General features: G+C 41.6%; 11 protein-coding genes across 12 annotated transcripts in view; 9 read left to right on the forward strand and 2 right to left on the reverse strand.

Annotated features, from left to right (window-relative positions):
• Positions 1-5,551: 5,551 nt before the first annotated feature.
• grcc10 (gene rich cluster, C10 gene) lies at positions 5,552-8,082 on the forward strand. Its single transcript, XM_080831856.1, has 4 exons — positions 5,552-5,689; positions 6,313-6,400; positions 6,656-6,832; positions 7,361-8,082. Exons 2-4 carry the CDS (start codon positions 6,349-6,351, stop codon positions 7,498-7,500), a joined length of 369 nt encoding a protein of 122 aa, XP_080687982.1. The 5' UTR covers positions 5,552-5,689; positions 6,313-6,348; the 3' UTR covers positions 7,501-8,082.
• Positions 8,083-39,745: 31,663 nt separating this feature from the next.
• LOC308381434 (pepsin A-like) lies at positions 39,746-42,554 on the forward strand (the record flags this gene model as incomplete). Its single annotated transcript, XM_080859001.1, has 9 exons — positions 39,746-39,801; positions 40,062-40,209; positions 40,317-40,434; positions 40,674-40,792; positions 41,042-41,238; positions 41,323-41,439; positions 41,835-41,964; positions 42,145-42,237; positions 42,402-42,554. 9 exons carry the CDS (start codon positions 39,746-39,748, stop codon positions 42,552-42,554), a joined length of 1,131 nt encoding a protein of 376 aa, XP_080715127.1.
• Positions 42,555-56,738: 14,184 nt separating this feature from the next.
• LOC308381452 (tubulin alpha-4A chain-like) lies at positions 56,739-60,792 on the forward strand (the record flags this gene model as incomplete). The annotated part of the gene is made up of 4 exons (XM_080859026.1): positions 56,739-56,756; positions 59,099-59,318; positions 59,427-59,575; positions 59,815-60,792. The coding sequence occupies 4 exons, from the start codon at positions 56,739-56,741 to the stop codon at positions 60,790-60,792; spliced, it is 1,365 nt and encodes a 454-aa protein (XP_080715152.1).
• A 3,573-nt stretch (positions 60,793-64,365) lies between these two features.
• Positions 64,366-69,131, reverse strand: LOC308381462 (tubulin alpha-4A chain-like; the record flags this gene model as incomplete). The annotated part of the gene is made up of 5 exons (XM_080859036.1): positions 64,366-65,340; positions 65,807-65,955; positions 66,067-66,286; positions 68,574-68,717; positions 68,967-69,131. The coding sequence occupies 5 exons, from the start codon at positions 69,129-69,131 to the stop codon at positions 64,366-64,368; spliced, it is 1,653 nt and encodes a 550-aa protein (XP_080715162.1).
• A 3,998-nt stretch (positions 69,132-73,129) lies between these two features.
• LOC308381473 (G-protein coupled receptor 183-like) lies at positions 73,130-74,068 on the forward strand (the record flags this gene model as incomplete). Its single annotated transcript, XM_080859045.1, has 1 exon — positions 73,130-74,068. The coding sequence occupies one exon, from the start codon at positions 73,130-73,132 to the stop codon at positions 74,066-74,068; it is 939 nt and encodes a 312-aa protein (XP_080715171.1).
• A 3,128-nt stretch (positions 74,069-77,196) lies between these two features.
• Positions 77,197-82,251, forward strand: LOC308361220 (katanin p60 ATPase-containing subunit A1-like). The gene is made up of 11 exons (XM_080833500.1): positions 77,197-77,357; positions 77,688-77,850; positions 77,992-78,134; positions 78,749-78,920; positions 79,186-79,301; positions 79,405-79,510; positions 79,682-79,840; positions 80,225-80,351; positions 80,485-80,616; positions 81,087-81,213; positions 81,397-82,251. Exons 2-11 carry the CDS (start codon positions 77,689-77,691, stop codon positions 81,593-81,595), a joined length of 1,443 nt encoding a protein of 480 aa, XP_080689626.1. The 5' UTR covers positions 77,197-77,357; position 77,688; the 3' UTR covers positions 81,596-82,251.
• A 207-nt stretch (positions 82,252-82,458) lies between these two features.
• On the reverse strand, positions 82,459-88,046 carry ginm1 (glycoprotein integral membrane 1). 2 transcript variants are annotated; one of them, XM_080833061.1, is made up of 8 exons: positions 87,921-88,046; positions 87,460-87,522; positions 87,218-87,314; positions 86,942-87,099; positions 85,634-85,793; positions 85,134-85,339; positions 84,559-84,722; positions 82,459-84,172 (listed from the first exon to the last, which is right to left on the reverse strand). In XM_080833061.1, the coding sequence occupies exons 1-8, from the start codon at positions 88,008-88,010 to the stop codon at positions 84,028-84,030; spliced, it is 1,083 nt and encodes a 360-aa protein (XP_080689187.1). In that variant the 5' UTR covers positions 88,011-88,046; the 3' UTR covers positions 82,459-84,027. The 2 variants fall into 2 exon arrangements, with proteins under 2 accessions (XP_080689187.1, XP_080689186.1); XM_080833060.1 differs by having other exon boundaries at positions 85,134-85,342.
• An 875-nt stretch (positions 88,047-88,921) lies between these two features.
• Positions 88,922-91,092, forward strand: LOC308360109 (nephrocan-like; the record flags this gene model as incomplete). The annotated part of the gene is made up of 3 exons (XM_080831872.1): positions 88,922-89,122; positions 89,561-90,462; positions 90,681-91,092. The coding sequence occupies 3 exons, from the start codon at positions 88,922-88,924 to the stop codon at positions 91,090-91,092; spliced, it is 1,515 nt and encodes a 504-aa protein (XP_080687998.1).
• Positions 91,093-91,557: 465 nt separating this feature from the next.
• nus1 (NUS1 dehydrodolichyl diphosphate synthase subunit) lies at positions 91,558-109,022 on the forward strand. The gene is made up of 5 exons (XM_080860808.1): positions 91,558-92,032; positions 94,670-94,801; positions 104,349-104,501; positions 106,955-107,054; positions 108,479-109,022. The coding sequence occupies exons 1-5, from the start codon at positions 91,666-91,668 to the stop codon at positions 108,567-108,569; spliced, it is 843 nt and encodes a 280-aa protein (XP_080716934.1). The 5' UTR covers positions 91,558-91,665; the 3' UTR covers positions 108,570-109,022.
• A 19,405-nt stretch (positions 109,023-128,427) lies between these two features.
• LOC308381481 (pepsin A-like) lies at positions 128,428-132,170 on the forward strand (the record flags this gene model as incomplete). The annotated part of the gene is made up of 10 exons (XM_080859057.1): positions 128,428-128,483; positions 128,758-128,905; positions 129,007-129,124; positions 129,330-129,448; positions 129,698-129,894; positions 129,981-130,097; positions 130,495-130,624; positions 130,816-130,908; positions 131,070-131,218; positions 132,167-132,170. The coding sequence occupies 10 exons, from the start codon at positions 128,428-128,430 to the stop codon at positions 132,168-132,170; spliced, it is 1,131 nt and encodes a 376-aa protein (XP_080715183.1).
• Positions 132,171-133,240: 1,070 nt separating this feature from the next.
• The window catches only part of slc35f1 (solute carrier family 35 member F1), an 81,400-nt gene continuing 70,461 nt past the window's right edge, over positions 133,241-144,179 (forward strand). The window contains exon 1 of the mRNA XM_080832737.1: positions 133,241-133,514. Within this exon, the coding sequence (XP_080688863.1) occupies positions 133,405-133,514 (110 nt within the window). The 5' untranslated portion in view covers positions 133,241-133,404. The remainder of the gene's footprint in view (positions 133,515-144,179) is intronic.

The raw sequence follows: 144,179 nt of genomic DNA on the forward strand, positions 1-144,179 counted from the left end.
TGAGATGAGTCCACAAGGAAATTGAGGTCAGAGGAGATGTATGTTCAACGTGGGTTTTGGAGTTACGGTACGTCATGTTGTACCTCTGGGGAGAATTAGGGGTTCAGAAACTTCATAAACCACTATGAGTATTGTTATACCATGCCAGAGACTTAATTCACCAAATAAAAAAATCATGTTTGTGAAACTTCCCCCACAGTATTTAAAAAAAAAAGAATGATCAAAATGATTTATTGATTACAATTACAATTATCGCAGTCCACTGACAATATGCGGGCAAGATCTCAAAATGCTTCCATATGAGAAAAATTTTCACAGAAAACGGGAGATGCCTTTACAAATTTAGTACACAATTCCTGGAATTTTTCTCATATGGTAGCATTTTGAGACGTTACCCGCATATTGTCAATGGACTGCTATAATTGTAATTGTAATCAATAAATCATTTTGATCATTCTTTTTTAAACATACTGTGGGGGAAGTTTCACAAACATGATTTTTTTATTTGGTGAATTGTTAGAGGTAAGTGAAAATGAAATGAGTAAAAAGAAAGTAAAAAGATGTGGACATTTGTGACTGTGAGAGTATGAAAAAACCTGTGCAAAACACTGGTTAGCCAAAGAAGAGCCAATATACGGAACCACATGTCAGAATGAACACACACTGCCACAGATTCACACTCACGTGTGACGTGTCCTACCACACTAATGTGCGTTTTAGAGGATGTTGAGTAAACTGCAGAGGTAAACTATCACGTCGGTTGGAAATGATACCAAAAGCCAATTGGTTCCAGTAAAGTCCAGCACGTCATCACAACACTGCTGTGGTGTGTGACAACCTTAATATGGCCTGTGAAAGGGCTTTGTGTATGACTCCTTTATCTCTTTAATTGGGCACTGAAGAATAGAATCCTTATAAGGTGAGCGCAATTATTTATCTTCTGTCTGTCTATCGTCGCTCTTAACAGTGTTTATTTCAGACTTTGCTGGTTCTTCAGGCCTCTCGTGAGGGCTGTCAGGCTATGTAGAGGAGTAGCCTCATACAGTCACTGGGAGTTTGAGAGACCTTCACATTTTGGGTCAGCACTGGAGTCTTCCTTTCTGCATATGAGTTCATTAAATTCTCAGGCCTTTCATGTAATCCTGTTCTTTTTTTGTTATGAATTTGTACACTTAAGCCCTCTGAAAGCTCTCCACCTCAGGCTATTTGGTCAAGCAGTGAGTCTGCGGTTTTTGTCAGTAATTCAATGACCTGCATCAGATTTGATTATCTTACCCCCGCAGAGAGAAAGAGATGTTTTGACCCTTTGTCCAGAATCCCGCATATTGAGATAATGTCTCACATTTTCATTGATCATTTGTTTTTTAATTGTCAGACATAAGAACAGATGGATGCATTCTTTTACCCGCCCGGCACATGAGCCGCGTATGCTGTTGCAGCAGAGTTTCTACTGGCTTTCATCCACGGGCTGGGAAGAGAGCAGTGAAGGTGGACATCAATAGGTTGTGGCGGCCGTCAATCAAACTGTGCAGACATGGGGCTGATGAACAGCTCTGCTACTTTACAAAAAAAATTGCACAAACTTTGCAGACAAAGTAAAAGTTACCTGGAGATCATGGCTTATCATATCTTTCATAGAGCAAAGCTGTAGCCTGTTGGCTCTTTAACCTGATTATTTTTTTCCCTATTGTCCAACTGGCTTTAAAATCTCATAGTAAGGACAGAAATAGATGCCCTGAGAAAAATAGTGATCTATGTGATTCTCGTCTTGCCCTCTAATCCCCAACTAAAAATTCAACATAGTCCATAGTGTACAATTAACTAAGGAAATGTCCACAGCGACAGGGATCATTGCCTCCCGGTTATGTCCAATGTGTACGAAACATACAACGGAGAGGATGGACTCCAATGGTGGCCAAGTCAAGAAATGCTAAAATAGCTAATCGTACCTTGAAAGCAACACTATGCAACCATTTGCCACTTTCATTTTTGTATAGGCTACTACTTTTGGTATTGTCTTCAAATGAATTTGAATGTGGTCATTTGAAGGACAAATAAACACACCTTTCATTTCCACTAGACATCCAGGCAATGTGCTCTGCTGATATTTCACTTGAGATATTCTAGGCTATTGAATGATCATTATAGCCAACCCTTCAAAATTCCCTCTGAAGGGGTAGTGCCATCATGAACTTGTGAGAAATAAAATGAACAAAAAATACCTCTTCTGCACTAGCATTAAGCATATTGATGGGAATAATGGCTCAGTTATTGCATATGCCCCCAGCCGCCCCTTAACTCTATGGCCAGCGACGGAACTCCCCATGAAAGAAAAGCCTTCACAGCGTGACATGCTACTTTAACTCCATGTGTAGCTGGATAAGCCTCTTACATTGAGGGTTTAAGAAGCCTGTAGACAGTAGCCATTTCCAGTAGACAGACTGAGAATGCAAACACTGAGCACAGTTACAAAAGGAAACAAACAACTACTTGCCAAAGTAAATATTTCTATTCACAATGTGGGAACTCAAAGAACAACAAGTCAGTGTCCACTGCCATTAAGCATAGGCTAATGAAAGTGGGTATGTGAATAAGCTTGCCATAAACAGAGGATCTCTGAAATATACACAAGCTTCCATTAACAGGAGGCCTGGCTAAGATTTTAGATTTACGGCCAAACGTGCCTATTCGAAAGCAATATACTCGTACTATATTATAATTTATGTAAGGAATGATAACTATTTTTTTAAATGAACAAAATGTCGAAATGTCAATCTTAGGGAAAATCTGAAAAGGGAATTGTTTTCTCACAACGAATTTTTTTTTTGCTGTTGAAGAATGTAGTATGTGCCATGACATCATTTGTTTCTGTAGACATCGAAGTTTATGTTTCTTTGTCTGTGTCACAACCTCAGCTGCACGCTCCTCTGTTCCTGTTCCTGCTCTTGCTCCATATGCTACTCCAGTCCGTTCATCCTCTCCAGTGTTTAGTGTTTCCCTCACATATTAGTTGTTCCTTGATGTTTGGTTTCCTCAATGTTTGGTTCACTGATGTTTGATTCACCTGTAGCCAATTAAGTTTAGTTCTCACCTGTGGCCAATGTATTCATTGAGCTCCTATGTAAGCCTTTGACTTTTCCTTTGTCTTTGTGTGTATTTGTTTGTGTTCAGCAAGACGTACTGTGTTCTCCAGTCCTGTCAACTTTGCCTTGTTTGCCCATCGTGGCACTTTGATTTTTTAAAAAGTAAAACACGCCTTGTGCATTTGCATCCTATTTCTTGTTTCAAGTCTCCAGTTTGTGACAGTCTGCCCTGGTTTCAAATCTTACTGAGACCTTTTATTAGAAAACTATAAATACAAAGTGCCTTGGCCAACACATTGGCTTTCATTTAAAATGCTTCACACTCTAATAATTTAAAAAGTTGTAAACATCATTGGGATGTATTATTCTAAGTAGGATTGGACATGTCCCACGGTGAAAGCTTTTCACCCTCGAGGCTGCTTAAACAATCTATGTTCCTGTATGTTGGCCAGACAGTGCAGCTTTGCTGATCAAATGGGAACCTCTTCAGTGACACAGCCCATGAATGTGTTTGTGCAAAAGAGCTGAGTTTGAAGCTGTGCTAACGCTACACAACAAACACTACCCCTAGACAATGAGAGTGCACATCGCCATCGAACACAAGCACAGATAGAAGCTGGCAGCGATGTGGCGCTGGCCAAGGTCTGGGCTGAGGTATTTGTCCTGTCCTGGACAGCAGTGCTGACTCGAACACAGCTGGACCAGCTGGCCCTTTTCAGCAGGGGAGGCAGCATGTGTCTGTGGGAACTAAAGACTCCAATACGGGGGCACTCTGAGAGCTCTAAGCCTGCTATGATTGAGTTCATTTTTATGTTTAGATAACTAGACATTATGCAGTTAACAATATCAACAATGGAACATGGTGCTGTTACTCACAAAGAACATGCTGTTAAACTCTGCATGATTTTTCCATGGTAAGTGTCCACAATGTAAACTCTGTAAATAAAAGGATTTCAACTGCTGAAAAACATGCTTAATTAAAAAAACATTCATAAATTCAATATCATATTCCAACCGATTGCTTTTGGTAGAATGTAGCATATTTATAGCATGTTTTCATATTAAAGTGTTTTTGCATGGGAACATTGGGGTTCCCTCAGCATTTCACAAACATGGGGTAAAGTATCTGTGGAATCCAGAAAACAACCAATAAATCCCAAAATAACTTGAGCACACATATAAGCTTGCAGTATTTCAGTAACAGCACAGGTCAGTGATACATTTTTTTTGTTAAGAACAACATGACAAATGACAATACAGTGCAGGAAAAAAGCAAGAATGCAGAGAGGCAATTGGAGCCCCATTTCTTTCCAGATGTTGCTCCTTAGCATAACATGTTTCTCAGCTATTTGTGCTGAAACCATGGCATATTATTTTGTGTTTTTGTATTTCCACCCAATATAGTTGTTGCCAGTTCCTTTTGTATTGGACTTAATTTATGTGAAAGACCAAAACAGAATTCTTCTGTCCCTTTTAAAACAGGACTTTATTGGCACTCTGTGGTCCTTCTAAATAGGAGATTTAATGTCTGTTGGTCTGGCTAGTCTGTGTTTAATTAGGTACTTGTTAAACTGAATTGGTTAAGTCAGACAATCAATTGTCTTTAGAGAGTGTGCAAGTGTAATGTAGAAAGAGAAACATAAAATAGGCTCAAAAATATTTCGTAACCAAGAATGCATCTAAATCTGGTGATTCTTGGATTGTCGTAAGTATTCATTCCCTTTGTTCTTTAGCTGGTCGAACATGAACATTAGCACATTTTCTCTGAGGTGGTTGTGGCTGGTAAGTGGTTTGTATCTAGCCTTATCCTTGCAGATTTGGGGAGGGTTTAATGACTTTGGGAAGATTTTGCATCTTTTTCAAGATTATGGGGTGGCCAGAAGTAGTGCACATTGCAGTATGTTCCCAGGGTCTCTGATGATGCAGACAGAACTGTTGAGAAGCATGGGGTCAGGGACTTCCCTGTGACCAGTAAATTGTCTTTCAAGGCCACCGTGACAGTACTTCCTGGGACTGGAACACATCAACATGTTTACATATTTTTGACTTGTGATGGTGTATGCAGGGCTGAATTTGTTTAGCACTGTTTGGTGCTGTTTAGTGCAGAGGGTTATAATCATGGCCTAAGGCGACACTTTGGGAGTAATTGTCATCATACAGAGAGTAAATCCAGTCTAGTGCAGAGTTTCCTGAAAACCAGGACGTGCATTTGTCAGAAACATGTTATTCCCTGGATTTGAAGGTATAGAGAGGTAAATATAGAGACAGGTAACAAATATCATAAATAAATATATTAAATACACAATGATATAAAATCTATTTGATATACAAGTTAAATAAATCAGAGACAGTGATTAGTTCTTCAAATTCCAAAATTGACTTTTATTATGATACAACAACCCGGCTTCCGGTGCCGGAAGTTGACAATGTGTTTCGTATACCCTCGAAAAAGATAGGTGGGCACTTGTGAAATGTCCTTCTTGGGTTTTTATTGCATATCAATTACAGCTAAACATTCTATATTCCATGAAGCTGAACTTTGTGTTGTAAGTGATTTGGCCGATCCAACGAGTAGGAAAGTAAAATCTACGGGAGCCTGATTTTAGGTAAGCTTTAGTGTTCATCATCCAGATTTGTGAACGCACCCCTGTTGGTTTGACGGACGTCAATTGGCGATTTATATTGAAGCTTGTCTATTTTGATTTTCCGTAGCATTTGAAAAATGCACTGCACTAAGTAGTCTGTGATTGTGAACTGTAATACCAAAATAGTTAATTCATTCGTAACAACACTGAGTCAATCGTTGAAAATAAGGATACTTATAAACTCACATGGAGGGATGTGACATCACTAGCATCAGAGGGTTATTTGCTCTGAATTAAGCTATATGAACATTTTATTTTAATACTTTTCTTGTCTGGTTTGTACAGGAGGTGATATAAGAATGTCACTGTAATATTCTTAGTTAAAGAGATACTGAAGTGTGCATGACCGCAGAACGGACTTTTTGTTAACATGACAAGCAAATCTGATTTTTAGCTATAGGCTCTTTTTTTTCAGTTTTCTCATCCCTGGAATTTTGTTTCTTATGACCATGTAATGGACCAGACAATTTAAAACCTCTGACATGTTTTATGTCATCATCATAAAGGGAACAGAACCTGAAGGAACTGAGTCAGTTCAGTTGTCTAATGGAAATGCAATGCATATAATGTTTGGTATTTAATAGGTCCTTAACTACCCAGCGGTGGTCAACAGAGCCAAAATGGCATCCGCCCCTGCACAGCAGCCCACACTCACAGTGGAACAGGCCCGAGGTAAAGCTACACCATCAGTCATCACATTTGATTAATTTACATTTTCATAAAAAAAGAAAACTGAGACAGGTGGGATATTACAGATTACCTCAAACAGGGAACCTTAATCACAGGTTCCAAGAGAAAATAACTGAGTTGATCCCATAGTCCTTACCTAAAGATCTGTGTTTGATGCATTTGTGTGTTTGTGTTTGTGTGTGTGTGTGTGTGTGTGTGTGTGTGTGTGTGTGTGCGCGCGCGCACATGCCCCTGCAGTGGTGCTAAGCGAAGTGATCCAGGCCTTCTCTGTACCAGAAAACGCAGCGCGGATGGAAGAGGCCAGGGAGAGCGCCTGCAATGACATGGGCAAGATGTTGCAGCTGGTTCTTCCCGTGGCCACGCAGATCCAGCAGGAGGTCATCAAGGCTTACGGCTTCAACAACGAGGGTGAAGGTAAGGAAGGTCAGATGTGTTATATGTCCGTGTTATTGATGCTGGACTTATCAATGTGTTTTCTGTATTATGTTGACTCTCATGCTCACTGTATTTTGGTGTGATTTGAGTTCCTTTTGATGACACATGTGTTTGTGTGTCTGCGCAGGTGTGCCATCTGTTTGATCTGTCAATTTTACTATTTACATTTTACAGTGTTATCTGTTATTTTCTAATGTTACTCAAATTGCTGTTTGTTATACCTCAGTGCTCCTTACTCAGCGTCACAAAATGTCTCAGTTATAAAAAAATAAATAATAATTGACAAGCAGTTTTTTAGTCGAACAATATTCATGTATCGCCGCAGCTTTCATCGTTCGTGTGTTTCAAATTTAGAATATTAAGAAAATAGAAATTTAGAATATGTACCAGTGTTTTGTAGATGAATAGCATTATTAAGAAAGATTAGGCCTGTAACATTTTGTGTCCTTTGCTGTTCTTTCGCAATAATAATAATCATAATCATAATATAAATGTCTTTTTTTCTAGGTGTCCTTAAATTTGCCAGGCTGGTGAAGATGTATGAAACACAGGACCCAGAAATTGCAGCCATGTCAATCAAGCTCAAGTCCCTCCTTCTACCACCTCTTTCTACACCTCCCATTGGAGGAAGTATTCCAGCCTCCTAGGCTTACCAATAATCAGCGAGGAAGCCACATGACTTTACTTTGGTCATTCTGGGGGGAAAAAAACTGAAATTGGGAAAAGTGCCAGGAGCATTTTTTTCTATTACAAAAAGACTAATTTTTAGTGTAATGGGATCCCACTGCATCTTCTATAACATTCCCATGACATTTGTCTTGAGTTAAATATTATTGAAGCACCACACGCCTTTTTGCCAACATGTAAACCCACGCCCTTTGGAGATATAGGTGTTTATTGATGAGGGTGTTTCAGACATGGGTCATTGTTTTGTACCATATAACTAATGTCAAAAGATTACTTAATTAGCCATTTCTATATAGCATGACGGACCTTACTTTTAGCTCTCACCCCCTATCGCCCTCAACATTACAAATGCATACATACACTAACAATACTGACATTTTAACACATTTTTAGTAATGTGCAGCTTACTTTTTCTGTCTGTGGAAGAAACCCAACACATACGTTCTCTCACTGTCTTTCCTGGAACACAAACATACACATACACATACAGTTTATTCACACTGACAGCGATAGCCCCAGAATTCTTATGGAACACCATGAAGTATGAAGGCCAAAATCAGCCAATTTGCCTGTATGTTTTGAAAAGTGTATTTATTTCTCATCTTTTACATTTCTAGTAGACAACTAGCCTTTTGGAAAATTAAAAGATGGATCATGATTGTTATTATTGCTTAATAAATGTATAATGGTAACGACATGGTCCCATAAACTTCACCGTTAACCAAAGTGGCTGGACATTGTTGATTACACCGACTGGTACATAACCTGCTTTAGTGGTATTCCACCCATTGTTACTCAACACAATTTATTTCTGCATTGAAGTTCACCGACATGTTGACAAGATGCAACACAAAAGCCACAGTTTTAAGCAACGTAATAATCTGTGCTACATCCTTATCTTCAATTAACATACTTTTTGCACATATACAGTACTGAGCAAAAGTTTTAGGCAGGTGTGAAAAAATGCTGTAAACTAAGAATGCTTTCAAAAATGGAAGTGTTAACAGTTTATTTTCATCAATTCTTCATAAATTAACAAAATGCAGTGAAGGAACAGAACAAAATTCTAAATTAAATCAATATTTGGTGTGACCAGCCTTTGCCTTCAAAATAGCATCAATTGTTCCAGATACACTTGCGCACAGTTTTTGAAGGAACTCGGATGGTAAATTGTTCCAAACATCTTGGAGAACTAACCACAGATCTTCTGTGGATGTAGGCTTCCTAAAATGATTCTGTCTCTTCATGTAAACCCAGACAGACTCGATGATGAAGAGATCAGGGCTCTGTGGGGGTCATACCATCATTTGCAGGACTTTCTGTTCTTCTTTAAGCTGAAGATAGTTGTTAATGACATTGGCTGTATGTTTGGGGTTATGTTCCTGCTGCAGAATACATTTGGTGCCAATCATACGCCTCCCTGATGGTATTGCATGATGGATTAGTATCTGCCTGTATTTCTCAGCATTGAGGACACCATTCATCCTGACCAAATCTCCAACTCCACTTGCAGAAATGCAGCCCCAAACTGGAAAGGAACCTCTACCATGCTTCACTGTTGCCTGCAGACTCTCATTATTGTACCTCTCTCCAGCCCTTCGGCGAACAAACTGCCTTCTTCTACAGCCAAATATTTCTAATTTTGACTCATCAGTCCAGAGCACCTTCTGCCATGTTTCTGCACCCCAGTTTCTATGTTTTCGTGCTTAGTTCAGTCACTTGGCCTTGTTTCCTTGTCGGGGTAGAGCTAAAATAAACATTTATTGTTTACATTTTTCAAAGCATTCTTAGTTCATAGCATTTTTTCACACCTGCCTAAACTTTTGCACAGTACTGTATATACAGCCGCGGAAAAAATTAAGAGACCACTTCAAAATTATCAGTTTCTCTGGTTTTACTATTTATTGGTATGTGTTAAAGTAAAATGTACATTTCTGTTTTATTCTATAACCTACTGGCAACATTCCTACCAAATTTCAAATAAAAATATTGTCATTTAGATCATTTATTTGCAGAAAAATGACAATTGGTCAAAATAGCAAAAAAGATGCAGTGTCTTCAGATCTCGAATAATGCAAAGAAAACAAGCTCATATTCATTTTTAAACTACACAATACTAATGCTTTAACTTAGGAAGAGTTCAGAAATCAATATTTGGTGGAATAACCTTGATTTAAAATCACAACTTTCATGTGTCTTGGCATGCTCTCCACCAGTCTTTCACATTGCCGTCGGGTGACTTTATGCTACTCCTGGCGCAAGAATTCAAGCAGCTCGGCTTCTTTTCATGGCTTGTGACCATCCATCTTCCTCTTGATCACATTTCAGAGTTTTTTTAATGGGATTCAGGTCTCGAAATTGGGCTGGCAATGATAGGGTCCTGATCTGGTGGTACTCCATCCACACCTTTACTGGCCTGGCTGTGTGGCATGGAGCATTACCCTGCTGGAAAAAACACTTCTCAGAGTTGGGGAACATTGTCAGAGCAAAAGGAAGCAATTTTTTCTTCCGAGACAACGTTGTACTTTGCCTGGCTGAGGTTTGTAAAAGACCATAAGGATTGAACCAAAGCTGACTGGAGGTCCCTAAGTTCGTCTTCTCTAATGAGTCCAATTTCACAGTAGGTGCAAGACTCTGTGGCTTGTAGGCCTCTCCAGGTCTCAGTCTAACCATCAGACGACCATGTGTTGGGCAAAGCTGAAAATTGGACTCATCAGAGAAGACGAACTTAGGGACCTTGGGGACTTAGCTGCTGACCGACGCCTCGGATAAGTTTCTCTGGAGCTCCCGTTTTCTAGGTAAGCCGAGTAGCCTTGTGATGCCAGATGTGCCATGATGACTCGGGAATAACTCGGTGTAAAGTTTGCTATAGGGGCTGAATATGCCTGTCTCTTGTACGTCGCTTTGAACAAAAGCGTCTGCTAAATGACTGCATGTAGATATGAGCCAAAAATAGTTGATTTACTCCCGTAAATAAACTTCTCAAGGTATGAAGTTTGTATCGATTAATATACAGCGTGGTCTTTAAATCTGAGAGCATTTTTGTTCATTTCACGTATTTGTATTGCTTGGTGAATTTGGGAACGTTATTTCATATCAATCAGAGAGAGAGAGAGAGAGAGGGTCAGATAGCGAGAGCAGCAAGTCTTTGAGCAGAAGAAACAAGAGGACGAGTGCGAGAACTTAAACTGAAACACAGGGAATTTCTGATAGCAACAGTGTATTTGAGTGCGACAACTTAAACTGAAACACGGCATTTCTGCAAGCAACAGTGTATTTGAGTGCAGACAATCCGTTTTGAGCTGGATCTCTCCCCCCTTTCTCTCTCTCTCACTCCCTCCCTCTCTCTCTCCATCCATCTCACTCATTGAAAATTGTATGTTGAAATGGACCCACATTGACTATAAACATTGCACCCTTTTGACAACTTTCATACTCACAGTGAAACACAGCTGTCTACTACAGTACTTGCTGCCTGTAAAATTATAGTTTAAAGGCCTTGTTCCCATATAGTTCCCCCGCTCATTTAAAACCTAATGAGTATGCACCTGTTTGAGAAATGGATGTACAGTGTGTGTGTGTGTGTGTGTGTGTGTGTGTGTGTGTGTGTGTGTGTGTGTGTGTGTGTGTGTGTTGGTAGCTGTGGAGACACTGTAATGTGTCTGGGGGTATAAACCAACCCCTTGTGACAACACTGTCCTATAGTGTGAAATTAACTCAGCGTCACACTGGTGGAAATGACCGTCACACCAGTGGACATAGGCTATAGAAAAGGCCTAGATAAATACATTTTTACAAATCCGTGCTACATGTGCCCCCTTTTTAACTTTGAGCACCTGCCCCTCCAAAGGTCTCTGCACGGCCCTGCACACACACACACACACACACACACACACACACACACACACACACACACACACACACACAGTAAGCCTAGATACATTGAACAAATTGTAACATGATAGGCTTGGCTGGTTAGGCAGCTTATCAAAATTAAATAGCCTATGTAATTTCGTAAATTGTGAATGGATAATTATTTTTTTATTCTTACTTAATTTAATAATTTAATTGTCATGTTTACAATAAACAAATTTCAAGAAAATTGGTTCAGACGAGTTACAATCGATTTTGACTGAAAGAAGTCATCAAATGATTTAAGTCAGCTTATCTACCTTACCGCACGTTAAACACGGCCTGAAAGTAGCGTTAATGCTGTTACAAACGTAGAAAATTAATCTGACGACGGGCCTGCTTGCTGTATCAATCAATTGAGGTTGGGTGAAAGACTTACTCAAAGGACTCAGGTGAAATGGGTCGGACTCGTAGGCTATCCGGTTGGGTGAAAGACAACTCAAAGGATTCAGGTGAAATGGGTCGGACTCGTATCCGGCTGGGTGAAAGACTAACTCAAAAGACTCAGGGGAAATGGGTCGGACTCGTATCCGGTTGAGTGATAGACTAACTCAAATGACTCATATTGATCGGGTCGGACATATTTGAATATTAAAAAGGATGCAAACATCGGAGATGTCGCCAACGCGACTATCAGTCTCAGATAGCAGTCACGTTGGCGACATTTCCGATGTTTGCATCCTTTTTAATTTCACCTGAGTCCTTTGAGTTAGTCTTTCACCCAGCCGGATACGAGTCCGACCCATTTCACCTGAGTCTTTTGAGTTTCACCGAGCCGGATACGAGTCCGACCCATTTCCCCTGAATCTTTGGAGTTAAGCCTAATTTATACTTCTGCATCCCTCTCCGTCCTCGAAAAAAAATGGGCGGGCGGGGGCAGGCGGTTGATTCAGAAAAAATTGAACGTACTGGTCGGGCTTACATACTACTCCGACGGCTATGCGTCCTAAAGCCTATTCAACCAATTCAACGCCAGACCGCTGGGTGGGGTAACTACTGTTTGTCGAGCCCGTAGCTACCACATAACCTCTTTATGGGAAGTCATTGATTGTTTTTCCTCCCAACTATCACTGACATGACACGGATGCTGCTTCAAGACCTGTCGGGCAGGTGCAGTCACATGGGCCTTGGAGACATGTAGCACAGTCAATACTAACATGTCTAATGCTATATATTCACTTGAGTAGGCAAATGTATCTCCATCGTGGTGGTCATTTTTTTGTGAAAAACATTGCGATTTATAACAAAACGATATGCTTATCTTACATACAATACAGAAACTATTATAAAACGATCCAATAAAATGAATACGTTCTTATTTTCTTTGGTATTTTTGTCACATTCATACTGCAATGATCGCTGGATAACCTTTGAATAACTACAACGCTATGACAATGCACTCATTGGCCACGAGACGGTTGCCCTTGTCAAAAAGTGGTAACGTGAATGTGTCACTATGAAACAAAGCATGCACACTTCGAACAAAATTACCCCCCAAACTCTGAGGACAGGGCCAGAAAAATAAACCCACGGTATTCATCATACATCATACATCATACATCATGCAGTGTTATAGTTATATCAGACACACAGCAAGAACATGCATACCTCAACATACAGTTGTGGGACTGCGATTTCAACCATGAATATGTTGAAAAACACATACATTAGCACACTTACTAATGATCATCTGCCAGGCTCTCACACACGAAAAGTTGATTCCAAAACTCTCGAATTTAAGACAGAGTGGACTGACAAGTAGGCTATGCATTTGTGCTGCTTGTGGGCAGGACAAAACCGATGTGTTTAATCTGCAACGAGACGGTTGCCCTTGTCAAAAGTGTTAGCGTGAAACGTCACTATAAAACAAAGCATGCACACTTCGAACAGAAATACCCGTAGAACTATGAAGTAAGGGGCAGAAAATTAAACCCACTGCAGTCTTCATACCAATCCACATGCAGTGTTATAGTTATATCAGAAACACAACAAGAGAATGCATACACATGCCAATAAACATTATTCTGATTCTGATACCTCAACATACAGTTGTGAGACTGCCTTTTCAACCATGAATATGATGAAAAACACATACAGGAGCACACTCACTTATTATCCTCTGCCTGGACACCTTTAATGCCCAATTTTCAAGAAGACGATCTTAGAGAAATCGTTGTGTGTGTGGTAGTCGTTTATTGTATAAATTCCTCCTCCCGGGAATCCTCACAACAGCGAATGATGGCAACTAACAGACAATGGTTGATGGTGGAGCTGCTGGACTAGTTTGAGTTATAAGCAGAGGACGTGCTTGTAGCGATTTGAGCGACAACTACAACAACAGAACAGGAGACAGGTGGTACGTACGTTTACTAGATTTTCCGCTAAATCAAGCGTTAGCGTATTCACAATAACTCTCAAAAGTGTGCTGCTAATAAGTACAACGTTGTCGTGCCGATTATGCTCTCACACGCCACCCTCATTGAGGCAAAAGTAATGTTTGACTCAAATGTCTTTCACTGCCGTTTTATGTAAAGTCAGTCATTCTAAATAGGTTCTACACATACATGAAATACATTTCCTATTTAATAGATGCAAAGTAATTATGCTGCCAATATTACTCCGTAGCAAATTACGTTAGATGTCAGTTGAAGCTGGTTGGAGAAGGCACTTCTAACACCGAGCCACCAGCCAAGAGACCAACAGTGGTCGGGAGAAATGTACTTTTCGAGGGTTTATATCAAATACGGTAGCCTAATGCTGCATGCTGTGCAGCTTTGTAGTTTACCAAAGTCGTACTAAAACATTTTGACAGAAAACAGGAAGTGTGAGGTCCTGACATGTGTGATTCCGGAAATGATGTTGTTTGGAAATGATGTCGTAAACTGGCCAATCACAGCCAAGGGGGTCTCCGACTCTCTCCGTCTCTTTAAGAAAAGTTAGAAAAAAGCGTTTGTCTCCGACCAGCTCTCCGACGGCTCTCCGACGGGTCGGATGGGCGGCAACACCTGGGTGAAGGTGTTACCAAGGCGTGCCAAGGCGTGCCAAAGTGTCCCTCTACGACCAAATCGGAGAGAATCGTAGAAGTGTAAAAATGCCTTAAGGCGCTCACATGCTTGTCCGATCGTGCTCTCCGATCTCACGAGGCACGCCCTTAAACGCCCTCCTTGAAGTGGGACCACACCTTTGAGCACCTCGGAGAGCCATCCGAGGGTGTCGGATGGCCTCTGGAGCATCGCTTGAATTTTCTCACTATCCGATCCGAGCTGTCCGACACCCGTGGCTAAAATGACGTTTCCTGTTTCGTTCCCTATATGACAGCACCTCCGTTTTTAAAAAAATCGCTGAGAGATCGCTGGGAACCTGGGGCTGGAGGTCCAGGAGTGCATTAGGAGTTGGAGGAAGATCAGGGACAAGTTTGTAAAAATGAAAAAAACTATGAAGGGCACCAGCGGCGATGCAGGAGGAAAACCGACATCTCCCTTCTTCCTGGCTCCATCGTGGCTCTCGCCGCAAAGCATAGGGAGACGTCGTCTTAATTACAGCAATAATAAAAACATTTCTTGGTTTTCGAACAGCCTCTTTGTGTTTGAGTTAGCAGAGCATGCAGTGTAAATGATTAAATTGTAAAGAACCTGAATTGTAGATGTAAAAAAGCAGAACTGTTTGTGTGGTATAATAATAGAAAATATTCGACAATAACCGCGAGCTTGGTCATTGTCGTTAGTAATTCATTTCACAACAACAGCCTCTGATCATTAACTAAAAATACACGGGATAAAAACAAACGATTACTTATTTTATAGTTTGTTGTTGATGATGTAATGGCCTTGTAACATCATAATAAACCGTTGGTAATCTCCACAGCCCCTCGTAGAACCATGCAGGTAGAGGTGAGTCGTACAATCATCAGATTAGGAAGGGCGTGTCTCTCGTGAAGTCGTACGAGGTGAATTGGATAACCATGCAAATGCCTTAAAGGCCGAATTATGCTCTGTTTTAGACGTAACGCGTAAGCACGTAAGATACATAACCCCCCCTTGCGGGGTAAAATATCCCCCCTTACGTGCTTAAGTGCGTCGCCCAAAATTCCTGACTATGCGACTAAAACACTACGGCCCTACACAGCTCGCAAAGGCTGTGATTGGCCGGCTACCACAACCTTTCACAGAGTCTCACGTTTCCGGGTTAATAGCATACTACAGCCTTTTTTAGACCCAGACATTTTTTAAAACATGAATACCCTGCAGACCGTCTCACAAGCCTTTCTTATGGATTAGGAACAAACATAACAGAAGAGGTCCAAAGACATGAACTCCTTTACAAATCCTCTTTAAACACTTATAGAATGCTTAAATTACCGCGAATTTATGGAGAGAATATCCCATTCTCACCCGCGATTGTTTGGAGAGAATGTGGTCATTCACGAACAAATAGGTACTTTCATATTCATTTTCCGCCACTTGTGAGTCATGGTGATATCTTTCACTGAGTTCATATTGACGTGAATCATCAATTGCACCAGCGAGATTGATAGAATGAGCGGTCTGCTCATATACAAAAGTTAACAGTAACCTGCCGTTACCTTAGAGAATATCCCATTCTCACCCGCGATTGTTAGGAGAAAATGTGCTAATTCACGAACAAATACTTTCATATTCATTTTCCACCACTTGTGAGTCATGGTGGTATCATTCATTGAGTTCATATTGACGTGAATCAATCAATTGCACCCGCGATTTTGATAGAATGAGCCCGGTCTGCTCATATACAAAAGTTAACATTAACGTGGGCTTAACTGATGGCCAGCACCATTGTAGTTACAAGCATTGACAACATGATGAGATTCTCTCACCGTTTACCACCTCATCTTAAATAATGTAACTCATAAACACATCGTTTTAAAGCCTGTCGCAGTCATTAAAAGATGTCAATAAACGAACTTTTGCGTCATGTCTTTTTCGCCACTGGTACTGAATTGCCAACATTTGTATTTTGTGTAACACATGTATTCATAACATCAAGCCTTTCGCCCACTACACTTTCATGCTCCGGTAAGTTTTTTTCCTTTGTCCTGCTGCAATAAATAGGCTTACTTAACTCAAAATAAATCTACAGTTCTGGCGTCAATTTGCTTTGCAACACGCAACACAAGCCTTGCAACACGCTCTGCGTCTAAAACGAACCTTAAATCAAAACTTGTCTAAAACAAGTTCCTTGTGTAAATTACGTGCTTAGGCGTTACGTCTAAAACAGAGCATAATTCGGCCTTAAGTCTTTCACCCAACCGGATACGAGTCCGACCCATTTCCCCTGAATCTTTTGAGTTAGTCTTTCACTCAACCGGATACGAATCCGACCCATGAATTCGCTCAGTCTATGGATCTGGATCTGTGTACAGCTCTGTCTACAGGAAGTTCTTATTCAACAACGCAGCTCCGGGTCCGTATATCAATAGTTATGCTTAATCTAAGTTACTATGCAGATGAAAAACGGATGGGTTAATGTTGTTATAGAGTTTGATGACATTCGTGCATTGTTTTAATAATGTCGTCCGTAGCAGCCAGAACCGAAAGATTCGGGTTAATTGAGACCACGGACTCGTGACTCATGGGTGAATGTAAGGATTCGGATCTTTGAATCCGATTGACTCAGATTCAACCACCACTAATTGAAAAGTCATAGATCAGTTTTGAAAAAGTTGGGAACACTACCGATTGATATGCAGCATTGTGCCAATATTCGAAAAGCCAATGATGTCATATGATATCACAATGCTAGAATTTATTAGTCACGTGCTTGAGGTATGGATTACTTGAAGGCCTTGACGTGTTGCTACGGACTCACATTCTCAGGTTTCTGAACTGACTCAGCCTAGCTGCATTAGGAGGGTAGGCAACCGCTAGTGTTAAATCGCCACTACAAAAATATTCTTCATTTTTATGACTACGGCCATGGCAAAGTCAAAAAACGATAAACTTTGCGCATTAAACGTGCGAAGAGAGACGTGGTGTCGAATTGAGGCTGGCAGCACATTCTGGCAACGACCGGAGAAAAGGCACTTCGTTTGTCATCTTCAGAACACCCACGATCTTGGAGCCCCGCAAACAGTTCCGACAGTGGAGAGAACCGGCTGGATGGAACGCACTCCTCCTGCCCGTATCATCGAACGCAGACACTTCGACGAGAGCTGTGAGTAGCTTATCTTTTCTTAGGCATAGGCATGGGCGCAGATAGCGTGTACGTCAGGGGGGTTCTGACGTACACACATTCGAATGACCCTCAATCCGTCCCCCTCACTTTTATTTGAAAAAAATAATGCGTTCTGTCTTTGCATTAGGCTAAACTCACAGAAAACCAAAAGACTAGTTCTAATTTACTGCTTTGCAACAACTCTCATAAAACAGTCAGATCAAAGACGGACAATCATTTTGTTGAGCTGGGCAGGCTGCCTGCGTCGTCAGAGATTATAATCTAAAAGTAACCGGTCTCTCTGGCGTTTACGTCTCGAGCCTGGTTTCCATTGTTACCCAGAGGCATCAGTGGGACAGCTCTTAATTCAGGATCCCACAACCAACCGACACATGCATGATGAAGCCATACAAACCCACTTTGCATTTTTTTGGTTGTCTGTTCAGAGTAATGTCGCCGTGGAAGAAAAAAAGAGAAGAGACGGTCATTGAGAATAGCGTGAAGAGAGGTGCCAATTTCCCAAGGGGGAAGGGGGACTCGACATTCATTATTTATTATCCATTTTTCGGCAATTGCAACTTTCTGGAGTTGTCGGGGGTCTTTCGGAAATGTGTACAGTAGGCCTATTTGATTGTACCAATGCCAAGCCTAATGGTGCGTGTAAGTTGTTACAGGTTGAATCATGAGAAAAAACGAACTTTAGAGCTAGACAAATGCCACTGCAGTGGCGCTAGCGTGATCAATTTACTATGAACAGTAATTTTAATTACTAACACTTAGTCAGATATCCTGACTGATATTAGCTGAACTGGACGTGGTTAATCTAAAATCATTTAGACTGGCGCAATGTATTCAATTTAAGGTGAATCAGTGTTGGCGTTTAGTATAGCCACCTGTTGAGCCTCCATTGAATTTTAATGAGTTGGCTTGTTATTTTGCCAGACACAGTACATTATTTTGAGTCCAGAATCGATCTTTGTAGGCATTACTAACCATTTAGACAAAAATGACTACACAAAATTACATATATTTTATTATTTTGAAGCTTTTGAAGTCATGTAGAGTACTTATTTACAATTTGATATTTGTATATAGGCTTTGCTGTTCGTGTTTGTGCGTGTTTACAGCCTGCTCTTTTGGTTTGCTTAAAGAATCTGTGTGCTTCAAGTCAATTCATGTTTAAATAAAACCGTTTTTGCATACGCCATGTGGCATGCTTGGTGGCTGATTAGAAGCAGTAGTACCAATACGCTTTATTTTCTTGCAATGATGGGCAATTACGTTTGATGGGTTATGTCATGGCTGAGTGTAATAGCGCCCCCTGGGGGGGGGGGGGGGGGGGGGTGCTGGGCTAGAATCGTCCCCCCCAGTTTCAAAAACCTATCTGCGCCCCTGGGCATAGGTAACGTAAAAAGTGTTAACAGAAAGTGATATTTCCCATTTTTTGTAATTCACAGATACATCCCATTTGGTGTGAGGAAGATGACGGATTCACAAATATTTCTTAAATAAATAGTTTACCAAATATATTCAGATAGTTCTCTGTTTTATTCATCTAGGTCTATTCAACAGGGTTGGTAAACGAAAGCCATGCGTCATGAAGGTGGATATATGTATTGCGATAGCCTAGGCCAACCTCAGATAAGCAGTAGTTTAACAATTTGAGCAGTACGATCACACATAGGTGATCTGTACTCCCTTTACATGTAGCTACTGATTGTTAAGACGTGGGTTTTATTATGTTGGACCATATAGGGTATAATGTGCTAATTATCTTTAAGTATAAATGTAGGCCCCTAACTTCAAAACCATAGGTTTTGACTATTCAGTGGATTTGACACTGAAGGTTTGATGATGTAATAATGAACTCAAGGCAAATGGTTGTTAATAAAACTAAATCTGCACTGTGTCATTTTGAAATGACTCAAAAAGAAAGCTCTTTCTTCAAAGGATTTGACATATAATTTGATCAAGAAATGAAGGAAAACACTAAAAACAAGCATGGCTACATACCACTCACTAGCTCAGTGCCTTGAATCTGTTACAGTTTTAATGAGCCTTACTATATTTTTATGTAAATGTAATGTCACATCTGGCCAGCAAGTCCTATCAGTCGATTGTTAAATACAGTACAGCAGAGTCTCAATGTTGAGGCCAATGACTACTGTTTTTACAGTCATTAGTTTAGACCCACTTACATTACAGACTGTTGCATTACAAACACACAGACATCACTTTGTTATTATTTATTTCCAAGCAGCACTATAATATGGCTGCAGGACAGAGTTTAATGCCTTGTGCCATGACTTGGAATAATAGTTTTTCACAAATTATAAAAAATAAGGCGTTAAAATTGCATATAATACTGTATGGTCATATATGGCTTAAAATCAGAGACTGTGTATGAAAATAAGACAGAACAATACTAGCTTTCAAGGAGATGTTTTTTTTTCTTCTCTTTTCTTCTGAGGATCCTGATTGTCTTTCTCTCTAATCACTAAAAGGAATATGGTGTTTTGTGCTGGTTTTGAAATGTTTCTCAGTCCACAGTGACAAAATAACTTAAAGAACCTACATTTCCTTGGACTTTTTACAAATGGAGAACCATCACAGTGCATGAATATAAAGTGCCTTCAGGAAACATCTATGTTATAGTTTTGTTGAGCAGGGTAAATTTAACTCGATGAGTGTCAGACTTCAGAACAAGAATCTTTGCTGTGTAACCGGTCAACAGTAAACAGTTCCCATACAGGGCCAGCAGGCTGCTCTAAAGTGCCATGAAACATCAACATCATGTTCCTTTACTTAGAGCAGTGGTTCCCAAACTTTACATGGCAGGCCCCACTGCACCCACAATACCACGGTGCAAAGATTGAGACACTCATATGACCTATTACCTGATTTCTTAAAAAAACAAAAAAGATGCCCATCATGTGTTGCATAGCATTTCTTTACTAATTGTTTCTACATTTTAACATTTTCAATTTCATTTCAGCAATCACTTTAATATTTTATCAGTTAAAGGAAGAGTCCACGATTCTAATCCCATACACTTTTAGTCAAATTCAGCAAATTGCTCCTCACGGTCCTAGCTGTCTTTTTAGTGTTTATACACAGTCCTGGCTCTCTACATGGGAAACAAACGTAGTGGATTGGGCCAAACCATAAACAATTACAGCCAGGGAGGGGAGTAAGTTGACTGGCTGTTGAGCCTAAATATCAACAACCTTTCATGAAACCGAAACGTGGACGGTACCGTTTTTTTATTTTATTTGACTGAGCTCTTTTTGACTGGCTATGCATCGGCTATGCATCGTTCCTTTCTTTGGATCGGTTCATGTAAGGCCCATGTCAATTGTATTAAAATACATATTGTATAAATACAAAGTAGGCTATAAACTTTTCAGTTAGTTACCGGTTATATGCTGTAAAAGCACCGCCATACTTAGTTTGTAGTAGTTTGTTGTTTAGGGTTCTCGTTAAGTTTTTTTGCCGGTGTAACTCAACAGGGGGGGCGGCCCCACAATTTGGGAACCACTGTCTTCGAGTAAAGAATGAAATAACAGAAAAGTGATTGGCTTAAGACACCCCAGTCAGGGGGTGTGAAGTAATTTGAGAGCATGTTCATTGTCTCACATCTCAAAGTGACGGAACATACTCTCCACATATTCTAGAACTCTCTGCCAGTCTGGTCCCCCTGCGCTCAGGATCTCTTCTACTGTCTGGTAAACGGACATACAAACATACAAAACAAAGTAATAAATAAAAAAACACAGAATATTCCAAAAAGAGGACATTATGAAATATGTAAAGGTATGTACAGTCTATCTCACCAGTGTAGCTGTTACTCCCACACTCTCTCCAGTCCTAAATGCCAGATCTAGATTTTCCCTCTACAGCAGATACAGTGAATACAAATATAAATAAAGCTATTTATATGTCTTTATATATCTCATTTACATATAACGTAGATAGTGCTTCACCATAACTAATCCTTAGGGACTATAGTATTTGTTTTAGAGATTATATATGTTGATTGTTCATATACCAATTTAAGATAAATTGAGGTTAGAGTGCTGTATGAAATGTGCGTATTTTCCTAGACATATGTGATGTTTGTGTGAGTGTGCATACCTTATTATCTGGGTTTAGTGTGCTGTAAGGTATGTGTGTAGGCAGGTAAGTGTGGTAGACCGAACAGAAGGCTAAACCATCCTCCCAGCTGGTGCTGAAGTTTGTGATGTCGATGTTCTGCCAACAGAAACCCACACATTTTTTAACAATCACAGCAGTTAACAAGCAACTATTCAACTCTGTACATTAATGCACACAATAAGATCAAACACACACTCTAATATACAATCTGACTTTTAGTAGGTTATTTAATAACCTTTTTTATAGAGATATAAGGTGAAAATGTGAATAGTTCAAAAGTCAATCAGAGTCGGAAGTTCACCTTGTAGCCCTGGGTTCGTCTCTGACACCAGCGTAGGAGAGAGTTCCTTCTGGAGCCGCCATGACGACGCAACAGCATACTGAAGCTATCCTCAGGCCTTATGTGGGTGAGCAGAGTAAGGACAGAGTGAAAGAGACATTTTGTGGAGAACAGCGATGGAGCGTGAGGGACAGAGCTGTTGCTCCCACGACATAGAGCAGAGGAAGTGGAACTGTATGTGTGTGTGTTTGTCAGCAGATGCTTAGCAGCCTCACCTGATTTTACTGACGATCACTGAGGACACATCAGTGCTTTGGTCATCATCCTGTTTACCTGTTCCGAATAGGAAGTAATTTGTAAAGTGTTCGGTTTTGGTTACATCAGACTCCAAACTAATTGTTGAAGCACTACATCAAATAAGCCAGAAATAATTTAAACAGACATATACTAATATGCAATGGCTCTTACAAGCAAAAAACACATACACAAGCAATAAAAAACACTGCCACATTCAGTTATGCACTCTTTAGATGGTCATGTAATCAAGAAAAACACACATACACACACTTGTGTAAAAACTGGACCAGCTGTCTTGGCGTTGTAGGGGTCGGTCCAGTTTCCTTCCTCCCCCCACATCTCTCCCTGGGTCTTTACTCTGAGGACAGAGACCCACCACAGTTGTCAGAACTGACCAGCACTTCAGATAGATTAAAACTGTTTAGAACTGGAGAGGAACATGGTTTACTTTCACTGCCATAAATTACCAGAGTGAAATGCCGCTTTGACAAACAAAAAAACGTATTCCCAGCATTTAGTAAGGCCAGGTTACAGAGAACAACTTGTATATCTGAGTCTGCCAAAGCTGTTTCAAATGTTTTGTGAAAACCCCTGAAAGGAGTTTGTTTGCGATAAAACTATACAGGCCAAGATAAGAATTTTTCCCAGTCAAACATTCATTTTTCACACTAATCACACACACACACATATGCTGCTTTACCTGGCTAGCAGGTCCCACCACATCCGAGGATGTTTGGGAAACAGCACTCAGGCCAGGGGGAGGATCCGATGGAAGAGGCAGCCGAGAGAGACTCCTGCATGGGATGCAATGTGGCTGGAAGATCACGTCTGCCTCTCAAATATTAATGAACTCACTGAGCCTCGACTACAACTAAACAGAATTGCAAGTTTGCAACTAATAGTTAAGTGAACTACTATCACCGTTACATGGAGATAACAAACAAAAAAGACACAGGAACTGCCCAAAACAGACTAAACCTGCAGTATTTTTGACAGATATTTAAATGGGTCTCCGTGTATCCTCCATATTTGCTCGATCCAAAGGCTGACACATTACAGGAGAGGGTACGATGATGTTTCATGTTCCATATAATATAATCATTTGTCACACTTGTCTTGAGGGATATCAAATCTTAACTGTGAATATTAAGAACAATATTAATGTGAAATATTATGCAGGAAAACTGCAGATAAGACTTTTCATCAGGCTCACCTGGACCTCTCTGACAGCATGACAATCTTCCGAGGATCCCTCAGTCCAAACCCTGGCAGAGTCCTTCTTTCAAAATCGATTACTCCCCTCCCAAATGCCCTAGCCTCTCCTTCACCCAATGACCCCTCCCCTGACTTCCTCTTGTTTCTCAACTCAAGCTCTTCACTGGTCTTTTTACCGCCTCTCTCTCCGTCTCCCTCCTCTTCTGCTTTACCTCTTCCACTTGTCCATCCACTCCCAGAATCTTGCATAGGTAGCCTGGATGTCCTACCTTCTGTGTTCTCCACCTCTACCCTCGTCTGAGTGCTCTGGTCCAGCTGTAGCGGTCTGCTCTGGGCTTTGAGCTGCTCCTGCTCCAGCCTCTGGCAGGCCTCTGTGTACTGTGCCCTTAGAGTCTCCAGGTTGCTCTGTGCCTGCTGCAGCAGGGCCTGTGTGGCCTCCAGGCTCTCTACTTCCGCCTGCTGGCTGAAGCGCAGCGCCCTTGTGTTCTCCTCTGCCTCCATGCGCAGCCGGTCGGCCACTGCTACCGCCACCTGCAGGTCAGACTGGAACTGCAGCCACTCACTTCTCTCTGACTGCATGGGACAAACACAAGGTTGTGGTATGCATGATATCCTGCCATAAAACTGTAGTACCTGTTCTTAAACCCTTGGTCAAAAATATAAAGTAATATAGATGTACAAATGATTATACTTACAACACAATACTACACAAATAACACTGGATCACGTTCACATTGAGTTACTGCCTAAGACTGTACGAGCAGTACGAACACCTGTGTTTTTGAGCACACACTCTGAACGGACAGCTAGAGGACGAGAAGCGCAATTTGCTGAATTTGACAAAAAAGTGTATTGAATTAGAATTGCAGATTGCTGCTTTAATGGTCAATGTCAGGTTGTCTTTGGTTTAACGCCATTTTAGTTAAGTCTTCCAGCTAGATGTCAGGGACGGGGGATTTTCCATTAACAGTACATGCAAATACATACGTCAGACAAGAAATCAATACTCCTGTCTCATCAATTGTAGGCCTGGTGTGTGTGTGTGTGTGTGTGTGTGTGTGTGTGTGTGTGTGTGTGTGTGTGCGTGTGCGTGTGCGTGTGCGTGTGCGTGTGCGTGTGCGTGTGTGTGTGTGTGTCTGTTTCTGTGTCTGTGTCTGTGTCTGTGTTTGTGTTTGTTTGTTTCAAAACTGGTTGTGTCAACATATGTAAGTGCTTATGCTGAACCTCAGTTTACTGTCATTTGCACAACACATTAGTATAATGAAGTCATTAGTGTTTATTTGTTTGTGTGGGTGTGTGTTTTCGTGTGTGTGTGTGTGTGTGGTTCGTGTGTGTGTGTGTGTGTGTGTGCGTGTGTGTGTGTGTTCAAGCAGTGGAATTAGTTTAAGCCTATGCTGAATAGTGATACTCATGGTTGACTGATGTATGGATGTTTGTGTAGGTGTTTGTATGGATAGCTGGGCAGCAACAGCCATACCACCTCCCAGCCACCACACATTCTCCTCAAATGTGTGCATTCAGGAAGTCAGCTTTGATAAGTTTGAGTTTATCACAGTGCATGTATGTGGGTAAGTAATGTGCTCTCTCCCTGTGTGTGTGTGTGTGTGTGTGTGTGTGTGTGTGTGTGTGTGTGTGTGTGTGTGTGTGTGTGTGTGTGTGTGTGTGTGTGTGTGTGTGTGTGTGTGTGTGTGTGTGAGAGCATTATGAGAATGACCTCTGACCTCTAGCGTATTCTTTAGGCTCCGAACCTCCTCTATGAACTGGGCCCTCTCCACCACCAGTCTCTTTAGCACACCTGATTAACACACACACACACACACACACACACACACACACACACACACAAATGCACAGGTACTCAAACCCACATAAGTAAAGTTATATACACATAAACACGCACACATATGAGACACACATAAACATGGCAGTCCCTTGTAACATCTCCTAAACACTTTACATTAGCTCCAGTGTCCTCTATATTGTCTGTATTCGTATACTGTATGTCTGTGTTAGTGACAGAGATGCAACTGGAAGAGTGAAGCAAGCAAAGAGCCTTACCCAGCACCTCTGCTACTCCATCTTGCCCTGTGCAGAGTCCAGCCACTGCGCTGTGTTGCTCCAGCAACTGCTGCAGCACTGTCATAGCAACACCCTCTGTAACAACACCCTGCATGTCCCCACCTATTATTGCCGTGTTACCAGAGACCACTCCTTGCAGAGGCCCACCAGTGACACACCCGGATGAAGCTCCAAGGCTCCTCCCCTCAGCCCCTTCAATACAGCGAACACCCTCCACCTCGGCAGTCTCAGCCAGTGGGGCATCCTCCGTCTGGTTCAGGGAGGCTGTCGCTGGGGCGACCTCGGACGCAGTCTCTGAGGGTGATGGTGGAGCAGAGGGCGATGGGAGTGTCATCCCCGGGAGGTCTGGCACACTAGGGGAGGAGGGAGGGGTCTGGAAGAAGTCAAAGTGTGATCCTGGAACAGAGATGATACAGGCTGACCTATCGGACACAGAGAGATACTAAGAAGGTGACAGCAGAGACAGAAAGAAAGAGATACAACTGCGAGAGAGATACAACTGGGGCTGTAGCATTCTAGCTGTTTAGAGGCCAAACATGCAGGGTACCTTAGCATCTTACAACCTTAAAGCCTGTCCCCTGAACTACTTACCACACCTTCCTGATACCAAGAAAGCTCTGCCAGTGAGATAAGCACTCTCTCTCCCTCACTCTCTATACTGTCAGCTAAACAAACACCGTAGTCGATAAACACACAGCGCTCCAAATAGCAGTTTACGTACAAATCTTCTCTCTCTCTCTTTTATTCTCCTCTCCTTCTCTCTCATAAACTCTTTTTTTAAAGCTCTCTTTAGGCTAGCTCCCTGTCCTGTTTAAAGCTGCAGGAGTTTGCTTAGTCATCGTTTAACTGGCAGAGAAGGAGCTACTGCAGTGGCCAGTCTGTGAGGGACTCAGTGTCTCCTAGCGTCCCTCCTGCTCAATACAAAGTATCTCCCTAGAGATGTAAACACACAGAAGCTCCACTGGTATACTGGAAAAAAGACAGAATCTCTTAGTGTGCTGTGTGCATTCTTCTCCTCTGACGATGTGACTATAGACAGCTGGTATACAGGATACAGAGAGAGCTGTAATGTGCAGAGAATCTCCTCTGGTTTTCTGAGCAAAGAGAATCTGCTGCACTCTCATATGTGTAAATGTATACATACACATACCATACATGAGGGCAAGTTGGTTTAGTTACCTGAGGGGCCAAAGCCATCCTTTCCAGCAAGATTACCCATGAGTCCCTGCAACAAAAATGCTATGGGTCAACTGGGTTCTTCTTGACTGGCACTCCGCTGTTCTAAACACACACACACACACACACACACACACACACACACACACACACACACACACGCACGCACGAACAAACACACAAATGTGTCTCTTTAAAAGATTTCACATACTCAGGGTCTTTGACAACTATTTGCACACAAACAGTGATGATGGTAAACAATATATAACTTGGTAGATCACAGGATGCAAGTAACTATTAAATACTATCCATAGGCCTACCTACCTTAGGACAGATAGCCTTATAAGCTTGGCTATAACAATGCAACAACTCACTTAACATATGCTTAACGTTTAACTTCCATATAAAATATGCAAATGCCGCCTTCCATTCACAGACCTCACTTGTTTATTCAGACTACATCATAACACGCCTCTCTAAAAGATACACCACGGTCGATGGTACTAATACTGGACACGATCCGAATTTAATTTCCTCATTATTCAATATATTATAGTATATATAGGTATATATGAAAGTCTGTAACCTACTATGCAAAATATGGGATCCCCTCCAAAAGATAGATAAGGGAAGCACAGTACTGCGGTATCTGCAGTCGAATTTATCAGCCAAGGGTTTTTACTGCCTCTCCAGGTTCTAAGAATGCGGCTGCCATGGTATACTCAGGTTAAACTGACTGTCGTCCTGTGAAGGCGATCAGATGTACCGTCTTTGATTATTATTTATGATCTATTTCTAGTGTGGTATTCACGTGTCAGATCATCCCATCCGCAGCGTCAAGTTTGCCTTTGCAGTACAGGGGATCATGCTAAGAAATCCTGCTGCCGATCGTGATGATTAAATGCAGGTAAAGCCAACATTACAGACTAAGACAAAATTCAAAGACTGAATCGTGCGGGTGGTGACACATTATGCCATTCAATCTTTTCCTAGAGAAAAATGCATGTCTACTCATACAATAATAGTCGTTTGTTCTACTACACACCTTCGCCTCCTTGATGCAAGTTCATTTTAAAGTCTGTCCTCACCTCTGATGGGGGGCAGCTTTCACCTTTCCGCCCGACGTTGTGTGAGTGAGCCCATAGTCTTGTAATTCGCTCTTGTCCGCTGTAAACCAGTGCACAGGGCAGATTACACCTCTCACTCGCTGTAAATGTCGTATTGACTAACTCAGGGGCAGATGTACTAACACGTTAGCGCCTGTTGTACGCGTAATTTCGTCACAACGTTTGCCTAGAAACATGGCATGGTTTGTATGAACAGACCACACATGGCTAAAACCGCATTCTGCCTGCTGGAGGAGCACATAATGAGTTGCACTCTTATCATACGTATGTGTCTGTGGGAGGGTCGTGGGAAAAGTGGGTGTTTGGGGGGAAATTCTGGCAGAAGCACAAGGTACAAGGTACCAATATCACAAAATATACAAAGACAGAATGATTTATATTAATACAAGTTTGTATTGGACCTTATGATAAAATACTGGCAGTTTATAATCACAAATATACATATAAATATATATATATAATATATATATAATATATATATAATTCTCTCTCTCTCTCTCTCTCTCTCTCTCTTTATATATATATATATATATATATATATATATATATATATATATACATTAGAAACAAAAACAAATATCGTTCATTGCATTGAAACATGTTGGGATATTTCATGTGAGTTGTTTCTTTTTTTTCCCTTTCCAAACAAGAACCTTTTACAACTTTTTAATTTCTCCTAAAACAAACAAACAAAAAAGAAAAAATTTGATTTTTGCTTCTCAAAGTGCTTCCCATTGGTGGCTTTCTTGGGTTCGACGTTTTTTTGCTTCATGGTCTGTTTCAACCACCAACCGCCACAGATTAGGATTAGCATTATGTCCCTGTGCTGTTCATCACCATCAAATACTGACTAACCTGGTCACATTCAAACAATGTAGGCCTAATTACTTACCCTATACCTAATTACAACAGAGATGTATGTTCTTTGGTAATTACAGAGGAATCATTAGGCTAAAATGAGGCCCCTGTTGAAACACCATGGCTACAACTGAGAATGCTGCAGTGTCCTTATGCATCTGCCGTTGCTGTGTCTTCATGCATCTGCAATAAGGAAGAACATGTTACAAGAACAACCTCAAGGAGGATAGCAGACGAAGGCAAGTGACAAAAGAAAAAACAGGAGGCATCCCACTCGTGTGACACACACGATGGGGCTCCAGAGGGACAGTGGGACACTCTGGACTCATCAAAATACAATCAGAAACGTCATTAAACTCTGACATTGTTTGACCGGGACAGGTTTCAGAGCTTGGAGAATTAATTGTTAAGGCTATCATTATTATTGATAAGACCTTTTTGCCTGGTAAACTGAAATTGTGGTGCTTGCAGTTTGGGCTTTTGCCACACATAAGGTGGCCTTAGTGTATGAAGTTGCTATTTCAGAGGTGGAGAAATTTGAGTCATGAAAAATGCAGTTAGGAAATGGCTTGGGTTGCCACGTTGTGTAAGTGCTGAAGCTTTGTATGGAAAAGGAATTTTTGAGTTACCAATGACCAGCTTGGCGTAGGTAGGAGTTCAGATGTGCCAGCCTGGAGATGACTTTGTAACAGTCTAAGGTTTCAGTAGTCAAGAACAATGCTCAAAGGGTAAAAACAGGGAGGTGAAATCCTTGAAAAATCAACATGCACAAGGTGCATTCGAGGATAGAGATCTCATTTAGCAGATTGAGGGATTGGAGTTAGGGCTAGTTGACAGTTGTAAAGACATGGGGTATGGCTAGAGAGGAGGCAGATGGGGTATGGCATTGTCAGAGAGGAGGCAAATGGTTACTTGCTTTGTTTGCGAGGAAGAAGAGGAAACCAGATGAGCAGCAAGGACTTCTCAAGCAAAGCAAGGGCAATGGATGAACTGGTAATGTTGAGACTAGGACGATCACATGGAGAGTACTTTAGGTAGGCTATGCACCTCTCATTAGAGTACTTGCATGTAACAGTGAGAGAATTGGCTGCTGTGGGAAGTCTACAACCATCATCATGAGTTATGTATTACTTAGGCATTACTTAAGTATATGATTTGTATCCCTATGATGAAGTGTTACTGAGGGGTTGGATGCAATGAAAAGTGACTTAGCTTATGTATTAGCCCAATACTAATGCTAGTAGATTATGTAGCTATGTTTACAAGTACCTTGTATATCATTTTACTGTTTTTTATCTGTAAACATGAAGCAGTTCAGAGTGTGAGGCAGGTCCGGTCACACCTAGACTGACTGATGTTAGACCAAAGCCAAAAGTAAAACTAATTCTGATTGGTCAGGGCAGCCACTGCCACACACACACACAATTATAGGAGAAGTAGGGGCCTTTAAAAGAGCTTGCTCAGCACAACCACCGAGATGCTTCATGAACCACCTCCATTGCTGGACCTGACGTCAGAAATAACCTTCAGATCTAGACATCCAGCCTCCCTCCTGTTTATATGTTTGAGACTTAGAAGTGGGCAACAGTAATCTATCTGAGTGTATGTTTGCAGGTGTTTGCATTGTTGTGAGCAAGTGTCGTTTAAGGGTATTTATTTATGTTAGTCTATATTGGCTATAAAAGGATGTTTTCCAAATGTGGTGATATAGCTTATTTGTGTTTTTGTAATCTTGCAACATGGAACGATATAACTGCTGCTTTTCTAGCTGTAGTGCTAAGGGGCTTTGCAAATTACTCTTAATTTAATAAGAAAATAACAGTCACAACGTTAAGACTGATATGCTCATTATTTTAGGAGTTTCTACTAACTTGCCAGGTTTTAGCTTCAAGATGCTTTGTTAAAATGTGGTTTAACCCATGTTCTCAGGCCTAGGATAAATAAACAGATCTGGTGGAAAAAAAGGTAGCAAGATAAAATCTATTAGTGTGAACAGGTAGGTGGTAAAACCTGCTAGGCTCTAGGCCTGCCGCACCTCCACCGGTGCCCATTGGGCTAGCTGCAGGGTCATCAGCCGGGGACCACCTTTCACAGATGTTTCGCCCCTTATCCCGGAACATCTCCTGGTGGCGGGGCAGTGAACAGGCCCACAGCTTTTGAAGTGATCTTGATTGGAGCAAGACAGAAATACAACTGAATGAAATGTCCTGCATACTTACTAGAAATAAAGTAGGAAAGTCCTTTGGTGTCCTTTGGTGTCATTTGTAATGGCATCATTTCTTGCCAAGCTTAAGTCTACAGGGGAAAGGATTCTGTTTATACTCAGTCCAGATTGGGCTACCACAGAGGTGAAGGTGGATAGGCTAAAATGGTAAAACAACAGATAAAAATCATTACTTTCTGAAAACATAGACATAAGCAAAAATACCCACTGACATTTTTATACAAAACTTCATGTTCTCATCAATGAGACTAATCAGTCTCACTGGTCACCTGTTCAGTCCAAGGTGGGCTTTGGTCATCGGAATATTTTGTCTTGTACTTCATCCTTTGTCTTCTCACCGTCCTCTTCCTGTCAGGTGGAACAAATGTTGTGACGACTAAGAGAAAGGGATCAAATGAATGTGGTTTTCTAACTGTGACAGCTACCAAGAAATAATTCTACTGAACTAACCTGATGAGACAATCTATACCATCAGTGTGGCTCTCAGAAGAAGAATAAACTTCATCTCGCAATGACGGCCCTGTTTTAGTTGGAAGCCTTCCCCTCTTACACGCTAAGTCGAAGAAAACACCGCCTTCAATTTCAGGGCTTTTAATGAGTCAGCCGCACTGTTTATCGTGTCATTTTTATCTCTTTGATAAGAGTTTTTTGGAATCTTGAACACTAGTGATAACTACAGAAATGGTAGAAATAATGCCCTTGGACCTTTTTGGAAAGGGTTGGGGTCTTAACAAACTGTCAGTAGGTGTCAGTAAATGTTATTATAATATTATAATGCAGATTATATAAAACTACTAGATATTATTTGGAATTATACACAGAACTGGTTGCAGAATATGGAATTATAAATATGTTTACCCATGCTAAATAAGGGTTTGTTCAAGAAAAGTTCAAGTTAGTTACTGGCTTCGAGATAATTGTTTGATTTGAGAATGAAAGAATGTTGCCAATAAAGGCTATGCAATCAATTTAACATAAATTATTACATGACTATCTTTATGCCCACTGCATTAACACTACTATACGGTTATGGGTTTGACAGCTTGGATGCATTTAACCCACATATTGGCAAGTGTGTCTCCACTCTGTGTTATCACACCTGAAGATGACAGACATCATGTTTATTTGCAAATGTATTTGCCAGTGCCTTTGATGTATAATCAGATTACACTATTTTATGATGAACTACCGTTGCTATACGTTGCTAAATTCTGAATTCTGTGAAATAAATGTATCAGATACAGTATGTACACAGACAAATGGATTTTGATGAAAATGTGATTCATCTCATCGACTGGGAATGGGATAAAAATCAAACACTGGATATCAAAATTGGAGAAACATTTAAATGTTTCTTTGAAACTGAACTATATCTTGTTCATAAATTCCAAGCTAAAACTTCCTTGTATGAACTTAAAAGTCCTTGTAGGTAAAAAACACATTGGGTTAGAGTAAGGCTTTTTTTGATCCCTCAGTAGGGAAATAAGGTTGTCATGCTAACAGTGATACACAAATATATAACACTTAGTTACATGCTAAACTACATGCAAAAGTGAATGTATAACATGTCTAGGTGTATTGTGTATTGTGACACAGCAACATGGTATCTCTACGTTAATGAAACCCTTATGCAGTTTGTGCAATAATGTTTTTTCCACTCCAGTGGATCTTAGTGTTCTCACAGGGTTATGGTTTGGGCATGGTAAGTGCCAACCTTACTTGACTCTGTGGCCCCTTGAGGCATTGAAAAGACTTCAGAGGCTAATGTAACATGCATGGCTTACATAGCCCATCCACACCATTAGTGACAAGGTGAAATCATCTAGTTGTTAGTGGAGAGGTAAAAGACTTGTTGGTCTTCCACCTCTCATGTTAAACTTTCATCACTGCAATTTTTAAGTTATAGTGAGGACACAATGCTGAGTCTTTAACATTAGACCTGAGCAAAAAGATTCAGTTGCCTAATCAGTCCAAATATTTCACTTGTACCCGATTAAAAATTGTGTCAAGTAGTGCCTTGTTTAATCAAGTAATTGTTGCTCAAATATTTACTCAAAATTAATCAACACCTCAAGGACGTGTACTTGTTTTGCTGCTTATGTAAAGGATTTTGGCAGAAACTAAAAGCTCTTATCAAAGTGCTAAAAGTTGAAGGGGGGGTATTGAAAGGATCTCTATATAAAGAACTTGAATTTGTCGTAACACACTTAGTGATAGGTGAAAAATCACCCTAGTTAGTTCAGGACTCCGGAGCTGCATGAAAGTATATTTATTAGACAGACAAACAACAACAATTGCAATTGGGCTCCCCTCCCAGCCGAGGCTGACAGTGAAGGCCCTGATAAACCCTTCGCACGGGGTTTATATAGTAAGAAGTTTGGCTTTCAGCAGGGATGATCACGTGGTGGATTTTTCACGTCCGAGGCTCCCTGTCTTGCAAGGGTGGCAGTTTTGCACAAGGTCGGAAGAAGCACAGTTCCTTTCTTATCTCCTCTGGTCTAAACATGCTCTTGTTCATATGCAGACTTAGTGGCACCTAATATTCTAGTTACACACACACAGAGAAAAGCTGTGCTCCTTCTTTCATAAGCACATAATTCATACAAGGAATATATTAATACAAGGCACTTGATTATTAATGACCTTAGAATATAATAGTGTTTGGAAATTATCTCTATCAATCCCTCCTTTTATCCGTTTCAATGGATAATCAAAAATTACAAACACAATCAAAATCACAAATCATCTTTCTTCAGCGTTAATTATCAATTTCAATGGATAACTTCAAAATCATCATTCTGAGCTTCATCACATGGATTTTCGGAACAGAGAACATTACTGAGCATCACTCCATATCATCATCAGTCAATCACTCAAAAATGTCATCATATTTCTCATCACACATTTGAATACTTTGCATTTGTAGGCCAACATAGTGAGCGTCGACTATGTGTGGTTCATTAGCTCGCCTAGGATTCAGATAACATTCAAACAAGGTTTCTTTGCTGTGTCCTTGAAGGCCTTCTGCCTTTTGCAGAACACATCGGTTGTTGAATATTACAGTGGGCAGGAAAATGTAAGCAGTCTCTTTGTGGAAAATGTGTTTGGGCAGTCTGGTTCCCCCATCACGGATGATCTTTAGGTAGTCCCCATCTCTGGTGTTGTCAGGGACATGTGTGCAACATTGGTCAGTACCAAGCATGACACAAATGCCTCCATTCTCGGCAGTGAGGATCTCAAGCACAGCCGTGTTTTGCTGTGTTACCCTGGAGTTGGTGTGTAGTTCTTCTCTGATCGTTTGTAGTCCGTCTCTGGTCAGGTTTTGGAATTTCATCTCTGCGTAGTAAAGGAAATTAATCCAATCTGTGTGTGCTCCGATGACGCACCAGGGGCAGGGGGTAGATGCCAGGCCATTCGCTGCTGGGTTCAAGGCCTTGTAGTCGTCTGGAATGCCCTGGAGAATGCCCAGGCTGTCGAACCCTGCTTCTCTCCTCCCTCGTATGGAATGCATTGGAACGTTCCTCAGGTACTGGTGTATCTTGGACCTGGGGGTAATCTTAAAAGGTTGTACTAACATTGTTCTAGACCAACCCACAGGCAGTGTAGCTCTTAATTCACAATTCCCACATAACCACCACATATCAGCTATGGCTATGTCCTGTACTTCAAGAAGTCTGCCATTCAAACACATCCCCGCAGTTTTACATTCAGATGAAGTATTTAACTGTATTTCTCTTCCATTATCAAGCACATATGTAATATGTGTCCTAGGTGTGCATCGTTCTTTTCCCCAGGTTTTAAATAGCATTCAAACACAGCATCTTTGCTAATAATGTGTGGAGGTGGTGAAGCATTGTCTGGCATTAAAATGTGAAAAGTGATGCTGTATAGCTATCATTTATAAGCATGTTATTAGACCAACAATGTAAAATCCCACAGTCGTTACTAGGAGTCCCCCACATACTTTGGCCCACTTTGCGTAACCTCCCATGACTTTGCAGAGGAATAGACCTTTTACTCCACAATTTCCACTCGGTTCTAATCCCACAGGACAGTACTATATCTACTGCCAGTGTTTGAGACGAGAAGAATCTATACATCAACCCCCCTTTGTAGACTGGTCTTTCTGTCACTGCGGGCAATACCTGGAAACAGCAAAGAAAGATGGTCCTTACTCCTCTGCATCCGCCATCTGCAGGCTTACCCGTTTACAGTGAGTCAGATGTATCCACGTGGCTCTCTCAGCTATTTTGACTGTGGTAGATGTTGACAGTAGCTCTTGGTATGCTCTGTCCCACTTGGGCAAGTGGAAATGTTTTCTTTTGAGACTGTTGATTAGGACCCAGTCTCCTGGCCCAACCTTGGTTTCAGTCTCACAGTGTTCCTGTGTAGGGGAGAGAAGTCTGAGAGCATTTAGTTTCAAATATCATCTTTGCCAAGTATTTTCAATCTCTTCGTCTGTTTTAGCAAATGGTTTTAGAGTTTAGGCAGTTTAGATTCTTCCATACATCATTTCAAACAGTGATATCAACATGCATGCTTAATATCACTAATTTCTCTCTCTGAATTGGCTTTCAATAGATCGGTTCTTTCTTTTCTACCAGTCCGGCTGACTGGGGGTTGTGAGCAGTGATTGTCTATGGCTAGACAATATTTCTTTCTTCGTTGGGATTTAACTCAATAAAATCTATTACTGAATGTTAAAACATCTTTCACATAAAATAATGAAATAAGAATTAAAACAATATAAAATCAATGATGAATGATTAACCTTCTTTCTCATAAAATAAAAACAAGAACTAAAAATATATGCTTACTATCCCCACTTATTGAGGCATGTTTTCACCATGGCTCAATATTGCACCATATGTTTTAGTATTGTGTGTTTTAATTCTTCAAATGTGTATGTATCTCAGATGGTTGTTGCAGCTCAAGGGGTTTTGCACTAAATCAAGAAAGGCAGACAGCAAAAGCTATATGGAGTAAAATAATGGTCAACATCGTATCAGAACCTGTTGTTCCAATAGGCTTCTTGGATTACTAAAATCATAATAAAAGAAATAAAAGTAATAAAACTTTCTGCTTGGTTAGTGGCCTTGTCTGCTTTGTGGTTTCCCAATGAAACTCTTTTGCATGTGTGTGCACTATCAGTTTAATCAGTTCCGCTGCCTGTGCGGAATAGTGTGGAAGTAGTGGCTATGTGTTCAAGGTTTGTTTGCTTGAACCATCAACAATGGTTAAATCAGCTTTTGGAATAGGCATATCTTGTAGGTCAGCTCTGGCTGCCATAGTTTTTATCTGTTTGGCTGTACGTAAAAGTGTAGCTGGCTTAAATGTCACGCAGTGCTCAAAAGTGATATGAGGCTGTGAGAGCAAAACAAATTAAATAAAAAATAAGCATGTGGAACTTTCAGTGTAAGTGTCTGTTTAGTACAATAGGAGCAGAGGCCTGCACCGCCAAGGCTGCAGCCACTCCTGCTTGTAAACATTCAGACATTGCTTGGGCTACCTGATCTAGCCGTGTGGAATAGTATGCCACTGGTATCAACTTTAAGTCCCCCCTTATGCATTAACACAAATATCATATCATCTTTTCTTTTTGTTTTGTTTTTAGTCTACGGCTTGTACGAATGGCTTTGTCGTGTATATGCTTAGACATCATTTATATTCTAAATAACAGTTGTTTTAACTGCTCAAATGCCTGTTTTCCATCTTCAGGCTTTTTAATAATATGTCCAGCTGACACAGGCTAAGAATTAAGTAAACTCTGCAACATTTGTGTTTCTAACGCGTGGTTAGGAATCCATTATCTACAGAAGTTAGTCATTCTCAGAAAATACATAATTTATTTCTTTGTCTCTGGCAAAGGTGCTTTTTAAAAGATAAAAGATAGATTTACTTTAGTGAACCACAGCTGCTAATTTTGTGGATTGTTTCTGCTTAAATCTTCTTATCTGGAGAACAGCACAAGATGTTCAACAACAATTGACTGTCTCTCGAACTGTAGCTAAGTTTGAGCTCATGGCTTGTGAGAATATAGTCTTTTGAGCCAGCACTCAGCCCCCACCCATCCTGTGTTAGTCCAATGCATCAATCTAAGTTAATATAGTTAGTGTCACAGGCCTACATTTCTCTTTAAATCGTTTGGCCTAAACAGTGTATATTCTATACATAACATTTTGGGACAACATTATTTAATTTATTCTAAAACCCATGTATTGTTGGAACAATTGTAATGCCCAACCCACATCATATCTCTTCCTAATAAGTTTGTAGAGCATGTTTTTGAAACATAATCTGCATTTTAAATATCTGTCCTGTTTCAGACTCTTCAAAAGTAATGGGTTATGTGTATGACTGCTTTTAGATGTCTCATTCTTTTTCTGTTCTGTGCATGTTATTCTCTGGTTACTGCTCAGCAGGTACAGTTACACAAAACATAACAAAACAAAAAATCATTGGCCCTCTTGCCAAAATAAACCAAAACAAAAATCATTGGCTTTCTTGCCACCATCAACGTAAGCTTTTCTCTATTTGGCGCAACCAATAATGCAAAAAACATTTTCAAATCTGTGTTTACAATTTTCTTCTTGTTGTAGACATTTTAAATCCACCTCTTATTGCCATTAGCATGTAAGTTTTCTGATTTTGACGGACTATTTCCCATTTCTAAGTCATTTTATCCATTTCTTTTAATATTTTTAACTGATTTTGAAACCTTTTAAATTACCTCTATTTTATTCTTCACACTAGGGTTATGTTTCTATTTTCAGACTCTCGTATTTTCTTCTTGAGATTGCAATGCTGAGTCAACCTAAGCCCAACCAGAGGTCCTCCATCTCACTCATTTTGTGAGGAGGATGAGGCCAGGGAATTTCCCTGGGGTGATCAGTCCCCTACTGGTTCCGGGTCAAGGCATCTCAGTAATGCGAAATCTTTAATTACATAAATTATTACTATAGTTATCTGTGTTTAACCCATTGTAAAAAGTTTGTCTCAACCCCACAGAAAAATAACACACAAGTATTAGTATATTAGAGTATTTATGACTCTTTTTCTTTATCTCTTAAGGAGACTCCTTAAAATTCAAAATCTTGTTTCCACATATGTCTGTGCATTACACAGTCAGCATTTCCTTGTATTGCCATATGTTTCATGTCCCCTTCTAACTGGGATATGTCATCCATTTTAGATCCCTTGTTTCCCATTTTCTCTTATTGTTAAAATCCGGCTAGACAGGTATGTCTCTATACGTTTCAGACTATATCCTTCTTTTTAGCCCTTTTTTCTTTCTTTTAACAATGCACCAAGAGGCCTACCAGAAGGCCCAACAGGAAAACAGAAAGTGAAAAGTGTGTTCCCTTCATCAAAGGCGAACAGGAATGTATACAGAAATCTCCGGAGAAAATAGGCCTAGAAAGTTTTCAAGTTCAGATAAAGCGCTATCATTATGCCTTTTTCGCGTTACACCATAGCAACAGGCCTGCTTTTTTTTTTCAGTAAAGTCCTCGCTTCAGGGAGGTGCTTTTAACCTTGAGCTAATGGAACCCTTCTTCAGGAAGGTGCAGTGCTTATAAATCTTTAGCGCGCGCTAGCCTTTTCCTTCTTCTGGAAGGTGATCATGGCAACAGGTCTTCTTTATATATAACCTTTAACGTTTCCAAAAATGAACGCTACCCTTCTTCAGGAAGGTGAACAGTGCTTATATATAACAGAGAAAAGCTCTTCTTCAGGGGTGTGCTTTTTTAACCTTGAGCGCTCCAAAACATGAAAACTACAAACAGGTGTCTCTCTAACTCTAACAATTAATTCAACACACGAGGCAAACAGGAAAAAGTCCTTGACTCTGTTCCCCTGCCACTCCGCGGCAAACATGCAAAAAGTTATTTTCAACCCCACTTCAAGACAAGTGTACGCAAAACCGAAACAACCAAGAACCATATACTATCGTACACTTACATAAAACAACCAATATACTCACAAACAGCTCGGAGTCCACCCCCTATAGTTCAATTTAATTCCTTCACTCTCGACTCTCCCCGCTGGCAGGCCCTGGCCTCTTTCCAATTCAAGTTGGAGGTCTTTAGAAAAAACGGAGTCTCGTACTCCTCCATACGGTTCAGGTCCTGATGTTTAGCCCAGCAAGGAGAGTCGAAGAGGTTGTTGGAATCCCGGACGAGCCCCCAATTATGATAGGTGAAAAATCACCCTAGTTAGTTCAGGACTCCGGAGCTGCATGAAAGTATATTTATTAGACAGACAAACAACAACAATTGCAATTGGGCTCCCCTCCCAGCCGAGGCTGACAGTGAAGGCCCTGATAAACCCTTCGCACGGGGTTTATATAGTAAGAAGTTTGGCTTTCAGCAGGGATGATCACGTGGTGGATTTTTCACGTCCGAGGCTCCCTGTCTTGCAAGGGTGGCAGTTTTGCACAAGGTCGGAAGAAGCACAGTTCCTTTCTTATCTCCTCTGGTCTAAACATGCTCTTGTTCATATGCAGACTTAGTGGCACCTAATATTCTAGTTACACACACACAGAGAAAAGCTGTGCTCCTTCTTTCATAAGCACATAATTCATACAAGGAATATATTAATACAAGGCACTTGATTATTAATGACCTTAGAATATAATAGTGTTTGGAAATTATCTCTATCACTTAGTCTCAGTGGATCTCAGGACAGACTGCATCATGAAGTTTGCCATCGTTCTGTGTGCTGTGGTGGCACTCTCTGAGTGCCTGGTAAGGTGAGCTTGTCAAGGACGATTGATGTCCGTGTCAATATCTATTAAAACAGTTATTTAGGTGCTATTACTAAAGTTACTGTAATTTGCTATTTAAAAGTATTATTCTTGTTGTTAATAGTATTATCTTTGTTATTATGATTATCATAGTTTTTTGTTGATAACTTTAGATAAAATATCTTTTAATAAATATTAACCATATGTCTAATGTTCTCCGTGATTGTTGTGGGGAAAACGAGCATTTTTTGTGTCTTTTGTGCCAGGGTCCCCCTGATAAAGCACAAGACCACCAGGGAGATCATGGAGGAGAAGGGCCAGTGGGAGGAGTTCAGGCAGAGGTACCCCTACAACCCCACGGCCAAGTTTGACAGTAATTTGTTTGGAGCTGAGCAGATGACCAATGATGCTGATGTGAGTGGTTTACATGAACTGCTCCGTTTCAGCAAGCTTACTATGGACAAAGTGTGCCATTGGTTTGTCTTTTGTGTGAAATGCCTTGTCTTTATTTCTCCATGTAGCTTGCTTACTATGGAGTCATTTCCATCGGCACGCCACCTCAGTCCTTTACAGTGGTCTTTGACACTGGCTCTGCCAACCTCTGGGTTCCCTCCACCTTTTGCAGTAGCCCTGCCTGTGGTGTGTACAAACATCCTTTTCAAATACTGTCTGTTACCGATGTTCAAACTGGATCCAGCATGAGAAATTCACTCAGAATATTACACATTTCAGAGTTTAATGTGGATTAACATGCACCATTATATTATTTGCAGAATCAGACAGGACCTGTGGTTTACCTGTATGCCAGGCTGAATTTTATATGTTTATTCATGTTTTTACGTTGATGTCAGTAATAACAAAATACTTATTTGTGGCAGGAAACCACAACAAGTTTGATGTCTACAAGTCCTCTACTTATGTCAGTACTGGAAAAGGCCTCTCCATCCAGTATGGAACTGGCAGCATGCAGGGCTCTTTGGGATTGGACACTGTTGAGGTGTGCTGATTTCATTCATACAGTATATCCATACTGAAAACAACAAACATGTACTTAATTCAATTGAATTAATTTATATAGCACCAACAATAAGGCCTGAACTGTGCTGTGCTGATATAGTGTATCTATTGATAATAGAAAGATTGAAGTGGATCAGGTCGAGTGGACTACACATGGATTAATGATAAATACTGCATTGTGTGAACGTCCTTGGTTTGCCTTTTTTTGTGCCTGTTTGGTGACTTCCAGGTCGGAGGACTCAAGGTGGTCAACCAAATGTTTGGAGTTAGCCAGTACGAGGCTTCCTTTATGTACTATATGAAAGCTGATGGTATCTTGGGTCTGGCTTATGCCAGCATTGCAGTGGAAGGGGTCATGCCAGTCTTCAACAACATGGTGAAAGAGGGTTTGATTGAGAATGACTACTTCTCAGTTTACCTGAGCAGGTACAAATTCTTCAGGTTGATCTCAATTCTCTCTAGAACCGTATCAACACAATTATAAAAATAGTCAAATCTGTTTTTCTACAGGAGCCCCGACACTGGAAGTGAGGTGGTCTTTGGTGGATATGACCCTGACCATTACAATGGTGATCTTAGATGGATTCCTTTGTCCTCTGCGAATTACTGGCAGATCAAAATGGACAGGTGTGTTATCATGTGTATGTTATAAGCCACATGATGTCTTATTCTATATACCTATTATACTTAACAACATGAAAATAAAATAAAATTGTATCAAAGGATTCTAATTCTCAAAGAGTAATATAAAGAATTATATGAAAAGCAACAGTGCAGGGAAACAACGTAATGAATGATACTGTGCTCTATCAAAACTGTTGACTTAAAGTGTTTTGCAGCATTATTGCTATTTTATCTGATGAGCCTTTATTGAACTACGTATCAATATTACTGTATGGGAATTATTTGGTCATTGGCTTCATAGTTTGTTCCATATAAAACACATAATCTAAATTTCAGTTTACTCTTAAATATCAGAGATTCTTAAATTACCCTAAAACGTATTTAAAATCCAATTCCAGCATTACCGTCAATGGCAAGGTTGTTGCCTGCAATAGTGGCTGCCAGGCAATTGTGGACACTGGAACCTCCTTGATTGTTGGACCTCAAGTCGACATTCTCAACAGTGCAGTGGGAACTCCTTATGGTCAGGTAAGTACAGATGGTGACATGTAACAGCACTTCTTTTGTCAGATCCCCTAGTTTTTTTATGTACAGTATATAGTTTTAAGCATACGTCATGGAACATTACAGTGGTTCAATACCTTTTTCTAAAGCTATTTTGTTACTCAGTGGATTTAACAACATGTATCTTGCCACATCCTCTTCTAGGTGAACTGCAATTCCATTGCAAGCCTGCCTGATGTGACTTTCAACATCAATGGAAATTCCTTTTCTATCCCCTCTTCTGCCTATGTCCGCAAGGTATGAACATCTCTGTATTTCTCTGTATTACAAGAAAAAAGGCGGATGGTCAGCTGTAAATGACATTCTCCCAGTGTAATTTCATCCAAACAAACGTTTGAAAATCTTATTAAACACAGGGAGTTTGTTTATTGATTTAACCCAATGAATTACTATTTCTACAGACTCAAAACTATGGTTGCAGCACTGGTTTTGAGCATAGCTTCAGCAATGGAGTCGGTTCTGGCCTTTGGATTCTGGGAGATGTCTTCATCAGAGAGTACTACACTGTCTTTAACATGCGTGATAATGCTGTGGGTTTTGCCGCTCTCAGGTAAATTACCTTTTGTGGACAAACACAGTTTAACTGTCTCGGCCATATTGCATGACAGTCATCTTAATGTTAGCACAATTCTACATTCAATGTAATATTGATGTTTTCCGTGTGACAGTCATGTGTGTCAGACATGTACAAACTGCTTGAGAAGAATAAAGTCCAGTTCCTGCATCAAAAGTCTTGTCTGGTGTTCATCCTCATCAAAGGAAGTACATGGCTAATGTTGGCCAAATTACAATCAAAAAGTGTGGAGAGATATTCTGATGTTCCCCACAATTCCTTTGAAGGTGTGATATTTTGGTTAGTGGCATTTAGTACCATAATACTGTATTTGAAAAACTGAGCCATCAACTGGCAACTGTTGTCCACATCTTTCTTATTTCCATTCTTTACAATAAGCGTTTTTGAGGAGGAGGATGTCAGTTATTAGTTACATTTGGGGAATCTGTATTATACCTGACATAAGGGGCCATATTCAGGCTGTTCACATTAACATTAATATCACAAGTCGTCAACTTCGGTAGATTTGTTAGTAATGTTGGCAGGTAGCTTTAACTTCAATTTTATGTTGGACAATACCGTGATTTTTCAATATTTGTGTTGAAAGTAGAGCATAGAGTTATATGTACTCTAATAATCACTCTGCATTTTTTTATAGTAAATTAACTTTATGCATTATCACATATGCAATGTGCGATGGGCAGGGCTAAACTGTTTTTAAACAATGGGTGGGCACTACTGGCAGGTGATGGACAATCATACATTGTCAGTGAATATGCTGGCGCTGCAGAAGAGGCAGTCCTGGTATCTGAGAGTGCAAGGCACAATTTCAATGGGGGACCTGCATAAGCTCTCATCAATGTTTCGTTTTACACAGATTAAATCACATTGAAAGCAATGCAAATGTATGGCCAAAACATACATATTAAAAATGTAATATGTAAAATACAATCAATGTACCTTATTTATTGCAAATAAAACATGCATTTCAAACCATCCATAAGACAAAACTATGACCATGCAATGATTAACATCTTCGTCCGAAGACAGTAAAAGCGGTGTTGAATTGATTCGGGTCACTCAACCACGTCTCCAATTCCTCCACACTTAACTCTTGAACTTGCTCATTGTTATCTGTTCCTATGAACCCTCGAGAGCGATGTTCATCTTCTTGCAGCAGACAGCAGATGGCGCTCCAGAAGTACTTGGCCACCCTCACTCCGTTCCCGATTTGACTGTTCCCAGGCACGACCCCAGTGACCATAAAAGCTTCATGGCATAACTCAGCCCACATCACCATCTCTTTCTCGTGTTTCCACCACTTGCACCTATTAAAGGTGGGGTCCTGTGGGGCGGCGTTTGTCAGGGTGGAGGTGGCTCGCATGGCATCGTCGGTGGACGTATGGTAGACTGGGAACAGGTGGCCTTTGTCATAGCAGGAGCGGACATAGTCGCTGTTCAGAGCCTGCTTCTGTCCTCTGTTCCCCATGGGGATCTTGTTTTGCCCTCCCATACACTCCATCTCTCCACCATCAAGCTGTTGGGGACAGGAGGTGTGTGTGTGTGTGTGTGTGTGTGAGTGTGTGTGAGGGGGCTGGGTTAGTAAGACCACAGGTCTGGAGAGCATTTTATTGGCATGTGAATGCTTTATAGCAGCAGCCCAACGTTTTTTTTGCTGTTTTTTTTTTCTTCTAATTAAGTAATAAAAACATATGGTAGAATGAAAGAAAGAGAGAGAGAGAATGAAGAAGAGAACGAAAGAGAAAGAGGGAGATAAGAAGAGAAAGAGAGAGAGAGAGAGAGAGAGAGAGAGAGAGAGAGAGAGAGCACATTCATTAAACTCACCTGTGGCTGAACATACCAGTGATCCTCCCGTGGCTGAGAGTGTAAGCAGAATAGACAGGTATCTTGTTCTGAGTGTCGTAGGTAGCGTAAAAGTACTGCACCTGCCCGTTTTGGTCGAGGATCGGTCGCCCGTTCTGGTCGGGGAGGCACTGGCATATTTGCTGAAAGCGGTTGTTGTTGCTGGGGTCCCTCAGGATGGTGGGGCTCACTCTATTCACAAAAAACTGAGAACACTCTGTGAATGTAGTCACCATGGCTAGAGAGAGAGAATGGGAAAAATTACCAGAAGGACTAGGCAGGTCCTCGTGCTAACGGCTGCCATCTCAGACTACCGGGAAAATGAGACATTGTATGTCTAGATATAGTCTTTCAAGTCGTCGCCTGATCCTTCTTCATTTGCAGAAGAGCACAAAAAAGGGTGTTAACTTCAACACTTTGTTCAACACACATTGCTGAAACACACGCTTAATGTCAGACCCGTATGCAGATAGCTGACACGCTGCTTGCTGGGTTGCATGGAGGACCAAACCTGCCATAATTACAAATGAATGAATGAATAAATAAATGTCCACATCCATGCATTTAGACAGAAATAATTTGATTCCTATTCCTAATCCTATTCCTATTCCTATTTCTATTCCTATTTCTATTCCTATTCCTATTTCTATTCCTATTTCTATTCCTATTTCTATTCCTATTCCTATTTCTTCTTCTCAATATGTTAATGAGATGTGTCAATCAAAAATAGGTAGGCGGTATTTGACACACCATTGGCTAATAGTTTTCAATGCGTTGTATTCGATTATGTTAGGGGATGTTCTCTCAACTAGATAATAAGTCATCATAACTAGCGAAAGCGCAGTTCGCTAGATAGATAGCTAGCTAACTGCAAGCAGCTTCATTTAATTTGGAGCAGACATATGTGTATTTAGCGATGTATTGAGTGTGGAGTGGGGTCTCACACACTGTTTAATCCACAGCTGGCAACTTTCCTCTTATGTTTTGGGCTTTGGAAAAGCGAACAAAAACTACGTTTCCCTCTAATCTCTCAGGGTACCTTGTGTCAGATCAACAAGACCCATAGGCACACTTTCGCCATGCTACTCAAACATCAAAGTTGTCGGACCTTCTTTTCTCAGTAGCGGTTGCTAAGGTATGATTGGATATATATTTTAGTTTTCAACGAGATCGGCCAGCCTGGTCAAGTCTCTGGCAATTGCCCTTTTTATGTCTTCCATGACAGCAAGTTAAGGCTAACATAATCGAATACAACGCATTGAAAACGATTAGCCAATGGTGTGTCAAATACCGCCTACCTATTTTTGATTGACACATCTCATTAACATATTGAGAAGAAGAAATAGGAATAGAAATAGAAATAGGAATAGAAATAGAAATAGGAATAGGAATAGAAATAGAAATAGGAATAGGAATAGAAATAGAAATAGGAATAGGAATAGGAATAGGAATAGGAAAAGGAAAAGGAATAGGAATAGGAATATAAATAGGAATAGGAATTATTTCTGTCTAAATGCATGGATGTGGACATTTATTTATTCATTAATTAATTTGTAATTATGGCAGGTTTGGTCCTCCATAGGGGTTGTGGTGAACTTGGTGTTAATCACGAACGTCTCGTTCTTAACTCAAAAGTAGTCTTGAACTTAACTGAACTCAGACCAGTCATGACACATGCTGACAACCGATTGATAATTTTTGATAATCACATGTTGACATTTTTCATTTTCCATCATATTTTGAGTCCTGCTCTGATGTGTAAACTCCAAAATGTGATTATGATCTTACCAAATCGCACCATCTATCAATATCCCTGTCATAACCTAATATCTTCATCTTTTGAAGTCTGTCATCATGATTTGCATTGTTAGATCAAAGATGCGTTTATTTACTTGTTCATTTATTTATTTGTTGTTTTGCGTACTTGTTGTGACACCTGCCATCTATGGATGAATTGTACATTCATTATTGTCTAAGAGTTGAAATACTGGTGTGATGTGCTCTCTTGGGCTGTGTTGTGCTGTTTCTGTTTCTCTCACTCTCTTTTTGCCTTCTCTTTCCTGTCAGTGGGTCAGTTCCTGTCATAAGGCTCCATGTAAAACAGGGCTGGCCTGTTTGTCATATCTCGCTCCCACTGACTGAGAGAAAATGAGGCTGGGGGGTACAAGCCTGTGTGCCCTCTTCACAGGGAGATTTCCCTGTGCCGTACTCCGACAGTTGCTGCTTCTAGATGATTGCTGTAACTACAAAAATAACCTATTGTTTTTCTTTAAACTGCCTTTTGTATGGTATGTGTTGTAAGTGCACTCTTTGCAGTGTGTCCAGTCAACAGTGTTGTGGTGCTTTCTATCTTTCTTCTTCAATAGATAGGGATAGGGTTAGAGGGTATTACAATAGAGAACATTTATGTATGTATAACATATGTTTTGCTCTGTGCTGTCTCTACCCTCTGATGAAGTGCATCAGTTATTCACATCTCCACTTGATCCTTCTTCTTTCATTTGCAGCAGAGCACAGAAAAAAGGTGTCAACTTTATCACGTGAATACATGTCAGACCCACATGAAGATATCTGACACGCTGGTCACGCTGCTTGCTGAGTTGTGGTGAACTTGGCGTTAATCATGAACGTCTTGATCTTAACTCAAAAGTAGTCCTGAACTTAACTGAACTCAGACCAGTCACGTCACATGCTGACAACTTTTTGATAATCTTTGATAATCACATGTTTTATATTTCATCATATTTTGAGTCCTGCTCTCCAAAATGTGATTATGATCAAACCATTTCGCACCATGTATCAATATGTCTGTCTTCACCTACTATCTACAGTGCCACAGAGATCTGTTCAAGTCTGTCATTATGCTTTGCATTGTTACGTCAAAGAAGCATTTATTTACTTATCCTTTTATTTATTTGTTGTTTTGCCTTCTTGTTGTCACACTGGCCATCTATGGATGTATTGTACATTCATTATTGTCTAAGAGTTAAATTGCTGTTGTCATGGACTGTTTTGGGATGTGTTGTGCTGTCTGTATTTCTCTCTCTCTCTTTGCTGCCTCTTTCCTGTCAGTGGGTCAATAGGCTCCATGGAAAACAGGACTTAAACCTGTGTGTCCTCTTTACTTGGAGATTTTCCCGTGCCGTATTCATACAGGGCCTGTTCCTAGATAATTGTTGTTGTGTGTTTTTGTTTAAACTGCCTTTTGTATGGTATGCGAAGTTCACTCTTTGCAGCGTGTTGAGAAAACAGTGCTGTTGTGCTGTGGTGGTACCATGAGCATATATTTTTTCTTTCTTTCTTCTTCTATAGATATGGATATGATTAGAGGGTATTAAAATAGAGAATGTTTATGTATGTATTATATATGTTTTGCTCCTCTGACAAAGTGCATTTGCCCTAGAGGAGCCCTGCACTCATGAGCAATGGCCTTCTAATGGTGTCATGTGGTCTTTCTTATCTTACATGTTACTGTGTGATTCCTCTCAAGTCAGATTCTTTTCATGGGAGGTGTTACCTCTGTGTTAGTACAATACATTCACATGCACATTTGCCTTAAGTTAAGAATGTTTTGACATCATGGCATAAATGTCATGGGAATGTAATTTTAAGAATGACATGTCTGAAGAAGAAAACAAATCTCAATGATGCACCTTTGGTATGTACACTAACAGGTATACAAACACTTTCTTAACTCAAATTCAGTATAATGTAACATGCTTAAAACCTTTCTATATTCAAAGGGAAAGGATGTAAAGCACTTCACTGCTTAAGGCATTCTTTATTATTGTAATACCATTATATTTCACAGCCAAGGTTTCTGCAAGAATTAACATACATTTGTTTTGACCATTGACCATTACAGCAGAAGTAATATCATCCCCTTACGCCTTTCTCATAATGCACAGGATAGCCCTGTGCACAGCTAATAACAATGCGTACAGTAGCTGCCTTGCCATTATATACACAATTTGGCACACGTTTGCCCTTCGCAGTTGACAACTGGGAATGGTTGTTGCTAATCCTCAGTGTGGAATTTTCTGAATATGGTTTCCCTGCCTTGTCACAAATCGGCTTGATATGATTGGTGGTTGCAACAATGAAAGTGTTTGCGTCTTTGCATTCACTGCTACCGGTTTTGGAGATGCGTCTTCCATTGACATCTCTGTGACACTTGTTTGCCGCCATTTTTGCATCAACATGCTGGTTGATGAACTTTTTGTAGCGAGCCAATGTTTCCTCAGATGGTCTTTTCTTGGTTTTTTGGGGTGTTTGCGTTTGGAGAATGCAGCCTCCGGGGATGGGTTGCCGCTGACAGAGAGAGTGGTATAAAACAGCAACACCAGGTAAGATAACAGGCAGAGCTTGAGGCAAGTCTTCATAATGAATCCTTTAGAAAAGCTAAATAAAATACAAGGGTTAGCATTCACCTTACAGTAGGAAGTACTGTATGTCATTCATACATCTAAATATTCCAGTGCACATGAAAAATGAAAACAATCTGGTAATGACTGACACTAACTGAGGCGGTATTAAATGAAGGTGAATGAGAAGAAGGTAGAACATGAAAATAAATAAATGCTGCATAAAACGCTTACATTTGTCATACGGAATTTCAAATGTGTACCTCTATTATCCAACAGGATAACTTTGTGAAGTGTTTTTATTTAAAATAAAGTAATGATGCATTGCAATCCAGTAATACTGCGTAAACTGTACAGTCAGTACAGCACGGAATTACTGAGGGTGTAGTTTTCCCCAGCAATCAGAAAACATTTGAAGAGGAGGCCTTTCCTGAGTGCAGAAGAATGAAGGGAAGGTCTTATTCCCCCTTGACTAAGTAAAGCACGGAATAGAAGGAGCTGCTACCATCATACAGAGGAAATGACCTCACTGCAAGACAGTTTAACATGCTGCACAACCGACTGGACTTCACCATGTACCACCAGGCAAAATCAAATAGTTGTACTGCTGAATGCATTGCCATTGTGGGTCATGTAAAATAGAGGTTTCTATTTGAATTAGCACACATTAATGATCATAACTGTAGAATTTATGTGAACATACTTCATCATCATTTCCCCACTACACACGATAGCCCTGTAGACAGCCAAATTCATAACGTATTGTGGCTGCTTTGCCATCTGACGTAGACTTTGGCAAATGTTTGGACGTCAGGACATTTGCTTCTGCATTTAACGCATGAGGTCTTCATAATGAATGGAAATAAAATACCTGGGAATGCATTCACTTTAGTATAGGTTCTGTATAACCAATTATAACACGGGTAGATGGAATTATAACACGGGTAGATGGAATCTAGCCTGGTGACACCAGCCTACGTATTTCCGCCTGAATTGATTTCAAGCTCATACTCAGTCTGGCCCAACCCCATTGACAATCGTCTCCAGAACTCAAAATTTTGTAGGACCAATCAGCGGACAGTTCAGAGCTGTGACGCAAAACTCGCCTTGGAGGAAAAGACACGAAAAGCTATCGGAAAAGTTGTCTCAACTCTCGAGAACATCAGAAAATTAAAAGGAGAACAAGAGTATTTTCTTGTAAGTTTTATGATTGGAAAGGACGTCGTAGCTCTTCTCCCAACTGGCTTTGGGAAGAGTTTAATCTACCGAATGCTTACTAAACGTTGCTGATTGGTTAAGGGAACTCCAATGATTTTAAACCTCAAGATAAGCACCCGCCCATCTCGGAAACCAAAATGCATTGGGTTGGCCCAGACTGAAAGACGGAATGAAATGGAGTCACAGGCTGGTAACGGCCAGGCTAGATGGAATCCACCATTCTGAGAGTTAGTTCCGGGGTGTGCTATATTCAACGGTATAGTAACTGTACGACCTGTTTTCATCTACCTGAGCGTTCCATATCAGTGCGCACTCAAAAGGAAATATCTATCCAAGATGGCGGCGTGTTGTGGCTAATGTAGTGGGGAATGTTTCATGTGAATTAAGCTATCTATACGACTTCTTATATGTCTAAATTGACTCGGTTAGTTGTTTCTGTGCTACGCAAATGTTGCAGAGTATTGAAAGTCTTCGAATATTATTTGTAGGTGACTTTTAGCGCTTAGACCAAAAACCCATTGAAACACACGTAGCTTTTGTGCTAGGTCTAACAGACGTGAAGTTTCCAATGCTATTTGTCTGTTGCATAGCAACAGCCACACAAAGGGGGACTATTTACTCTTGGCTACTGAAATGCGATACACAACGTTTGGTGTCTACAACTTTTTTTGTGCTGAAAGGCAGCTTACTGTTTACTTTAATTGTACTTAATATTTATAAAGTCGCTGGCAACCGTGTTATAAAAGCAATAAGGTACTCGAGTCAGTACGGTATCGTCAATAATGTACTTGTTAGAGGGAGTTGTTATTGACGATACCGTACTGCCTCTCGAACCTTATTGCTTAATTATATTCCATGTTGCATAACAGTGTGTGCAGCAACCTGTACATTTACTCAACATGCAGTGAGATTTGCTGAGAGTGGCCCTACACCATTCTGATGTTCTTCTAGTGAATGCTTTACAAATGTCTGAACACTATTCAGATGGTGTGTGCTATTGACACTCATACACTCAGGGCCTGATTTACTAAGGTCGCACATTAACGCATGGTGTTTTTGCGCATTTCCCGTGGTATTTATCAAACCAGATCCGCACTGGGCACTCTGCCTTGTGATTCTAATCCAATACACTTTTTGTCCACTATCCATTCAGTGTGCACTCAAAAGTAAACCTCTGGTTTGTAGTCAGTTATACACAGTCCTGGCACTGTAAATGGGAATCAAACATAGGCGCCTGCACCGGGCTGTAAAAAGATTACAGCCAATCAACACGTGGCTTCAGAAGCATGGAAGAGAGAGGTGTAATTACAGTGCATGAAATGCCCTGTATTGTTATTCCTAGGCTTCTTCTTCTTATTATTATTACAGTGCATGAAATGCCCTGTATTGTTATTCCTAGGCTTCTTCTTCTTCTTGTTACCTTTTTCTGCGATTAATTCAGCCCGAACCGCTTAATGTAGAAACTTCATTCAAACTTTGTCTTGTAAAGGACACTTATGCTATGTATTTTTCACTTTTCTAAACTTTATACTTTTTAAGATATTAAATAAAAACGAATCGAAATTTTCCCATTGACTTACATTGGGCCATTATGACATCATAATAGGGTCTTTAAACTGGCTTGCACCTGTGCTTCACTGACACCTGGGCCAAACCAAGGAACCTCTTCTCTGTCCCTCTCAATTTAACTGTAACTAGGAACATTAAGACACCTTCCATTCTCTACTTTTTTTTCTCTCCATCTCTCCATCTTTCTCTCTATCCCTCTCAGTCTACTTTCTCTCACACACATCTCTCTTCTTCACTCCATTTTTATCTCCTTTTTTCAATATTTTCACTCTCTTTTTCTCTTTATCCAGAGCCACTCTTGTTCACTCTTCTTTCCTTCTTCCACTCTTCTTTCCTTTCTTCTTCCACTCTTCTTTCCTTCTTTCACTTTTCTTTCCTTTCTTCACTCTCCTTTCTTCTTTCCTTCTTTCACTCTTCTTTCCTTCTTTCACGCTTCTTTCTTTTCTTCTTTCCTTCTTTAACTATTCTTTCCTTCTTTCAATCTTCTTTCCTTTCTTCACTCTTCTTCCCTTTCTTCACTCTTCTTTCTTTTCTTCTTTCCTTCTTCCACTCTTCTTTCCATCTTCCACTCTTCTTTCCTTCTTTCATTCTTCTTTCTTTTCTTCTTCCTTTCTTAACTTTTGCATTTCATGCACTGGTATTTCCTTCAGGAAATGCATTTTCTAGTTTAATTAGCTGTTTAGCTCAAATATCAACAACCATTTGCCATAATGACAGACACCACCTATGGATCGTTTTATGATATTTTGGTTAACTCTCAGAGCTACAAGGCCGTAAAAACTGCAGAAATAAATGCAGATTGTGGGAAATCTTACTTACCTTTATGTTTTCTTTGCATCCAAGTTGCTGCAGCATTGTGGGAACTCAGCAGGGTTAGAGGGTAATAAAATAGAGGGTATGTGTTTTGCTCTGTTCTTTCTCTACCCTCTGATGAAGTGCATCAGTCTTTTTATGTCCTTGCCTGATCCTTCTTCTTTTATTTATAGCAAAGCACAGAAAAAAGGTGTTAACTTTAACACTTTGGTGAACACATGTTTGGTCACTCTGCTTGCTCAGTTGTGGTGAACATGGTCAAAACTCAAAAGTAGTCCTGAACTTAACTCAGACCAGTCACGTAACATGCTGACAACTTTTTGATCATTTTTGATAATCACATGTTGACATTTTTCACATTTCATCATATTTTGAGTCCTGCTCTGATGTGTAAACTCCAAAATGTGATTATGATCTTACCATACTGCACCATCTATCAACATGCCTGTCATAACCTACTATCTACAGTGCCACAGAGATATCTTTAAGTCTGTCATTATGCTTTTCATGAACCTTTCATCCATTATAGATGTTATGTGGTTACAGGCACTGTCACCATGTTGGAAAGCACTCTGGGTGTAATATTTTTTTGTAACAGAATTCTCAGCAGGTTTATGAAAGAACAAATACATGGATACAAAGTAAGATACATTGCCTGTCTTAGATTGAGTTCCACTCACAAAGTGATAGTTTCCTCTCTGTTAACCATTGGCTGCCATGTGCTCTCCTGTGTTTGTTTGTTATGCCATCTGCCTTCTTGTCCTGAACTCCGCCCCCACCTGCCTTCTGCCACTTCCTGGATTTTCCCGTCACCATTTACCACACCTGTTTTGTTAATTAGCCTATTTTGTATCCTGATTAGTTTGTTTGCTTCCCACCAATTATCTGTTTCCCTCTCTGCTATTTAAGCTCAGTGTGCCTTTTTTTCTCTGTTGGAATTTAACCATATGTCAGGTTAGAAACGTCGAGTCCTGTTTAACATGTGAATGTCTGGATTATTCCTTTGCCTCATTTCCGTGGGTACTCTGCCCGTGTGGAATACGTTTTGGATTTTCTTTGTGCTTTATCTTTTACTCTGCCTTTGTTGGGTTTTTGGATCTTATGTGCTTTACCCTTTTTGGCCTTCTTAGTTTAACTTTTGCGAATAGCTAATCCTGATACGATCGTTAAAAGACCTCAACAATAAATCAAAACTCTTGATTTTGTCTGATCTGCATTTTGGTCTTCCCCTATCACAGAGATGTCATAAACATTGAATGGTGTCACAGACTATCATCACTTCCTCACACTAACTTCTTTGTAGAATAATAAGAATAAAGAGTCTCATGGTAAGCCCTGAATGTTAGTCGAAGTGAAATACTGTCTGACAGACACTTTGAAATTTGAGTTGTTGGGAAATTATAACATCTTTAACAATGTAAGACAGTTATTGTGTTAGGCGGAGGATAATATCTAATTATCTAAGTAGTAACTGTTGAAAGTAGTTCATTTGTTTGATCCATTAAAATACTGGTAACATAATTCCAGATTGTAAAGAAGAATGCTAATTTTAATCAATAGTCAGGTTTTATTTTGCAGTAATGACCACTGGCCTAATCCTTCAGATTTGTCTAGACCGTTCTGTACCAAATTAATTCCAGTGCTGTGTTTTTACAACATCCCAACACTATGGTGTTTGCAATTGCAATTTCTGTAATGTATATTCTGATTTACAACAGAGGTCTGTAAAGGATATATCAAGAAAGGAAGAAAGAAAACAGTGAGTGAGAGAGAAAAACTGTAGGTGTGTTTGTCATGGACATTTACACAAGCAACCCACAATGGCTGAGACTTGCATGTTTGTGGCAGCGGAGATAAACGGTCAAAACCACATGTTAATGTTTGTCATATTTTTAAGACTGGGTTAAGCAGTAAAGATGCAGTAAGTCAGCTGTGTTTATATTTGCAAAACCATCTTGAACAGAGATGCCTAAGGGTGAAACAAACAATATTAGGATGATTTTCTTATGGTTAAAAAATGCTAGTAAAATGATTAACAAGATCCAGTTTCACAAAGCAATCGGAACAATTGAGAGGGTGCTGCCCGAGTGGGTCAAAGGAGAGAGAAACGACTGCTCTGATCTTACTCCCCATCACACACACACACACACACGCACATCTGGAGCCTTCAACAATTCCATCTTTCACCAGCAGTCAAAAAAGAGGTGCCCTGCTTGGGTCCACCTGATGATGATACATTCATTATTTACTGAGTTCATACCTACACAGACTTCAAAGATCTCACTCTTTAGCCAACATTAGTGGAGCAATTAGTTTGACAAGTTTTCTCTCTTTCTCCCTTTGTCTCACTCAAAAGCTCAAGTTTCCATGTATGTGTCATATTTGCCTGACAGACAGAAGACTCTGGTGTTAATCATGAACTTCTTGTTCTTAACTCATCAGAAGTCCTGAACTTAACTGAACTCAGACCAGTTCCTTCACATTCTGACTAAGGCAGAGGGGAATGCTACATCTCTAGCATGTTTCTTTAAATTGTCAATTGTTTTTAGACATTGTATTTGTTAATATCAGAGGTGGCTTAAATGTATCTCTTATTTGTGGTTGGAAGCGGTGTATTTTGTTACACGTCCTGACCAATGGCGTTTCTACATTTGAGCAAGTGGGGCACCAGGTCCATATGGCGCTGTTGTGCAGAAAGCTCAAGATGTGCTTTGTGGCTAAATATATCTTATTTTATTTAAATGCAAAGTAGCGTGAATGTGTGTGTGAATAAGCTTGACTCAAAACAGGCCCCGGGTGGGTAATCAGGAGAATCGGGAGAGTTCCCGGTGGGCCGCTTCACTTCTGGGCCGGTTGAGAATTAAATGTTTTGACATTTGTCACGTTAGTCCATCTTCTCTTAAAAAAGGCTACACATGTTCCGCATTCTGACACCGCAGCCTCCGCATGGGTTGTACCATGTGAGGAAGTTCTCCCCTCCCAAATAGAGTTGGTTGGGTCAATAGCCCGTCTTTTCCAAAAAGTTTTCTCAGATAGGTGTCCGCTACATATATAGCTGGGCTGGCCCTACCGCAACGAAACGCGTCAGGGAGGATGGATAGGAGGAAGAGGACAGGAGGGGCTGAAAAGCCAGGTTGAAAAAAAGAAAGGCATTGGAGTAGGATGCTGCCAAATGTGCCAAGCTTACTGATTTATTTTCCAGAGGACAAACACAAGTGGCAAATGGTTAAGAGAGACAGGCCTAATGATTAGTAACGTAACTATTTGGTTAACGTTGTAGCGTTGGTTAATATTGATGTAGCGTTGTCAACCTATTCGCAAGCAAAATAATACATTTAATTAAAATATTAGCCTTTTTATATCACCCAATATATGGCGATCGATAGACTTAGCAAATATTATGCAGATATTGATAACAAAACTAAAACTTGATCTGTGTATGCAGTAAAAAAAAATCTTTGTAGCTTCTGAGCAGCAGATAAGCCAGTCTCCTGCTGAAAATGATGAGCCCGAAATGTGCAATGAGGAGGCCATGTCTACAGGGACAGGTAGAGAGGATAACAGAGTAAACAGTTATTTAATGTAAGAAAGAGCAGTATACTGTATGACAGTACTTGATGAACCAATATGCATTGTTTGCTCAGAAGTGAGTGTAGTAAAGGAGTAAATCACCACAATATAATACCCATGCAGAAAAATGATAATGACCATGACAATGACGGCCCCCATGAAGTCTCATTCCAACAAATGCAATAGCCTACATGTGAGTCAGATGCTGAGAGAGGAGATATAGAGGAGGCAGCATGCAGTGGATAGAGGAGAGACAGCATCCAGTTTGACAACAGCCCAGCAAGAGATACCAGAGGCACAGGCAGATGCTAGTGTAGATGAGGAAGCCTATCATTTTGATAACTTTGCACAGGATCTAGACACGTTTTTCATTTATCAACCTACTGTATCCTTGTGTAATAGTGGATGATTTTTTCAACTTAAGTGGACTATTATTTAACCTTTACATTATTTGTTGAACCATGGTATTAATTAAAAAAAAAAACTACAGGATAGTAAGAGCTGAACCGATGCTTCAGTTATCCAATTTCCACTACCATGGAAAGTGGTAGCCTACTTTTTACCATGGAAAGTGGGCCGGTCTTGGGCCTTAAATTCCCGGGCTGAAAAGTTACCCCACTCCGGCCCTGGGTCTTACCGTCCTCAATGCCCTCGCCTTATTTCCTACAGTCTGTAAATCAATTCAATAGAGGCTTTTTAATTTGCTCCGCTGGTTTAATGAGTCACCGTATCTCACTTTTCCATGCGTACCTGGTACTCTCTTATAACCCCAGTCCTAGTTAAAGAAGATGACTGTAACTATCATGGTGAGCTCGCCTAGTTGCTGCCCCTTGTCAGCTTTAGTGAGGGACATGAAGGTCGCCAGCTCCGACTGTGGGAAGACACTATGCAATGCAGCTGCAACAGCTACAAATGATTGTGTTGTTCAATTCATGTTGTTGGCAGTGGCATAATCTGACTGGCTGCCTGAGTGGAAATAACTGGCAAAAACAACATGCATAAAGATTCTGTACGACCTCACCCGTAGCCTCACGCTCCCGCACTGTGTTTAAGTCAGTTGATGATCCCAGGTCAGAGCGCAGCAGCTTACTATTCTCCGGTAAAGGCTTTCCAGTCCTTTACCGACTGTCAGTGATCTCGCGGACAGAAGGACTCTGTGGTGCTCCTCCAGTACCTCACCTTAAGCCATGACGGCAATTGATAGACGAAAAAACATAAGATAAGCGGGCGCACTCACACACTTTAAGCCACTGTAAACACAGTGGTCAGGCTTAGCTAGTAGCCTACTTACGGCGAGATGTGTAATTAATGTCGAAGTAGACTTGCATTTTGATGGTGTCAAGAGCGGTACTTCCCTGGACCATGAGCTTGTCTATGCTACAGGGCAGACGTTACAAACCATTATCAATTGAAGTTAGTAATTGCAGAGTTTTGTAAACTGCACAGCTGATGTTCAGCTATATTAGCTTACCTCAATAAGTCTTTGAACATCTTGCTTGGATAGAGTAGCCTACGATCAACATTGAAATGATTCAGTGGATCTAAAACAGTGGCCTTGACCTTCGAAAAGGGGAACAATTAAAAATGACTATTTTTTTATTTAACTTTATAAAACATAATACTGTTATCACTTACCTTGAAAGCAAATAAGGTTTCAGACACTGCCTGTCCTTTGCTTGCACATTCCTGCGCAATTTCTCCAATAATACGCCATACTAACACTTTCTGCTTGAGCATGATTAATGTTCTGTTTTTAATTCGCGATGGACGTGCACAGACGCGTATTTGCTTTAGCGAAGTTTTCGTCAATGCACTTAAAATAGTTGGACGAAATCCCAGCCACTTACTATCAGTTGGACGCTTTGACATTCTAATATCATGTTATGGTACATTACACGAAATGCCATGGGGAAAGCGAGATGCAGAGATAAAAAACATGTTTCTGTGTGCTGTATTGCATTGTAACACTAAGCAGTTCCCTGGGTATAGACAAAACATTTATTATATAAGAGACACTGCTTTCTGTTTCTTGTTGAAGTCAGAACTGACATATTGCAAAAATAAATATGCTTAAACACTTAAATCAAGTGTGCACCACATTGCGTATTGAATGAGAATCTTGAACAGGTGAGTTAATTAGTTAATTCCACATTGGACAAGAGGTGCCAATTTGAAGCCACACCTCTTCCCAACCATCACTATATCAGACAGACCCAGTGTTGGTTGTTCATTGATTTTTTTTTTGAAGGTGCATTTGGTGGTGGCAGAGCTTTCAGTTTGGGCTGATTTTTCTTTTCTTTAATTTTAAGCATGGTGAGTGCCTCTATTTTACTCTTAAGCTAAGCACTTAGATTTGGCCCTGCCCTGGATAATATAGGTCAGGTATTGGTCTCCTCTTAAAGATGCAGAGTTTTTAAACTCATGGGGTGTCCAATAGTACCATATATACTTAGGGCACATTATTACAGACATGTTGGAGGATGATTCCTACATGTGCAGACAGAGGGGATTGCTCCATGTCCAAGCTAACATTTCCACGTTGGTGGAACAAACTGCCTAGTACTACCAGAGCAGGGGCGTCCCTCTCTACCTTCAAGAAGGTTTTGAAGACCCAACTCCTCAGAGCTCACCTCCCTTCCTAACTGGCACATTGACTAATGCTTAACTTGCACTTCAGCAGTTACATTCCTGCACTTGTTTTTTTCTTTCTAAGTCGTTTTTCTATTTCTTATATAAAGTAGTATTTATTGTTACACCAGCTTTTTATTGCTCTTAGCTTGACCGTTCTCTCCCTTTCACGTCGCTTTGGACAAAAGCGTCTGCTAAATGACAATGTAAATGTTGGTAAGAAAGTTCCACCACTGTACAGTTGATAAGATTAATTTGTTTAAAGCCTACTGCACCCCTCTCTATACAGCTCCTCTGGGTGAATTACAAGAAGGGAGAACTAGCTTAAGTTGAAAGTAGCCTATAATGACTGTCTTATGATACTCCAAAATAGGAACACTGGCAGTGCTTGTTTATTTTTATGTAAGGTTTTTTGTTTGTTTGTATTGTTTTTTTTTTTTTACATGTGGGCCTTGAGCCCCTAATACATTTCATATATATATATATATATATCACACTTATTGTTCTCTTCTAATCTTAGAGGGAGTGCATTTCTATCCATGTTGGCCAAGCTGGTGTGCAGATTGGCAATGCTTGCTGGGAATTGTATTGCTTGGAACATGGCATCCAGATGGATGGAACAGTTGCTGCAGACAGCCGCTCTCTAACGGACTCCTCCTTTGGCACATTTTTTAGTGACACTGGTGCTGGGAAGTATGTTCCTAGGTCAATTTTCATAGACTTGGAACCATCAGTTATAGGTGGGTCAACAGCTTATTTCAAATTATCTGGTCTTTTGGGCCTTTGTTTTGGATTACTGTAAATGAAGAATTGGCTTTGTAAAATACTCACTTGATATCTCATGACAGATGAGATCCGTAATGGGCCCTACCGTCAGCTGTACCACCCGGAGCAGCTGATTAGTGGTAAAGAGGATGCAGCCAACAACTATGCTCGTGGCCACTACACTATCGGAAAGGAAATTGTGGATCCTGTCATGGACCGAATTCGTAAAATGGTAGGTGATGGCACTAAAAGTAGCTTGCTCACTTTCTCAAGGGTGGAAGCATCTTGACCTTAGATGCTGGTATATTTTTGTGTTGGATTCTGTAACAAATTTGTTGGAATTGTCTCCTGAGAACCTGCAGCCAAACGCTTTGCTCTTTGTTTTCGAAATGGCTTCACTTGGGGCTATTGCCAATGAGGTTATGGAGAATGATGTGGTCACTGAATTTGTCTTTGGTTTTTGTCTCTCAGGCAGACCAGTGCACGGGTCTTCAGGGGTTCCTCATCTTCCGCAGCTTTGGAGGTGGAACTGGCTCTGGCTTCGCCTCCCTGTTGATGGAACGTCTGTCTGTAGACTTCGGCAAGAAGTCCAAGCTGGAGTTCTCTGTCTACCCTGCTCCTCAGGTTTCCACTGCTGTAGTGGAGCCCTACAACTCCATCCTGACCACCCACACCACTCTAGAGCACTCCGACTGTTCCTTCATGGTGGATAACGAAGCCATTTTTGACATTTGCAAGCGCAACCTGGATGTTGAGCGTCCTTCCTACAGCAATCTGAATCGCCTTGTTGCCCAGATCGTCTCATCCATCACTGCATCTCTGCGCTTCGATGGTGCTCTGAATGTGGATCTCACGGAGTTCCAGACCAACCTTGTGCCCTACCCCCGAATCCACTTCCCCCTGGTCACCTACGCTCCAATAATCTCTGCAGAGAAGGCTTACCATGAGCAGCTGTCTGTTTCTGAGATCACAAATGCTTGTTTTGAGCCAGCCAATCAGATGGTGAAGTGTGACCCAAGGCGTGGGAAGTACATGGCCTGCTGCTTGCTCTACCGTGGGGATGTGGTGCCCAAAGATGTCAACGTCTCCATTTCTGCCATTAAAAGCCGCCGTTCCATCCAGTTTGTGGACTGGTGCCCCACCGGCTTCAAGGTGGGCATCAACTACCAGGCTCCAACAGTGGTGCCAGGTGGTGACTTGGCCAAGGTGCAGAGGGCCGTGTGTATGCTGAGCAACACTACTGCTATCGCTGAGGCCTGGGCTCGTCTGGACCATAAGTTTGACCTGATGTACGCCAAGAGGGCCTTTGTGCACTGGTATGTGGGTGAGGGCATGGAGGAAGGGGAGTTCAGTGAGGCCAGAGAAGACATGGCTGCTTTGGAGAAGGACTATGAGGAAGTTGGGGCAGATTCTGCAGAGGATGGTGAGGAAGACGAGGAGGATTACTAAAATGTTACGTTCGTTCATAAACTGGCATTGTAATAAAAAAACCTGACATTGTAACGTCTTGTATGTGTGTATTGAGGTATATGAGTGCTTAACTTCAAGAACTTGGCCACAAGTTCAACCTCTAGCTGTTGATACAAAATGTAGAGGCAATATGGAATTCTTGACACTAGCAAGCTAATAGCCAATCAGCCTTTCCATTGCAACCACCAACTGCACGGTGAGAATGTGAACCAAGTTGATGTATGAGAACAGTACACTATGCAGTCTTGCTGTACGTCCATAGATTACAAATAATCTTAAGGAAATCTGGTTGTTTAGATCACCTGTTGTGGGTTAAAGGAATATAATTAGTTAATGTCAACACAATCACAAATCAATACATTTCTATTTTAGAACTCCGTTTGAATGTAGAGATTCTACGCAGCAAAGTGACTTACTCAGTGCAGACCAACCTTAGCTACATGAGGAAGAACAATGTGACAGACATACAGGTGTATCTCAATAAGTTAGAATATCAAAAACTTGATTTATTTCAGTAATTCGGTTTAAAATGTGAAACTCATCTACTTTCGCGACACACAGACTGATCTATTTCAAATGTTTTTCTTTTAATCTTTGTAACTGACAGCTAATAAAAACCAACAATTCAGTATCTTAGAAAATTTGAATATTGTGAAAAGGACTCATGTGACTCATGGTGTCACACTCTTATCAGCTAATTCACTAAAAACACCTGCAAAGGTTTCCTCAGGCTTTAAATGGTCTCTCACTTAAGTTCAGTAGGCTACACCATCATGGGGAAGACTGCTGACTTGACAGTTGTCCAGAAGACGATCAGTGACACACTGCACAAGCAGGGGAAGACACAAAAGGTCACTGCTAAAGGAGGTGGCTGTTCACTGAGTGCTGTATCCAAGCACATTAATGGAAAGTTGAACGGAAGGGAAAAAATGTGGTTGAAAAAGGTGCACAAGCAACAGAGATAACCGCAGCCTTGAGAGGATTGTGAAACAAAGCCCATTCAAGATTTCGGGGGAGATTCACAAGAAGTGGACTGCAGCTGGAGTCAGTGCTTCAAGAGCCACCACGCACAGATGTGTCCAGGACATGGGCTTCAACTGTCGCATTCCTTGTGTCAAGCAGCTTTCGAAACAGAGACAATGTCAAAGGCGTCTTCCCTGGGCTTAGGTCAAGAAGGACTGGACTGTTGCTCAGTGGTCCAAAGTTCTATTCTCAGATGAAAGTAAATTTTGCATTTCATTTGGAAATCAAGGTCCCAGAGTCTGGAGGAAGACAGGAGAGGCACAGAATCCAAGTTGCTTGAGGTCCAGTGTAAACTTTCCACAGTCATTGATGGTTTGGGGTGCCAGGTCATCTGCTGGTGTTGGTGCACTGTGTTTTCTCAGGTCCAAGGTCACCGCAGTTGTCTATCAGGAAGTTTTAGAGCACATCGTGCTTCCCTCTGCTGACCTGCTTTATGGAGATGCAGATTTAATTTTCCAGCAGGACTTGGCACCCTCACACAATGCCAAATGTACCATTACCTGGTTTAGGGACTATGGTATCACTGTGCTTGATTGGCCAGATAACTCGCCTGACCTAAACCCCATAGAGAATCTATAGGGTATTGTGAAGAGGAAGATGCGAGACACCAGACCCAACAACGCAGAAGAGCTGAAGGCCGCTATCAGAGCAACCTAGGCTTCCAAAACACCTCAGCAGTGCCACAGACTGATCGCCTTCATACCACGCCGCATTGCTGCAGTAATTCATTCAAAAAGTATTGAGTGCTGTACATGTTCATACTTTTCACTAGACCAACATTTCTGTGGTAAAATCCTTTTTTTTTTATTGGTCTTAAGTAATATTCTAATTTTCTGAGATGCTGAATTTGGGGTCTTCATTAGCTGTCAGTTATAATTATCAAAATTAAAAGAAATAAACCCTTAAAATATATCAGTCTGTGTGTAATGTATCTATATAATATATGAGTTTCAGTTTTTGAATCGAATTACTGAACTAAATCAACTTTTTGATGATATTCTAATTTATTGAGATGCACCTGTAGTACCAGCCAAAAGATACAGGCTGCCAGACCAAAAAAGATGGCGCAACCAATGTCCCTAAACATAAGGTCTATGGCAGGGCTACGAGGTGGAAAGCCAGGACCTACGATCATGACAAAAACTATTTTGACCAGATCAGTTGATGAGTAGCTATGTTCTAAATAAGTGTTTGATCGTTCTCAGTTTTACTTATGCAAGAAACAGGATTAATAAATATTATCGTTCAAAATGGAAAGTCACCATCTTCTACTGCTGACAGTGCCTGCTTCCATGAAAATGTTTGACAATATAGGGGTAATGGGCTTTAATTTGAAAATCATGTTCTGACAATGTAAATATGTTCTGAATCACAGGTTGTTAGGAGCTTAATCTGCAATTTGCTAATACTCATCTTTGACTTAATAAGTGACATAGATTCGTAATACCTAACTGTATGGTATCTGACTTCATTCTAAGACAGTGAATGAGAAAGGAACAAAGATTTACTCTCATCAAATATCACAGTTTTTTTTTGCTTAGGTTTATAAAGCATGTATGGAACTGAATCAGAGGTGCATGTTCACATCCTGGGGGGTATTCCATGTACATGGTTTAGTGACAAACCTGGATAAGTTAACTCAAAGTGGTTAACCTCCTTATAGAAGAGCCCTCTGACGTTGTTTTGCTAGGAGAATGAACCAATGGGGGTTCTTTTATTGGGAGGTTTACCACATACTCCCGAGTTAACTTATCCAGGTCATTAAACCACCTTCATGAAATACCCCCCTGGTCTTATCCATCTCCCCTGGTCTTATCCATCTCCCCTGGTCCTCCTGTACAATTGTGGTGGTTGATTTGTATAAGAGTCTTAAATTAAGACATTCTCCCTGAAAAGGCTGTTGCATCAATTGGTCCTGACCTGTTGAGGGATGGTGTTGCACGCAAACACTGGTGTCCCATCATCCTGCATAAGCCTCTGAGCTTCATGTGAACAGATAATGAAAGCCATTACTTGGTTTGAGGACCAGCTCTGACACATTCTTTGCCCCAGATAAGTAAACACACTATGACATTTTTGTCCGTCAGTGCTACTGCACGAGAACATACATACTTGCTGTTGCATTATACATAAAGTAATCACCTTATGTCTGGACATGCTCTGTAAATCAATGCAAATAGAATTTTGGCAAATACATTTTAGTGCAAAATTGTAGTAAGGATATTTAGAGTCGTACAATCTATGGATGTACAGCAAGACTGCAAATTGAACTGTCATACATCAACTTGGTTGGCACGCTCACCAGCCTTTATTTGGGCTAACCATGCAGTTGGTGGCTGCAAAGGAAAGCCGATTTGCCATTAGCTTGCTAGTGTTAAGAACTCCATACTTTTTATGTCTACAGCTACAGGTTGAAGTTGTGGCCCAGTTCTTGAGTTAAGCACTCATATACTCTAAGAAACACACATACAACACTTTACAATGCCAGTTTTTTTATTACAATATATGCACATGCATGAACCTAAAATTTTAGTATTCCTCCTCGTCCTCAAATTCCTCTGCTGAATCTGCCCCAACTTCCTCATAGTCCTTCTCCAAAGCAGCCATGTCTTCTCTGGCCTCACTGAACTCCCCTTCCTCCATGCCCTCACCCACATACCAGTGCACAAAGGCCCTCTTGGCGTACATCAGGTCAAACTTATGGTCCAGACGAGCCCAGGCCTCAGCGATAGCAGTAGTGTTGCTCAGCATACACACTGCCCTCTGCACCTTGGCCAAGTCACCACCTGGCACCACTGTTGGAGGCTGGTAGTTGATGCCCACCTTGAAGCCGGTGGGGCACCAATCTACAAACTGGATGGAACGGCGAGTCTTGATGGCAGCAATGGCGACGTTGACGTCTTTGGGCACCACATCCCCACGGTAAAGCACGCAGCAGGCCATGTACTTCCCACGCCTTGGGTCACACTTCACCATCTGATTGGCTGGCTCAAAACAAGCATTTGTGATCTCAGAAACAGACAGCTGCTCATGGTAAGCCTTCTCTGCAGAGATTATTGGAGAATAGGTGACCAGGGGGAAATGGATGCGGGGGTAGGGCACAAGGTTGGTCTGGAACTCTGTGAGATCCACATTCAGAGCACCGTCGAAGCGCAGAGATGCAGTGATGGACGAGACGATCTGGGCAACGAGGCGATTCAGATTGTTGTAGGAGGGACGCTCAACGTCCAGGTTGCGGTTGCAAATGTCAAAAATGGCTTCGTTGTCCACCATGAAGGAACAGTCGGAGTGCTCTAGAGTGGTGTGAGTCGTTAGGATGGAGTTATAGGGCTCCACTACAGCAGTGGACACCTGCGGAGCAGGGTAGACAGAGAACTCCAGCTTGGACTTCTTGCCGTAGTCTACAGACAGACGTTCCATTAACAGGGAGGTGAAGCCAGAGCCAGTTCCACCTCCAAAGCTGTGGAAGATGAGGAACCCCTGAAGACCTGTGCACTGGTCTGCCTAAGAGACAAAAACAAGTCACATTCAGTTACCAGTCTTTCTCCATAACCTCATTGGCAATAGCACCAAGAGGAGCCATCTTGCAAACATAGAGCAGAGTGTGGTTTTCTGAAACACACTTGGACAACATGGTATCGAAAGACTGACTTGAAAGGAATTATGCAAACTGATGCCCATTACTAGTCAAGCAAGCCTACCCCTTGTAGACATAACACACCTACTCAGCCTTAGGCAACACTACAGCACATTTTTGCTTTATAGATGGACCATAAATCCTCAGCCTCATGTCCCTTCACTACCCCCACATATCCATCTGTAAATACTTGTGTGAACTAAGGAGACAAATTTGACCAAATTTGTTACAGAATCAAAACACAAAAACAAACCACCATCAAAGGTGAAGATGTTTAAGGTGAATTTCTACCCTTGAGAAAGTGAGCAAGCTACTTTTAGTGCAATCACCTACCATTTTACGAATTCGGTCCATGACAGGATCCACAATTTCCTTTCCAATAGTGTAGTGGCCACGAGCGTAGTTGTTGGCTGCATCCTCTTTACCAGTAATCAGCTGCTCCGGGTGGTACAGCTGACGGTAGGGCCCATTACGGATCTCATCTGTGATGAGATATCAAGTGAGTATTTTACAAAGCCAATTCTTCATTTACAGTAATCCAAAACAAAGGCCCAAAAGACCAGATGATCATTTGAAATAAGCTGTTGACCCACCTATAACTGATGGTTCCAAGTCTATGAAAATTGACCTAGGAACATACTTCCCAGCACCAGTGTCACTAAAAAATGTGCCAAAGGAGGAGTCCGTTAGAGAGCGGCTGTCTGCAGCAACTGTTCCATCCATCTGGATGCCATGTTCCAAGCAATACAATTCCCAGCAAGCATTGCCAATCTGCACACCAGCTTGGCCAACATGGATAGAAATGCACTCCCTCTGTAAGATTAGAAGAGTACAATAAGTATAAAACACTGCATCTTTAAGATGAGACCAGTACCGGACCCATTATCCAGGTCAGGGCCAATTTTAAGGGATTAAGCTCAAGAGTAAAAGAGGCACTCACCATATTTGAAATGAAAGAAAAGAAAAATCAGCCCGAACTGAAAGCTCTGCCAACACCTTCACAAAATAATAAAGAAAAACGTGAATTACTTTTGATAATAGACCCACAGAAAACCTTCAATGTCCTCTAGAGAGAAACTCTTAAACTTACCAGTTTGGTGATCAAGCAATGAACAACCAACACCGAGTCTGTCTGATATAGTGATGGTTGTGAAGAGGTGTGGCTTCTAATTGGCACCTCTTGTCCAATGTAGAATTTGCTAATTAACTCCCCAGTTCAAGACTCTCATTCACCTGGTCATGCAATACGGTGCATACTGGATGTATGTTTAAGCATATTTGTTGCAATATGTCAGTTCTCGACTCACCGCCTAAAACAGAGAGCAGTGTCTCTTATATGATAAATGTTTTGTCTACATCCAGGGAATTCTTTTTGTTAACACTCTTGTGACCATTGCTCAAAGTTTGGCATTTCGTGTCAAGCTCAAGAACTCATTTTCTGATTAGCCCACATACTGCAACCTTTTAGTATCCTGTTACAATCCAATACAACACACATAAACGTGTGTTTATCTCTGGATCTCGCTTTCCCCATGCAATTTGGTGTAATATAACATAATATGATTTAAGCATGAAGTTACCATCCACCTGATAGATGGGTTTCCACACAGTAACAATTCTGTCACGACTAGCCTCTAATGGCCGCGAGATCACTGATAGTCGGTTAAGGTCTCTGGGCGACCTGGAAAGCCTTTAGTGAAGAAAAGTAAGCTATGTTCTGCAGCTCTCTGGCCTGGGCTCAACAACTGACATCAACACAGTGCGGGAGGCTACGGGTGAGGTGAGTTTGTACAGAATCTTTATGCGAGGTGTTTTGGACAGTTATTTCCACAAACTTCAGCAGGCAAGCAGTCAAATTGTGCAACTGCCAACAACATGAATTGAACAACATATTCATCTGTACCTGTTGCAGCTGCATTGCAGAATGTCTTCCCACAGTCGGAGCTGGCAACCTTAGTGCCTCACTAAAGCAGACAAGAAGCAGCAACTAAGCGATCTCACCATGATAGTTACAGGCATCCGCCTCTTCAACAAGGACTGAAGGAAAGGAGGCAAGGCCATTGAGTACGGTAAGACCTATAAAATGTTGCATTCTAATCAGTAAAATAGATGTTGAACTCTTTAGTCCACATTGTTTTTTTGGAGTCATTCCTACATCCCTGTATTTTGCTGAACAAAAAGTGTTAATTTGGCTAAATTCTATTTGCATTGATTTACAGAATACCAGATATCATAAGGTGGTTACTTTATGTATAATGCATGCAACAGCAAGTATGTATGTTCTCGTGCAGTAACCCTCACAGACTAAAGTTAATACAGTTTGTTTGCTTCTCTGGGGCAAAGAATGTGTCAGAGCTGGTCCTCAAACCTAGAATTGGCTTTTGTTATCTGTTTACATGATGCTCAGAGGCTTATGCAGGCTGATGGGACACCACAGTGCTTAGGTGCAACGCCATCCCTTTTGACAGGTCAGGGCCAGCTGATGCCACATCATTGTCAGCGAGAATGTCTCAACTTAAGACTCTTATACCACCACAATACAGGGGGACCAGGGGAGCTGGATAAAACCAAGATGTGAACATACATCTCTGATTCAGGTCCAAACATGCTTTATAAACCTAAAAAAAGCAAAAACTGTGATATTTGTTCTTTGATGAGAATGAAGAAAAGTTCCTTTTCATTCACTGTCTTAGAATGAACTCTGATACCATACAGTTAGGTGTTACAAATCTAAATCACTTATAAAGTCAAAGATGAGTATTAGCAAAATGCAGATTAAGCCCATAACAACCTTCTGTGATGCAGAACATATTTACATTGTCAATGATTTGACATGATTGACATGATTTTCAAATTAAAGCCCATTACCCCTATATTGTTAAACATTTTCATAGAAGCAGTAACTGTCACCAGTAGAAGATGGTATGACTTTCCATTCTGAAAGATTATATTTATTAATCCTGTTTCTTGCATAAGTAAAACTGAGAACAATAAATAACACCTATTTAGAACATAGCTACTCATCAACTGATCTGGTCAAATTGGTTTTGGTCATGATTGTAGGTCCTGGCTTTCCACCTCGTAGCCCTGCCAGATAGACCTTATGTCTAGGGACATTGGTTTCGCCATCTTTTTTGGTCTGGCAGCCTGCATCTTTTGGCTGGTATGTCTGAGTCACATTGTTCCTCCTCATGTGGCTCAGGTTGGTCTGCACTGAGTGAGTCACTTTGCTGCGTAGGTTAGCCTGAAAAAAAAAAACACGATTCATGTAATTTACACAAATGAGAAAAATGATTTATTTCTTGTGTAGTGTAGAATGTCCACATTCACTATTGATTTCTATAATAGAAATGAAATTTTGAAATTTTTCTAATGTGATATTGTTGTTGACATTTGCCCAATATATTTCTTCAACCCACAACGGCTGATTGAAGCAACCAGATTTGACAACAAATGCCAGTCTCTCTGGAAGTACACTGACAGATCTACTGACCAGCTGCATGGCTTTCCATCTGAGCCTCCACTCATTCCACTCGTAGGACTTTACGATGTTTGTCTCCACCAAGTGGGTGTCAGTCTGAGTGCTGCTGTCACATTTCGAAATGGGTTTCACCAGTAGTCTCTCGCCGGCTGCATCTGCAGGGATAGTGGGGACCATCAAGCACTCGTGATCTTTAAAAGTTGTTGATGTGTTTCATTTTATTTTTATAAAACCTTCACAAGAGCTGCAATGGTGAGGTACCAGATTTTTTTAAGGCTAGGCTCACATCTTTTAAACACTGATGCACGTTAGAGGATAAGTGTGGCATAAAATGTACTAGTTTGACCAGCTGCACTGAAACGTGACCAGATTTGTTGCATTGTACTGTTTTGTGTCTACATCATTTTTTAAATCATTTTCAGCGCACAGGGTAATTCATAGAAAAGAAAGGCATTGAGTCCCACCTGTGAATATGGGGTGACACATGCAAACTGCTGATGCAGCTCCAGGAGCTGGATTAGCTCTGGACACTTTTTGGCTTTTTCTGTGATGGCCTCAATGTACTCATCTGGTCTGAATGCAAAGCTACACGCTGCCAGGGGTGGGTAATCAGGAGAATCGGGAGAGTTCCCTGTGGGCCGCTTCACTTCTGGGCCGGTCGAGAATTACATTTTTTGACATTTGTCACGTAAGTCCATTTTCTCTTAAAGAAGGCTACACACGTCCCGCATTCTGACACCGCAGCCTCTGCATGGGTTGCCCCCATGCAGTCTCATTCCAACAAATGCAATACAGGTGAGTCTGATGCTGACAGAGGAGATATAGAGGAGGCAGCATGCAGTGGATAGAGAGAAGACAGCATCCAGTTTGACAACAGCCCAGCAAGAGATCCCAGAGGCACAGGCAGATGCTAGTGTAGATGAGGAAGCCTATCATTTCGATAACTTTGCACAGGATCTAGACACGTTATTAATTTATCAACCTACTGTATCAACCTACTGTATCCTTGTACTGTATCCATATCAGACAGACCAATGCCAGTAACGTTACTGCTAGTTAGCTATCGCTAGTTTTCGAGTATTTTGGAAGTGTTTTAGTTCAGACTACAATGAATAATGAAGACTATTTGTTGAGCGTGCAATTTAGTACATTGTCGTTGGAAGATAAATTCGAAATAAAACGTTTTGGGCCACACAGACCAGACGACTGCAGCCTGGTGAAAAAGCAACTCGAACTTCCAAGACGGAATGGTATGACAGAAAGACATGGCTAACTGCTAGCACATCAAAACGAGCACTGTTCTGTTTCCCATGCCTTCATTTCGGAATTGGTACTAATGCAGACTCAGTTTGGACAACGGATGGTGTTTAGAAGATTCTCACCCTCTCGCTGTTTTCCCTCACACTCACAGCTACGCCCCTTTCCCAGCCTGTTAATTGTTTGCTAGCCCCGATTTGTTGACCTTGTTTAATAGTTTTGATGTGGCACCTTGTTTGTTCTATATATTTGGCACTGATTTGTACATTTCTCCTCCTCCTCGAAACCACACACCTTCCTACCTACCTGCCTCACACACACCTTCCTTCCTGACATACACCTTCCGTCCTGACCACACACACCTTCCCTCCACACACCTTCCCACACACCTTCCCTCCACACACCTTCCTACCTACCTGCCTCACACACACCTTCCTTCCTGACATACACCTTCCGTCCTGACCACACACACCATCCTTCCACACACCTTCCTTCACCTGCCTCCCACACACACCCACCCATCCTACAGTCCTAAATAAAAACCTGAACTGTTACACCTTGACTGGACTGTGTGTCTCATCCACCACCTCCATTGGTCTCAAGCCAGCCACCCTGCACCTCCTCCACTCCTTTTCAGATGGATTTAAAGACCTGCATCTGGCAAAAAGAACAGTGAAACACAAAAGCTGTAAAACCCATATCAATTGCGGCCTGGAATTGGAACTATTGGGGCGGGCCAACATCATGGCACAGCTAGATAGTGCATATCAGCGGGACATTTTAGGGCACAACAAACGGACGGAGGAAACCCGTTATGGACTGGGGAGGCTGATATCGTGCGTAAAGCTCTGTGGGGAGTGCGAACTGGGCCTGCATGGTCACGACGAGTCAGTTCGACTCTTGACGATGTGCGAGGGTGACACCAGGGTGAAAATACAGTACGATTCGGTGAGTCACAACTTTTTATGGGGGAGCTGATGGATGTTTCAATGCGATCTGCAAGGACATCGTGTTTTTACAAAGTTTTGTTCATTTAGCAGAATGTTTTTGTTGCTGTTATTTGTTTCAGTTGTGCCTTTTGCTTCATATTGTATGCCACACGTGTGCCACAAGCTTAATACATTATGCAAGTTATTTGAACTATTTGTCTGTCTAATCTTTTTACTTTGTTGCAATCATTTTACTTCATTGCTGTATTATAGGCTACATCTTTGTGTCGCACTGAGCGCTGAAGCATGCCAAATGTATTTGAAATAGGATTTCTGCTCCCTGCTGGCACTCAAAATGCAGCCCATAGCATATCTTACTGCTTATAATAATCAGCGACCTCTATTCTTGTGAGGTGACATGACGTCATTCAAAATTGCCTCACCAGAAATGTCAAGCTAAAATCGCCACTGGGTCTAAGAAAAGAGTCTCTGCAGGGGGGTGACAATTTCAACAATTGCGACAGCCTCTGGGAAATGTTTGTTGTGGGCACAATAAACTAGCACCTAACCCCCGACAAATGAGTGGTTCAATTCCTCAAGGCATCAGAAGGCTACATATACAGGTCCCTCAAGAACCTTGCCTCTTGTCCCAGTACTGGTAAAAGTTAATGGAGGAGCCCACTTCAAATATTAAATATCAACAGGGATTTCAACTGAGTGAGTACGCTCTAATTAATGAGCAAAATTTGTAGTTGATGATTAGAGACTGACAATGCATGAATTACCATCAATTATGTGATTGCAGTAATAGATCTAACTATGATTACATTTTCATGTCTCCTCCTTGGGTTTTGTGAGCTTGTGCATCAGGACTTGCATATCTTCAAGATCCATACATGGTTGAAAAATTTAAGATAGCTTAGCTTCAGCTAAGTTGAGTCTCGAGTAGAAGTGTCTTATTCAACAAATACTGTACAGTATGTCCAGGAATGAAGTGTGAGTTCCAGTGAGTGTCCGGACTGCTTGTGAATTTCAGTGAGTGTCAGGACTACTGAAAAGCTGATAAATCCTTGATCTTGACTTGGGCTGAATTTGAATTTCAGACGAACTCGGTTAGATGCATTCACAGTGTGTCAGTCGCTATCAGTGTCCTATACGTATGTCTATTACCCCTGGATTTTAAAATCTAAAACCCAATTTCCTGTTAATCATTGATTAAAAATGTAGGTTACGATTCAAATTAAGACTGGCAATTTGTTACATATCAGAAAAATAATTGCGGATTCGTTGTCATCACTGATGCTTTCATACATAGTCACAATTCAACTCTTTTACCTCAACCCTCAAGATGCACACACACTCACTCACACACACACATACACACACAAACACACACACACACACACACACACACAAACAAATTGATTAGTGGTGGCACCTCAAGAGACCTCAAACAGCCCTCCTGGTCCCGTCGGGATGAGTCAAAGGGGGCCGCCCCGGGGTATATAATGTATGTCTGCAGAAGCAGTGGAGCGGGATTTTTCCCCACGAGGGTCCTGACTTAGAACTGAATAACAGAAAACAGCCGAACAACAAACAAAGCGAACACTCCTGATGCCTGTATTTTGCCAAACAGTGACAGTGAGATCAATTAACACACAGGTGTGATGATTATGTTATGACTTTAAAAAGATTACTGGCTTTACACTATATACTATAATTATCACCAAAACTATTTAAGCAATTGTTAGCAATTATGTTGTCCAGCAATCATGTTGGATGTTGCATCCAACCAGGATAGTCGCTGTAGATATCAGTGTCATACTCTGTCATTGTAGTTATATTGAATTTGATCTCCATCCAAAATTTCAGGATAAACAACTAAGGCACATGAGGATCATGGAAGGCTTTCCAGGCCATCACCTACGACTGAACCAGACCTCCAGCCCCACTCTACCCCCACTCCTGCTAAACGTCACGGGTGGCTTGATGGTCAACACCACTGCAAAGCCATTCAGCGTTTTTGAAGGGTGCGAGAGCATGGTGGAGGGCATTCTTTTCGACCTGGCCATTCAGCTGTTCAATGTCTTCCTGGGGCTACCAGCCAACATTCTGGTGATAGTCATCCTGATCCGAAACCGCCGTGAGCCCTCCCCCTCCGACGTATTCCATGGCTGCCTGGCCTCCATGGACGCCTACTTTGGGCTCATGACACCCATCAGCTTCGCCAACTTATACCGCTGGCGGAGCAAAAAGGTCTGGATGGCATTGAAGTTCTCCTATGGCGTGAAGGACACCACCGGACCACTCTTCCTCTCCTGTATCTGTCTGGACCGATTCGTGGCTGTCCTCTTCCCCATCGCCTTTAGCCAGCTAAAGCACCCCAAATACAGAATATCCCTCTCCATATTCGTTTTTGGGCTCACGTTTGCGTATGCCTCTGCTAAAATGGTTGGAGGCTTTCCGAACTTCGAGAAGGTGTTCACCAGCGAGATACTGGCTACCTTCACCTGGATGATAATTTGCAATGCCTTGATCCTCAAGGCGCTGAAGCGCTCGAGGGACGCAGTGAACGACGAGATGCACCCAATGAAAAAGAAAGCTTTCAAAATGGTGCTCTCCATCCTGGTCATCATTGTCGTCAACTACCTGCCACTGGTGGTGCTCTTCCCATTCGAAGACTACTACATGCCAGACGTCTTCCGCTGCTACGTGCAGCCGGTGGGCTACGCCTTCTTGAACATCAGCAGCAGCATCCAGCCACTGATCTACCTCTCACGTCTGGAGAAGGTGCCCTTCTTGACTGAGGCCTTGGCCAAGATATGCTGTGCCTGCGACCAGCTCACCAACAATAAAACGCCCTTGCCTGCCTCAAGCACTGAAACCATAACAACCATATCATCCACTGCACCTCTTTCACCGGCCTAACTCTATAGTCAATGTTGGGGAGTAATGGAAATGTAATGGCGTCAAGTGTTCAGCGTATACAAAATATGTTGAAAAAAATATATTGAACTGTGTTCAGATACAGTTACAATATCAGTATGTGGTAATGAGAATAATGTTTTATTGATCACTTGAAGGGAATGGGGATTACTACTTTCAAATCGACAAATGTGTACCGTACTGTAGTCTATTCGCTCTTAAATGCAAGCCTTGCCATAAACCAGTGTTTCTCAACCGTCGCCAGTCGATACTGCAACCTGCAGTGTGCTTCTGTCACTGTCACTGTTGGGGGGGTTGATGCTTGTCCAACCTCAACAACTGTTTCATCCACAGCTAATAACGTGTAAGGCAATGCTGATGTTATCCTAACTATTCAGAATATGTTACTCACCTTGAGTAATGTCACGGAATATGTTACAAATTTTATTTTAGGACATGGATTCTCTAATCCATAGTAGAATACTCCCTCACTTCGGAGGACAACTTTAATTTTAATAAAGCAATTTTTTTCCCAATGCAATACAATATAATCAGGATTTACATTCACTTCATATTTACATGTTGTCCTACCGTAACCATTTTTAGTGTGACCCTGAATCCCTATAGCACCACATTTAAAGTGTAACATTGAATACATGAGACGTGACAAGATGACAGACAGACCATAGGTAAGACGGAAAGGCAGAGAAAACAGGCAGGTTGGCAGGGAGTGAGACGGGATGAAGACAAACAAGACAGGACTGGACAGTTAATCACAGGGATGTATTAGTTATTGAATAGAATGGTCTCTGATTCGTATTGGGTGGTCACGGAAGAATGTTGAAAATGTTTTGGTAACATGGTATGCTTGGGTGTTGGTGTGCTTGAGTATTGCTAGTGTGTGCCTATGCTTGGGTTTTGGTATGCTTGAATGTTGCTAGTGTGTGCCTATGTGTACTGTAGAATGGTAATGCAGGAGGGTGGGGGTATTTTCAAAGGCTGACTTTTGCCTCCCTCTATGCGTGTTGTGTTTTTCTATTGCAATGTATTGGGTGATTAGATTTTTTCAAGTGGTTGAATTGGCAAGATTTCTTTGACTTCCAGTTTTGGAGGCCTACTTTCTTAGCAACAGCTAGAGAGATGAGCAAAGGGTTCTTGGGTAAAAAAGAGTTTATATATTTCGAGACAGTAACAGATCACAGAAATCTATACTGATTCATAATGTAGCATATTGACTGAAAAATAGTAGAGCTATAAAAGTTCCTGTTCCTCCTCCTTTGTAATTCAGGTCAAACTTGCTTAGCGACACCAGAGGAAAATCCACCTGCATCCTCCTTATGCGACGGAGAATCCCAAAACCCGAACCTTTTCTCAAAGATGCTGAAGACCATCACCATAGTCCATTAATCCCATGGGACTTCCACATCAGCATAGAGTAGCCTACATCAGGATTTAGGCTGGACATATTATGACTAGACGATGGATCTGTTATCATGTCTCATGGCCCCCCAAAAAGGGCCTAATTATTATTATTATTATTGTTTATATTATTATTATTGCTGTCATTATTATTAAAAAGTCAATATCTATTTTTGTATTGCTACATCATGTTTTGATGTCACGTCATTATAATATAAGTAACAGCACAATGAGGTGCTTTAAGATTGGGTCCACAGGTTTAGATGAGCCATTAGATGACTTTGCTCTCCATAAGTACTCACATCCCTGTACTTTCCACATGAAACTTGGCATGATTGTAGCCCCACATGGCTGGTATGGAATATAAGGTTTGTGTGCTTAGGAGGGCGGGTCCCTTCGGGGTAGCACCCCTGAAGTCCGGCAGGCTCAAAGCACTTTTTGGGCAATACTATTAATATGATAGTATATAGCTTTGTCCTGCTATAAATGTTGATACTTTACATTTAGTATTGTTTTCAAACATATAATTGCTTTCAACTAAGAATCCTACATTGTATCATACATGCATAATTCTCAAAATATTTTAAATAAACTGCAAGTACCTTAATGCAAAGAACAGATTATCTGTTATAAAGTTACACTCATGCCCCATATTCATTCTACAGGTTGCAAAACCACTGAACGTAACTCACAGGTACTGCCTCACACCCTATCAGTATACAGCCACCATAATCACAAACTATGAGTCCTTACATTTTTAACCAGAATAAAATTACAACAAACGTTTTAGTCTTTTTTTGCCAAAATAACACACTTTTCTTTGGAACCGAAAATATCTTCTTATTTAATTCTCCTGGATTACCACATGGGCCTATAGTGGACAGGTCCCTATCTTGGACATGCCCCTATTGTGGACAGGTCCCTATCGTGTGGAATGTAAGAGGTCTATAGCAAGTCTGATCCAGTGGTCCGATCACTGGGGGGTCATAGCCCCAAATATTTTGAGCCTGGCCCTAAGTATTTATGCCCTAAAAACTGAGGTGTTTATAGCCAAAATCAACAAACAGACTGGGTAACCGAGTGGAAATTGACTTGCAGCATCTAGGAGGGGGAAGTAATCAAGGGCCCACACAGTGCATACAAAAGTTAGAATGCCCAAATGTTGGATGTGCATTTTTATAAATCATAGGTGGTTATTAAATGTTGTAGGTTATCAAACATGTAATCATATTGTTTAGGTGTTATCAGACATGTGCTGTATGTGTCCAGAACGAGCAGATTGGCGCCATTCAATTTACTAAATGGCAATTGGATTGGAAACACTTGCCAAATGTGCCAATGAAAAAAAACTAATGAACAAAACAACACAGACTGGATTAAAAAGATACGCCTAGATATTTTTTTTTAGATATTAATTTTATTACACTTGTCGAAATTTAAAGCCAAACTTATTTATGACTTGCTGGTTAATGGGTTAATGGCTCGGGTTTAAGAAGGGTGAATATTTCTTTTGGATAGGGAAATATAATAATAATAATAACATGTAACTTGGAAAAGGCGTTATCCAACAGGATATGACGCCTACTTCGCCTTCAAACTTCCAGAAGCGGGTGCACTCAGTGGTGGATGAAATAGGTTGCTACAAAAGTTTCACTTTTATTGTAAATTCGTGAAGGAAACGTTTTATGTGAAACTGTGCGCACATCTGAAAGGCTTAATATGGTATTGTTTTGCAACATAGCCAAACTAGGTTTCTTTTTAAAGTGCTCTACTTCTGTTAACTAGCTATAGCTTCCACGTTAGCAATCCATGGGTTTTCCTGGTCCTTCCGCGTAATAGCAGGTAGCTGTGACAGCAACAGGTCGGAAGGCAGGTAGAGTAAACTCTTGACATTTTTTGACTGTTACTGTCAGATCATCTCTGAAAGGTTTCCGTTTTGATTTCTCGTTAGACAAGCAGCACAACTTTGGAAGCGAGTCAGCTAACATTGTCGAACAAAACAACCTCAACGAAAGCGATGCATGATGACGTCGCTTACATTATATTTGTGCAGGCCAGAAAGTTAGTAAAGCTGGATAAACTTTTATTTCAACATCGTTAGCCAGCAGTTTATGTTCTCGGATTAATTGTGTGGTTGACGCTGTGTGATTTTTGTGTTTTGTAAGCACATTGACTTTAGATACTACTCTCTCCGCTTTAACAGAATGAGTTTATTCGAGATAAGTGAAAACGTCAAGCTTGCACGGGAGTATGCCTTGCTTGGAAATTACAGTTCTGCCGCCGTGTTATACCAAGGGGTCCTCGAGCAGATCAAGAAGTACCTTTTCTCAGTGCGAGATACTGCCTTGCAGCAAAAATGGCAACAGGTGATGTCCCAGAAATGATCATTCTAAATCTCCATATTTCGATTCTTCTGTATTTGTGAAGTATGGATCGGTCACTTTGTGTAATCGATGGTGTACTGTGGTGTTATCGAATAAAAGTGAATAAAGATTGTTTCCTTACAGGTTTGGCAGGAAATAAACGAAGAAAACAAAAATGTGCGTGACATCATGAGTACCCTGGAAAGCTTTCAACTGGACACTGCCCCCTCCAAACCCACCAACGTTAATCAAGATAATGATATTTGGCCTGTCCAAGTGGAGAGAAGGTTGGTGAAACTGTCTCATACAACTAGACAAGGCACCCAAAAAAAATGACTTGAACCAAATTGAGCTAGTTTGTAATTGGCTTGATCTTTGCTGGTCATTGAATATTTTGGCACTTGATGAACTAAACCCTTTTCATTCAAAAATGGTTATTTGCTTTTGGAACTGTGACTGCTCTCTCTTGGTGTAAGCACTTACACAGTAGTATTTGCCCTTGCCTTGTGTGCATGCTTTACCCAATGCAGGATATTTGAAAATGCCAAAGAATCCCAAATACTCTTTAGACCAGCTATCAGACTTCAGAGGAAAGCAAACCGTTCAGTCTGAGAATGTTTTTGGCTTAAGGAAATACCCTCAAGGTTGAGTCACATGAGCAGGATTACTGCCCCTGGTCGGTGTAATTGGGTATCTCGCTCTCTTGTTCACTCTTTGATTTTCTTTGTTCTCTGAAAAGTTGATACAACTGACTAAGGGAAAGGATTGTCTAATTTTATCCCTAACTAGACTTCATTGCGTCATCCGACCACTTTGAATGTCATTTTGTCAGTACAATTGAGCTTCCAGTTGGGCATGATTTAAAGAGTTTTCTTTTCTTCTTATGCCATAACCACTTAAGGTCCTCCCCCTGTCCTGTGAGGAAGGCCCCAGCACCATACAAGGACAACAAACAGCACAACAAGCGGGTGAGCGCTGGCCCCCGGGCCCAGCAGCACCTGCCACCGCGAGGCCCCAACGGGGACCGGCCCAAAGCACCCAAAGGAAAGGAGAAGAAGGACAACGGCAGCAAGGTGCTATGAAGTGCTGCAAATGTGCTAGTTGTTGACTGTCAGTGAAGCTGCTAGCCTTAGGGTTGCATTGTGTTGTTCTCGTGCAGTATCCAAATGGATCTATCTCTTGCTATACGATTGTCCATGGAAACCTGGTGCCCTGTTGACCAAATGTGCCTCTTCAGTGCAAACATCCTAAGTCACCAACTCGTCTTTCCAGTTTAGATACAGGGAGTAGAGCTTGCTGGGAGGCAAACAAATAATCATCCTGTGCCTTACCCCACAGAACAAATCTGACGTTTCTGAACCAGAGGTAAAGAGGTTTGACAGGGCCGGGGAAGACAAAGATCTGGTGGATACTTTGGAAAGAGACATAATATCTCAAAATCCAAACGTTAAATGGTATAGTGCCCCGCAGCAGTATATAAGAATCAATCAATATACACAAAAAACTGCTAATATTTGCTGTGACTTAAAAGGCACTAAAACATAAATGTTTGTGCAGGGATGATATCGCAGACTTGGTGGAAGCTAAGAAACTTTTAAAAGAAGCTGTTGTCTTGCCCATGTGGATGCCAGAGTTCTTCAAGGGAATCAGGAGGCCATGGAAGGTACAGACTTGGTTCATGTTAGTCATTTCAATAATTGTGTACTTAACATCAAATACATACTTCACACACACGCACACATTTTCAAGTGATGTTAAAATACTGGAGCACATTACACTTCTTGGCTTTATTTGTCTGTACTTTGCCCTTTTAATGTATTTTTTTTTCTCCAAGGGAGTGCTAATGGTTGGGCCACCAGGAACAGGGAAAACGCTGCTAGCCAAAGCAGTTGCCACAGAATGCAGAACCACCTTTTTCAACGTCTCTTCATCCACTCTCACTTCCAAATACAGAGGGGAATCAGAAAAACTGGTGCGCCTGCTGTTTGAAATGGTAAATGTACAACCCCTTCGGGTCTTCTTTTCCCCCTTATTCATTTTTTTTATCAAACCCATTTCATTTGAGCCAGTCGAGTGCTGTCAGACCCCCAGTTTTATCTTAAATGTGATGCTCAAGTATAGTTTTTTAAAACCAAGTTGTCTTTCCGAACAGAGTGAATGTTGTTTTTAGTATCTTCACTTGGCCATTGTTTAATAAAGTGTGATTTCAACTCGCCCCATGTACCCAAACAATGACTGACACATACAGTGCTGTAAATCTGGTGTCATATTCATAGCTCAGACCAGCTCATCCTGGGTACTCAAGGGTTACATCTTATTGTTTGAAATGCCAAATTAAACAGTCCTAAATAAGCACACTGTTTGTTTCTGCCTGCAGGCTCGGTTCTATGCCCCCACCACCATATTTATAGACGAGATTGACTCGATATGCAGCCGTAGAGGAACCTCTGAAGAACATGAAGCCAGTCGGAGGGTTAAGGCCGAACTATTGGTCCAGATGGATGGTAAAGGATGCAGATATTTTGTCACAATTAATGAGAAAATGACGAGGAAAGAACCTTAAAGGACAATGATGTTTGCATGAAACAGCTTAAGATGGAAAGGGAGAGAATGTACAGTACAGCATTTGCTTCGCAGGTGTTGGTGGTACAATAGAGTACGACCCTGCCAAAATGGTGATGGTGCTGGCCGCCACCAACTTCCCCTGGGACATCGATGAAGCTCTTCGCCGTCGCTTGGAGAAGAGGATCTACATTCCTCTGCCCTCAGGTACAGATCTACACACCAATATCCTACATGTAGTATCATTATCTAGAGCCAGCAGAGGCTCTTGAATAGACTTGAATCATGGTTTTTCACATGGCATCCACAGCATCATTTCAGATGGTCACAGCTTAAATTGCTCTGTTTGTGTGTTTATAGTGTCTGGCTTTATATCAACTTTTTGTAGCATCGCTAAGTGAATTGGACACCTACTTAGTGTGTTGAACCAGACCAAGAAAAGGCAGATACAAGTTTTAAAGAGTTTAAGAAACCAGAAGATCCTCTTCCATGAATGCTAGCCCTTGTAGGGAGGCTGTTGCTAATGTCTGCTTTTGTACAGTAATAAGACTGATTCATTTGAGTAAAAGTGATCACGGAGTGGTACAGCACTGTTCTTTCATGCACAATCCTGTGCAAATGGATTGCAGGCTTTTGCTATATTAGCAACTACCTCACTTTTGCATGTCTGCCTTCAGCAAAGGGAAGAGTAGACCTACTGAAAATAAATTTGAAGGAGCTGGAGATAGCTAATGATGTGAACATGGACAAGATCGCCGAACAGATGGAAGGATATTCAGGAGCAGATATTACCAATGTGTGCAGGTATGGCTTTATCCTCTAATGTTGAGTCAGTTTCAGTTACTAATGCGGCTCTGTACTTTACAGCCTCGTATTAAGTTCTAGGTGACTTGCCCAAAGAAACAAAATCCCAAGACACTTCAATTTAGAATATGAGTGGACAAAGCTGACTGTTTGGAGTGATTTTTGTGTTCCGTTCACACGCAGGGATGCGTCACTGATGGCCATGAGGCGACGAATTGAGGGCCTGACACCTGAGGAGATCAGGAATATCTCCCGCGACGAGATGCACATGCCCACCACCATGGAGGACTTTGAGGCGGCACTCAGGAAGGTGTCCAAGTCCGTATCTGCGCTCGACCTGGAGAAGTATGAGAAGTGGATTGCAGAGTTCGGGTCGTGCTGAGCGGGGCACTCATTGGCTGACAAATCTGACCTGCGGCGAGTGAAAGGGTTACTAGTGAACACACATTTAAGGATTCTGGTATACATACCAACTCCGCAAGCTACTATGAAGTTTGTCCATGTGGACTTAGAAGTCCTATTCAGTTGAAAAATGAATAGGCAAGATATGGAAGGTAACGCCTCTTCTTGCATTGATATTTTGAATAAGCAAAACACTAGTTTGCCAGCATTGAAGGGTCTGTATTCTGATTTTGCATTCCAGTTGTTTTTTAAATGTATTCTAGTTTTTGGCCCGATGTTTTATGCAGCTGATCACTGAATGAAAACTCAGCACTGACATGTCAATTTACAAGAATATGTGGCCACGGACACGATCTTCCTATCATCTGATAAGCTATACGAAGTGATGGCCTGACTGAAGGTTAAGAAGACACAATTGTCCTTAACTTGACCCCATGGGATGTCTTCCTTGGAGAATGCGGAGCTATGCACATGTCGTTATTATCCATCGGGTGTTGTCTGACAGATCACAGAGCCAAATGTCGTGTTCTGAAATGTAGGAGCTCACCAGCACAGCCTCCACTGCCAAAGCACTTGACAGCCAAAGGTTTAGAACCTATGGTTTTTATACAGTGAGGTAGTGCTTCAAAGCTACACTACCTGATGATGGGTCTTCCCTATTGTGTGCACTACATATTTGAAGCACCATTTGTTTTATGCAATATAACGGACCATTGTTATTAAGATGTTGACAATCATAATAAACGTATTAAGTGAAATGAAATACATTTTGTGCCGTTTTCTTTAAGGAAAGACCGTACAATGAAACCACAGCATGAGAACAAGTAATCATATTTTGGTAAACAATAGCAATTTTATTGTACAGAGTTCAAGGTTGTCAAGTGTCTTTGACCTTTAGGTGAAGAACACCAAAAACATGCTTACATGCTTTCATGGCATACACAAACACATTATGGGTAAAGTAATCAAGGCACCATAGAAGCACTAATGAATCAATCTGCTTATGGTTGTGAGTTGAGCATCTCTACCCAGTACATCCTTGAGGGGTTCCATTCAGGAAATCAGCTGCTATGAATGCCACTGGATTTTACACAATATTGAGCAGCACAGTTTGAAATCCATTTCAAATTAGATTCACAGCTCAATCTAACATGTAAGCACTGATGCCAGGATTTGGCCTGGACCTGCATGAGTGCACACAACCTGACATAACCTGGAGTATTCTGTACATCATTGGTGGATGGACTGCTTGCACTGTGCGAGTGCTCCATGTGATAGCTGTTGGTCATACACAAGCAAGATACAACTACTGCGATAACTCATGACTTGCATAAATAGAACATCATCTTTGTAAATGTACAGCCATTGAAATGTTTTCAAACATACCCAGTAGGTAACAGACAATAAAATAATAATAATAATTAAAAAACGCAGCAGAGAAATGAAACTATACAACAGTAGTCAGAGTGAGACCCCCTTATATTTAAGCTTAAGCATTGAAAAGAAACTGAATATTTAACAATCCCTAACAAATCAAATGTCCTTACACCTCACACAGTGCAGGTTTTTGGAATCAAGATGATTCATAGCTTAAAATTATGACCAAAACAGAGCGATTTTATAATTGACAGCTGAAATATGACCTTGGTGATAACTAGCATCACCATACAAAATGCTGCTCGTGGATTTGAAGCACACATGCATACATCTCATTACTATTACTTTTCATACCATCATGAGCCTCATCTTACAATAATTATTAATAACTGGGAATTCAGCATTGCATCATACAAAACATAAATATATCCAGTAAGAATTGGGAAACCAGATCGTTAAATGTAACTACCAAATATCATTTCATGGCTAAATTGCAAAGATGTGACTCCTTTTAATGACAGAACCGTATTCCATCCTGATTTATCACCTGTGACCATATAAACAACATGGAGCTTGACATAGGCACGGAGAAGTAACAATCATAGAATACAGCCCCTCCTCCTCAACACATGTCGAATTTACAAAGTGTTTTAGATAGTTCATTTTGAAGAAAGACCATAATTCTGGTAACAAAATAAATTAGGAAAATGTCGATCTATACATGTTTTTTTAAAGTGCTACAACAGTCATTGGTTTCCCTTAGCTCAGCATTTTAAAATCCTGTTGCCACCCCCCAATGAACTCCAAGCCTTATATAATTAAGTCAACTGTTGAAGTTTTGATTCAGTGGATACACCTGATGCGGCGAATCCACGGAATTAGTATTGTCTTGATTTCTTTGAGTCGTGTCAAGAGTGTTAGTGCTCAGAGACACCAAAAACACTGCAGCGCTGTGGGTTCCGGCTATCAGAATTGGGAAACGCTGGCTTACCAAACGAATGCCACCTGGCTTCTCAGGCAGACCCAAAGCTGCCACTATGCTTGCTGCTTCTCTTGGGCCCCCTCCTCCTCCTCCTCCTCCTCCTCCTCCTCCTCCTCCGTCACTATTTCGATGTTCTCCAGCAGGGTGCACTTCTCATCCTCGGGCATCAGTGTGGCGGGATTCAGATGGAACACCCCCCTAGAGACACAAAACAAGGTAAAAACAATTAGGTTTGGCGTCTCCTGACTTAGAAAAAAGGAATTCATTCAATTCATGAGCAATAAAGGTGATTACTTTGATCCTTTGTGAAAGTATTTATTCAGTTCCTGTTCACTCACCTTGTACACATTGGTCCTTTTGTGTTTCCTTTGTCAAATCTTAAGTTGTCTATGGTAAATATCCATAGCTATCTGCTTTCCTCCCCAAAAATTTGCCTTTTCAAATATTTTAGTTTTCAGAGCACAGTCCTCACGCTCTTGCTCTCCTCTCTCTACGCCCAGAGCTATTTCAAGCAAAGAGATGACTGGGAAAACTTGCAGTGAGTGAAAAACCACACTGTGAATGAGACAGAAAGAGGAACTCACGGGTGCTCGCAGGTCGGGAAGATCAGGTCCAGCACGTGCACAATCACAGCCGAGCCAACCACACCCACCACAACCACCCACATGACCAAGAAGAAGATTGGCAGAGACTCGGCCCAGAAGCGCCGCAGACGCTCCCGCAACTGTTCCACCCACTCACACATGGCCTACGAAGACAAAAGAACATGAATGACAAAAACAAACAAACAGCTATTGAGCTCGGCAAATATAGACAGATACAATATACACAGTGGTTTTCAATAGCAAATGGATTATACCTGAATAATGATAAATGAGGCAACAGTGGAGTCATAATACAAAAATGAGAAGGTAAATACTTTAACAGAGTAAATTACTTTGCAATATTTATGGCAGAGCTTAACATTAAAATTATAATTAATATACAGTTCATGTATAAACAAGCAGTAACGGATGGGGCTGCATATGTGAAAGGGAGGAACCGTGAGTATTATAGTTATGGTATCTGGCTGGTGCAGCAAGCAAGGTTCCCTTCTGATCATGTATCTGGAAATGGTTATTGGTACTTCTATTAATGGTAGCTCTATATGTCTCCTTACATTATATGAGGACATGGAGGCTCTGAGAGGTGACTCTGGCAGCAGGTAGTCTGATATGGCCTCCTTCTCCTCGCTGTCATACAGCAGGTCTGGGTCCATACGCAGTGGGGTCTCTGGAAGTTTGCCTGGGGCTGCGGTCTCCTCCTGGGTGGTCTCAGCATGCTTAAAGGGGTAATGGCTGGTGGTGTGCAGGACGACCTGGTCCTCTACTGAAGTAGGTTGCGGGAATCATGAGGAGATAGAGACATGTTTCAAGAGTATAGTATTTAAAACTATAGATATGAGAGAGGATGGTGGGCTCATTAGTCTATTCTTATAATACACATAAAGATCTATAGGGAATCCTTTTATTAAAAGTCTAATAAAATAGTGAGAAAAGAAATTAGAGCTAAAGCCTATTCAGAACATTGTCTCTGCAATTTATCAGAATTGCTTAAATTGAAATTACCTCTTGAAAGGTGACCTTCCCAGTGAATGACAGAAATAGAGTGAAAGCTCACCTTTCTTAGGTTCGGAAGGATCTGTCATGACAACATCATCTTCTCTTGACATCCAGAACAGTTTGTTCTTGGACATTGGGTATGTGTTGGTGAACTGTGTGGCGGACTCAACGTTTTCATTTACAATTAGTTTTACTTCACATACATCTTGCTGTTGAACCTAGAGAAATGTCATGGAATAAAATTCCATATCAAGTGAAGATGTTTAGTGGCACAAAGACAAGTTAAACACAAGCATTGATCTTGATACATCTTAATGTAACTGTGTTGCTGAAGTTACGCTTCCAGTCAACTCATATGACTGTTAATTACAGTGCATGAAATGCCCTGTATTGTTATTCCTAGGCTTCTTCTTCTTCTTCTTCTTCTTCTTCTTCTTCTTCTTATTCTTGTTACCTTTTTCTGCGATTAATTCAGCCCGAACCGCTTAACGTAGAAACTTCATTCAAACTTTGTCGCGTAGGTCTTGTAAACGACACTTATGCTATGTATTTTTCACTTTTCTAAACTTTATACTTTTTAAGATATTAAAGAAAAACGAATATAAATTTCTCCCATTGACTTACATTGGGCCATTATGACATCATAATAGGGTCTTTAAACTGGCTTGCACCTGTGCTTTACTGACACCTGCGCCAAATCCGCTTCTCTCTCTGTCCCTCTCAATTTAACTGTAACTAGGAACATTAAGACACCATCCATTCTCTATTTTTTTTTCTCTCCATCTCTCCATCTTTCTCTCTATCCCTCTCAGTCTACTTTCTCTCACACTCAATCTCTCTTCTTCACTCCATTTTTATCTCCTTTTTTCAATATTTTCACTCTCTTTTTCTCTTCATCCAGAGCCACTCTTGTTCACTCTTCTTTCCTTCTTCCACTCTTCTTTCCTTTCTTCTTCCACTCTTCTTTCCTTCTTTCACTTTTCTTTCCTTTCTTCTTTCCTTCTTTCACTCTTCTTTCCTTCTTTCACGCTTCTTTCTTTTCTTCTTTCCTTCTTCAACTCTTCTTTCCTTCTTTCACTCTTCTTTCCTTTCTTCACTCTTCTTCCCTTTCTTCACTCTTCTTTCTTTTCTTCTTTCCTTCTTCCACTCTTCTTTCCTTCTTTCACTCTCTTTCCTTTCTTCTTTCCTTCTTTCACCCTTCTTTCTTTTCTTCTTCCTTTCTTAACGTTTGCATTTCATGCACTGGTATTTCCTTCAGGAAATGCATTTTCTAGTTTCAACTGTGATTTCCCTGGACATGTAGAGCATTCAGTGAAGTCCTCCGCTTTATTTATTTTAATCAGTTATGCATTCAGTATAAACCTACCCCTTTCCCGTCCAACTCGATGACTTCCTCATTGAGCACCAAAACCAATACATCTTCCCCATCATCACTCCTCAGATGCAGCTGGTCCACTAGGACCCGCATCACACAAGATGTGTGAAGACCCGATCCATTCGTGGTGTTGCTATTACTGCTATCCACTGTTCGAGAGAAAAAACTATGTTAAGACAGCAGTTCTTTTTACGATTATAATTGTCGAACGAAACAGGCTATATGACAGCAGAGTAAAATTGACACATTTCAAATGAAGTTACTTACAAAGTAAAGCTTTGCAGGGTAGTCTAGTAACATTCAACGCCACTGGAATGTCATTAATATAACTCTGGTTGGCGACGAAAGTAAAGTTCAAGCTAATCTGAAGAGAGAACAGGTCGGATATGTTGAGATAGAAATGGGACACACTTTTAAAATTGACCAAGTTAGCAAACTTGTATCCAGTAAGATTGCAGCGAAGCGGATTAGTGACAGTTATAATTGCAATGGCGAGTGATGATACCTACCTGTGAATGTTGTGTACTTTCATTGTGCTCGGCAGCTGTTGTCAAGTTGAGCAAAATATTTGCCTGTTAGATAAAAACAATATCATGTTTTACGTTAGCTTCTTTGCACCAATTGCGAATATGAATTCGCTGATTATGAATTCTGCTTGGCCAGCTAATGGCTAACGTTAAGTGGCTAACTAAGTTGGTGAGGTTAAACCCTCAGATGGCATCTGTTAGATGGCATTTGGTTGACTCGTACAGGTGTGCTTCTGTACATGTTAAATTTCATTACACTGTTTACATATTACATGAGTCATAATTTGCTATGCAGGTGTTATCTTGCTATCTGGCAACCGCTAACCTTAGCTTACTCTGCAGCTAGCTGGCTAGCTACAGACGACCAAACAAGATGCTAAGTGACTAGGACCCGACAGTGACAGGCGCAAGCTAACATAACAGTGATGTGCTGGATTTCGTACCGAATTGAATTGTAGAAGAACTCCTTTTGTCAAAGAGGACAATGAAAGTAAAAAGGAAACAAGTACGACTGATGATACTTGGGGCGCCATCTTGATTTTATGTTGTTGCGACACACACAGTGAGTGTTCACGTGGGTTGTGTGTTCAATATGGTGTGTTTTGTCTGGCCGTTCTTATGTTTCATGCTCTATGGATGGTTGCATTTGCGGCACAAAATTAAAAATTATAGGTGTGCTAACCTAGAGTACAATGAATTGATTTTGCAATTTGCACAGGATTTCAAGCAGAAACAGCTTGACGTACGTGTTAGCTTTCCATAGCTGTTTGTTATTGGAACGCTATAAAATACCTGTCTGTCAAACTGTTCATCAATTTTTCAACACTGGTCATCATGTTTGTGACTGTATTTTGTATATGACTGTATTTTGAAAGGAAAAAAAGAAGCAATAAAATCACTCTTGAGTACTTTAAAGCATATCTAAAAATATTGTTCAAATGTTTTGATGCGACAGTGTAGAATTATATTAGGGAAAGCAGTCTTTTTTATTTGTATGTCCCAAAATGCCTCACCAATTTTGTATACATTGCTGTTAACACAGTTAGTTAATAAGTGTTGTTAAAACTGGCCAGTTTCACAGCATGCCTGGAGATTTCATACGCGTGTCAGGCAGCTGAACACATATCAATGAACTCAGAAACTGTGAGGGGCATTGTATTGAAGCAGAGGAAATTGACTTTGTCCAAGAGAATGGGTTGTAAATTGTTTATCAGCAAGTTTCTCACGTCCCTCTAAACAGAAAGACAATCTGTTACCGTTTATGCAAGTTCCTTGTCAGTGTCAAATGTTGTTTTTTTAACCAAGATAAAAATCTTGGGCCATTGTTCCAAATAAAGCCTGGACCTGGGTTGGCTCTGACTTGGTTAAACTATTTAAGCCCTGAGGTACTGGAGGTCTTCAGGAAGCCTGCAACCTGGTTTGTGTCTAATGGGAAAGACGTTTCATGATGTGGATGTTCTGGTTGTTCGGTAGTATTGTTGCCTTTCACAGGCTTAGCTGTGCTCACAGTCATGTGTGCCCGAAGAAATGTGTATGTGAGCATACTAAGACAGTGCAGTGTTTCAGAATACAAGCTGTCCCCATTGAACTCTCATCGGATGTTAGGAAACTGAATTTGGCCTACAACCATATCAAGGAGATTAAGGTATTGCTATCTATTTATATCCAGTTACAGGTTGTTCTTAAGCTTCGATATGCACTCTTATTGTGTGTTGTTTTTAAGTACTTAAAACCTGAACAGTTATAAATGGTCTATTTTATAAAAAGTAGGTCTATTTCATATAAATGTGTTGTAAATGTATTATTCAAAACTGACTTTCATTTGGAATCCTGATGGTTGACGTTAAGCTGTCTGATACTTTAACTAAAAGTGTACTAAATGGGTTACTAAATATTGGGAGTGCACAATTTTGACACTTCCAACGTTTCATACAGTATATCACCCTGGTCCTTAATGACCCAAAATTGTTAACCATTGTATAATATTACACAATTTTACATGTTGCATTTAATTATTCTTATCTTTTTTTGCTGTATGTATTTTCTTGAGAGTCCAAAATGCTTATGACTATATATTTCTCAGGGTAGAGACTTCACAGGCCTTTCAGACCTGCAGGAAGTGAACCTCTCATCCTGTGGTGTGGAACTACTGGAGATCAACGCCTTCCTGCCACAGACCTCCTTACGGGTTCTAGACCTGCAGAAGAACAAACTTCGCCATGTGCCCCGCGGCCTCCCATCCAGCCTGGAGGTCCTGCGTGTGGGACATAATCACATTCATGGCCTGCAGGGGGTGGCGTTTGTGGGGCTCCACCGCTTACGAGTTCTGGACCTCCAGAGCAACATGATCACCATTCTCCGAGCCAACACCCTCTCTGCCCTAGTGAAACTTGAGTGCTTGTACCTGGATGGGAACCGCATTGAGACGGTCAACGGTGCCCTCCGGCTGCCACAGCTGAACCTGCTGAGCATGACTAGCAACCGGATATCCTCCCTGTCCTCTGCATTCTTTGCCTCCCTGCAGTCCCTTAGAACCCTCCGGCTGTCGGAGAACCTCCTCACGCGGTTGCCTCACAATCTCCCCAGGGCACTGCTCCACCTCAGCCTGGATCGCAACAAGATCCGAGCCCTCCGGAACCGGGACATGGCCCAGCTGAGGAACCTCACTGTGCTCTCAGTCTCAGCCAACAAGGTCTCGTCCATCGATGGGGGCCTCCGTCTGCCCAATCTATCCTCACTAGAGCTGTCAGGGAACCAGCTGAAGGTCCTTCCCGGCAGGCTTGCCTCTAAACTGGAGACACTCGACTGTAGGCAGAATGCCTTGCAGGAGGTCACCCACCAACACCTGTCTGGGATGCGACATCTAAAGCATCTGTTTCTGGAGAACAACACCATCAGGCATTTTGAAGCCAAAGCTCTGAGGAACTGCTTCCAATTTACTAACCTGGCCCTGGAACAGAACCTCCTCACCAGTATTCCAGAAGGGTATGGAAAACATCTGATATATTTATATTCTTATACACATTATCTTGTGATTTGTTATTATCTATGTGGTGTAACATGTTTATTGGGCACACAAATAAACCAATATTTATAACTAGAGGCAACAATAGAAGTCAAGATCAAACAAACAGAGATTATTTTATGTCTCCTTTCAGATATAAATGAAAACTCTAATCTCTCATTTTTCTGGCATTACCCAGGCTTCCTGACACATTAGTTCGTCTGGACTTGAAGCAAAATCGCATCAACACCATCCAGGAACAGGAGATGAGAACCCTGAAGCGTCTGCAGGTCTTGAATCTGCGGAACAACCACCTGTCCTCCCTCAGCCTGGCTGTTTTGGCTCACCTGCCCAGACTGCAGAGGATGTTCCTGGGAGGAAACCCCTGGAACTGCAGCTGTGAACTGCTCCGCGTGAAGCACAGGCTGATAGTGCGGCAGGTGGACATCGGGGAGGAGTTGTGTGTAGAACCTGCACCCACGCTGGGTGACCTCTGGCGGGCATCCCTGCTGGAACAGCGCAGATGTATAAACGATGCTGCAGAAGATACAGATGACTCTGGCCCAGAGGAACAGACAGAGAATGAGGAGTATTATGACTATGATGTATGATCAGAGTGAACTTATAGATTATTCAGTGGTTAGGCCTGGGCAACTACTATAGATGAATGAGATTTGGAAGTCAAGTGGCATGCCTTTTGAAAGTTCCCAGTGCAATTTGGAGTATGAATCTATCAAATGTCTTGTGATGAATTGATAAATGTCTTAATAAAAATGTGTAAACACCATTTGCATAGCATTTTATTATTACTGAAAGGAAGGAGTTAGGCTAGCATTCGTTATAATAATACCTGTACTTGCCTCAAAATTAGGATGTGTCTTGACTATCCAATTTTATCCTCTAGAGGGAGACTCTCAGCTGTGTTGAGTTTCAAGTATCGCTTTCGTAATCAAATTGTGTTGTTACTGTCCAATCAGATAGCTCCATGTAATTCTCTGAGTTCAGAGTGTAAAGGTTGGGATGAGAAAAAATGGCAGCCGGCAAAACGAAGTGTTGGCAGTGAGAGGAATGGCATATCCCCCGGTAGCTTAGTGTGTGTCTGTCGGTCTGAGATTTGGAATGCGACGGTGTAACTATTTACGATTAATATATTGAATCGTGGCTCTTTTTTGAAGGACTGCATTATGGCACTGGTATACGAGTTCGTCTGGCGGGTTCTGCATGCCCTTCTCCACCTCCAAAGAACGCTAGTCACTTGGTTCCGAAGCCATCTCTGGAAGTGGAATGGACGGCTATGGAAAAGGGCTGTAGCCGCACTACTTGTTCCCATGGCACTGGGTTTCCCGAACCACAAAAAAATAGCCCCGACGACTGGCAAACGTGTTGGTCGCCGTTTTCGCTTTGGCGCGGATGGGAAAGCGCTAGATAAGCTACCTCTACATATAGGCTTGCTGATAGCCGAAGAGGACCCGCGGTATTCGGACATTGCTAATCTTGTCGTCTGGTGCATGGCAGTGGGGATATCATATGTTAGCGTGTACGATAATCAAGGTAAGGATGGTTCCTCACACTGCATATCAATTGTAGTGGTGTGAAATTGCTGATATGATGTAAGGATAGCTCCGTAGTGTAAGATCTTAAGACAATCACGTGCACTGTCGTCAGCCATACGGTGGAGTACTGTCGGTTACTTCATATTAGCTAACGTTATTTGAGTATTCAGGTATGATGGTGTCTGGGAAAGTCATTGACGCTTGTTCTTTTTTTCAGATCGAATCCTATGTTTGTAGCCTAAATATCTGACAAACTAAGTTGCTAACATCTGGTTTGTGAGTGGTGTGTGGCTTTATAGCATAGACTTGCAGGCATAGCTAGTTAACGACCATTCAGTGGTAACTTTGTGCTCTCCCCAGGCTAAACCTGTTGATTATGTCTCAGTAAGGTCTCTTTTTATCCCTTTTCATTCTCGCCTTGTCTCAGTTGACTCACCCGTTGACTCTCCTATAGCCTTGGGCATCTTGTTGAATTTCAGACTACCTGATATCCATGAGAAGAGCTAGGGTAGAACTGATTGATTAGTATGAGCTAAGTTACTCTTATGTTCCAGGTCGAGAGTAAAGAATGGACAGGTGTTTTCGGTTAAAAATACGGGTATTGTCTGCTGGAATAGGCTCTGTAGAAACACAGAGGACATGAGTGAAATCGCTCATCTGACTTTGGGAATGAAGAAACAGGTTCATTTTGTGATTTCGTAATGTAAGCTTGCCTTTTTCTTTTGAGTTGGCCAGTATCTCGCATACTTTATCGCAGAATTTAGGGACGTGATGACTCCCATGTTTCTGGCTTTAAACTTTCTTTGGATGGTGCAATTATCAGGGAACAAGCATGTGAACCTTGCGTGTTCTGTCTTAATTCACTCGGGAATGTACATAATTATTTCCACTATTATAAGATAAGTCTGTCTCGTGATTACGTTCTCCGTCAGTTGGAGAACTCTTCCCGTGTTCCGCTTATTTCTTCATGTGACCGAGGTCCTGTAGAATCTCAGGCTTTTGTGGTTGAATTTGGTGTAGCTCGTGGAACTGCTTTTGTTATTTTATCACGGCGTGGGGTGTCTTAGTCTGCATGTCTCATCTGGCCTGTAACTATAACCTTACGTCACTGTGCCAACATATGCCTGGATTTATGTAAGATAAACAGCTGGACACACCTTGTAGGTCAGGGCTCTTCAATTAATTTGGAGCTGGGGCCGGTTCTTGAAACTGAGGCAAAGTCAGGGGCCGGAGAATATGAGTAATCACGGTAACTTATTAAGAAATTACAGCAACATACTGAAGGAGTCAATATATTCTTTTTTGTAAGTGCTAGAGGCACATTGGCCCAAGGATTCAAAAATCAAACCAGGTGAGCAATAACCAAACAGACAATTGAAGAAATGCAATTAACTAACAAAAACATGCACTTCATTGTAAATAGATGTACCAACACAACTTTACTGGTCATTATCCTCAATATTTTAGATTAAACTGATTTGAGTGACAGGCTAAATCAAATGTATCTCCAGCCAAAAAAGTGCATTGCATGGAACTGAATAGAATTGCAACAACTTAAAAGTGCATGGTATTATATCACGGAAAAGTGTTTCAAATTTCACTCAGTTCAGGTGAACTGTATCAGTTCTTTACAATTTCATTCATTTAACTGGCAAACAACTTCCAAGTGTACCAATTCATTTTTTACTATTCTGCCCGTGCTTCTCTGTTTGTGGCATGCCTGCTAAATTGGCTTGGCAGATAGATAACAGTTTTCCCAAGAGAAAGTCTGAAGCTTGAAGTTCTTTTCAAACCTTTACTTAAGAAGCACTGTTAAATTGAGCAGACATACAGAGTAATCTTGGTAATCTCATCTCGTAACATGAGTTTATAAAAACAATCACTTAGCATTGCATTTTTAACTGTGATAGAAATGACGTTAGCTTAATGCTAACTTATAGGGGAAATTGCATAGAGACCGCGCTAGGTATTAGCATATTCTTCAAAGTAAACAATTCGAACAAGCTACGGTTCATTACAAGTGGTTTCCACAAGAATTAATGTTTCTAAGTAATACTGTTTAAGAAAATACTTACAAGCAAAGGTTTTCTGGCCATATCAGAGTAGGGAAAAAATATACCACTACCTATATGGGTGCATACCGCCACCCACTGCACATGAGAGTGTACAATTATCAATAGTCACAAACTGAATGAGGCTACTGGAGCTCACTCTGGGGGCCAGTCCAAAGCATCACAAGGGCCGGATCCGGCCCGCGGGCCGCCTATTGAAGAGCCCTGTTGTAGGTGCATGAAACGGTTGCCTGGCAAATATCCAGTGTCCCTGACATTTGGAATGAAGTGAATGGGTTTACATGGGTCCTTCAGTGCAATTCAGTAGAAAGCTTTCCCTACATTTAAACTTTAAGTCTCTGATTTTTCCAATTATGCCAGCCTTTTTTACTCATGTATTCTGCTGTTTGACTACTTTAAAGTTTCTTTTCCTACTCTCCTACTTAATTTATCTCTAAGTGTATCTAAATTTATCAGTTTCATACACTTCTGTACGTTTTCTATTTCTCTGCCATCTTCCCTTTTCCATTGCTCTCTCTGCCTCTCCACCATTCCCCTAACATCCTTCTGTCTCTCTTTCCCAGGTGTGTTCAAGAGGAATAACTCCCGGCTGATGGAGGAGATCCTAAAACAGCAACAAGAGCAGCTTGGGGCAGATGGCTCCAAATACTCTGTTGAGTTGTTAAGTAATGGCAGCAACAAACAGGACCATCAAGGTGAGATCACTAACTCTCAAACACACACACACACACACACACACACACACACACACACACACACACACACACACACACACACACACACACACACACACACACACACACACACACACACACACACAGCCATCTTCCTCCTAACCAGTCAGTGTGTGATGCTGTCCCCTATGATAGGATGGTATCTAGCAAGGCACTGTAGACATCTGCCCATTAGGCTATTAAGTCTCACACTACATGATCGAATTTGCCACTCTCTCGACTTTCCACTTAGTGTTTTAGAACATCAAGGTTTATTACGCTATATCCTCCCACTTATGTCCCAGTAGAAACATCTGATTTAACTGAGAAGGAAACTGATTCAACTAAAGTTGGGAAATCAGCTCCGTACCAGGATGAACCAAACATTTCCATTGTGATGACTCAAAGATCCCCACTAGAGAAGGGGAAGAGATGTGTGCAACCCTTTATTCTGGTTACACCGGAAATACTTGATGGGATGCAAAAAAAAAGAGAGGGCAATAGCAGGCCGTCCTCTATGTGTGCCGGCGCTTGTGTCGATAGGAGCATTGGCTGAGCTGTTCAAAATGTTCTAGGAGTGAAGCTAGTGTTCTAGTTTCCTCAGTACGAATCCACGACTCTGGCAAAAGGTTGTTTATATTTGAGCCAATCCCTCCCGGTTGTGTTCCTGAAGCAATGTGGTGATTGGCTGGAATTGCTAAAGGCTGAAATCGAGTCACTGTGTTTGTTTCACATTTATAGAGCTAAGACTGTGTACAAACACTGGCTTGTTTTTTGAGCGCACACACTGAACGGGCAGCTAGATGAGCGTGAGGAACATTTAGTTCAGGGTTTTTCCTGCATAGAGAAAATGTGGGCGCGCGCCTAAGCCGTTTTCCCGAACGCCTATGAAAAATCCCGAGCGCCTAAAGGCAAAAAAAAGAGTCTGCGATAAAAAAAAAAAAAAACTCTCATTCAGCTTAATGGTGTTTTAAGCGCTCACGTTGAATTCAAGCAGCAGCAGCAGATCCCGCCTCCTACAACCCCCTCAGCCAATCATTGAACAGAGGCGTCTCCAAGTTTGCCAGACGTTAGACACTTTAATTTGATTTTTTTTGTATGAAGCAGAGCGAGCAGTTGCCTACATTATCCTAAAAAAACAATACTTTGATAGTAGGCTTAAAGTTTTATTAAAGCAGTGTGTGCGTGAACGTATATATCCTATGTGTGATGGTAAGAATAATATTAATGCCATATATACAATAACTGATTTATGAGAGCTATCCAAAGACTGGTGGCTGCCGATTTAGCAGTCAACCTACCTTACTCTGTACGTTTAGATGCTTTACAGGTAGCTTTAAGCCATTAGATGCCTGAGAAATATTTAGTATCTATAAATAACAGCTCACCTTTATCTTTTTAACCAGATTTGTAAACAGGTCGCGATCAACAGGCTCAATAGGTACCTTGGTTAAAAATCGAATTACGGTAGTCATGCTAGCATTGCGCTAAATAATTAGGCAGCTAACATTTAATAAGTGGTGTTTACATAAAGTCACTTATTGTATATGGCATAAATATTATTCTAAAACACCTTCACTAGTTGTTTTAAGCAGATTTGTGAGCAATTCATCACGTATGCGATGCACGTCAGCGAATATGTTCTGAATAGTATGTTTCAAGTAGGCTACAGCCGAACTCTCGTTCTGTTTTGATCAATATCCAGTTGCTAAGTCTGTGAGGTGCGCGAATGGACAGAGCCAATCCCAATCACTTAATTACTCAACCTGCGGATGCATCCTGACTTCATCAGTCGGCGGTTTCAATATTCATGGCTTTCAATTTATTAAAATATCTGCTATGTTGTGAACTTACACAGATGTAGGCTATTACTTGATTTGTCTACGCGTTTGAACGAGTACCAGTAGAACGCGGGGCCTCGGGAAGACAGACAACAGCATTGGTTTATCAATGAAAGCTCAACTCGTTTGGGTTGCATCTCGAATATAATAATATTAATATTATTATTGATAAACCGGTGCGGTTGAAAACTGTCGTTCCACTGCGAGGGCCAGCCCAACGTGCACGAGTACACCTGTACAAATGGACATTACATTTCCACTCAAAATACTGTCAAAAGTTTGATTATTGATTTCCAACGCAGCCTCCATTGGTGAAAATAATGGTATGTAGGTTTGTGTAATAAACATGAATAGTAATAATAGATAAACTTGACTTTCATAATTCGTGTGTTCCATTTCTGACCACTGGTTAGTTCTAGATTCTATTGATATAGATTTCAGCAGTTTGCATATACGAGGTAAACCTTGATAATCTTTGAACCATACATGATAGCACCATGGGGCTTGGACTATTGTCAATATATTAGCCTATCTATTTTAATTTAAAGTGGAAGCAAAATGATAACCTCAAGCATAGCCTCCATTATTTATGAAATGTAAAAAAAAAAAAAACATTGATTTCTGCTGATAGGTAACACAGACTGTGCGCGCGTAGCACGCAATTTTTTTTATTGGGAGCACCGAAGAGCCATTTTGACCCAGGAAAAACCCTGATTTAGTTGAATTTTACAAAAAGTGTATTGCATTTGAAACGTGGGCTGCACCTTTACTGTGAGAAGTATTTCTATTAAGGACATGGAAAAAGTGAGCCAGTCTAATCTGCATGTGTCGGTTGATTAATATTTGCCTCCTTATTTAATATTCCCCACTGCTTCTGTCTCGGTTGAGGGTTGGCAGACAAATGCTATGCCTCGAGCCAGTCAATCTGTTGAAAACCACGCACAGAGAATATAGGGGACAGCTCATTTTTATGGCCTCCTGGTGTGTGTGTGTGTGTGTGTGTGTGTGTTCGCACGCCTGTCTGTACAATTGGGCACCTTTCTTGTCCAAGACAATCACTAAATATTTTGGAAAACTTGTAGGAATTTTGTTGGCTGGCTCACTTCACAATAGTGCCTTCAGATGCCTGTCTGCTTGTCTTGGGTCGGTACCAAACAGCTGAGGTTCTTATTCAGATGCTTTAACTAAGAATCCTGCCCCTGACCAGATTGAGATCCCCAAAGTCTTCGTGTGTGTGTGTGTGTGTGTGTGTGTGTGTGTGTGTGTGTGTGTGTGTGTGTGTGTGTGTGTGTGTGTGTGTGTGTGTGTGTGTGTGTGTGTGTGTGTAGTATGGCTGTGTTGGTGTGAATGTGTGTGTGTTGTTAATATCCAGTTTAGAATGGCTGTGTTGGATTGAATGTGTGTTTGTTCATTTCCAGTTTAGCATGGCTGTGTTGGTTTGAATGTGTGGGTTTATTTCCAGTTTAGTATGGCTGTGTTGCTTTAAATGTGTGTGTGTTCATTTCCAGTTTAGCATGGCTGTGTTGGTTTGAATGTGTGGGTTTATTTCCAGTTTAGCATGGCTGTGTTGGTTTGAATGTGTGGGTTTATTTCCAGTTTAGTATGGCTGTGTTGGTTTGAATGTGTGGGTTTATTTCCAGTTTAGTATGGCTGTGTTGGTTTGAATGTGTGGGTTTATTTCCAGTTTAGTATGGCTGTGTTGGTTTAAATGTGTGTGTGTTCATTTGAAGGCCATAGGCAAAGTCTTCTCAAAGTTTGAATGGTTTCTTTTTCTGCCTTGTTTTAAACCAATTCCATGTACACTGTAGTTGCATAGATCTCTTGTTTCAATGAATTCCTTAGTTCCTTCGACTATGAAGGAATGGTAAATTAAGCCAGTTGAAGGGATGTATTCTTATTTGTCCAAATGCCATTGACGTCAATAGAGGCGATGTGATGGCGTTGGTGGTTGTGTTAAAGCTACATAGTGGTGTCATGACTGTCCGTGGGGTCACACCTTGAGAGAATGATGTGTCTGTGTGTCTGTGTTTCTGTGTGTGTGTGTTATCTGTCTCTTTCATAGGAAATGGAATAAGACATTTTGTGACCTCTGTTACACTTTTATTCCGCTCCAAGTCGAACATAGGTCATTTGCTGTTATTACTCATTGTCATTTCGTTCAGTGCCGCACGTCCTGTGGATCCATACAGAAGCAACAGGGTATACATAGAACCTTTTCCACCCTTTGCCGGCAGAAATGTTTTAGAGCAGCCAGAAAGGGCTCTACATAGCCAAAAAAGAAGAAAAAACACTATAAAGCTAATGGCCATATATAAAAGGTTCCTTCATCTTGGTGTTGTAAGTGTGTATAGGGAGCTTTGTCTTTTTTTCTGGGCCCAGTGAGGTCTGAGTTTTAAGGCTGCGTTAAACGCATCAAGTCAGTGTTTTTCATGTAGACAGTATAAATGTAGAGAGTGATTTTACTTTGATTTGAGTCTTTTTTTTAATAAGAAGTATTTTTGTATCTCTTACTAATCTCATGTTGAGACGGGAAATGATGCATATATATGAACACTTTGTTCTAAGTGTGTGTGTGTGTGTGTGTGTGTGTGTGTGTGGTTCTTTTCTAATGAGCAAATAAAACAACATTTAAAAGCTAAAGTGCAATATAGCAGTAAAGTTATAAAGAACAGAAATCAATACAATATTTAAAAGGAAGCCGGAAGAACATCGAAAATAAATGAATAAATAATTATTAGAGTAGAATAAAGAGTAGAGTGCATTTGCTCGGCTAACAAAAAGAATCTCTGAACAGTTGGGTCTTAGGTCTAGATTTGAAACTGGCTGCAGTTGGATCATCTTTGATGTCATCAGGAAGTACACTCCAGAGCTGATAAGCATATCAGCTAAAAGCTGCTTCACCATGTTTAGGTAAAATAACGCAATTTGAAAAAAAAAGTTGAAAAGTTGAATTTTTGTTTCCATTCTGCGTTATGTTTGTAGCTGGTTGTCTTAACTTTGACTGGAGCAGTGTCATCCATAATATTGACCATTTTGGCCCCTGTACAAGCTGTTTTAGGATCAGGTAATTGAGTTGTGCATTTAGGTCCAGGCTAGAAAAAGACAGCCTGCAAATCGACAGCAGCCTCCACACTTCAGGGAACTTCAGATAGAGTGGGGATGGTTACTAGGAGCCAAGGAAGTGGGATTGGGTATGTTGGTGTGTTTGCTTCAGCATGACTCTGAGAGCAGGTCAGACACTGAAGCCTCAGCCTGACCTTTCATGTCATATAGCCTGTCCTCAGCCTTGGTACGTGATCAAGATGGTTATCTGTTTCCTTATGCTCACAATCTACGTTTGACTGTTAAGTTGCCCGGGAGTTTGGTGCAGATCGTTGGCGATGCGTCATTCCAGCCTTCCCTTGTTGTCACACTCTTGTGACATTCAAGTCCGGGTGGTTGGGCATTCCACCTCTGCTTCAGCTTGTGGACGGCATTTGTTTTGGTTCCGCAAAGTTCTTGTTGTTTTCCTGCTGAGTGCCAAGATGGCCCCAAAGGGAGTTGGGTGATGGAGGGAGAAAATATTAGCCTGACGATGTCATACTCATGATTCTAGTCAGAATATGAGTCTGATACCGGACCTTTGGGCTGTGATTATGGGGCGTGTTTCAACGAACTAGGAAAGAAAATGCCTATTCGCTGAATTGGATACCTAGAACCAATCAGAGCAACGTAGTAGCCTATTACCATCTGATAGATTAAACTTTTACCTGATCCCTAGGAAGGACGGCAAAAACATATTTTCAATGACAAATGCCTTAATCGCGTTTCTCTGTTGAAAATGAATGCGCTGTCAATGTCTGTTGAGATATGCCTGCTCACGTTAATTAATTAGCATTAAGGCTACAAGCTACAGTTTATTTCGATGGGTTTTTTGTGTACACGTTAGCAATGATATAACAATAATGGTCTAGAGAACTTTAGTTAAGACAAATAATACTCTGTAACATTCGTGTTGCACATGCACAACTAACCGAGTCAATGTAGACATTAAAAAGTCGTGTAGATAGCTTAATTCACATAAAATATTCCCCACTAAGCACCCGAGACGCGGCCATCTTGGTCGGAGTTCGAATCTACCGGTTAATTCAACTCAAGCGTTGGTATCTGTCCATCAACGTATAAAGCCCGCCCTGCCAATTTGATTGGTCCGGTTTGATCCTACCGATGAAACTCTCTCCCAATTAACCCAGAGCCAGACCAAATCTCCCTGACAAAAATGTTTGTGGGCGGGGTTTGGGCTGGTATCCAGGCTAAGAAAATATAGTTGTCGCCTAAAACTTTGGTCCCTATCGAGCTGTCCTATTTGGTACGAAATATAGAAATTCCAGAATAGGTTGTAATTGTCTATAAAAAGCATGACAATTAAAAGTACGTTTTTTGTGAACCAAGTGGAAACCACAAAACGTCCTTGTGCTGGGAGTGGATCACTGATACGTTTGTATTCCTATTTAGGGCACAGAAAAGTTCCTGGAAAGTAGGCCTAATGCTGTTCTTTGTAAACTTCATTTGCACCAACATGCATGATAATGCGTGTGATGGTTTAATGTTTTGACACTCTTTTTATTTTATTTTGACACTACTGTTTTTTTTGTGTCAGAGACAGCTACATTTGGAAGGCAGCATGTAATCATCCCATCCCATTTACATGTCCAACAACAGAGCCACTAATGAGGGTTGTGGGTTGAACAGGGTACTATTCGGCGACGCTCGCTAAGCGGTTTAGCGAGCTAATTTCCAGGCTAAAAAAAGACAACACCATTTTAGCGAGTTCGCGGAAGCAACTTTTTATCAATCTCCATGGTAATTAATCGCTTAGCCTTAGCCTGCTCCAGGGCAGGCTAAGCAAAGTTTAGCTGGCTAAACTTGCCATACCCACGCCAAAAGGAGGGATCCCATTGAGTCAGTTTGATTAGCGTAGGAAGAGTTCTTTGCATCGCCAAGAAGATCCATTTTTCCATAATGATGAGTTCTTGTATGAGCGCTACCGATCCACCCGACAAGGAATAATTAATTTAGAAGACCTTCTCGAGTCATTTATTGCATAGGCTACACCACCGTCAAACATTGAATGTCATCACTTTCTTGCCAGTGGTAGCCTTCATTTTTGTAATGTCGGCGATGCGGAGAACAAAGCACTCATAATTATATGACAGTGGTAGATAGATAGTACAGTTGAGACATACAGTTGATAAACCCGAAATAACTTTCATGTAAACGTTAGTATTCATGTGCAAACTAAAAATCACGTCTCAGGCTGCCTGAGACGTGATTTTTAGTTTGCACATGAATACTAACGTTTTCTTTGATCCCAGGAAATTTGAGCACATAACCCAAATAGATATTGGCTAAAGTTGTTTTACCTACTTTAACTTACATCATTGCAAACGTTTAGTTTTGGAAACGTGTCTAGTGTTTGTGCGGTAGTGAATGGTGGTGGAGGTGGGTGCATGATAAGAAGAGAGAAATAGACACAATTTCTTTTCATTGCTTAAATGTATTGAATCTCTTATTAATACATTCACATTTAGTCATTTAGCAGACGGTTTTATTCAAAGCGATTTAAAACTACAATTCTTACGAGGGTGAGGGGTGTCGAACCAGTGATCTATTGCATGCAAGCCAGACGCTTAACCCGCTGCACCATAGTACCATATCGTTTAAGGAGAAGATGTCACGTATTATACCTCTTATAGACAGTTTCTTTTATTGCTGTGGTAGCCACGGGAGTGTTGAATTTTGACATGGTTATGGTCTTGAATTCTTCATAACGCGTTCATGATCATATCCTGCGTTATCGGAGAAAAAAAATAGTCTTTTTCTTTGAGTTTAGACCATTATACCTTTCAAAAAAATCATGGTTTTGGGGATCGACCTTTCTTGCCTTTTGAAGCAAGACGTGCACGCGCAATTTAGCTGACGAGATAAATTAACTTGAGGTTAAAATAAATTAGCGCCCGTCGCCAGACCGGTTTGGCCTGTTCTCATTTAGCGAGCTAGTTAATCTCCAGTTGCGAGCTAAATTAATTATCTTAGCTTCAGTCGTACGCCGAACAGGGCCCAGGTGTTTAGAGCCACTTGTTAGTGTCGCCTTTTTGGTGTTGTGTAGTGCTGTAGCGATGCGTCGATGATGTCGACGCGTCGATTTCAAAATTACGTCGACGCCTTGTTTTTACGTCGACGCTTCGTCACATGCACGTGGCTGACCCAAACAGAAACAAACATTGCGCATTTAGAATGGCGATAGAAACGCCAACCGCCTCACAGCAGGATGCCCATCAAAGCCCTGCAAAAAGCCCCATTAAAAGAAAAAGTCCAAATACCTCGCCCCAAAATCATCGAAGGTATGGAAATACTTCAAATTCAGTCCCAAACGTAAAGGTGTCGTTATTTGCAGTCTTTGCCAAATGGAGTTGGCATACCACACCAGCACAACAGCGATGTGGGAGCATCTGAAGCGGAGGCCCCATTGTCTCTCGTGAAGGGGACAATAAGTAACGTTGGTTACATTCATTTAACGTTTGTTCAGTGTGTTGTGTAGCTTGAGCTCTGCGCACTTTTGTGGTGCTAGCTAACTTTCTTCTTAGCTGTCCGTGCAGTTTGTTCGTGCTTGGTTGCTAGTAGTTAACGTTAGCTAGCTACTAGCGGCTAGACAGCTGTGTCAGTTTAGTTTACGTTAGTTAGCATCTTACTTACGGCTGCAGAACACGGCAACCAAGCACGAACAAATGGCACAGAGAGCTAACTCATGCTGTGGTCATTTGCGAGTCAAACACATAACATTAGACTAACGTTGGCCAGCTTATAGTATGTATCATGATTCACTACGTTAGGTCGCCAATGTCAACTAATGGCGCCAAGCAATGTCCAGGCCAGGACTGCACATAAGGTGGTGCGCAGTGCTCATGAATGAATTAATGTTTTTATGAGCACTGAAAACATTTAAATTAATGAGCACCACATCCAAGTGTGATAGGGCTCATTTGAGTACCAAACATTTTTTACTGTGCCTCTAGATAAACATGAAATGCATTGTTGGACTTTTGCTGTGCAAAAGGTGCTCAATAAAGTATATTATTAAGATTTTTTTGGTATTTATTTGAGATACATTATGGTTTTAATCGAGCAACAGAAAAATAATCGCTAGACTAATCGTCCAATTGGTCGTTAGACTAGTCGACTAATCGATAAAATAATCGCCAGATTAATCGTTTAGAAAATAATCGTTTACCCCCAGCCCTAGTGTTGTGGTTTGATCGTTTTCTTGTTTCAGTCTCTTCTCTGGGAAATATTTCTCCCAAGTCCTTGAGGCATTAAAATCTGTTCTGCAGCCTTCGGGGCTTAGGGTTTCCCCACGTACTATGAGCACTGCTGTAGTTTGCAGATCTGGGTATATTGCCATTAGGACGCATGTGGTTCAGAGGTCTGGCTACATTTGAGTTTACTGATGTCAAGGTTATTACTGACCTTCAGCATGGAACCAAACAAAAACTTTTGTTCTCTGAAATGAGGAACCCTGGATGGATGGTAGTGGAGATTCCCAGTGGACGTATGCTATCTGTACTGATTGTTGTGTTTCTGTTTGTGCTTGGTCTTGTAATTTGAATGTCTCTGACTTCTGTATGTGGTGTGTGTGTGTGTGTTTGCAGCCTTGTCGTGCCAGGCAGTGGTGAAGGTGATGTCGCCTGACGATGGCCGGCAAGGCATCGTGGAGGCGGCTCAGAAGCTGTGCCGGGCGGTGGAGCAAAGGGAGCGTGCCATCAAAGACATCGACGTCAATGTACTCGACTCGCTACTCAGAGGTGAGCTAGACCATCTTCATTGTACTACAGTGTCATGTTCACAATTTAAAGACTGCTACACAGGTATAAATTAAATGCTTCAAGTACAGTCATGTCATTGAAGGCTAAAGTAATAGGAAGCAATTAATTCAAAATTCTGATGTCACCTATAGGTGCTAGTCACGTTTATCATTGAGACATAAATGATTGTGTCTTATAAAGCGTGAGTATGACGTTTGGGTCTGTCACAGCTGCTTATGTTCTGCTGTCCAAACCCTCATCTGGAAATGGTGTCACTGAAATACTGACAGAGGTGATACGGATACCAACAGTACTGCCAGTACAGAGTATCGTACTCCTGAAGGGGAACAATAGTTTTAGCCTCACTTCCCCAGGTAGGGGCGGCTTATCTCATTTTCATGCAGGCAGTGGACTTAACAGCCCCCGTGGCAGTCAGAACCCTGTGGTGAAAGGGACTGGGTAATCAACTGAGCCCCTAAGAAGCTTGTCTTCACACTGCTGCTTAAGTGTCTGTAGGGTCAGTCCTAGCCTTTCTGCTGCAGTGCACTGGAGCAGAGAAGCAGGCTGGCTCTGTATTGAAAAGGAAGAAGGTGATGAGGTCAATCCCGTCACAGCACCTTCCGCACTTTCACCCAGTGATCCCGTTCCAAACTATGCTTCTGAAACCTGATTGGATAGATTCCCTGATGAATGAATAATTCCAATTCACATTATTGCAGGATTGCAATAGATATAGATTTAATAGATAGTGAACGCACACGTAGTTATTGTAGTATATTCACTTTCACCACTGGGTCTAGTGTAGTCTATTTGCTAGTCATCTACTTAAAGCAGCAATAAGAGGACTTCTTTCCCCCATTGCATGGATTGACAGGACATAAACAGAAGCATCGATAAGAATCCCACCTATGATGCCCACCTCCCCTGCGATGCCTGTGAAAAGCAAACCAAAAAAGCAGTAGGGAGTTTTGGTATAGGCTTTTCTTACATCTTCACAGGCAGTCTGTCCTTAACCACAGACCTACCTGGGTGGCTAGTGGGAAGGATCGGTTGGTTATGTGTCCTTCACATTACCATCTGCCAGCAAAATGTATTTGAAGATGATATGATGACTAGTTGCCTATAAAAACACACCCCGAAAAAAGTGGTACATTTCTGAATACTGCTGCAGCTTGTTGTGATGCAATGGAGCCTGTCAAATCTGCTCTGGCAATGTAAGACTTTTTGGGACCACCTGTGCAAGATTATCCGCATGGCAGCACATACGACAGCAGCCAACCGTTAAATACTAAGTGTCTTGTATCCCTATGGATACGGTTTCCATCGAAGAAAAGGGAAAAAAGTTTAAAACGCATTAAATTAGCATGTGACATTAATTCCAGACCACAGCTCTGTTCTACAGTCTCAGAGAAATGCTAATGAATGTGGCTAATGAACTTGTGAGTCATTATCACAGGTATCCAATTCCAACATGTTCCGCGATTTCATTGTAAGCAGCCAGAAAGTCTCTGTTTACCTGGAAACACAAGTTGCACTCCAAAAAATCCACTAATGTCGGATCCAAATGAACATGCTGTGAGGAATTAGGCTGGGCCCCGAGTAACGTTCCTAGGAAACCAAGATCAAAGGAACCTCTCGGATCTTACGCCAGTGACAGTAGATTTCCAATGGAAATGCTAGGCGTAATGCCTGCTGCTTGATGTGCCACGTGGTCTTGTAGCCCAGAATGGTAGAGCAAGGCCATTGGTTCAATACCCAGGGAGTTCAAATTCTGATCAACTATATGTACTTGCAATGTATGGTAGGCACCTCCCATAAAAGCATTCAGTAATTGAATACACTCACTGGCCACTTCATTAGGTACACCTTCCTGGTAATGGACCCCCTTGTCCATAAAACTGCCTTAACTCTTTGTGGCGTATTCAGCAAGGTGCTGGAAACATGCCTCAGAGACCGTGCCCCTGTTGCCATTGTGCTTGATTTGAGTCCATATTTGGATTGGAGCTGATATTGATTTGTTGATTTGTCACATCTTCATTATCCATATCCCCTGTTCAACCACGTCCCAACTGTGCTCCATTGGATTGTAGTGATTGTAGTGAACCGATGATATGAGGCTTGTGATATGGCGTGTTATGCCGCTGAAAGTAGCCATAGTCAGCAGCAATACTCAGCTAGGCTGTGGCATATAAATGATGCTCCTGTGATGCTCAAAAGGGGCCCAAAGTGTGCCAAGAAATTATCCCCCACACCATATGCCATCAAAATGATTTTTGAAGATGATACCAACACTAGTTGCCTGACAACCATATTTAATGTTACGAAGATGAGCAGTTGAACAGGTCTACCTAATGAGGTGGCCGGTGAGTGGAGATGTTAGTCTTGTGCATCAGGAGGTAATTGCAGATCGAAGGCGTTCTATTGTAACGGTCGCTGTTCATTTCCCACTGTAGAGTCCAAGAACACACCAGACCCAGACCTGCTGCTGAAGTTTGGATCGGTGCAAAGCACCCTAGGATTCCTGCCCTGGCACATCAGACTCACAGAGTTAATGTGAGTATTTTCTTCCTATATGTGCATTGTGTGTGAGTGTGTGTGTGATTTGTATGAATGCACATTTGTGTTTACATATGGGTACATATTTGCCTGGCTTTCTTCTGTTTTTCATTTCCAAATTGATCTATTTATTTACATAGCGCGGTTTACATTGTCTCAGTGTGCTTGACAGAGCCCAAGGCCTAAACCGCCTAGATTTATTTCAATAGCTGCTCATCATGTGTGCCAGAGAACTGGTGATGGTTGTGTGTGTGTGTGCGTGTGTGTGTGTGTGTGTGTGCGCATGTGCGTGTCCATGTTTACTCCTTCTCTGCAGTGGAGTGTTGGTAAGCCTGGAGTGTGCAATTATCTTGGCAGAATTGAAAAATGGGCAAGTTACAGTGTGATTGATTGTGGAGGTGTTTAGCTGTGTGTGTGTGAGCGAGCGTGTGCATGTTTACTCCTTCTCTGCAGTGGAGTGTTGGTAAGCCTGGAGGGTGTGATTATCTGGGCAGATTAATGGTTAAACCCGCCTCAGAACACACTCACTTATTGGCTCCACTGTCAGGCCCTTATTTGAAACTGTTGTTTTTTGTGTTTGATTTGTTGGAGATGAAATCACAAAAGAGTACTTGCAGAATTTGATCCTTTTTTTTTTTTTTTTTACTGTTGTACTTTGTGAGGGATAGAAGAAATCAAAATTCATGAAAATATTTATACAGTAGTTATCGTTATCAGTTCTGCCTTTGATTCTTCATCAGTAATCCTCTTAAATACCTGAAGTAAGCAGGATCATTCTTTAGAATTTATTTTATTATGTGTTGGCAACACTTAATTGCCACCAACCACCACTAGATGGCAGTGTAATATCAATATTTCATTCTTCATTTGTTTCTATGAAGTTCCACTTGTTGAGATTGGTCTTGTTTTCTAGTGGTTATGTAATTCACACTACATGACACTTTACTGCTGCAGTTCTTGTAGTTTTAACTCAAGGGAGCTGCCCATTACTGTCAGGATGTGGAGATGTGGATTATATAAACAGACAGAAGCAGAGGAGACAACACACTGTTTTGAGAGTGTGTTACATCATACACATAGATATGGTCATTCATGTTGTTTTATCCCATGTCATCAGTCAGCTGCACTGTCCTTCAGTCTGTTTGTTGAATAAAGAGTGTGTGTGTGTGTGTGTGTGTGTGTGTGTGTGTGTGTAAGGACCTATTTTTCCAATCTAAATGTATGGGACTAAAAATATCTAAAAATAAGGCCCAGGTTGGAAAAATCTTGAAGTTCCTCTTTAATCACTACTATGTCAGTGTATGTCAAATATAAAACTGTATAATGTAAAAACAAAATGCATTGAGTAAAGAAGAAGGTATGGTTAATACGACATCTGACCTTTGATGTGACCTAACTTTGTGTGTGTGTCTGTCCCACAGCTCCTTGCCCACCCACGTAAACATCTCATATGAGGACTTACTGGGCGCCCTACAGAGTTTTGCCTCCTGTGAGCAGAGGTTTGGCAAATGAACTGCCCACCACCCCTGCACAGGACATGGGGAGAACTGGGGAATAATAGCGCAGGAGCAGCGGAGGACCGCGCAGGAAGGGATAAGAGCGATGGAGAAAGGGGAGAAGGAGAGGCCTTGACTATATGTTTCCAACCCCATCTTCTTTTTGTCACAGTTTACAGAGCACAAGAAATCCAGCGTTAGCCTCCAACCCCTCCCAAACTAACCCTACACAAACACACACACACACACACACACACACACACACACACACACACACACACACACACACACACACACACACACACACACACACACACACACACAGACTCCTCCATGCTCGCTTCGACCCTCTGTGCCAGGGTTCCTAGGCACCTCCTTCTCTCTCTCTCTGCTAGTGTGTGTGTGTGTGTGTGTACAGGCTGCATGGTGAACATGCTCTTGCCCACAGGAGAGCCCCCCCCCCGACCCCACCTTTGCTGTCCTGCGAACAAAGTGAGTCTTAAGGGCGAGGAACTCAAGCCCTCGTCATTGAAGGAACGCTGTTGGCAGCAGTGGTGTGAATCTGCTGTCTAAAACGCCTTCTCCGTATTCTTTGGGAGTCGCCCTCAAAATTCGCTCTCAGCCCAAGGAGAGAAGAAAATAACTCTGGACGACACATGCTGCTTTGAATAGACTTCTCTCTCTCGTCTCTCTCTCTCTCTCTCTCTTTTTTTGTCTTGTTTGTGGGCCTGAGGCTAGTGGGATCTCCCTGAGAGGAATTAGCAGGAGCAGTGATGTGACCACGAGGACGGAAATGCAAAGAAACTAAAAGTGCTTCAGAGGCAGCAGCAGCAGCAGCAGCAGCAACAGAAGTATCCGTATCAGTATCAATGTGCACCAGCCCTGCATAGGTGAATGGGAACTATGTGACTGAAATATAAATATCACTTAAGCACTGCTCTGATCAAGTACTCTGTTGGGGTTTTAAATTTGTGGTGTGTGTGTGTGGGGCTGTGGATTTCACACTAATCTTGCCGTGCTCCCAGGGTTGTAAATGTGCAACATCTGAAATGATTATGCTGAGCTGGTCAGCAGATTTCCTACTTGTAATCTCTCCTCTCTCTGTCTCTCTTTCTCTCTCTCTCTCTCTCTCTCTCTCTCTCTCACTCTTTCTCTCTCTCTCTCTCTCCCCCTCCTTCTCTCTCCCCCTCTCTTTCTCTGTCTCTGTCTCTCTCTCTCCTGCTTATTCTCTCGCTCTTGATTGCTGTAGCTGTCTCTGTGTGATGTCTCCTGTGGCTCTGCATTGATCTGTCAATCTGTCATTATTTTCCGTCCAGCAATCTAAAAGGAAATGTCCATCAATGTGATTGTATGCTCAGGTTTGCAGATCTGTCAGCAGTTTTTCTCCCTCTTGCCAGCAGGTTGTAATGTATCTCAAGGAGCCGTCTTTGGCCCCCTTTTAATTCAAGTTGGACTAAAGACACCATGCCTCTGCTGTTGAGGTTAGACCACACTGCTGCCGTTGGGCTCCTGTGCAGTATGCGAATCTCAGAATGTGCTGGTTAACATGGCACTGGGAACAAGTAAGCAGTTTCAGTTTGGTGTTTGTCAGTGTGAATGAACAGTTCATGAAACAATAAAAACGTTACTGAAAGTCAGTTCCTTCCCTGGCTTCTTGGGTTAAGCTCCCCCTATCGTGTACCAGAACGCTGTTAGTTTCCATCTTGCCATCTCATCTTTTGCCTTTTAGTTGGGTGTCTTTCTTTATTGAGACATTATCTGTCCCTCCAGAGGACATTATTCACGTGCCTGCTGTTTTAAAGGCTGGAGGGTTTTTTTCTGGATTTAATTTTTCATAATAGAATTTTTAGAGAGAGAGAGAGAGAAACACCTTTACCTTTAGGTCAGCAAAAAGTTGTTTTTACTGAGTAAACATCTGACAGGTCTCTGCTCTGCCACTGCACAGCCATTGCTGCACTACGCTGGCCCTGCCAGGGCATCTTAACACCTTTGCCCCGGTCTTGTGAAGAAGAATTTGAAGTGTAGGTGGTATAGGCCTCAGTACTGTTTAGTACTCAGTACTCATCTACTGGCCATCCATGCCTTTGTACTTGAGCTAACAGCTTACACATCATCAGCTAACTCCTCATTGTAGTAAGAGTAGTATTCATTGTGTTAGACAATGCACGTTCCTTCACTGTCCATTCCATTCATGTTTTGAACAGATATGTGTTAAAGACATCAGTAAACCTAATATGTGGAATCCAAAAAGTGGGATCCAAAAATGACTGCTCCCGAGGTGACGGCCTGTCTGGTGACTTAAACCCGTTAGCATGCACGAGATGCTTCCCCCGAATCTTGGGGCGATCCATTCCCTCACTTTGATGTCAGGCTCACTCACCTGTGTGATGGCTGCCAAACTCGCCACTCCACATTTACATTCAGCGAACATGGCCAGAATCCTGGAGGGTGGGGAAGGCGGCGCAATTCAAACGGAAAGAAACATCACAAGGCCTTGGCTTCACAGGGGCGGGGGTGGGGGCAGCATGGCTGACTGTTTGGATTATGCCGCACTGCTCCTGAAGCAAAGTCCACCATCCCAATCAGCAGCAGTGATGAATCAGTGCTGGCAAACCTGTCTCGAAGACTTCCGAACGTTTAGGGTTTGGATGAGAACGTCCTCATTATTCAGTGGCGACTAAGCAGACTGTTTTTTTTTTTTTGCCTACGTGCGCTCTGTGTGCTGCGATATGAGTCAGAGTGAACAACACCCGAGGCCCTTAAAGTCCACTCTGATTTATGGTCTGAGCGCTTTTAGGATTTTAAGACGTATCTGCCAGGGAAGTATCTGTTTATTTGAATTTTTTACAGGGGAACACTAAATGCCTTGCTTCTCCTCGTCTTATACCATGAATTTAAAGTGCAAGGTGCACTTTGCAGAGACAAAAAATGTCCAAGCCTATGCCTGTAGTGTTATTTTTATTGTATTATTGTCCCCATGTCTGTTTTCAAGTGCACAACATAAACAAAGCTTTGGGATGAAGGAGTGACTGATCTTGTCACAGCTGCCATCGACCTTGGTTCTTTTACCTCCTGTTATATATTTAAAAATGTACTTTGCTAACAGGCTGAACGTGGAAATGCAGTGAGAGACAGGTGCTAGGTCACGTTTCTTACTTCTTGATTCAACATGCCTGGTGTTGTCCAGGGGTGCAAAAGGTTTTTGATCTTCTTGTGATGTCCTGCCGAGTTCAAACACTTGAAGGGCCAGTTGTTAAGCACATGACACCTTTCCCAGAAACTTGGTTGGAGCCAAACACAGTCAATACAATACACGCAGTACCCTTTCTGCACAGCTCATGAGGGGGTTTGTCACCTTGAGAATTGCCTATTGGCCTTTTCTTGCAATCTTCGCAAATACTGCTCTTAGATTCCCTCTGGTGAGGAACATCAGCTCAGTGTGATATCTTGATGGGAACACCCCTTCCCCTAATTCTGTGAAAGATTTAGGAGATTTGTCGACAATTACAGCAGATCGTCGCCTGGCACCATAGAGCATTCTCACAGAAGCGAAAGGATTTTCACCACCATAAGCTCCTTAGGAATGAATATTGATTAGCTCATAGCTTTTGTGTGCGTGTGTAATTTCAGTTTTAGACCAGGACGGGTTCAGACACAGGTGACTTGTGTGTCCCCATTTTCTTTTACATTATTAATAGGCAGTGGGAATTCCAACATCCCCCAGCACAAGTCCATATCTTCTTCTTCATCATCATTGTCATCGTTGTGAATGAAAGGCTTCAAGAGATGCCGTTAATGTTTCAGGATCGCACCCATCCCCCTGAAGAAGACAGATATGTTAGAGAGAGAGAGAGAGAGCAGAAACGGAATTTTTTAATTTTTAAGATTTAATTCCAAATGAATTCACCATTAGCAGATGAGGTTCTTGAATTTGCCAAGAAATGATTAACTAGAAGGCCATATTATCCATATGATTTTGTGCTGGTATTTTTTCCATTTGATATCATCTCATTCCACAACACGTCCACAGCTTGTCCAGATATTAGTAATGAGAGCTACTGAGCAGCCATGCTATCCACTAGGTCCACATGCCTGTTGGAGCACCCCCTGGGCATCTCTGTGTTAAGGTAGCATATCACTAACAAGCTGTATTGTGATCCAGCACATCTGAACTTACACTATCCTCTCCTGACCTCATGGTTCCAACATTGCACCAAGGACAGCCTTGACTAGACTAGCTAGAGAGCAGACATTGTGGCTAGAGATAATAAAGAGAATTACAAATAATGTAATGTAAAAGACTGTAAGAGGAAAACCCTGTAGGTCAGAGAGGCAAAGAAGATATAGAGGAATAAATACAAAATATGACCGTTTTTAAAGTCATTACATTTTTTATTTGTTTCTTTTTTGTAATTATCAGTTTTCATAATTGTTTTCCTTTTGGTACTGGGGTGAGGGGTAATGGGGTTTGTGTGCAGAAGTCACTGTGAGGGGTTGTGGGAGAATTGGGATTGGGGGCTCTCAAGAGGCATGTTGCATTGTTCATGTGTGTACTGTATTGCGCTGAAGTAACCCTGGCTACCTGTCGTTAATCTTGGAATGATTGTATATAATGTGTAAAACAAAAAGAAAATGTTTTTATTGATCAGGAGTATGACATAGAAACAAAATGTGTACCTATTTTAAATGAAACGACACCTTCAATAAATATTGTGTATTGTTGGCTGAAATGTTCTCATTAATTTCACAATGAAACAACTTTACCTTTGGTTCAAGAGTTCGAGACAGAAAATAAGTCTAAAAGAAAATGCACGCAGAAGTCTTTAATCTCATCAAGCTGGCGAAGATAGTCAGAAAGACACACTAATGAACAGTCGGGGAGTATCTTGTATATTCGGCTGTTTCACTAAGAGTTTATACAATTTCTTAGTCTTGCTTTCGGGTGTGAACCAATGAACTATGGCAACGTCTTACCAGCATATTACATTAATTTCCTATCACTTGCTATGATGTGATCAACATATTGAAACCTTCCATCTCCAAATAAGTAACATCTTTAAATCATGCTCATGGTGCCTGGTTACAATACGTTTTCATATTATATTTCATATTTCAAATTATATTGTGCATTGTGTATCTGTTTTACTTTTGACCCCACTTTCAGGCGAACACTCATGCACCCATCATGTGCTGCAGACTCAGAGGTCCCCTTTTGTCCGTCCCTCTATCCCTCTATCCCTCTGTCATTTCTTGATAACAAAAAATATAAAAGATTTGACAAACAAACATGGATTATAGCATTGATTACTTGATTCATGAAGCCTCAAATTTAAATATATTCCAGCAATATTACCTAAACAAATTATTACTGGTATGTTTTAATTAGGCATGCATTAATTTGTTGTTGTTGTTGTTTTCTCTCAGTGTGAACACCATAGCTGTTATAAAAGCACCGCAAGAATCATTTTATGCTGCGTATGAAAATGCAAGCAGATGACAATACATATGATAATCAAAATGTTGGGCTTTATTAACTTCACACAAGAGGATTTACAAACCCCCACCCCAAGCATGTTCCCTTATAGTAAAAACTGGCCAACATTTAAGTAAATATACAAAGTTGGGAAATGTACCAGCAGCAGATAAACTACAGCCCCTCAAGTTAATTGGATGAACATTGCATAGTGCTGGCATCATCTAGTAACAGATCAATTTCATCAAAAGAGCAAATCGAAACTCCAGAGCTGGTGTTCTAAATAATTCAAACGGTGGATTCAAATAAATGGTTCTTTTTAGAATGGGGGGCAGTAGGATGCACTTATGAAGGCAGTTTCGCAAACAGACAACACAGTCAGACGGCATTAGTGAAGGTATAAATATAACTAAAGCCTTGTTTTTTTGTGAGGCCTTGCTTGCAGGATTCTCCTTTATTGATTTGTCCAGTGGGCTATTTTGAGTACAGACTACACCAGGGGCCGTATTCACAAAGAATCTTAGGGCTAAAAGTAGCTCATAAGTGGCGAATTTAGGAGAAACTCCTAAAAATAATGGGCGTGTCAGTCTTAAATTTAGGACTCCTATTTTTTTTTACTAAGAGCAATTCACAAAGTATTTTATCCCTAAAAGTAGCACCTAAGTCTAAGACAGCTTAAAACTCCTCATGAGGACTCCTAAGTCACTAAGACTTATTCACAAAAAATCGTAAGATGGACTTCCGGTGACGCCATGTTCTGAGAAAGTCGCAAGGAGTGTTAGCTCCCTCTAAACTCAGTGTGGTTTGGCTGTTTGCTAGATTAAAATAATATTCTTATGATAAAGGGGATAAGTTTAGTTCTAAGGAAAGATATGACCACGTCCAGAGATACAAGAAACGCAGGGAAGCAGCAAAAATCCCAAGAAGAGGCAAAAGGAAAAAAAGGGCCGCTGTTTAACGTTGCCCCGGGCAACGCTAGTGGAGAAGAAGGAGCATTTAATATGGCGGAGATACTTCGAGAACTGAAAGAATTAAGGAAAGAAAATCAGGAGTCGTTTACTGACACCAAAGCCTCGCTGTCTAGACTTGAAACGTCGGTAACGGATCTAAAACAACGCATGGAGAATCTCGAACAGAGGGTTGAAGAGACGGAGACCAGAGTCGGCGTAGATGAAGATACTAGTCAACGACATGACAGGATGCTCCGGCACCTGGTGAGACGTGAGGCGGCCCTCACTGACCTATGTGATGACCTGCAGAACCGAATGCGCCGTAACAATTTGAGAATCTATCAAGTCCCTGAAGAAAGTGAGAAAAGAGATATGGCTGGATTTGTAAAAGAACTTATTAAAACTACGCTGCAACTACCGCCTGAAATGAACGTACATATTGAGAGGGCGCACAGATCTTTGGGGCTAAAACCAGACATTACCGCACCTCCGCGTTCCATCATTGTGAGATTTCAGGATTACACAGTGAAAGAAGCGGTGCTACGACAAGCATGGACGCAGAAACAAGTCCAGTTTCAGGGAAAGCTCATATACTTTGACCAAGATTACTCTCCGGAGGTACAGAGGAAAAGAGCGCGGGTACGTGCAGTAATAAAGCAGCTGAAGGAGAAGGGGATTCGGGCCGGATGCCGCTTTCCTGCGCAGCTTAGAGTCACCTTGGAGACGGGAGTGAAAACTTTTCCAACGCTGGTAGAGGCTCTGCCGACCCTTGGGGAGTTGGGCATCGTGGTGCATGTGAGTGAGAGAGAGAAGATGGAACGTGATCTTTCGAGATTGACATGGCAAAGGCAGGAGGACGGGAAGAGAGGAAGAGGAGCGGCATCTCTGAGGGACACAGATTTACGGTCTTTTCTGCAGGATTGAGAAAATGACTCTTGTGCACAGGTTACGCTAACAGACTTTTGAAAGTTTAACGCATGACAGGAATGAGACATTTTATCCCCTCATATGACATTTGAAACGGCTAGCCACACTGAATATAAGTGATGAGTATATGTGAGTGATATTTAAGGTAAGAGGGAGTGAAAGGCTCCTATTTTTCTTTATGATAATACCCAAGATGGGACGAAAACCTCACCAGGGAATTGGTTATGTTCTTTGGTCTGTGGTTTGTTTGGCACTTTGTGCATATTCCCCAGAGAGAGTTAGAGGTCACAACTCTCTGCCTATAATACAACAGGGGCTGGTGAACACATTTCTTCAGCCAGCTGGGTTTATGGAAGCTAAAGGTGTTTATTTTGTTCATTTAAATGTGCTTGTTCTTAGTTCTTATATCCTTGACATGTCTGTTAAGTCCACACAAGTTAATGAGGTCATTTTTGAAGTAAGGCTTTTTATTTTAAACACAGGGGATTTTAGGGGAAGGAAAAAAAACGAGAAACAAGATTACTTATGTCTGATTTAGGGGTTGTCAGTTATAATGTTAAAGGTATCAATCATCCCATAAAGAAGAAAAAGATTCTATCTCAGTTAAAAAAATTCAATTGTTCAATAGGATTACTACAGGAAACTCACCTAAATGAGGCTGAGCACAAGAAATTGAGAAGAGATTGGGTGGAGCAGGTGTTCTATGCATCTTGTCCAAATAGTAGAAAGAGAGGAGTGGCAATTTTGATTAGTAGATCCAGCGGTCTTGCAGTACATAGGGAAGTAAAGGATATTCAGGGCAGGTATATAGCAGTCATAGGAAAAATAGATGGAATAGATCTGACCATCATGAATATTTATGCTCCGAATGAAGATGATCCTTCGTTTTTTAAGGATGTTGCATCCATATTGGCAAGGGAAGCTAAAGGTACCATCATTTTAGGAGGAGACTTTAATTGTGTCTTAAATGCAAAATTAGACAAATTACCTACAGATCATGGACCCCCTAGCAGGAAAGCTAGAGCTGCAAAACATATGTTGGAAGAGTTAGGGCTTGAAGATGGCTGGAGAGTCAAGAATCCAACGACAAAAGATTTTACATTTCTGTCTATGGTTCATGGCTCATACTCCAGGATTGATCTGATTTGCATTTCAAAGCAGAGCCTTCATAAAATTAAGGAGTGTGTTATAGAACCTATTACTCTATCTGATCATGGCCCAGTAAGACTGAAATTGAACTTGGGTTTCGAAAGGCATTTTAAATACTGGAGATTAAACATCTCTTTGCTAACAGACCCGATAACCCAAGAGCAACTAAAACAAACTATAGAAGAATACTTTGCAATAAATGATAATGGAGCAGTATCCCCCTCCACCCTTTGGGATGGGGCTAAGGCGGTGCTGAGAGGGAAATGTATAGAAATAGCTGTTAAATTAAACAAACAGAGACTTGAAAAGGAGAAACAATTGGAAAGTGATCTAAAAAGATTGGGACATGAGCATAGAGTAACTGGGGACAAAAATATATTGACACAACTAGAGGAGTGTAGATCTGCTCTGGACGAATTACTTACACGCAAAGCCGAGGGGGCGCTCAGATATACAAATCAAAGATATTATGAGATGGGGAATCGAGCAAGCCGGCTACTTGCCTTCCAGTTGAGAAAGGAGCAGTCAAACCGTATTGTTCCTACAATAAGGCACCCAACATCCTTAGCTGAGGTTTCACATCCAGTAGAAGTGGCAGAGGCATTTCAAACTTTTTACAAGAATCTTTATGATGCACCAGAGGAAGCACCAAACATGGTGAAAATGGAGGGAATATTTAAAGATCTTAACTTAGTAAAGCTATCAGATGCAGAGGCAGTGGAGTTGACGGCCCCAATTTTAGAAAGTGAAATAGAAGGTGTCATCAGATCTCTGAAAAACAACCGTTCCCCAGGGACAGATGGCCTGCCTGGAGAGCTTTACAAGACCTTTATGAAGGAGCTTGTGCCTAAGCTTTGTGGGCTCTTTAACTATGCATTGCATGAGAATGACCCACCCAAGAGCTGGTCAGAGGCTATAATAACAGTCATACACAAAGAGGGGAAGGATCCACTAGAGTGTGGCGCCTATAGGCCAATTAGTCTGCTTGGAAGTGATGTAAAGATTCTTAGTTCTATACTGGCGAATAGAATGCAGAAATACCTAAGGAACTTAATCAATCCTGATCAGACTGGGTTTATCCCGGGCCGTCAAGGTGCAAATAATATTAGAAGAGTTCTAAATTTACAATCAGTAGCTAGAGACTCTGTTCTTCCTTCAATGCTTCTCAGTCTTGATGCTGAGAAGGCGTTTGATAGGGTGGACTGGTCATATTTAAATTATACTATGGAACAAATGGGATTTAATTTGACATTTATTAAATGGATTAACACTCTAAATAAAGACCCAATATCAAGAGTTAGAGTTAACGGACACTGCTCTCAATTCTTCAAACTTAAGAAGGGGGTTCGACAAGGAAATCCAGTGTCTCCTATTTTGTTTGCACTAAGTATTGAACCATTGGCTGAGTTAATAAGGGTTAATGATCAAATTGAAGGTATAGCAGATAAGGGGGGCATGATGCATAAGATATCGTTGTTTGCAGATGATGTTCTTTTGTTTATAAGAAATCCCTTGTCATCTATACCAGCGGTTATGCAATGTCTGAGGAACTATGGAGAAGTTTCAGGACATAAGGTTAATGAGGGGAAATCAGAAGCAATGATGATCACAGGAAGCTGGCCTACACAATTGGACAGACTTGTGAGATTTAGATGGTCAAAAGGGGGCTTTAGATACTTGGGGGTGATTTTGACTCCTATTTCCTCTCAATTATACAGCACAAATTATGACAAACTTATTTCCCAGATCAAAAACGACCTGGAAAGGTGGGAGATGCTTCCTCTTTCCTTGGTTGGGAGGGTAGAAACCATTAGGATGAATGTTCTGCCAAGGCTGTTATTTCTCTTTTGCTCTCTTCCTATTGTTGTCCCGGTATCTACATTTAAGATCTTAGATAAGCTTGTTTCCCGATTCATATGGCAGAACAAGAGGCCGAGAGTGAGACTCAAAGTTCTCTGCTTACATAAAGAAAAGGGCGGTTTATCTTTGCCTCATTTCAGAAGTTATTACTGGGCAGCACAACTTAGAGTACTGGTCTCCTGGTTGAGATTGGATATGGAAACAAAATGGGTACATATAGAGCAAAGTTCAGTAAACACATCACTCTCAGCCCTCCCCTTTCTGACGACAAAAGCATTGCGTAAACTAAGAATACAAAATGAATGGGTTAAGTATACATTAAAGGTTTGGAAGAAAATACGACAGGTATTAAATCTATCATTATCTGTCTCTAGGGCAACAAAAATAACTGATCTTTCGGATTTTTTGCCTGCCAAATTAGACAGTGGTTTTAGAAGATGGGCGGAGAAGGGTTTGACCACAACAAGTCAATTATTTGAAGGAATGACTCTCAGGGCTTTTGCACAACTTCAAGCTAAGTATGGTATTGAATCTAAGGATCTATTCCGATACTTCCAACTTCGGCACTATTTGACCACACACAAGGAATGGGGAAAAATTAAGGAATCACCAGGCAATTTTGAACAGTATTGGGTGGAGATAGCTGAATATCGAATCGAAACAAAACATATAATATCCTGTATATACGGTAGAATTCATATGGACACATCTATTGATACACTGGATATAAAAGGTAAATGGGAATTGGAGGCTAACATCATTATTACAGATGAAGAATGGGAAAGCTCTTGGATGTCCTGGCACAAATGTTTAAGTAGTCCAAACTGGAGAGAATTTAGTTGGAAGCTAAGGATGAGATATTTTTAAACACCCTTAGTAATATCTAAGTATGACAAGAAGTGTTCCCCTCTCTGCTGGAGAGGTTGTGGTCAAATAGGGGATTTTTCCCACATTTTCTGGGATTGCCCTAAATTGCAGAGGTACTGGGAGGAGGTGAAGGGGAAGATAAAGGAGATCTTGAACTTAGACAGTTCGATTGACCCACAGCAGCTGATTTTGGGAACTATGCCTTCAATGGGGCTAGGGAAAAACACACTGTACATAATCAGAGTTATGATGATAATTGCCCACAAAATGATCACAGTAAACTGGCTCAAGCCCCACCCACCTACCGTGGACCAGTGGGCCCAGAGGCTCCATGCTGTGAATTGTATGGAAAGTTTAACTGCAAGTTTACGACTCCGAATGGACATTTATTTAGCAAGATGGACACCTGTTACAGTGTATCTGTTAAAATGAACATTCTGTTGACATCTGACTGGACAAGCTGGATCGATTATGAAACTATGTGAACGCATTGGGATAACTCTTCTGCCATTTGTGTTTTCTTTTTATTTGGTATAGACTTGTAATATATATTGTTATTATAACTATATGTATTATTGTATGCCATTCTGTGTGAGACTCATTGTCAAGGTACTTGTTCTAATAAAAGAAAAAGAAAAGAAAAATCGTAAGATGGCTGCAGCCGACTTGGAATTGATAAAAGACATTGCTTAAACCGTGAAGGTATTAATATTGTCGTAGAATTAGCACGGGATGCAATGACGCCTTTAAACAATGATGTGTCCCGAAGTGAAATGTTTGGAAACATAAAGATAGCCTATTTGGCTTCGAGGAAAAGCAAATGACGACACTGGGAATCATCAGTCAGCCTTTAATTCATCAAACTATCAGCGCACTGTAGACCCCACATCATACAACAGTTTATCCAGTTGCCTTTGGACAATCGCCAATTACACAAGATCAAAATAAATTCCATGGCGATCGCAGGAATGTCCAGTGACGGGACACACATTACAATAATTGCCCCATCAAAAGATGAGGACGTTTTCGTCCCACCGTGGCCTGGATGTACCGATGACTCGTGCATTTCAACGGAGAGCGGTCTGCAGCAGGTTTTTGAGAACTTACCAGCTGGATGCCGCTGGGGTGACAGTGGTATTGGTCCTGGGACCAGTAGGCTTTCGCTTAGGCTACGTTTCACGTTCGTTTCGCTTGAAGGGCCGTATGTGCTGATATTTGAAGTGGCCAAGGGCTGGAAATATAATAGACTAACAGTTTGCTGGGTGCTTTAATTATTACTGCCTTGATTACATGCAATTGCCATATTTTATATTGATCGCTTTCTTTTTCTCTTAACGTGCAAAGTGTCATTCCCGTTGGATGCACAAACTTGTCATCATGCGTGTGCATTCTGCTAACTGCACTGTCCATAACTATTTAATATGACTTAATTTGAAGCCTAGCTTATCCTCTTATTTTCAGTTGATATAGTGGGATCGTAGAGGGACGTCACAAATGAGTTTTTAATGAGAGAGCCTGTCAACAACCAATCACCGTCCTCAAACTTCTAAAACTCGTGCATGAGAATCGACGTCATCCATAGCAACGGTGCTTTTATCTTAAGCTTAGGAGTTTGTATTATCCTTAGTATGAGTAGGTCTCAGAGGCGTTGTGAATCACTTTTAAGAAATTACTCCTACGTAAAATGATTTAGCGCGAGTTAGGAGCACTCTTAGTGGTAAGATAAAAAGCTTTGTGAATACGGCCCCAGGTTTTTATTGCTCTTAGCTTGACTGTTCTCTCCTTTGTACATCGCTTCGGACAAAAGCGTCGGCTAAATTACTAAATGTAAATTTAAATGGACCACCTATGGGGGGTCATGTGACACAGATCTGGGGGTGGATGGGGGGGTCAGGTGACACAGGTCTTGAGGGTGGGTGGGGGGGTCAGGTGACACAGGTGTGGGGGAGGAGGGAAACATGTGTATAACTGTGTGTGTGTGTGTGTCTGTGTGTGTGTGTGTGTCTGTGTGTGTCTGTACCACTATTTGTATGTGTGTTTCTGTTAGTATGTGCAAGCACACACATGTGTGTCTATGTGAATACATGGTCACACCCAATTTAAATGTGTCTGTCTACTGATGTGTTTGTGTGTGTCCAGAGGTCCTTTTATTTATTATATCTTGTTGAAGTAGGTTTGCATCTCAAGGAGGCTGTAGCACCGGTAGCACCAGGCTCTAGTGGACTCCTCTGTCCCCCGAGACAATGAATGTTCCCTTAATTTCCCTCGGGATCAATTAAGTATCCATCTATCTATCTATCTATCTATCTATCTATTTATCAAAATATATTGCTGCTCAATCATAGTTTTTTTTATATAGAGGAGCGGCTGACCTCCCAGGAGTCTCTCCGGTCTCACCATTCACCCCGAAAAAACAGTGGATGGAACCTGTTCTGAATCACACAGACACACACTCAATGTGTCGGATAACATCAGCTGCTCCTCCTGATTATGTGTTTCCATGACAACGTGGAGAGAAAGAGAGAGAAGTGATGGGTGAAAGCATATCTGTATGACAGCATTTCATGAACAGCACTCAATGAACATCCACCTGAACCCTGACTTTCTTCTCATTACCCCATTACATGTAACGCAGAGTCATCTGAACCTACTTCCACATCACCCACAGCTCTTTTCAGGCTGCCGGCTCTAGTCACGCGCAGGGATATATCAGGAAGTGCCTGTGAGTTAAGTTGAGTTGAGTTGGAGGGATGTCACACACGAAACACAAAGAAGACCAGCTAATCAGCTGAAATTGATGCGCTGGAGTCCCTGTGGCATGGCCTTAGTTGAAGCTGTCGGGAATCGAGTTCATTAGCTACGGGGAGCTATTGAGCACGAGTGGATCAATTCAACCGATTAGCTGGACAAACAGCAGGACTGCCAGTGTCCAGGTGCACACACAAGCTGCTAGATCTCTACCGTCACAGAATATCCCCTGTAGAGGCTGAGGTTACTATCTGTGCAGAGATTGTAGACAACATACGGTGCAGGTGCAGAGGAATGAGACTTTTTCCTTTGTTAAGAGTGCAATGCTGTATGATCAAGATGACTCCTTCCACAATTACACCAAAGTATTTGAGTCCCCAGAATGGGTGCCTGTATCAGTTATTGGTCTTCTGCAGGAATACACTGTTATCACAGGTGGAGAATTATATTTCAACATGCTGTCCTGTTACGTGAAAACATACTATAGGTGTGCAACACATATAATGTACGGTATATTGTATTGTGTTGATATGGTCTTAAAAACCAACAAAAAGTCAGCCTAAGGCACTGTGTCATTGAAAAAGACCCCTTTGACGACTCTTCCCATCATGGAAACATTACCAGCTCATTACCAAGGATGCACAGTCATGGCCTTGACACGCACCATTACTGTTAGGCAAGGGTGATTTCATGCTCAAAACTCTTCAGATTTTGTAGAGCCTCTGTGTTCATTTATCATCAGCTGTTACCCATGTCTGGTGGTCACGTAGCCTTGCAAGTTACACAAAGAGTTTGCTCTTTGCAAGAGGCCAGCCAGAGGCCATCTTCTATTCTATTTCTTTCTTTTTTTTTCAGAATTATTCTTGAACCACTTTCTTTTACACAAAGGAGCTCATAAAAGATAGTTGAGATATGCTCTTTGTATGGTCACAACCAGAACATAAAGGGCCCTATCTTGCACCCAGCGCAATTGACATTGTCACCGACGCATGTATCATTCCTATCTTGCACCCGGCGCACAGCGCGATTTTCCCTCCAGAGGCGCGCTTCGAAATGAACTTGCGTCGACATGGGCGGGGGCGGAACAGAGAAGGCGTTTCTCTGGCGCAAGTGGTATTTTGCAGTTTCAAAACAACGCCGTGCGCCGTGCGCCATTGACCAAAAAAAAGCTGGTCTAATGTGAGGCGCAATGTCTAAAGTCTGTTACGCGTATTCAGAACGCTATTTTAAGGGCGCATGTGCTTGCCCGCACAGTATAGGACCTGTAGGCTACACTTTACTTCTGTCGTCTTCACGAGAGATTTACACCAATTGTTTGGCAAGCCATATATAATTACAAGGAAAATAAAGTATTTACCACATGAGGAAATCATTGTGATATCCGTATCCAAGACATTTAAAAACTAGGCATACATCTAGCGTACACAATTGACCCAAATGATTCAGGTTAATTGAAGCTGCGTGACATTTGATTTATTGTATGGCTTTGTTGCATTTATTTAATGCCAGTATTATTATAAATCTTGTAAACTCATCTCTGTGTATGTGGACTTTATTTAAGTACCTTGGGTTTGGTCAGCTGGTGCACTGGCTTGGGTGCCGATTTCCATGCCCCCAAATCCCTGCACGCTCTCAGGCGTGAGGGTAGACGTGGCGATGTCCTCTGCTGCCGTCAGATCCTGGGTCGAGGCAGATTCACCTCCCGTGAAGGCACGAGAACGTGTGTTACCTTCCAGCTTGGATGTCCCACGTCTCCGGACGTCATTATAGCGTTTTCGGCAACGTTTTCGGGTGCCCCGTTGCAGAAACAATCACGGCAATATCTTGACATGCTTGCTTGACTTTGCTTACTTTTGGAGGGTTTCTCGCATCCCCATATATATCTATCTCCCGGCTTTTTACAAAGCCATACAATAAATCAAATGTCACGCAGCTTCAATTAACCTGAATCATTTGGGTCAATGTGTAGGCTACATGTATGCTTATTTTTAAAATATCTTGGATATGGATATCACAATGATTTCCTCAAGTGGTAAATACTTTATTTTCCTTGTAATTATATATGGCCAAAAAATGTGTGTAAATCTCACGTCGGTCTCCTCGGCTGTGAACTTCTCCGGTCTTCCACCAGGTAATTCCGCCATCAAAATAACAAGCCGCTATGGACTATGCGCTTCTCGCTCTTAAAGGGAATGTGAAATGACGCTCGGATTGGTTTATTGCATATTACGCCCAAACCACACCTATGGCTGAGTAACCTCCTTTGGACCAACCCTTTTGACACTTGCGCTGGACGCAAGTGTGTTTTTTCCGCCGTTAAAATAGCAACTGCGCCATAGAGCCGCCCACACAGCTACTTGCGCTTGGCGCCGTCCTACTTGCGTTTCTGATCGGCAAGATAGGGCCCAAAGTGTGGGTTGTGCTGATGAAAATCACTGAACATCATTTCATCCAGCCTGAATCATCTTTTGATTTCACCCATCAAAAGAGGAAGATGAGGTCAATATGAAAAGTGCCTGTGTGAAAAACTGCTTGTCAGTCTCACCACCAGAAACGTGTAATTGCCTCAGCTTCACCTATGACTAAGCAGGTAGAAGAACTAATCAGTGTGATACTCTCGAGCTAGCAGGGGTGGTTAGTATGACCTTGGTATGAAAAAAAATCTCAACCCTCGTTGGCCGCTCAGTGTGCTCTCAGTGGCTATACGTCCGACCAGGTTTAATGAGCACGGTTGTTGCTAGGCGATGAGGTCTTCAAGAAGCAAAGCAGGTTGGTGCGGGGTAGAGTGCAGAGCTCAGGGAGCAGGGTGCAGGAGAGGGCTTTCAAGGGTTTCAGTACCTTGTCGGTACCACATTCAATACCAGCTGAATGCCAATGATTGCAAATGGATGAACTTTGACAGCAGAAAGGAAATCTGAAGATGTCTCGATGGATAGTTACACCTTGCTGCTGCTTATTCTAGCAGCATAAAGCTGTAGCCTGTCATTCCACAGACTTCACATCAGTGCTTTCACAGTGGCATGTTCTCTTTTATGCAATTATTAGTCATGGAATTCAGAGTGTAATCTGGAAAGCCTTTGATAACACCACCCAACCCTGCGAGCTGTTTTATATATAAACAGAATGTTTTTGCCAAGAAACTACTGATGGGCTTTGACTCGTGGGGCTTCGTCTGGTTGAGTGACAGCACTGAAAACAAGCCCGTCTTCTCCGGGTTGAGAAGAGCACAGCTACTTGGCAGCAAGAGGGATTATAAGGATGGGGGAGTGAGGGAGAGGGTGAGAAGAGAAAAAAAGAGAAGTAAGAACATTTGAGAGTGTGGAGAGGGAGAGAGAGAGAGAGAGAGAGAGAGAGAGAAAGTGAGAATGGAGGAAAATGTGGGAATAAGAAGGCACAAAATAAAAGCATGGTGTGTACAGGTCAGTGACGTCGAGATCAGGGCAATGTGAAAGATGCTGTACCGTGTTTTTAAGTCTGACCAAAACTCTGATATGAAATGTGTTGTATGGAAAGGGGATTATGAGTAAACCACACAAAAGTGCCAAGAGGCATCTGAGAACCCTTGCAAAAATAGACCCGGAGCTGTGAAGGGAACACAGATATTTTTATGGTCTACGTTGTGCAGGAGTCAGCCCCTCCCAGCACCCATGCCCTTGGATGATGGAGGGTGAAATATAAAGGCTCCCAACATTTCACTGCTGTCAAACATGACAGTGTTTTTATATCAGTTGTGTTATCACAGTTGATTTTCAACCAGAAGCAGCCTGACACAAACAGCAAACTGTGCTACTTCACTTTCACACCAATCACACGTTCAAACATCCAGGACACAGGAGAAATACTACTGCGTGAAATTACCTGCATACACCTAGCAGCCAGAAATAAACTACTTTGATGTCATTTGTATTGGTGCACTGTGTGTCCATTCTTGCTCAGCTTAAGTCTACAGGTGAAAGGAGTCTGTGTATACTCAGTCCAGATTGGGCAACCACAGAGGTGAAGGTGGGTAGTTTAAAATGGTGAAACAACAGAGAGAAAACATCACATTAGCAGAATGACCCACTGACATTTTGAGACAAAACTCCATGTTTTCAAAAATGAGTGTTGATCAGTCTGATAAGTCTCAGTGGTCAGCTGCTCAGCCCGAGGTGGGCTGTGGTCATCAGGATATTCTTCTGTGAGGGTACTCTTCCTCTCAGTCACAAAAATTGCCTACAAGAAAGGGATCAAATGAATGTGGTCCTCTAACTGCGACAGCTACCAAGAAATAAGTCTACTGAACTAACCTGTGAGACAATCTATACCATCAGCGTGACTCTCAGAAGAAGAATAAACTTCATCCTGCAATGACCGTCATGTTTCAGTTGGAAGCCTTGCCCTCTTACCCGCTAAGATGAAGAAAACACCACCTTCAAATTCAGGGCTTTTAATGAGTCAGCCGCGCACTGTTTATCGTGTCATTTTTATCTCTGTGATAAGATGTTTTTAGAATCTTGAACACTAGTGATAACTACAGAAATGGTAGAAATTATGCCCTTGGAGCTTTTTGGAAAGGGTTGGGGTCTTAACAAACTATCAGTAAATGTTAATATAGACTAAATAATAATACTGTCTATAATTTTGGAATCATACACTGAAATATATGCTGAATATGGTATTATAATTGTGTTTACCCATGCTAAATAAGGGCTGGTTCAAGAATAGTTCAAGGTAGTCACCGGCTTCCAAAAAGTTGGTGATTTGGGGATGAAAGAATGTTGCCAATAAAGGCTATGCAATTAATTTAACATAAATTACTACATGAAGTTTATCTTTATGGCCACTGCATGAGCTTGGATGCATTTAACCCACGTATTGGCAAGTGTGTCTCCACTCTTTGTTATCACAACTGAAGATAACAGACCTCATGCACTATGACACATGCAACACATACACACTTATTTGCCAGTGCCTTTGTTGTACAATCAGATTAAACAATTTGATAATAAATTACCATCAATTGCTAAATGTTCTGTGGAATACATTTATCAGATATAAACGCTAGCATAGTGTATGGGGTAGAGTAATTGTACGGCAGTACGGTGGCAGTGGGTGCAGTAGGCAGAGGGTACTACAGGTAGATCGGGTGGAGAGACTACAGCAGCGTCCCATAGCGAAGATAGTCTAGATTATGAGAGAAAGAAAAAACAGAGTGAGTGGGTAGAGTTTGGCTGTCCATATGCGTAGATGAGGAGTAGTGGTGGTGAGGAGCAATGTTTCTACAACCATCAGCAATTGGAACATGCTATAAGGGAGAGAGAACATTTTTGTTAGAAGACATCAATTTGGGAAACAGATAAGGAGATACTTTTAGGTAGTCAATTAACAGTAGGCAATATGGCCATTGTATCCGTATTATTATATGCATTAGCAATGTGATATAAAAGAAGAGGGAGAGAGAGAAGTTGCCTGGCTAGGTGTATGGGGATATTATTTAGTTCTTCCACTTTAGTTCTTCCACCTGTTATTCAGTTCTTCCACCTGTTGTGTTAAACTTTCATCACTGGAATTTTACACTTATAGTGAGGACACGCTGAGTATGCAACATTAGTCCTGAGCAAAAAGATTCAGTAGCCTAATCAGACCAAATATTTTACTTGAACGCGTTTCAAAATTGTGTCATGTTGTGCCTTATTTATTCAAGTAATTGTTCCTCAAATATTTACTCAAAATGAATTAACACCCCAAGGACGTGTACTTTTTTTGCTGCTTACGTCACACATTTTGGCAGAACCAAATAGATCTTATCAAAGTGGTAAAAGTTTTGAGGGGGGGGGGGGGGGGGGGGGGGTATTAAAGGCACTCTATATAAAGAACTTGAATTTGACTCAGTCTCAGTGGATCTCAGGACAGACTGCATCATGAAGTTGGCCATCGTTCTTTGTGCTGTGGTGGCACTCTCTGAGTGCCTGGTAAGGTGAGCTTGTCAAGGACAATTGATGTCTGTGTCAATATCAGTTTTAACAGTAATTTAGGTTTTATTGCTAGAGTGGCTATAATTTGCTATTTAAAAGTAATATTCTTGTTGTAGTAGCAGTTATGTATTTTGTTGATCACTTCAGATAAAACATCTTTTAATAAACGTAAACATTAAGCGTTTGTCTAATGTTCTCCATGATTGTTGTGGGGGAAAACACATCATGGTGGCACCAAAGCATTAAGACCATCATGTCTTGTGTCTTTTGTGCCAGGGTCCCCCTGATAAAGCACAAGACCACCAGGGAGATCATGGAGGAGAAGGGCCAGTGGGAGGAGTTCAGGCAGAGGTACCCCTACAACCCCATCGCCAAGTTTGACAGTAATTTGTTTGGAGCTGAGCAGATGACCAACGATGCTGATGTGAGTGGTTTACATGAACTACTCCACAAGCGTCCTATGGACATAGTGTGCCATTGGTTTGTCTTTTGTGTGCAATGCCTTGTCTTTATTTCTCCATGTAGCTTGCTTACTATGGAGTCATTTCCATTGGCACGCCACCTCAGTCCTTCACAGTGGTCTTTGACACTGGCTCTGCCAACCTCTGGGTTCCCTCCACCTTTTGCAAAAGCCCTGCCTGTGGTGTGTACAAACATCCTTTTCAAATACTCTTTGTTACTAATGTTAACACTCGATCCAACATGGATAAATATGCACCATTACATTATTTGCAGAATCAGACAGAATGTATCATTCATAATGTATGCAAGGCTGAATCATTTTTGTTGGCTTGTTATTACGTTGATAATAACATGTCAGTAATAACACAATGCTTCATTTGTGGCAGGAAACCACAACAAGTTTGATATCTACAAGTCCTCTACTTATGTCAGTTCTGGAAAGGGCCTCTCCATCCAGTATGGAACTGGCAGCATGGAGGGCTCTTTGGGATTGGACACTGTTGAGGTGTGCTGATTTCATTCATATATCTGTACTAGAAATGCCAAACATGTACTTAATTCAACTGTATTCATTTATATAGCAACAACAAAAAGGCCTTAACAGAACAGTGCTGTACTGATATAGTGTATGTATTAATAATAGCGAGTGGGTTGATCAAGTGGATCAGGTGGAGTGGACTACAGATGAATTAATGTTAAATACTGCATTGTGTGAGCGTCCTTTGTTTACCTCTTCATGTTTGATGACTTCCAGGTCGGAGGACTCAAGGTGGTCAACCAAATGTTTGGAGTTAGCCAGTACGAGGCTTCCTTTATGTACTATATGAAAGCTGATGGTATCTTGGGTCTGGCTTATGCCAGCATTGCAGTGGAAGGGGTCATGCCAGTCTTCAACAACATGGTGAAAGAGGGTTTGATTGAGAATGACTACTTCTCAGTTTACCTGAGCAGGTACAGATTCTTCAGGTTCATCTCAATTCTCTCTAGAAACCTTATCAACACTATTTAAATAAATAGTCAAATCTGTTTTTCTACAGGAGCCCTGACACTGGCAGTGAGGTGGTCTTTGGTGGATATGACCCTGACCGTTACGATGGTGATCTTAGATGGATTCCTATGTCCTCTGAGACTTACTGGCAGATCACAATGGAGAGGTGTGTTATCATGTGTATGATATGAGCCACATGATGTCATAATCTATATACCTATTCTATTATACTTCACAACATGAACATAAAATTGAATCAAAGGATTCTAATCAAATAGTCATATTGTTTCATACTGTATATGAAAAGCAACAGTGCAGAGACTCTACATAATAAATTATACTGTGCTCTATCATAACTGTATAATTGTGGATGTCATCTAATATACTGATTAGCCTTTATTGAACTTCATATCAATATGGGAAATATTTGGTCTTGGGCTTCATAGTTTGCCACATATTACATAATCTTAATTTCGATTAATGTTAAATAGACATATCAGATATTCTGTCAAAGCTATAAATCAAGGTACTTAATTTACCCTATATTTAAAATCCAATTCCAGCATTACCGTAAATGGCAAGGTTATTGCTTGCAATGGTGGCTGTCAGGCTATTGTGGACACTGGAACCTCCATGATTGTTGGACCCGGAGTCAACAATCTCAACAGTGCAGTGGGAACTCCTAATGGTCAGGTAAGTACATATGGTGAAATGAAACAGCACTTCTTTTGTTAGATCCCAGAGTTTATTTTTTCTTTTTATTTGTATAGTTTTAAGCATACATGATGGTACATTACAATGGTGCAATGCCAATGATTTTATTCTTATTTTACCTTAAGCTATTTCGTTACTAACAACATGTTTCTTGTTACGTCCTCTTCTAGGTACCCTGCAGTTCCATTGCAAGCCTGCCTGATGTGACTTTCAACATCAATGGATGGTCCTTTTCTATACCCTCTTCTGCCTATGTCCGTCAGGTATGGACATCTCTGTATTTCTCTGTATTACAAGAAAAATGGATGGTCAGCTGTAAATTACATGCTCCCAGTGTAATTTCATCCAAACAATAATTTGAATATCTTATTAAATACAAGAAGTCTGTTTATTGATCTTACCCAATGAATTACTATTTCTACAGACTCAAAACTATGGTTGCAGCACTGGTTTTGAGAATAGCTTCAGCAATGGAGTCGGTTCTGGCCTTTGGATTCTGGGAGATGTCTTCATCAGAGAGTACTACACTGTCTTTAACATGCGTGATAATGCTGTGGGTTTTGCCGCTCTCAGGTAAATTACCTTTTGTGGACAAACACTGTCTAACTGTCTTGGCCATGTCACATGACAGTTATCTTATATTGATTGTCATGTATGTCAGACACAAATTGCTTGAGCAGAATAAAGTCAAGTTCCTACATCAAAAGGCTTGTCTGGTGTTCATTTTCATCGAAGGCTTCATATGGGGATCTAGAGTGAGTACGTGGCTAATGTCCAGACTCTGGGCTCTGTAAAGCGCCTTGAGACAATTGTATTGAAAATTGAATTGAAAAATTGAATTGAAAATTGAATAATGTTGGCCAAAATACAACCCAAAAGTGTGGAGAGATAGCCTGGTGTTCCCCACAATTCTCCTTGTTGGAAACCACTTGTTCAAGGTGTGATATTTTGGTTAGTGGCATCACTAATAGGAACAAACCAAAATTATATCAGAAGTGAATGATTCAGGCAGTAACATAATACTGTGTTGTAAAAACTGAGCTATCGCCGGGTAGGTAGATAGGTCAATAGGTAGATCACATTTTTTCCTTTAAAAACATTACTAACATCAGTGCCCTTTCGGCTCAAATAGATCTTATTGTGACAGCCATAATTGAAGTGCAGCCATAATTGAAGTGCAGCCATGCTGCCGAAGCACTCCCTCTTCGTCATCATTGAACCATTTTCTTCTCCTTGGCGAATGGCTCGGCCAAATTCCATCAGCACTTGGCCAACACCTGGAGTAAAAATTGAGCTGGTGAAATTTGGGCACAAAGCACATGCTGGGCGTGAACTCCAGTGTTTTTGAATTTCATGCAGAGAGGAGAACAGGTGTAACGTTCTACTGAAGTCTTCTCCCTGCCTTTCTCTGTACCTCCCTCACTTTGTATGGATATAGCACACACACACTGTTACGACCCTGGCGGGTCTAGGCCCCGCCCTGTGTTATTGCATGCCTGTTTTGTCTCTGTCTTCCAGCAGGTAATTGGAAGCAGGTGTACAACCGGTGTATCCTTGATTGGCTGGATTACAAAAGCCCTGATCAGATGGTAGTCGGGAGAGCTTTGGTCTTCCCTGCATTTGCGTATCGTTTGATTGGATAGAGAATGGATTGGGGAGTATCGTTGGATTTTGGATTGTCATCGGCGTCGTTTGTTTTGCTTTAACCTTGAACTGACTTTAAATTACATCTTTTGTTTCTATTCACAACACTGTCATTCACCACACGTTTACTTATAATTGCTAGATAAATATATACCTGTAACCTCTAATAAATAACTTATTATTATATATTATCATAAATTCTGCGTGGCCTACCCTTTATGTTTTATGCCCGTGAGCCGGGCACATTACAACAGACACACACACACACACACACACACACACACACACACACACACACACACACACACACACACACACACACACACACACACACACCAATACTGATTAGGCTACAACACCACAGCATCCAAATATAAATAAAGAGCCTATTGTGTATATACATGGTATTTTTTATCTCGCCTATCCCATCATCTAATTATTTGATTGTAGGTGCGATTTTAAACGCGTTCTTTTTTTGGAATTTCTGTATTCAAACTCACAATTACAAACAATTTAGTTTTCTCGTATTTCTATTGACAACGAAAAACACGGGCCCTTCGAGTTGCTCCATCATAACAACACGTCTTCTCATTTGTAAATGTATTGCAAGGGTGTTAATAGATCCCTAATTGAGCGAAACCTGATTTTTGTAAGCGATTTGGTTAGGCTTCTCATCCTCAAAACCATGTTCTCCTTTATCACGTCTCACCTTATGAGAGACAACTCCCTCTGGTGGCTAGGTTGTGCACATGTGTTTCCAACACCAAACGCCTTCCAGCCACGGCAGTCACTCTGTATCTGGCTTTCGGAAAATGCACATTGTTGGAGCTGAGGTTATCTCTGAAGATCTTGCGGGAGCGCAGGTGCAGTTTGCATTAACCTGCCGTGAGGCACAGGCGAAAGCACCAAGACAATCTTTCACTTACACTGGAAATACAACCAAATCCTACTCTCACCTGTGAACATGGACTGCTGAGGTTGTGAGCTACAAGAGGGAAGAAACGGATCCCGTCTCCCGTGGAGTAGCCTAGTCCTTCCCGACCCAACGTTCTCTTTGGCAGAGCAGAATGCCCTGTTGTTTCTGATTATTTTATTTCTTTTTTCCAAATTACAAAATGATTCCCGAACATCAGAACCATGTTGTCACAACAATTGAGACAATTCCTCCGGAGACCGTCACGACGTCGCCGACCCTTTATCAGAGGATAAGGAAAGTGTTTAGCAGGTAATGTGAACATCACAACCCTTTCCTATTTGGGCAGAAATTACTAAAGTATAGTACAGGTGGCCAACAGAAGGATTTCACAACGTGAGGTAACAGAAGTATAGTCTTTACCACAGGCATGAAGGCTACTCTGTCGGTCTTTGTACATCGCTGTGGATAACTTTAAAATGCTCTGCACGTTTATCAAAACGTCATAAGTAGCCTAATCTACCGGTAACAACAGCTAAACCGGGGATTCGTTTTCTTGATAGTGGTCTCACAACTATGTTTTAGAACTGACGTGCATCAGGCAGGATAGTAGCCTACAATACATGATGTTATTTTTTGAGACACGGATTGTTCTGCGTTTATCCATGACTGTCATTCTGACAGCTCCTCAATAATTTCCCTGTTAGCAAATCCTTTCTTAGTCTTTCATGATTTTCACTTGTCAAGTGCCAAGCTATTGTTGCAGCTAGAGGCCAGCTGTCAAAAAGGATGATGCGTCTGCAGTGTTCTTTAATGCTCTCTCCTTCACAAAAAGACAAAGTGACGTGAATACAGTTTGGTCTGCACAATTCGGCGAGCACGTCTCTCTTAAAAGATAACGTTACAAAACGTTTATAAATTCAAACCAGCAAGGCAAACCAGGATATTGTATAGTACCCTACAGTCACCAACAGGAGAGCGTCGCTGTAACTTGGTGATAGCGTTTATCATGAGGCTCAATTCAAATAGTCTACGTTTGTTCATTAGGCATGATTTCAACAATGTTAGAGATTTGTCAGATGTTGACAGATGGGCCGGCACAATAGCTCGTTATTACATCTCGCTTCCTCTCTCACTGTCGGTCTCTATTTACCACTGTCCTTGATCATTTGAAGCCCCGTGTTTGTAATAACTTTAGACTATTTTTGATAGGATAACGTCTTCAAAGTACTATCGTTTTCTTAAGTTACTCGAGGGTGTAATATAATAGTTTAACTTTAGACGACGTCGGAAACGGTCTCCAAAATGCGTGCCACGCCTCTTTTGTGCCAGCCCAGTGGAATGCGTCCCTATAAAAATGAGCTCTTAACTGATGCGCTTAGAGTATTCAAGGAAGCCTATTCAAGCTCCCTGATGTGAAACCTGTTGGCCATTCGAAATGGAAACAAATGTCCTCATTCCATTCCACCCTCTCTCTGGAGAGCAAAATAGCTGTGCTGTGATTCTTCACTAAACCACTTTAGTGGGTAGAGAGCCTTATCCTAAGTATTTTGCCTGTGTTGCGTGTGTTTGTGTGTGTTTTTGACTTGCCTGCTGCAGCACTTTGCAAAGATGATGACAAACTCTCATCATCAGTTGACAGAACTGCTGGCAGTTGTTGCCTGAGTCTTTTCACTGGCCTACTCTTGTGGAATGCATGTTGAGTCCCCAGTGGGTATGTGACCAAGCGTGCGTGTGTGTGTGTGTATGTGTGCATGCGTGCGTGCGTGCGCAAGCCATCAGGGGGATGACAGCTGGTGGTCCTGCATCGGACCCTCTCACTCGGTTGCCTCTTTCCCATCTGCTGGGGCTTTCATCCCCTTAGCTGGCCTTTATGCCCAAAACAATGTGCAGCGAGGTGTTTTTCTTCACAAACCTGGCTCGGGTTGCCCCGTGGCGCTTTTGTGGTCAAGCAGAGAGAGAGGGAGAGAGACAGATAGTCAGACAGAGACAGTGGGAGAGAGAGAGAGATAGAAAGAGAGGGAGGGAGGGAGGCAGGGAGAGAGGCTAGCCCAGAGGAATGGGAGAGATAGACATCAAAAAAAGCTGGTAAAGTCAGAAAAATTGAAAGACAGAGTTGTAGAGGGGTAGAAAAGAAGAGTGAAAGGTCCATAAAAAGTGGATATAGTGGGAGTGAGTAAACCAGCAGGGAAAGGGTCAGATGAAGTGGAATGCTTGTTGGGTAAAGTGAGGATAAATGAAAGACCAACTGGAAGAAGAAAAGCCAAATGTAGAGGTGTAGTGCTCATACTCTATCGGTCCTTTTCTTTGTTTCTCACTTAGTCTTCTGTATCACCCGTCCACCCGCTCAGAGGATGTGATACTCCCAAATGTTAGATCTGAACGAACACTTGTTTGATGACAAACATGCAAATAGAACACTTTCCTCACTCTCCCAGATATATCTTCTCTCTCTCTCTTTCTCTCTCTCTCACTCTCTCTCTCTCTCTCTCTCTCTCTCTCTCTCTCTCAATCAATCACACGCACACACACATCTCCTATGAGGACTTACAGAGTTTTGCCTCCTGTGAGCAGAGGTTTGGCAAATGAACAGCCCACCACCCCTGCACAGTACGTGGGGAGAACTGGGGAATAATAGCGCAGGAGCAGCGGAGGACCGCGCAGGAAGGGATAAGAGCGATGGAGAGAGGGGAGAAGGAGAGTCCTTGACTATATGTTTCCAACCCCATCTTCTTTTTGTCACAGTTTACAGCGAAAGCACAAGAAATCCAGCGTTAGCCTCCAACCCCTCCCAAACTAACCCTGCACACACACACACACACACACATACACACACACACACACACACAAACACACACACACACACACACACACACACACACACACACACATACACAAACATACTGAGTGCACAACTGAAATGACAAACCCCCAAAGGTTAGCCCATCAAAGCAGAACTTGTGTTTTCTTTGCACTTCTGCACCTAATTGAACCCAATTGATTTAATGGCTCTGATTGTCCTGTTTGCCCTCTGTCTCTGTTGAATTTGGATGTGCCTATTATCTAGTAATTAACAACCTATTCTGAAGATCCCAAACACACCAGCACCTCCAGGGGGAACAATATGAGCCCTCCGGGGTTGCAGTCCACTTAATCACAACCATGAAATCCTCATAGCATTAGATAGGCTTGACTTGGCTTCCGGTGTTTATAGGCAGGCATTGCACGGCATGCTTGAGCAAATTTGGTTAGGTGGAAATAGCAGGCCGTGCCAGTGTGGGTTTTGGAGGGCGCTGCTGGCATGGCATCTGTGTCTGATGCATTATTGTTGGAGTAGGCACACATTCAAAGGGAATCGCTGATGGAAAACCAGGCCTCTCGGTGCGCTTGGCTCTCTTTTGGGTAAAGGCTGCCTGTCTGTTTGTTTGTTTTTTTGTGTTTTTTTATTCAGTGAAAAACATCTCCTTTTAAGCTGCAGTCATTATGGTTTCTGCAAGGAACAGATGGAGCTTTTAGTTTCCAGTTCTAACTTGAAAAGGACGTGGCCATTCCTGATGGAGGACGATGGACATATGCATGGTTGGGTGTTATTCAAGACGATTCCTAAAGAAATGACAGTGCTGTGCAGAGCACAGATAGTTACAGCCTGTCCAAGGGATAAAAAAATGGTCTGATGTTTTGTATTTTTATGTAACTCCAAAGTGCCTCCTAATAGTGGCCGACAGTCAAATAAAATAGCTCAAATTCTAAACGAATGATTGCATACATAGTTGGTTCCTCAGTGTAATAATTGAGTTTTGTTATGCAAGGAGCCAGCAGCTAGGATTGGTGATGTCTTCAAAGAAACCTGCCTGGCAGTCTTATGAAAATGTTATGGCCATTTGACTGGACCACTGTAATTCCGCTTACACTAAGGTGTCAAATGAATAGTGGCAAATGTGCCTCTCATAGCAGCAAAGGCCCTTTACCGGAGGCAACCGTAAGGGAAAAGTAACTGTATTTCGCAGTCGGTGAGGCACCTAGTGAAGCAACTGGGTTATGTCCTCTATCATGTCTCTTGCCTAGAGGGCCATTTTCAAGTCAGCTTCTGCGGCCAATGACAAGGAGGAGGAGGAGGAGGAGGAGGAATAGACAGAAAGGAAACGAAAACTAAAAAAACAGGACTTGCTCCATGTGCCAGGGCTCTTTGTTTCAATTACAGACCTGGCAGAAGTTTCTCACCGACGCGGCGTCAGAAGATATATGGCAGGCGCTTCTGGTGCCCATGATCAATAAAACGCGTGTTTGACAGACTGCGGCTGTCTACGGTTACGCAAATGGATGCATGGTAGAACTGTAGCGCTCCACTCACATTCCACTCTCTCCATTATTCATGCACAGTTACAGACGCTTTGTCAAACACCACAGAAATGCTGACTGCATCATTGACGGACATGTCATAGGAGTACGTTTCTCCACAGACAAATCGGCAAGCCTTGTGTCTTGTGACACCTTACAAATACTTAAACCAAACTGGTCAGATGTAAGGCTTGCCAGTGGTTCAATCTGAATAATGACACCTGAAAAAAAACTTGATGTTTTCCTTTAACAGGCAGCTGAATTCAGACAAAAATTTAAAAAAATGTGGTAGCTTCTGATGTATGCCTTATGATGACAATTCAGTCTTGATTTGTCAGCTCGTCTTTTTAGGTTCTAATGAGTTATAAACCAGGCTTAACTCAATCCTACATAATCAATCAGATAATAAATACGACATCAGGATACTCTCACAAAACAAAAACCAACATGGTGCATCTGACAGCTAGTCCCACATGGTGATCATGGCTTCTCTTGAGCTGTTTGTCATCCCTTGCCTTTCTGGCTGTTTGAGAAGTGTGCCTTAGCCCCCACAGCAGGGGCGGGTCCCCTCGCTAGGCAACCGTGACTCATAATGGGCAGAATCTGGGCAGTCCATTGAGGGGGAAAGAGGTGGAGCACAGGCATTGTCCCACACGAACCAGGGAATTCTCGGGGCCCAAAGCCAGCGCTTCCTGGGACTCCCGGTGGAACTTTGTCCTGCAAACCACTTTCTGGAGTGCCAGGGCTGTGCGTGGAACAGCTGAGAGGAGGAGGCCTTGGCCGAGGCCCCAGCAGCTGTGCGCACAATTAGTTAAAGGAAAGGTTGAGCTGGCCCTAGGGCCTTTAAAAGAAGAGGGGGGGCAAGGGTGTGATTGGGTGAATTTGCATTGGATGTGCTTGGGTGAAGCTTGTCATTGAGCCCAAAGAGATAGAGAGCTACAGCTAATTTAAACTGTCAAGACGACAAGATATGTGCACTTTCAAAGGGCGTATGTAATATTTGTGTATGTGGAGGGGGGTGGTGTTTGAGAGAGCTGATATTTGCCTTACATTTTTTTTTTTACTTTTATCTGATCTCAATGTGCGCCGTGAAATATAATCCACTGTGGTTTCCTGTCATTCAGTGTGTAATTAAAATAGTTTAAGACGGCCATCTACTCAAAGAGCATGGGAAATAGAAGCTACTCACTAATGTTAAACTCATGGTCCCAGGGAGCCTCCTCCTGGAAAGAGCACCTCTCCGTGGCCTGTCGTGCACCTCCCACAACCATTGCAACAACCACAACCATCAGAGAACCATAAATGAAAACAAGTCCGTCGAGGCAACTGCATGACCACAGAGTAGCGGAGTCTTAGAAGTATATTTCAGCCTTTAGTTTATCTCTCTGTTTCTATCTCTCCACTGACTTTAAGCTTCCTGTGTCTCACCCCCACCACCAGGTCTTTTTAGCACTCTTTAATAAAGCTCACAGAGGTTTGTGCTGCCAACGACAACATTCACACAATCTTTATCCAGTCTTGTGCGTTGTGAGTCCAAACGATCAAGAATCAGTTCATGCCACCTCCTCACCCTCACAGCCCTGCTCATGGAATATGGAACACTCAAGGGAAGGGGGATGCTTTTCCCGTGCCGGGTCAGAATTATGAATTTTCCTCACAAGCATGGGCTGTTTTTCTCTAATTAATCATATCTTCTGGCAACTGTGCACAGTCAAATATCGTCACTCCCTCCACGTTGGATCCCTTGTGCATGAAAATGATTAATCAGGCGGAAGTCAAGAGCAGAAAGCAGCAATGTCATTTCACCCCCCCTCCCCCTTCCTTTCTGTCAAAAGAAGGACACCTGTGGCTATGTTTGTGTAAGCATATATCTCGAAGCTTGTCCTATCAGCTCAGATCTGTCAAGGATGATCCAGTGTGTGTGTCTGTGTGTGTGACAGAGAGAGTGAGAGAGAGAGAGAGAGAGAGAGAGAGAGAGAGAGAGAGAGAGATAGTCAGCGTGACTGTGTTGGGTATTTTGTATGACTGAGAGTGTTTACCTGTGTGTGTGTGTGTATCAGGTTGTTTCTTTTTCAGCACTTCTTAGGCATTTGCATATGCCTACAACATCCAAATATCTTTTTTTATTTCTCACAAACATCTTCTGTACCCTGAAAAGGCCTTAACATGTCTTTAAAGGGAAAAAATGTCACCCTGCTGTCAGAGTCTGATCTGAAGCACTTCCTTTAAAGGGGGTGTGGTGTGTGTGTGTGTGTGTTTGTGTGTGAAGGGAATGAATAATAAGACTTGTCACGGCGGTATGATTCTTTCCAGTCGCACAAGCCCTGTCTTGTAGCTGTGTGACAGTTGGCTTTTATCCCCGGTGACTTGAAGAGGGGGGCTGGAGAGTTAGCGCAAGGGCCCCAGTGACATCCTGCTTCACGCAAAACTATCACGGCGATCAAACCGAGACATGTTGCCTTCACGCACACACACTATTCTCACAAAGAAGCCTTCCCTCTCTCTCTCTCTCTCTCTCTCTTGTGCATGTATGTGTTTATGGAGACATGATTAGCAAGTGGAATATATAAAAAAAATGGCATTGCTGTCATGAAAGCAGCATGTGTTTATTCATTTGCATATTTTTTTCTTGTGGTACAGATGTGCTTCCCCTACCCATAATTACGGCAGTTTTCTTGCCTTGCTCAAGACCCAGAGTGGTTGCTGCAGAAGTCAAGCATGGTGTTAGTTTAGGTGGACTTCAGTAGTCTGCACTCTGCCGAGCTCCTAAGATTGATTCACCAACACCTCTCTGAACTGAGGCAGTCCATTTAAGCCAGTCTCTCAATCATGCCAGTTCACCTGCTGAGCGTCTCAATGCTCGAACAAATTGTTAGTTGTTGCAAGACTAGAGGAGAAGAGTCCTGGAACTATTTCAGGCTCAGCACACCATTACGGTATTTTGGCCCTGCCCTTTGTTTTTCTATGATCCATTCGAAAAAAAATCCCCTGTTGTCTTTGTAGTGTGCGGAGCCATGTTGGTCAAAAAGGTCAAAGGATTGTGATTTGCAGTCTTATCCAACTGACATTCCTCAGCCTGCACAGCCCCACCCCTCTATCTATCTCTCTATCTTTCTTACTCTCTCTCTCTTTCTGTCTATCAGAGAGCCTCTCCTTAGTCTTGCAGAACCAAAATGGTGTTGATATTAAAGAACAGGCTGACACTGAGTCATGAAAAAGCCATTTTCACATGGAATTAAACCAGTATGGGAGATAAGAGAGAGAAAATGAAATAGGTTTTTTTCTCTCTCTTCTTTTGAGAACTGCCATCAGCTGAATTTGAGAAGCGACAACCTCTCCCTTGGGTGTTCACTCTACCTGCTCGGTCTAGACAAGCAACCAGGGACGATTTGTGATGGAGAGGAAGAGAGTGAATTAAAGAGATAGAACATGGAGGGAAAGAGAGAGGCATGGGACAAAGAGGAAGAAGGTAAAGGAAAGGAAAAGAGAGGTTTGGAGAGACGAAGAGAAAGATATGAGTGGAGAGCAAGACATGAAGGAGAGGGAGAAAAAATGGAATGAAGGAGCCATCAGTGCTTGGGTTAATTACAACTGCCCAAACATGCACGACTGTCTCGGCATAAGAGGAAGGACTTGACACCCAGGACCTTGCTCTTGGTCTTGGGCTAACTTCATAGTAAGATGAGCCCTTTTCTATTTCACTCACTCTCTCTTCCTCCTTCTCCTTCTCCTCTCTCCCATTTCCTATTTCTCCACCCTCCTTATTTTTCATTTTCGCTCATTAATGTGCAGAGAATATGCCAGAGTGTGTGGCAGCCAAATTATGCCACACATGCTGTCAAAAACATGTTCAAAAAAAGCTTTGCCATCCAGAAAAAGCTCTAGTTGCTCATGGAGCAGTGCCCAAATATCGGACAAAAACATCCTATTTTCACATCACTTATTATGCTCACTTAATTCACATTGCTATTTAGCACATGCATTGTTGAAAGGGTATGTTTGACCCTTTGGAAATTAGCGTAGGGCCCTAGGAAGTTGCTGGTGCCATCTATTACAGGTAAAGTGGAGGAGTACAAATTAGAGGTTTTAACAGCATTTCAGATAACATATTTTGTAGCTCTAAATGTAGATGGCATGAGATACGGTGCTCAACATTGACTGGATTGCTGGGCCCTTGTTCATGTCAGCCAACGAGTTCAGAAGGGGGAATGCCAAAAGGAGGAAGTGTGGATGTGTCCAGATGGCGGTGAGCCAATCACAAACACACACACACACACACGAACACACACACACACACACACATGCACACACATGCACAAAAAGAAAATCCCGTCCTTCTCCCACCTCCTGTCTCTTGGGGCAATGTCCCCATGGCGACTGCCAGGGACAGTGATGCAAGAAGCGAGGCATCTGCACATAATCAAAGCATTGATGAGTGGCAAGCAAGGACAGAAGCTACATCTGACCTCAGTGTCTTCTCTCCCCTCCCTGGTCCGGGGTTGCGGCTGGAAGGGCACGCTCAGATACTGGCCTTGTCTCCCCAAAGTTCTTTTTTATTATGAGGGCCTCATTGAAAATGGAAGCTTTTCTTCTAATTTTAGAGGCCCTTTTGTTCCGGCATATGATTTACTGGCATGCTAACTGTACTTCATTGTTCAGTGAAGACCCAGGCGGTTGAATGTGGCATTAAGTCGTTTTGGCAGTTTATTTGTTTTATTTTTAAACCGGCCAATTAATCATTGGCTGTCACTTCTTTAAATGTCGTTGTTGCTCCAATCGATCTTTCACAACACTGTCACGACAAGCTCTCATTGACCTCTCCATGGTCAATGCAGACAACACAAATCAATAACTGCTGGCATGTGAACAAGAGATCTGTTTTAAGAAGGTATGCCTTCTCTTTCTTTCTCTTTCTCTTTCTCTTTCTCTTTTTCTCTCTCTCTCTCTCTCTCTCTCTCTCTCTGGCATTCCCAACACAGGTATAGTGTACCCTCTTCTCTTGGCCCTTTCTGCTCTCTGAAATAGAGGCACCCAAGAGATCTTTTAGGCATATGCTACCCGACAGGCGCGTGGCCCTAATGCCATCCTGTGACCCTGGCACTCTTTCCCATGAGGCCATGGGGGAGTCTACTATGCAGTGGGAACGGGGACGGCCGTTGGCAGGGAAGGTGACTGACCGGTCAGCTGTACTCGCCAGTCTTCCCGCCGGACTGGCAGATGTGCTGTGCCCTCGTTAACTCGCAGGTGAAGGGGGCAAGAGGGTGATGCATCAATTTGTCTTCATGGTTTCTAATTAGGTGGTCAGGGTCTCCTGAAACTACGGGTTATCCTCAAATTGTTGGTTGTTGCTTGGCACAGAGACTGCCTACACACACACATGTGCACACATGCACATACACGTACACACACAGTCACACTTACACACACTGCAGAGCCTACATCTATGCACACATCCACATTCATCATATGTGCACAACCCATATGCACACATTAAGTCACTTACAGACATACATATATAACTATACAGACAGAGACACACACACACACACACACACACATGTGCACACACACCTAATGATGCCTAATGGGTTCAGGTGTGTGTGAAGTGGGTTATTATGATCATTGGGAACCCCTGAATGAACTCTCAGAGAAACTACAGAAACCATGCACTTAGCAGAGAGAGAGAGAGGAAGAGAGACAGGGGAAGGGACTGTGGAGAAATGTATGAGTAAAAAACTAAGAAAGAGCCCATATAAAAGACAGTGTTCTTGAATCTTTGTGCTCTTAAAGACAGCAGGACGAGAGACTATTTGAGGGGAATGCCTCAACACAGAAAGAGATAATGGGATGGGGTCACGGTAAAGGAAATGGGTCTAGAAAAGGAGACTGAGATGGAAGCCTAAATACCAAGGAACAGAAAAACAAGTGTTGGTGAGAGAGGGTAGAAAGTGTTCAGAGGGAGTGGAGAGGACATGTGAATGCCTATGCTATGCTACACTACCCTTGAGTTAGAAGTGGAGAGAAGATGGATGAGACGAAGAGGAAGAGCGGCGTGTAGTAAGAGAGAAAGACTGGCGGATGAGGGAAGATGGAGAGGGTCAAGGAGTACGTCTGAAAAGAGGAGGTGTGGGGACAAGGGGAAGGATGCAGAGTGAGGAAGAACTGTGGGATGAATGCAAGAGAGAGAGAGACGAGAGAGGGGTGAATAGGTTTACAGGAAAGAGGGGTGGAAGGAATAAAGGGAAGTAGAAAGAGAGAGAGTAGATGTGGGGGGCGGAGGAGTGAGAAAAAGTGAGTAATAGAGAGTATCGTGCAGTAGCTAGTGTGGCGTCGCTCAATAAGAGCTTGTTCCATGCATGCTGCTCCTTAGTGCTCAGGGCATGAATAGACGGGCTTGTGCGGAAGGGAGACCACCCTCTTCTCCTCCAAATACCAGCGCGCTGCTCCCCGGGGTCAAGAACGCAGGATGAGACAGACAAAGAGAGATTCTGTGGCTGTACATGATGGAATCACACACAGGAGACACTGTGTGTGTGTGTGTGTGTGTGTGTGTGTGAGTATGTGTGGGAGAGAGAGACAGACAAAGAGAGTGAGTAGACAGTCAGAGAGAGAGAGAGAGAGAGCGAGACAGACAGAAAC

Source organism: Sprattus sprattus, assembly GCF_963457725.1.
Source record: "Sprattus sprattus genome assembly, chromosome: 2".
Lineage (NCBI taxonomy): Eukaryota > Metazoa > Chordata > Actinopteri > Clupeiformes > Clupeidae > Sprattus > Sprattus sprattus.

What these genes read in the sequence shown, in the direction of transcription:
- grcc10 (XM_080831856.1), top strand. Translation starts at nt 6,349, where the DNA reads ATGGCATCCGCCCCTGCACAGCAGCCCACACTCACAGTGGAACAGGCC. An exon ending in CACAGTGGAACAGGCCCGAG is followed by an intron (nt 6,401 to 6,655) that starts GTAAAGCTACAC and finishes ATGCCCCTGCAG; the next exon opens with TGGTGCTAAGCGAAGTGATC. An exon ending in CTTCAACAACGAGGGTGAAG is followed by an intron (nt 6,833 to 7,360) that starts GTAAGGAAGGTC and finishes CTTTTTTTCTAG; the next exon opens with GTGTCCTTAAATTTGCCAGG.
- LOC308361220 (XM_080833500.1), top strand. Translation starts at nt 77,689, where the DNA reads ATGAGTTTATTCGAGATAAGTGAAAACGTCAAGCTTGCACGGGAGTAT. An exon ending in CCTGTCCAAGTGGAGAGAAG is followed by an intron (nt 78,135 to 78,748) that starts GTTGGTGAAACT and finishes TAACCACTTAAG; the next exon opens with GTCCTCCCCCTGTCCTGTGA. An exon ending in CTACATTCCTCTGCCCTCAG is followed by an intron (nt 80,617 to 81,086) that starts GTACAGATCTAC and finishes GTCTGCCTTCAG; the next exon opens with CAAAGGGAAGAGTAGACCTA.
- ginm1 (XM_080833060.1), bottom strand. Translation starts at nt 88,010, where the DNA reads ATGGCGCCCCAAGTATCATCAGTCGTACTTGTTTCCTTTTTACTTTCA. An exon ending in TCGAGTTGGACGGGAAAGGG is followed by an intron (nt 85,794 to 86,941) that starts GTAGGTTTATAC and finishes ACATTTCTCTAG; the next exon opens with GTTCAACAGCAAGATGTATG. An exon ending in TCCTTCCGAACCTAAGAAAG is followed by an intron (nt 85,343 to 85,633) that starts GTGAGCTTTCAC and finishes AACCTACTTCAG; the next exon opens with TAGAGGACCAGGTCGTCCTG.
- nus1 (XM_080860808.1), top strand. Translation starts at nt 91,666, where the DNA reads ATGGCACTGGTATACGAGTTCGTCTGGCGGGTTCTGCATGCCCTTCTC. An exon ending in ACTCGACTCGCTACTCAGAG is followed by an intron (nt 104,502 to 106,954) that starts GTGAGCTAGACC and finishes TTCCCACTGTAG; the next exon opens with AGTCCAAGAACACACCAGAC. An exon ending in ATCAGACTCACAGAGTTAAT is followed by an intron (nt 107,055 to 108,478) that starts GTGAGTATTTTC and finishes TCTGTCCCACAG; the next exon opens with CTCCTTGCCCACCCACGTAA.